The 144,179-nt window shown below is 34.1% G+C and overlaps 2 protein-coding genes across 7 annotated transcripts; one reads left to right on the top strand and one right to left on the bottom strand.

Moving 5' to 3' along the window:
• The first annotated feature begins 22,543 nt into the window (after positions 1 to 22,543).
• Positions 22,544 to 49,938, top strand: LOC113851499 (ribonuclease II, chloroplastic/mitochondrial). 5 transcript variants are annotated; one of them, XM_027482000.1, is made up of 14 exons: positions 22,544 to 22,928; positions 23,126 to 23,282; positions 23,416 to 23,529; positions 23,627 to 23,704; positions 23,775 to 23,906; positions 25,007 to 25,228; positions 26,595 to 26,777; positions 30,754 to 30,816; positions 30,924 to 31,030; positions 31,299 to 31,448; positions 32,977 to 33,136; positions 42,406 to 42,801; positions 44,388 to 44,612; positions 49,147 to 49,788. In XM_027482000.1, exons 1-14 carry the CDS (start codon positions 22,666 to 22,668, stop codon positions 49,270 to 49,272), a joined length of 2,376 nt encoding a protein of 791 aa, XP_027337801.1. In that variant the 5' UTR covers positions 22,544 to 22,665; the 3' UTR covers positions 49,273 to 49,788. The 5 variants fall into 5 exon arrangements, with proteins under 5 accessions (XP_027337801.1, XP_027337797.1, XP_027337799.1 ...); XM_027481998.1 differs by having other exon boundaries at positions 22,564 to 22,928; positions 23,126 to 23,320; positions 49,147 to 49,938; XM_027481999.1 differs by having other exon boundaries at positions 22,569 to 22,928; positions 26,592 to 26,777; positions 49,147 to 49,308.
• A 13,855-nt stretch (positions 49,939 to 63,793) lies between these two features.
• On the bottom strand, positions 63,794 to 108,904 carry LOC113851615 (sterol 3-beta-glucosyltransferase UGT80A2). Of its 2 annotated transcripts, none has more exons than XM_027482144.1 (14): positions 108,632 to 108,904; positions 106,523 to 106,704; positions 104,374 to 104,610; positions 103,538 to 103,649; positions 97,301 to 97,471; positions 91,823 to 91,886; positions 91,603 to 91,660; positions 91,333 to 91,510; positions 90,816 to 90,946; positions 85,391 to 85,493; positions 85,222 to 85,298; positions 71,647 to 71,694; positions 71,414 to 71,563; positions 63,794 to 65,394 (listed from the first exon to the last, which is right to left on the bottom strand). In XM_027482144.1, the coding sequence occupies exons 1-14, from the start codon at positions 108,747 to 108,749 to the stop codon at positions 65,227 to 65,229; spliced, it is 1,797 nt and encodes a 598-aa protein (XP_027337945.1). In that variant the 5' UTR covers positions 108,750 to 108,904; the 3' UTR covers positions 63,794 to 65,226. The 2 variants fall into 2 exon arrangements, with proteins under 2 accessions (XP_027337945.1, XP_027337946.1); XM_027482145.1 differs by having other exon boundaries at positions 104,374 to 104,593; positions 108,632 to 108,901.
• Between the last annotated feature and the right edge of the window lie 35,275 nt (positions 108,905 to 144,179).

Raw genomic sequence — 144,179 nt, forward strand, 5'->3', positions numbered from 1 at the left:
GAGAAAAAGTCTCGCTGTAGCGAGAAAAAGTCTTGCTGTAGCGAGAATGTTGCGAGTCTAGAGGTATTTAAGGGTTTCCATGTTAGAAAAATTAGATTACAATCCAAGTTTCAAGCTCTCTCTTGTTACCGGTGTTCAGGTCACTGCAGACCTTAGCTCGGATGACGAGTTGACTGCTGAAGACCCAGCGATGATAGAAGATTGGCACGGGGATGACTAGTCCACTTGGTTAAAAGGTGGTTAGGCTACTCATTACGACCATTATTATTTTGAGTACTTATAAATGTAAATGAATGATCTTAATGTATTTTGATAACTTTATGTGTATTTGAAATACAAATATATGTTGTACATTATAAAGCAAATTATGACTACAATATTTGATGTTTATTTACTAGTTTTAAAGACTAATGTTTGATTATTTAAGTTTTCTGATTTAAACCTTTGTTATTCAGGATCTCTCCGATTTTGATGATTTTAATTTTATTTTTTAATATTATTATGTTAATTAAAATTAAGGATGTTACATTTTGATATCAGAGCAGTTCTTCCAAACCGGACTGGGGTATGGGACTAGTTGTCAGTGCTGTAACAGGAACATAAGAGAATTGATTGTTAGAATAGCCTGTCTGGTTTTTCAAACAGGAATGTGTGTGATTTACTCACTTGAATGTTTATGTGCATTAGAGTGAATAATGGTTGCTGATAAGTTCATGAACTTTCTATATAGAAAAATGGCTGGTAAAGGTAGACCCGCGGGAGTTGCTAATGAGATATTGAATCGTGTGGCTGAAGCCTTAGAGATTATGGCACAAAACCAGAGTGCTGAACCCGCAGAGTATTAGGGGTTGTCGTCTTTTATGAAACATGATCTTCCTAAGTTTGAAGGGAAATTTGATCCGAAAGGAGCCTAAAGATGGATTGCTGACATAGAGAAGATATTTAATGCTATGGGCTGCCAGGAGGAGCATAAGGTGGGTTATGCAACCTACATGCTCTGCGGAGAAGCGGAGGACTGGTGGAAGTATGCCGGTCAAACCCTGCCACAAGAAAAGGGTCATATCACTTGGGAAGTATTTAAGGCCTGTTTCCTGGGAAACTACTTTCCTATGGACTTGTAGAAACAGAAGGCGAGGGAATTTCTAGAGCTGAAACAAGGAGATATGTCAATGAAGGATTATGCTGCCAAATTTCATGAGTTGATGAAATATTGGCCCCATTATCAACATGAAGGAGGTGAAGAGGATTTATATGCCCAATTTGAGAACGGGCTAAGAGCTGATATCCACACGGCGGTTAGTGTATTTCAAGTGACCGATCTCCCTACACGGGTGATTAAATGTCAGGTGTATGAAGCGAATGCTAAAGGGAAGTCGATAGACACAAGAGTTGGAGGACCAATGAGGCAAGATAGGAGGCCCTCAAGATTTCATACACTCGAAAGTGCTTCCGAGTGGAGTGACAACTCGCAAATGGGGTGGTTCTGACTCCAATGTTTCTCAAGAGCCATTAAAGTGCTTCCAATATGGAGGACCCTATATGATCTGAAATTGCCCACATCCAACTGTGGCGTGTGGTCATTGCAGGAAGATGGGACATTCGACTAGCGCTTGCTGGTTTACACCACAAGGGAGCAGAAGTGTAAGTGAGAGTAATAGGCCGGCGCCTAAGAGTAGTGGAGGATCCCAGTCTAATGTCCAAGGCCGGGTGTTTGCTATGACTGGCTCCAAAGCAGCGAAGTCAGATGACCTCATTCGAGGTAAATGTATATTGAAGGATAAATTGGTGGATGTTCTTTTTTATTCAGGTGCTACCCATTCGTTTATATCCTTAGATTGTGTGCATTGTTTGAAATTATCTATTTCCTCTCTGCCCTACACCATAGTGGTATCTACTCCTACAAATCAATCCGTTGTAACTTTGAATGTATGCGTGGGTTGTACCGTGACTGTTCATGGTAGAATTTTTGTGGTAGATTTGATTTGTCTACCTTTTTCTTAGCTAGATATTGTGTTAGGAATAGATTGGTTGTCGTCCAATCATATTCTTCTGGATTGTAAAGAGAAAACGCTTATTTTTTGTGATAGTACACCGAAATGTCCAGAACTTTTAAGTGAGGGAGATTCAAGGAAGGTGATCAGTACCAAAGCCTTTATGGTACTATTTTCTGCTGAGGTATAAAGGAGTGTGAAGGTGGAGCACATTCCGGTAGTGAATGAATTCTTAGAAGTATTTCCAAAGGATGTGACTGAGTTACCCCCAGAGAGAGAAATCAAATTTGCGATCGATCTCATACCGAGAGCGAGTCCAGTTTCCATTGCACCTTACCAAATGTCGCCAATCGAGTTAGCTGAAGTAAGAAAGCAAGTTGAGGATTTACTGGAGAAACAATTTGTGAGATCGAGCGTATCACCATGGGGAGCCCCTGTGCTCCTAGTGAAGAAAAAGGATGGAAGCATGAGAATGTGCGTTGATTATTGCCAATTGAACAAAGTCACAATCAAGAACAAGTATCCGCTTCCCAAAATAGATGATTTGATGGATCAACTAAAAGGGGCCTCAGTGTTCTCAAAGATTGATCTTCGATCGGGATACCATCAAATTCGAGTGAAGAATGAAGATATTCCAAAGACCGCATTCAGAACTTGGTATGGACACTACGAGTACCTAGTTATGCCGTTTGGTGTGACTAATGCTCCAGCTGTGTTCATGGATTACATGAACCGTATCTTTTATCAATACTTAGACCAGTTTGTGGTGGTATTCATAGACGATATTTTGATCTATTCGAAAAGCCATGAAGAAAATGCCGAGCATCTGAGAATTGTTTTGCAGATTCTCGGAGAGAGGCATTTGTATGCCAACTTTTCAAAATGTGAATTCTGGTTAACGTAAATACAATTTCTAGGCACGTAGTGTCAAGTGAAGGAACTATGGTTGACCCAGCTAAAGTTGAAGCGGTGTCTTAGTGGTCAAGACCTACTAACCCGACTGAAGTTTGAAGTTTCTTAGGATTGGCCAGATATTACCGGAAGTTCATCGAGGGATTCTCAAAGGTAGCATTACCTTTAACAAAGTTGACGCGAAAGGGGAAAGATTTCGACTGGAATGAGGAATGTGAGTTAAGTTTCCAGAAGCTGAAAGAGAGACTTACATCTGCACCGGTGTTGGTTCTGCCAGATCCTGAAAGAAATTTTAAAGTGTACTGCGATGCATCAGGACAAGGTCTTGGATGTGTTTTGATGCAAGATGGGAGAGTGGTGGCATATGCATCTAGGCAGTTGCGACCTCACGAGGTCAATTATCCTACGCATGATTTGGAATTGGCAGCGGTAGTTTTTGCACTAAAGATATGGAGGCACTATCTCTTCGGAGCTAGATTTGAAGTCTTTAGTGACCACAAAAGCTTGAAATAACTATTTGACCAAAAGGAGCTGAATATGTGGCAACAGAGGTAGATGGAATTCTTAAAGGATTATGATTTCACGCTATCATATCATTCGGGAAAGGCGAATGTGGTGGCGGATGCGTTGAGTAGGAAGTCTTTACATATCTCAGCGATGATGGTGCGAGAATGGAAGTTGATTGAAGAGTTTAGAGATCTGAACTTAGCAGTAGAACTCTAACCCAACAGCCTTTATCTTGGAACTCTGAAGATCAGTAATGATTTCCTGGCCCAAGTTCAATCTATGCAGCAAAAAGATCAGTATTTGCAACAGATGATGCATCAGAAGGAGGGAGGCAAAGATTTAGCATTTTATCGTGACTCGTATGGGCTAATCAAGTTCCAAGACAGAGTTTGCATTCCTCAGAATAAAGAGCTAAAGTAGATGATTCTAGAAAAGGCTCACAAGAGTAAACTAAGTTTTCATCTGGGAGCAGCAAAGATGTACCAAGATATGAAAAAAGAACTTTTGGTAGTATGGAATGAAGAAGGAAATAGTAGAGTATGTGGCTAAGTGCTTAACTTGTCAGAAATCTAAGACAGAACATCAACGTATGCCAGAAGAGTTGCAACTACTGGAGATTCCAGAATGGAAATGGGATGACATTTCTATGGATTATACGTCCAGATTGCCAAGGACCAAGTAGAATCATGATGCGATATGGGTAATAGTGGACAGATTGACCAAGATTGCCCAATTTCTTCCAATCAACATGAAATATAAGTTGGAAAGGTTAGTAGAGCTATATATCAAAGAGATAGTTAGGCTACATGGAGTGCCTTTGAGCATCATGTCTAATTGAGATCCCAGGTTCACTTCCAAGTTTTGGAAGAGTTTACAAAGATCATTGGAAACTAAGTTGAGACTTAGTTCAGCATATCATCCTCAGACCGATGGACAAACGGAACAGATCATCCGAACTCTTGAAGATTTGTTACGAGCCTACGTGATGGAGCAACAAGGAACATGGGAAGAGCGCCTACCTTTGATAGAGTTCACTTATAACAATAGTTACCATGCTAGTCTCAGGATGACACCGTATGAAGCATTGTATGGAAGAAAGTGTAGGATACCTTTATGTTGGTATAAGACCGGAGAAGCAATTCTACATGCAACCGACTTAGTCCAAAGGCAGAACGATTAAATCAAGATGATCAAGGAGAAGATCAAGATCTCACAAGACAGACAGAAGAGTTACTACGATAACCGAAGAAAATCGTTAGAATTTCAAGTGGGAAATCATGTGTTCTTAAGAGTCTCACTCATTACTAGAGTTGGTAAAGCGTTGAAAACCCAAAAACTATCTCCTAAATTCATTGGACCATTTGAAATCTTAAGTAAAATTGGCCCTATAGCATATGAGATTACACTACCTCTAAATCTGTCTAAATTACATCCAGTTTTCCATATATTGCTACTCAGGAAATACATTCCAGATCCCTCTCATGTAATCAAACTTGATTCAGTCCAAGTTTGAGAAAATCTCTTTTATGAAGTATTTTCGGTAAAGATTATCGATCATCGAGTCAAACAGTTGAGGGGCAAAGAAATATCTCTGGTAAAAGTGATATGGAGTACAAACGATGAAGGAGATGCTACTTGGGAACTTGAAAATCAAATGAGAGAAGCTTACCCCCATCTCTTTTTGAGCTAATGAATTTCGGGGACGAAATTCTTAGAAAGGTGAGAGAGTTGTAACATCTCTACTTTATTAATTATTAATTTCATACTTGATGTGAGTTGATAATGCATGTTGCTTGAAATTAGGAGAGTTTTAGATGTGTGAGTTGCAAGATTTTTCGCTACAGCGAGATGTGTCTCGCTGTAGCAAGAAATCAGCATCAAAATCAGGCATTTTGATGCTCTCTCGCTGTAGCGAGGAGCTCTCGCTGTAGCTAGAATGACAGACAGCAAAGTGCAATTTTGTCTAGTTTTTTCGCTGTAGCGAGAAAAAGTCTCGTTGTAGCGAGAATGTCGCGAGTCTAGGGGTATTTAAGGGTTTCCAAGTTAGAAAACTTGGATTACAATCCAAGTTTCGAGCTCTCTCTTGTTTTCTTGACCCCTAACCCTCTCTTCTTAGAAAATCTCTCAAAAACCTCAACTTTCTTACAAATCCAAGCGTGGGAACTTCATCAATCAACTCCAAATAAGTTCTTGGAGCTTTGTTTTTCTTTTTGGGTGTTTCTAAGTTTCTCCTTTCTCAAAATGTTCTTTTTTGTGATATCTAGGAAAATCTTGGTCCTTTCACTCAGAACCTTTCACAAAATCTCTTTCAAAACTTTATCTCACAATAAGGAGAGCTCTATATCATTGCTAGGAAATGTTGTACATATGAGTGAAAATGCTTGAAATGAGTATGTATTGAATGATAATATGTGATTGATGTGTTTAGAACATGCTCTGTGATGTTTGAAAATATGTTTGGAATGATAGATGATGTGTATGTTTTATGTGAATCTGAGCATATGTATGATGTACTGAGCCCGAGAGGAATAACCTCGGCAATGAGAAAGTAATATATAATGAAATAATGAAATAGAAAGAGACATAGAAAGATGAGATATAAAAGAGAAAGAGAAAGGAAATCAGAATGAATACGAAAAGGACAAGTATAGATAGTTCAGAGGTACACTGGGAGTGTGAAAGATGGAGAAGACTGAAAAGTCTTGGGGAAATGAGGGTGGTGGATGTTCCTATTGAATTGTGCACTATAAATGAGAGTAGGAGTACCATAGGCCTCACACTCATTTCCTGAACTATACTCCCGATCACATTTTTGCTAAAAGGGGCCGGGTTGGCACACATTGTATCCGTGTAGCTGCGGCTATCCAACAACTATCTATGCTAAAGAAGACCTCAAGGGATCCCAGGGACAGTGGAAATGAGAATGGTATTAAGTTTTGAAATAAGTAATGAGAGAATAAATAGAGAAACATAATTTGAATGCATAATTGAATTAGTTATATGATGCATGTTGAATGTTTGACCTGTATTATTGAATTCTCTGAGTGTGTATGCTTGGCAATGAAAGTGGAGACCATCCTTACGTAACCATTTTAGGGAACCCAGATGACAACACCTAGGGAAGGATGTTAACTTTGACTTTGATAAGAGATGCAAGGAGACATTCAATTTCCTCAAGAAGGCCTTGACTACCTGTGTGATCCAAGGTACTCTCAACCAAGGAAAATCAAATGGATGTGCATCTACAAGAGGATGCAACCAGTTGATGAATCTTAATCTTCAATGCTCCAAAAAAATGCAAGAAGATGAGAGAAAATGATGGAGGATAGGTGCTGATTTTAAAGGCAAATTGAAACAAAAGTAACAAATGGAATAAGAAGGAATGGAGGTAGAATGGCACCAACTAAAAGGAATTAGGATAAGCCTAATTGCTCTAACTACATGAAAGAAACTCCATGATAAGATATCTAAACCTAGGTATTCTAGAGAGAATGGCCTAGAGAGAAATTCACTCACTCTTGATGAAAAACTACACAAATGATTCATTAGCCCTAAAATACAACTATGGGAGCCTTTATATAGGCCTCCAATTTTGTGCAAATGAAGTTAGGGAATGGGGGAGCGGGCTAGAAATACAGGCCCATAAAATGGAGGCCCAAAATACAAGCCAAAAAGGATTACAAACACATAACCCTAACCCCAATGGGCTGTCCAAGCCCATGGCCCAAATACAATGCCCAAAATCCTATACTATGTAAGAACAATGCAACAAAATAGAGAAAATACATGTGTGATCTTTTGGATCCTAGGATCACATCACGACCACACCAGCCACCAAATTAGACCATCTCTTTTGAGTTAATGTGTGATGCATCTAATTATACAGTGGGAGCTGTTCTTGCATAGTAGATTGGTAGAGTACCTCATGTGATTTACTATGCCTCTAGGACTTTAGACCTTGCACAATCTAATTACAACTTCAATGAGAAAAAGTTACTAGTCATTGTCTTTGACTTGGATAAATTTAGATCATATTTGCTAGGATCAATGGTAGTGGTGTTTACTGACCATGCAGCTCTCAAGTTTTTGTTGAAAAAGACATATTCCAAGACTTATCCGATAGATGCTTTTGTTACAAGAGTTTGACTAGGAGATTCAAGACAGAAGTGGAGCAAAGAACCTAGTAGCTGACCACTTGAGCAGAATAGAGGGAGTCCCTAAACATGTTCCCATCAAAGATGATTTTCCTAATGAACAACTCCTTGAGTTGTACACTTCACATGCCCCCTAGTTCGTTGATAGTGAATTTTTTGTTGCAAGTGTTTTTCCAGTGAATTCATCAAGGGCTCAACCGGAAAAGATAAAAAATGATGCAAAATATTATCTGTAAGATGACCCTTACCTCTAGAAATTTTGCAATAACCAAGCGATTAGGAAGTGCATTCCTAACCAAGAAATTCACTTAGTGCTACAATTTTGCCACACCTCAACTGTAAAAGGCCACCTTGGACCTCAAAGAACAATAAAGAAGGTGCTGGAGTTAGGACTTTACTGGCCCACCATCTTCAAGGATTCATGACAAGCATATGCTACATGTGAAATGTGACAAAAAGCAGGAAATATGATCACATAGAGACAACAAATGCCCTAACAACTAATCCTATAGTGACATCTTTGATGTTTAGAGGTATTGACTTCATGAGTCCTTTTCCATCTTCCTTTGGTTTTCTATACTATTTTACTTACTATGAATTACGTTTCTAAATGGGTGGAGACTAAAGCCACCAAAACTAACGATGCTAGAGTTGTTACAGAATTTGTTCTCACTAACTTGTTTTGCATATTTGGTATCCCTCGTGCCATCATTAGTGACCAAAGAAGTCACTTCTGCAATAAAACAATGGAGGTTTTGCTAAAGAAATATGCAGTGCAGCATAAGGTATCTACAACTTATCACCTTCAAACCAATAGGCAACCTGAGCTTTCTAATAGGAAGATTAAAAAAAATACTAGAAAAGATTTGCAGCCTCATAGGAAAGACTGGAGTCGTAGACTTGATGATGCTTTATGGGCTCACACAACTACCTACAAAGCACCTCTAGGAATGTCTCCATACAGAATTAGTTATGGCAAGGCCAGCCATCTACCAGTAGAGATAAAATATAAAGCTTATTGATGAAACGAATTTATCTACTCGTCATGCAAAAGATTGTCGTTCATCCTCATCAAATATGCAAAGAAATAAATGCAGTACTAGGGTGTTGTCCTAGGTCGTCTCCAAGGAATTTTTGGTTGAGAACATACATCGAACAAGTGTGAACATATATTTTAAAGCAAGTAAATTGGGGGGAGGTTTGTCAATTTCCAGATTTTAATCAAGAGCAAAATGTAAACTAGTGAAATTCAATCAATTAAAATGAGTAATTCCTAGTCAATCAATGAGTTTCATCATTATTCTTTCAAATGATTTAATAATCCCCTTTCTTTCCCTTGAATTAAGTTAATCTAACAAGCGAAAATTAACTTTAACATCCCAATTAAAATTAAGCATCTTAATGGGCTCCAATCTCTATCCCTAAGATTAAGCAACCTCAAGGTTTAATCAAAATTAAGCAATTTTGAATTAGAATTTCGTTGGGTAATTTAGGGTTCATTAAGCAATGTTCCCTTCATGCAAATTCCATTTCATTCAAAGATTGGGGTCAATAAATTCAAGGAAAGAAAGATTTGTATTGCAATTAATCCCAAGAATTCAAGATTCATGTGCATTGACTAGGAATTACAAGGAAGTTTAGCCCTCCATGTGGATGGACTTCACAAATGAAAGAAAGAAATGCAAGAACGTAAGTAACATTAATGTAAATTCAACCAAAATCAAAAGGGAAAATGGAAATTAAAACCTATAGAGGACCCTTGGCTGTCACCCAAGACTCCAATGTTCTGGAAGAATGTCTCAATTTGGCAAAGGAAAAATGTGTAAAGTGTAAAAAAAAGTCACGTACCCTAATTCCTAAATTCTATTTATAGTGGATGACATGTCAGCAAAGTGTCCACTTTTGCCTTTGAAAGTGTCCACTTTGGGCCTTGAAAGTGTCCACGCGCAATTCTCGTAAGTTTGTCAATTCTCGGGAGTTGCCACTATTGGTCTTGAAAGTGGGAACTTTGGATGCGCGTAGCCACTTTGAAAGGCAATAGTGGCCACGCGCATCATGCTTCAAAATTGGCGTCCTGGAGCTCTCTGGAGTTGCCACTTTTGGACTTGAAAGTGGCTACTTTGAAACCTTTAATGCCCAGACTTGTTGTAGTTGCCACTTTTGCTCCTAAAAGTGGCTACTTTGGGGGCAACTTTCATCCAAGGGTTAAGATATCTCAGAATTAACTTGGGGATTCTGGAAAATTATCAAGATAATTAAAATTACAATCTATATCTATGTAATTAAATGCAAATTAACTAAAAATTAATAAACCTATGATTTTTACTCAAAATGTAATTTTTATATTATTTGCACTATCTAAGTCCATTTTTTCTATCAAGGAGCACCAAAAAGGCAAGTAAAAATATAATAAAAAGTGGATTCATCACTTATTAGGCAGTTAGAGCCTGTAATTTTGACTATGACTTAGCTGGTGAGAGAAGGAAGTTACAACTACAGGTGCTGGAGGAACTGTGTTTAGGGCTTATGAAAATTCAAGGATTTACAAGGAAAGAACAAAGAATTATCATGACAAGTTGATAACAAGAAAAGAATTTTCTGTTGGGCAAAAGGTGCTTCTATTCAACTCTCGCCTCAAATTTATGTCTGAAAAGCTTCGTTCAAGATGGATTGGTCCATTCATAATCACCTAGGTATCTCCTAGTGGTGCAGTGTGTTACTTTCTCAGAATTTGCACTAAAAGTAAATTTAACTAGCAAGTGTACTAATATAGTTATAGCAAGTTATAAAATTTTGAAATCAAAGTTGAGTCCTAAGTATCATCTCAAGGAATAGTTTTCTCAATTATCACTTCATAATTCAACAACTAATTAAGTCTAACACAATTCAATTGGAGTTTGTAACATTTGGAAGCAATTTAATAAGTGCAAAAAGTAGAAAATATAACAACACAAAAGCCATAAATTTTGTATTAAAAACAGATGTATGTAGCATAGTTAGGGGTTTACTTCACCAAAACTTCAATATTAACTCAATCATGTTCTAAACATTTAAGCATTTGATTTGATTGACAATCAGTTTCACATATTATTAGTCAAAGGTTAATTCCTTAACTTAATGACCCTAACATTCAACTCAACCACCCTAATCCCTTAGGTGTGATTCAATTAAGTGTTGCATTAAGAATTGGAAACCACAAGATTGCAAGATTAAGATGACTTATCCCTAAGAAATCACTAATCTTAGTAAATTGATAAAGGCTTCTCTTTGTTTAGTAAATTGAATTTCCATCCATAACTACTTTATTAACAAAATTAACTACTCAATCCAATCAAATACTTAAAGTTCATATCCAAAATCAAATCAACACTTTCATTTCAGATCCATAAATCCCTAACTACAAAGAGTTTAGAAAGTCATTACAAGTTAAAAAGAGAAACAAAGAACAAAAGGAGCTGAGCGAAGAATCATCTTCAATCTAATCTTCAACTGATTTCTCAAGATATGAAGTTTGGTGTTTGTCCCTAATCTCTCTCTCAGACACTCTCAAGACAAGAAAATAAAATGAAAATGAAAAAAAAAGAAAAATCCCTTAATTTATGAGCTAATCTCATATTTTTAGATTTCCTGCCTTTCTGGTGTGGCTACTTTTATAACATAAAGTAACCACGCAGAAGACTTTCTGGTAGTCTTCATAGTTGGGACAACCACTTTTGTTGATAATAGTAGCAAAGCAAAGATGAATTGCCTCAAATCATGCATGTGTTCACTATTATTCACAATAGGAGCCACGTGCAACTTGTTTTGAGGGAATGCTCTCTGGAATTATCACTTTTATTGACAAAAGTAGCAACGCATAGCTAATTATTTTTCCCTTTGATCATGCGCGTGATAACTTTTCTTAGCAGTAGTGATCACACATAGCTTATTCCTTCTACCTAGACTTGCTTGTGTTCACTTTTCTTCGAAATAGTGATCACACGTAGCTGATTCCTCTTACCCCAGTTCTGGAACAATCACTTTGTAATAGTGATAACGCAGAGCTTTTCTTCATGGGCGTGGCTACTATTGTTGAAAAAAGTGTTAACGTGTAGGTTAGCCTCTAAACTTAAGCTCTGGAGTGATCACTTTCCTTGCAAAAAGTGGTAACGACCAACACTTAGCTTTATTATTCTTTACTCTTTGTTCCAAAATTGCTACTTTCTTCTGCTTTTCTCTAAATCCTTCAATCTTATGATCTCAACTCAGAGTTTCCTACAAAATATATTCTAATTAGTAATTTTTGTATAAGAAATTCATAAAATCTAAACAACTAAACTATTTAAAAAGAAATTGAACATTCTATCATTTTTATGAATATTTCAGCTTTCTCAATCCACTTTTCTATACAAAATGTATTCAAAACTAAAGTAAAATATTAGTAAAATATGGATTTATTACAGTGGAAATTCAAAGTGATTCCACTGACAAAAGCTTCAAGGTGAATGGCCATCGTTTGAAGTATTATTTAGAAATTTTTGTCCCTTTGGAGGTAGTTGAGGAAATCACTTTGCAAACCCCTGTCATAGTCCTCAACCAGCTAACCTCCCTTGATTGAGAGGCCCTATACGTCAAGCTAGTGATCTTAAAGAATCACTGTGTGAGAGGCAACTCACAAATTTTTTGAGTTATTACTTCTCTTCACTTTTACCTTTTGATTTTCTGGTAACTTCTGCATAATTTTGATTTTGAAGATGATATTAAATTATTTTTGAGTTGATTTTCTGCATAATTAAGAGAAAAACCAAGTTCAGCAAATGGAGTACTTACTATTAGCATCCATAAGAGTTACTTTCATGGAGGAGGTAAAAGGTGCTATCTGAAGTGAGCATTTTCAATGGTCATAGTAGTCACTTTCAACTTAGGTATGCATTCCTACCCTCTATATTGAACACTTCTAGCAGTGATAGTAGCCACTTTCAAGCATTTTAAGTTGATTAGGGTGTGCGTAATGACTTTTACCAGCCATAATGATTACGTACAGCCACCCTGTATCTTGCAAAGAGAAGTGCTCTTTGTAGTGTTTAAATTGATAGACGATGTCGAGTCGCTATCAGCCAAATCTCAAAAATTTGAAGTGTCTAATCCAACCCCCTAATTCAGAACCTTGGTAGTTTATTTATAGGTTCTGATTAGTGTAAACTAAATGGCCAAAATTTGGGCCTTAATTATAACTATAAGCCCAATTACAATTATCTAATAACGAAGGGCCAAAATGCAATCTTGCAATAATATTTAGCAAATCTACCTTAACTTCAAAAAATTATAAAAAATAAAAAAACAACTCTAAATTCAGCGATCTATATATGCATCTTGAATCCTTAGATGGGTAGAATCCAATACAGCTAGAATCAGCCAAAAACGATATCTATAGAAAAAGTTATGCCCAAAATGTCATGACCCCTTTTTATAAGGAACCGAGAACATTGTTTTTACATTACATACTTATTTAAGATGAATAAATAATAGAGAATACAAGTATGAAATTCACTACTCATTCAAAATAAAACAAAGTTTCTTACAACAAATATTCAACAGAACAACATAATATTACATTTAGTTCATAATATTCAAAATACACAAAATCGTACTATGTAGCTCCCTCTACATGAGGTCTTAAAATATAAGGAAAAAAGACTTTGATGCAATATTACTTGACTCCAGCTTCTAACATTTCTTCACTGGCCCCTCAGCCTGTGAAGTAGATGCAACACCTGCTATATCTGCTCACATGCCACCGTACGATCATTGCAGTACACACGCACACAACGACAAAGACGGTTTAATGCGCAGCCCATTCCAGCCCATCTAATGCGCAGCATGAAAACAGTTTCCAACTGGTCCAGGAGTGACCAGTTCCGGCATCTGAATCCAGACAGCACAGCACAACAGCTCAGCATGAACTTACCGTTACATGTCTACCCACCTAAACATGTAACTCGGCTTTATAATGATGCAAAACATATATCTCAGCATGATGCACACCGCTAAAATTATTTTAACAGCTCAGCTAAGGCAAGTTTAAGATAGATCAGCCAAAATCTTAGCATTTAAAATTAATTAACAGCAGTTACAGCTTAGAAAATAACTTTTATTCAATAGATCTAACAAAATCATATCAAAACATCTTGAAATAGCATATTAAACCGTTCAAAACGTAGTTTATAGGTTAAAGTAAACTCCCCTTACCTCAAAATAATGATTCACACTAGATCTACCGAATATTACTTGTTTTAACGCAAGATTCGGCTTTAGAACAGAGTTTCTCCTAAGAACACCATGAACTTCTATGAGAAAGAGAAGGAGAAGAGAAATGAACGGTAAATCTAGCTTCAAACTTAAAGAAACTTACTTCAAATCCCTCAGAATAGACGTAGAATTTCAGATCTGGCAAGAAATCTAAGTTTATGAGGGTTTAATATGAGAGAAAATGGTAGTATACAGCCTTAGAACCTTTGAGAATCTTGGAGAGGAATGAAGAAATGAAAATTTCGTGTGAAGCTCCCTTTTTATAGAAAATATTTGAATTTTACTGTTCACCGCCAGAATTTACTGTTCATCGCCGGAAACACTGTTCACAGCCTTACTGTTCACGCATAAACACTGTTTAGGGCACTATTCACGCCGGAAAATACTGTGCACGCGTATGTGACGTCAGCCATGACGTCAGGATGATGTCACTGATGGCGTCAGCGGTCACTATACATACGCAATTTTTACTGTTCATACGCGGTTTTACTGTTCATTCGGCACTGTTCATACAGTACTGTTCACCTTTTTTTAAAAAAAATAAATAATTCCAAACTCCATCTAAATTTATTCCAATACCAAATAATCCTTCAATTAACATTTAACAAATATAAAATTTTATAGATTACTCAAAAGTAAATCACAAGCCTGACAAGAGTAGTTAGAGGTTAGAATAACCGAAATACGAAATTAAAGCATTTATTTGTAACAAGCCCAATTTATTCAAATAAGTAGAAAATTGTAAAAACTTTAAAAACAAAGCATATTAAAAGTGTTTCTAAATCAAAATAAAACTATAAATGTAAACTTAAAATATGTTATATCAAATTCCCTCACACTTAAGACTTTGCCCTCCGGGGCAAATCACAAAATCAAACCATGGGGAACCAAAAACAAACTAAGTTGTGTACAATCCTATCAAGTTCAAATATAATGGCTAAAATAGAAATCAATCCTTACACTCCAAATTGATAAATGAACTTATCAAACCTAGTGAATTAACCATAAGAGATAAAATCCTTACATGACTTACTTTCAATCACTCAAGTGAAGGTGAAAAATTTATAAAGGTAATCAAGCTAAAACCAAAAAGGATATAAAAACAATGGGGACTGAATCTAAAATAAACATGAAAGTAAATCTCCTAAGTAACGATGCAATACAATCCAAAAATAATACTTTATTACTTTTACTGATTTTTTCTCGTGCATTTTTTAAGGGAATCTCCACCACACTTATTTCTATAATCATTTCCAAAACAATTCCAAAGTTCTTGTATCCCCTAAGGTTGGGTCATGTTATTATTTTACACCTTTGGCTTAAAATGAGCTAAGATTACAAGAAATAGGACAATTAGGCTCAAAGGGGGCTCAAACAATGAAAATAATGCAAGGTTGTCCTTTTGGCTAGTAGTTTGCAAGAAAGAAATGATGTCTCTATTATGTTAATGCAAGCATGTGAAAATATAGTCTCAAAAAGGCCCAAGGTAAGTTCTAGTATCATACAACCATAAGTGCAATTAGACAATGAAAGAAAGTAACATGTCACGATATTGTCATTATATTAATGGCTCAAAACTTTACAAGGTGTATATTTCATCACAAATAATCTAACACACAAGATTTTTCAAAGTCTACTTATCAAACCAAAGTATGATTCAATCAATCCATCAAAACCATGAAATAATCACTTAATTAGACTATGTACACCAAAAACATAATACCCCCACTTGAATTTAACATTGTCCTCAATGGAAACACAATAAGCACAAGGACAATTCAAGCAATCCAATAAATGAGAGAGGTAAGAAAACTCCCTATGAATTGGGGTAGGTTGCAATCCAAAAGTTGTCTCCTCTTGTGTATGTTCCTGCAAGTCCTCATGAAAAACCTTGAGTCAATGCCCATTAACCTTGAAGCTCCTTTGAGATCCCATGTCTTGAAGTTCAACAACACCATAAGGAAAAACATCAATAACAAGAGAGGGACCATTCCATTTAGATCTCAATTTACTGAGCATCAACTTAAGTCTAGAATTATATAAAAGGACTTTGTCATCAATGTGAAACTCTTTATGCCCTATTAGCTTATCATGGAAAGCCTTGTTGCACTCCTTATAGATGTTGGAGTTCTCATATGTTTCTCTTCGAGTCTTCTCCAACTCTTGTAATTAAAGCTTCCGATGTGAGCCACCCGCATCCATATCCAAATTACATTGTTTGATTGCCCATAATGCCTTATGCTCCACTTTCACCGATAAATGACATGTCTTGCCAAAAACAACCTAATAAAGAGACATTCCTATTGGTGTCTTGTAGGCAGTCCTGTAAGCCCACAGACTCTAATCCTTCCTATTAGGTTGGATGGTCTTATCTAGGATTTACTTTATTTTCCAATTGTAGATCTTCGTTTATCCGTTAGTTTGAGGGTGGTATGGTGTGGAAACTCTATGTATAACCAGAACTTTCGAAGTAAGACATCCATGGTGCGATTACAGAAGTGTGATCTCTGGTCACTGATATATGCTCTAGGAAATCCAAACTTGAAGAAAATATATGACTTCACAAACTCTACAACAACATGAGCATCATCGGTATGAATGGCCTTTACCTCCACCTACTTGGAGACATAGTCCACTGCTAACAAAATATAAACATAGTCAAATGAAACCAGAAAGGGACCCATAAAATCTATACCCCATATATCAAACACCTCATAGAAAAAGAGAGGTAGTTGGAGTATCTCATTCTTGCGCGATATGTTCCTAGTTTTTTGCCATTGCTCGCATGTTTTACAAAAGGTGTGTGCATCCCGGAACATGATAGGCTAATATAGTGTAGAGTCTAAGATCTTTTGGGCTGTACGCTGAAGTCCAAAGTATCTATCAGGGCTAAGGAATGGGAAAATCTATGCACAAACTGGAACTCAAGTTTAGGCACACATCATCTGATAATATTGTCATTGCATGTTTTCCACAAGTATAGGTTGTAATATCCTCGTTTTTGCTAAACAATTAATTTATTAATATAGTTCTAAGTTAAAGTATAGTTCTTGATTTTTTGGAGAAAATTGGGATAGAATTAACATGAGATGTTTTAGATAAAATTGTTAGGTATATTTTTAAGAAATTTTTGGTAATTTTTAATTTTGAAATTTTTAAGTTTCAAAAAGTGTCCATTTGTATTGGTTAAAATTGTAGTATAAAGTTAAAAATAACATTTTATTTTAAAATAATAATAATTATTATTATAAAAATTTATATTTTATTTATAAATATTATTTGGAATATAAAAATAATTCTTTTTTGTAATTATTGAGCATTTTTAGATTTTCTAATTAATTTTAAGTAAATTAGTTATATGCTCAAGCAGAAATTGCGTGTAAAAATTTTGGACACAAACTAAAGGATCAATAGTGTCAAAAATTATTTTATAATTATGTTTAATATATTTCATGATTAATTTTAAATTTTGGGATTTTTATCTAATTGTTTCAATTAATTACAAAAAATTAGTGAAAATCCTATTATTATATTATTATTTTATTACTTTTCTTCCTATTTGAGATAAGATCAACACACCAAACCACCACTTTTCTCTCTTGGCTGTCGTGAAGTGCTTTTCTTCTTCTTCAAAGGCTTTGAAATTTCTTTGGCTCTAATCTTTTGATTTTCCAAGTAAGTTCATAAATTTTTTTTACTATTCCACTTATTTTTATCATTTTGAACACTTTGAACTGATTAAATTTTTATTTTTTTCCCTCTTTTTGGGTGCTGAAACAGTGTCATGAGGGTGAAAATTTGACCAAAATTTTTGTTTCTAAATTATGTTTCACTTAGCTTAATCCTTCTATGTTTTATAATAAATAATTTTGGTGCTTTTTGTTTTGTTAAAAATGCATTTGAGGTTTAAAACCTTTGGTCTAGAGGTGCTGTCCTAAGAGTGTTATGAGGAAAAACTAATTGTTTTTAATCACCTTTAAGCTTATAGTATTCTATTTACATTATAGAAAATAATTGTAAGACCTGTAAGCCATTTTTGCAAAGATTAGAAAATGATAATTTCAACTCACTAGTAGAAGGTTAGATGATTAATGCCTCTTAACATTGATCATGATTATGTGTGATTATTTGGTTAGGATCGTGATTTGAGAAGTGGTGGAAAGAAGACGTTGGTGAAAAAAATCGGTGTACACTTTAAGGTAAAGGGGGACATATCTAATTTCAAGGGTATAGTAGAAAAACGTTGAGAGATGGGGTGTTTTATTACTTGCTATGTATGTATAAATTATTTGAAGGAATTTATAATTATTTTCATATTTAGTGTACAATTGTTTGATATTCCTTTTTGAGATTGATTTTATGTGTGGATGCTTCTATAATAATTATTTTGTTGAATTCAGTATAAGTAATTGATCGCCTAAAATACTTGAGGAATGAACTATCATTCATGTGGAGTGAGCATATAGAAGGTATGTTGAAAGTTGAAAAGAATTGGAGACTTGTTAAATAAAGATGTTTAAAAAAAATGGGAATATTTGAGATAAAATTTGATGGGTTTTGAAAAGTGTTTTAGAAATTGAGAAATGGAATTATGGTTAATTTTCTTCTTAAGGAAATAATTCTTTTAAAAAAAATCTTCTTTAATTTAAAGTGGTTTGATCAAAATTTATTTAATAGTTTTTATATATTTAAAGTATACCTATATACATATTTAAATAATTTAAAGGATTTTAATTCATTTTAAATTGTTATTTTAAATGAGTATTTTGAAATGTGGTGATAATTGGAAAAAGGTATGTAAGAGTCATTGAAATGACTGCAAAGTTGTGAAATGTGGTGGTGGTGGTGAGTCTCTGCTTAAAATTAGAAGTGTATTGGAATTTTTTGGCTGTTTTGCAGAGAGAAGAAAATTTGGAAATATTTGAATTATAGAGGAAACTCTGTCAAATTGTCGGTAGAATTTTGAAACATATGTTGTTGTTGATTGAAAAGAAATGTTTAATACCTAATTAAAAGACTGAAATTAGGGTCATGCATCATAAGTATGTGATGATGGTGGTGTTGGATGGGAAGTATACAAAATCTAGGGGAGACTCTAGGTTAGTCTTAGGGATAGTCGGGTGTGATTGAGCTGGACAAAGGCTAGGGCTCACAACCCTGTGTTGTCGGTTCTCACTGCAAAATTGGACTATCCTGACAGAACCCGATGGATTTTCAGAATCAATTAGCTATATCTTTGAAACTATCTAATGAGATGGTTATGACCAAGAATGGTTGGTGGCAGTGAACTCCTGATCCTTCCCAGAAAGAAAGAAAGAAAGAAAGGAATGGTTTAGGCTCACATGCATATGTTAGTATAGCAATTAACTAGGTGATGCATAGAATCATACATAGCATGTACATTGTGTGTTGAGTTGTTTGCTATTTGCTATGACAATTGTAAATATCTTGACGTGTTTTCTACTGTACTTTGGTTGAAATGGGTTTGTCTCACCCTTTTAGTTGTTATGTGTGTTGTATGTGATTATGTTTAGTAGGTGAGGATATAGATGGTCCGACTACCATACCAGTTCAACTTCACAATCAGATATGATCTTGCAGGAAGATGGGCGTACGATTGGGAACAATAACAGTTCACCCATACTGGCACTATTACCTTTTTATTAGATAGAAATGGGTCAGGCTCACAGGCATATCCCATCCCCATCAGGGTACCCATGAGACTTACTTTTCCATTTCTTCCTGGAGTATAGTTTATAAGACCCCATGTCCCACCTCCTGTCCCTGTATTATCGCCCCCAATATTACCCCCAAATTTTCTTAGATCTTTAGGGCCTTATGTACCACCTGTTGTACAACCCAATATAGCGAACATACCTCTACCCAGACACATCTCCATCTCATCCACTTCTCATTTGACTTCCTCTAGTTCTTCTTACTCTGCAAATTCCTCTCACTGCTCAAACACCCCTACTACTATAGGAAGGAAGATGACTACTTCTCATGCCGACTTCCTCCTAGTCTTGCCTCCTCTAAGTAGGAACCTAGTGGAAAATGAGAGTAGGCTAGGGATGAGTAAAGAATAGCCTATACATATATGTAGGTATAATTACTAGTGACTGAGAGAAGAGTGGGTCAAAATCCTTAATCGTTAACTTTTGGAGGAAATGGTACTTTTGATGATCATGGTTCAAGGGAAAAGCCTGTAAGGTCATTTTTTGGTTGTTGTCTCTAATATCGTGACCCCACTTTATTTTGTATATAATTCAGTTATGTGTATATGACTAGATGACTGTATATTTTGACAGATGATATGTATATATGTAATTGGATAATTGGTGCAGATGATGTATTTAGTTTCTATATATGTGAACAGACGTAAACTCATACATGTGACTTTCTTACTGCTTGGATTATTTTAATATTATATTTATATTAATGGCGTAATAAATAGTAAGGGTGTCACATAGGTCATCCTAAATATATATCAATGGTCTGCTACTAAGTTTTTTACACCACTTCTATCTCTGGTCTCAATGTCAAATTCTTGCAAAAGAAGCATCCAGTGAATCAGTCTCGATTTAGAATCTGACTTCTTAAGTAAGTACCTCAAAGCTGTATGATCAGAGCAAACAATAACTTTAGAGTGAAGTAAATATGAATGAAATTTATCTAAAGCGAAAATAATGGCTAAAGGCTCTTTTTCTGTAGTGGTGTAGATCGTTTGTGCTTTATCTAAGGTGCAAGAAGCATAGGCTATGACATAAGGTTGCTACTCCACTTTCTGACCAAGGACAGTACCAACTGCAAAGTTTGATGCATCACACATAAGCTCAGATAGAATCTCCCAATTTAGAGGCTGAATGGTGGGAGTAAAAGTGAGGAGCCTCATTAGCTCATCAAAAGCATCCTTACAGCCCTGATAAAAGATGAAATCTGCATCTTTATGCAAGAGGCTAGACAATGGAGATGCAATTTTGCTGAAATCCTTTATGAAGTGTCTATAGAAACCTGCATGGCCAAGAAAAGAGCGCACATTCTTCACAAAAGTAGGGTAAGGTAGAGAAACAATTACATTAGTCTTTGCTCTATTAGTCTCGATACCCCTATTTGACACTATATGCTCCAATACAGTCATTTCAGTCACCAAAAAATGACATTTCTCATAATTCAAAACCAAATTAGATTGTACGCACTTATCCAATACTTTAGACAAGCTATCTAAACATGCATTAAATGAATACCCATAAATACTAAAGTCATCTATGAATACTTCAAGTGAGGTCTCTAGGAATTTTGCAAAGATGCTCATCATACACCTCTAAAAGTGTCAGGCGAATTACACAGTTTGAATGACATCTACATATTATGTTGATCCTCCAGGGTTATGTGTATCTGAAAATAACCAGAGAAACCATCAAGAAAACAATAATGAGATTTCCTTGCTATTCGCTCTAGGACCTTATCAATGAAAGGTAAGGGGAAATGATCCTTAAGAGTGACCTGATTCAACTTCTTATAATCAATACAAACTTACCACCCATTCTGAATTCTGGTTGGAATCAACTCGTCAAATTGGTTCTTTGTTACTGTTATGCCGGTCTTTTTTAGTATGACGTGTATCAAACTCACCCACTCACTATATGAGATCAGGTATATCATGACAGCAGCTAATAGTTTGCTCACTTCTTTCTTTACCATCTCTAGGAGAGTGGGATTTAGTCCTCTCTAGCAGAATTCTATGCAAACAAGTTGATGGGCTAATCCTTGGAATGTCTGCCAAGGTCCACCCAATAGTAGAAAGAATGTTACTCCTCAGAAATCTTAAAAATAAAAGATAAAAATAAAATATTTTAGAAAGTTTTTAAAACGACATTATTTTGTATTTAGAATAAACTTCCACATGTCATTTAACTTAATAAACTATCATTTCATTATTTAATTTTAACATTTTTTAATAATAATAACTAAATTGATTGATAATTAATAATATTAAAAATTAATATTTAATATTTTAATTTTATATGATTAATTTAAAATATATTGCATATTTCATATTTTAAAATAAATATTTTCTCAACAATTGATTCTATTTAAATAAAAATGCTTGCTATAGTAACAAATTCGATATTAAGTACAATTAGAATAAAATTTAGAAGGTGCAAATGTAATTATTTTAATATTTTATTAAAATTATTTTTATCAAATATATTTTAAATATATGTCAATACTCAAACAAGTGAATTTTTTTACATATTATACACGAATAATTAAATTAAAATTTTTTAAAATAAAAAAAATATATTATATGATTATTTTTAAATTTAATATTTTAAAAAGATAAATATATTTATTATTATTAACAAGTAGAACTAAATTATAGAGATATATTTTTTAAACGTAAAAATAGATTATTAAAAATAAATTAAGGTGCAGTTAAATAAAAATATATACTATGAAAGAACAAATATATGATATAATAGAGAAAAAATTAACTATTAAAAATGTTTAAAGTAGTTTTAAAAAAGGTTTTCATTTAAGAGATTCACATTCAATATTTAGAAATAGATGCTAGTATTTTGTAGATATATTCATAAGTAAAATAAATAAATAAAAGAGTATAAAAAAAGGTAATTAAGAAAATAAAAATAAGAAAAATTATAAAAATTTGTATAAAAGTTACAAAAACTGGTCTTGACTGTGCAGTATGCACCACACCACTCACTTGCCAAACACCACCCTCCATTTTTATCATCTTACCCTCCCACACCCGCGATGAGCCTCTGAACATTCACCTCCGTCAGTTTTGAAGCATGGCCGTTCGAGCGGCGAATAACTGCTTCATCTTCCGTTCTTCTTCTCCTCCTTTCTTCTCCTTCGCCGCCACCCACTTCTCATCTCGCTCCCTCACCTTCCACTCTGTCCCTCCCCATTATAATTATTATTATGTAACTCAAACCCGAACTCAAACTCAAACTCAAAGACGCTCCATCCACACTCTCTTCGAGAGCGTTATGGAAGAGCTCCGAACCGCGCGCAAACGCCGCCAGAAGCGTCTCGCTGCCGCCGCTTCCATGTGCGTAACCCTCACTGTTATACCTTCAATCGAAAATATCTGATATAAGCTTCATAGCATGTTTTGGTTTATGCAATATCCAAACGTGGAATTGTACAGTCACTTTTGAGATAACTGCTACGAGAAGCAAGTCTTGTAAATTTTGTTATAAGCTTTGGCATTGCTTTGGGTACTAATTTAATTTATTGTTTTGACAGCATGGGATTGATGAAGGAGGAGCTTGTAGAAGACAGACTTGTGAACCGTTCATTGCAAAAGGGATTGCTTTTGGAATTCAAGAAGGATTCTGATAGAGTATTGCTAGCAGTTGCTCAGAGACCCGATGGCAAGAAGAATTGGATGGTTTTTGATCAGGTTCTAGTAGAAACAACATAATGCGGCATGTTTAATAGGTTGCTAGGTGTCGGAACTTATGGCGTTTTTATAAATGCTGAATATTACTAGTTTTTGTGGAGTCTAATTGTTTCTTGTCTTTATTGGGCTGAAGAATGGTGTCACTTCTTCCATCAAGCCACAACAAGTGACGTATATTGTTCCCGGTATTGACAATTTCGATCAAGCTGATATTGCAGATTTTGCTCAGAAGGCTCAGGACAACATGGTCAGTTTCACAATGGTTACGGGATGGTAACATAATATGCCAAATTTATAACTTGTTACATGTTTTCAATAAGTAAATTATGGTTGATATGATACAGGATCCATCACTTCTTGAATTTGCTTGGGTTGAGCTCCTTGAAAAGAATAAGTCTGTGACAGTTGAAGAGTTGGCTGAGGTAAGATGATTTCTTGACTAGATGTTAAAGCATTCCCCCTCTGCCCCTAAATGAGCTGCTTGTTCTGCAGATAATTTTTGGCAGTTCTGATCCGCTTGAGAGCTATTCTGCTCATCTTTTGCTGTCAAAAGATGAAGTATATTTTACTGTGCTTGAAACTAAAGGATCTCGTTCCATTTATGGACCTCGACCAAGTGAGCAGGTAGATGTATTAGTTTCATATGTAGAGTAGGTTTAGAAAGTTAATAAGTTTACATTACTTATATAAAGTATGTTTCTCCCTTTTGGAGTCCTTTCCTAACATATACATGCGCTCCAAGGAGAGCCTTGCATTATTTTGGGTGTTTTGATTTAACTTGTTATATATTTCTTGTAAACTGGGATCATAGAATAATAGTTTAAATGATTACTATTATGAAGTGAGTGAACTATTTCAAAGGCTTTAGCTGTAAGTTAAGACACATTTATGGTGTTATACTAACTTGTCTCCTCAAGAGCCCTTTAGGCTGGAAGTGTGGACAACGCATAGGTTCACCTATCTTGTGCTTAAATTCAACTTTTTATTAGAAGTATGGGGGTGATAGGGATTGAACTCTAGACCACATGGTTGTAGGGTATGGTACCAAGTCATCAACCAATCATCCCAAAAGTTTAAACTGTTAAATGAAGACACATCAGTGACATCACATGGAGGATTTTATATTACATTGTAATTACTTTGCTATTTAACCGCAGACTTTTCCACAAGGTATAAACTATAATGTACTACTCCGTTCAGCTTTAAGAACACATTAAATGTTGCTATTATTGTATCTCTCTCATATTAATTGTATCTCTTAAGGAGATATTTTTGACACAATAGCTGATGTATTAAGCTTTGGGCTTTTATTGGGTGTAATGTTTGTGGTCTTCTTAACAAGGTTTCCCTGGCAAATGTGCAGAGTGATTGGGCAGCTAAGCTACATTGGTGTTTTCTTTTTTGATTTTGTTTTTCAGTCAGGGATTATTCCTTATCCTCCAAATTTTATTATAATTTTCTTCTATTATTGTTTTAGAAAGAGGGAAATTGCTTTGGGTAGGTAAAAGGGTGCAGTTATAGGTTTGTGCCCATGGAAATTATCTTCTTTGATTGTTCTTTGCTCATCATTTACAGCACTAATTCATGATACTGTGAATTGGATTAGCCATAAAAGTGTGATACTTTTTAGCATATGAGGCAGCGTATATTCTTTTGGTTTGCTGTACTAGTTATTTTGAGATAAATGGAAATATATATCTAAAATATTATTTTTGAAAAGGCAGGTTGAGGAGCTTATTCGTAGGAAGCTTGCCAAGGAGGCTGCTGTGAAAGAACTTCAGGAGTTTATTGAATTACTGACCTCTGCAAAGTCAAAGTCTTCTCAAGATAAACCTCCAAAATCTTCATGGATGGTTGATGAGAAAAATTGGGGCAGAATTGAATCACTTGAAGCATATGCTATTGACGCATGTAAAAATGATGAACAAAAGAAAACAGCTGGGATGGTAACTTTTGATTTAATATAGCATTGTAGGAATTGGTGCTTCTTTTCATTTATGCAAAGAATATGAAGAGTTAAAAGAATAGAGAAGAGAGGAGAATCTATGCATGAGATTCTCTAACTTATTTTAATTAGACTCCTCATATATTTATATACTTACAAATTGGATTATGTGCAAGTTTTGTACAAAGCTTATGGCATTAATGCTTGGCACTTACTAAAGCAACACTTCCTGTTAGAATCAGAAATCTGTCACCCAACCTACTTAAGAAAGACAAACATAACATAACTGCCAAGCTAAACATCATGTATCTGTCCTACAGTTGCAAAATACGCATACCTGCCACACAACTCATTACATAACTGTCCTATCAATGATTTGATGAACTCCTTCAATAAAGGCTGCATTTCTTCAAGGTTTTGCCGTCATTTGTAAACAATGATCTGTTCAGAGTTGGATCTCCTTGTCTCATCATTAATCTTGGAAATCTGCTTTACTTGTTTCTCCAATCCCTCTGTCTTGAGTACGTCCTAGTTGGTGGCATCTGGCAGATTGGACCAATTGTTAGGCTCATGAATTTGAAGACACAAACTGGAAGGTATAATTGGAAAAATTATGAATTAATCCAAAATATTTAGAACAGAACACTAGCACAGGCCTAAACCCCTAACCAGGAGTCTCCTTCAAACAAGTTTCAGTAATTTAACTGAATGAATCAGAAATCTGTCGCACATCCTATTTAAGAAACACACATAACTTCCATGCTGCACCTCATATAATTGTCCTATCACTAAACATGCATAACTGCCATACAACACTATTGTGTAACTGTCCTATCACTTCGTAACAATAAGAAAGGATGATCTTGGTGGATTCAGTTGTCTCCTTGCTAGGAATTTTAGTAGAAAATCATTGAATAGTAATAATGAATCTCTTGAATAGAATGTTATTTATGTCTGTCACCAAAGTATATTTTCGTTAGTCCTCTAATTAGGAAGGTGTATGTAAGGAACAAGAAAGGTGGGCCAGCCCTGGATCAGCAACATAATAACTGATAACTAACCAATAATCACAAGGGAGGAATAAATAGGAGAAAGAGAGGGGAGTGGGGGACATCTTGGTTAATTACTTGGATTGGACTAGGAGAGATCAGGCTCTCGAATACCAGATTGGGACTGTTACAGCATTTGTTGTAAAGCATTCTGCACTAGTGTAGGGGTATCAATTCCCCAACAAGAGTCATTTCTCAATAATACATGATTCTTGGATTTTGTCTCTTTTCTTTTCTTTTTCTTTTCTGTTCTAATCTCTTTGGTCCAATTCTATCAATATTCTTGTTCTTTTAATAGATCTTCTGTGTCATTAGCAGATACTTAAGGAAATGGGTCTGGCAAAAACAGCTTCTTCAGCTGTTAAACTTCTCATAGATATTGGATACTTTCCTGTACATGTCAATCTTGATCTGTTGAAGTTGGGAATTCCCACTGATCATTCAGAAGTAATCATATCAGCAGCGCAAAGTGTTCTATTAGACTCATCTGATCCCGATGAGGTGAGTTTTATTTGCCTGAATATATTGCTCAAATATGAAATCTATCACAAACGTTCTTTCTTAATAGCTGATTCTTTAGAATAGTAGTTTAAGTTACATGGAATTAACATGATAGAAATTTTTGATATACCTGTCCATTCCCATCCTTCAAAACCAAATATTACTAAGTGTAAAATTGATGCATTCAGAGAGGATTTTTGTTCCTTGGTGAGGGATTTATGCCGCCATTTATTATTGAGATAAAATTGTCAAGAAAATTGGTTATCAATAAATTTCTAAAAAATGTTGTTTAACAATTGGTCTTTCACTGTTGATGTAAATATGCTATTTAATTACAACTTACATGGTGTACATATATTGTTGGTCAATTTCATATTCAAGGGTGGGAAAGGATATTGTTATCATGGTAGTCAAAATCGAGATTCTACGTAGGATCGGAGAGGGGGTCCAGGATTGTAACTTATAGGATCGTAACATGGAACGTAAGATCTTACAAAATTGTAGATATACATATAAAATAGTATAAATAGGAAGAAAATAAAAACATCAATTCAAACCACAGTACTTTAAAAGATGAATATTAAGAACATGTCCAACATAAACATATTCTAAAGTTCTAAACCAAATACAAAATCAATATCCAAACTTTAAATATCTATTTTATCATATCTAAAATATTTTGATAATAAAAAAATTCATCATATCCTTCATCATCTTCATTTGGCCCATCTTCTTCATTTGGTCCATCATCTCCTTCATCATCTAAATTGTCTATATTAGGAACATCACCAACACCAACATCTTGATTTGAACCTTGATCTAAATTTAAGTCCTCATCTTCATTAAGAGTATCAACCTCAATGTCCTCATCTTCCAAATTGTCTTCTAGGCCCAAATCTTCATGATTTCCTCTATCATTATTTTCCATTATCTACTCATTGTCAGATGGAATATCATCTACATTTATATGAAGATCCTTTACTCTCCTAGCTGTCTTCTTCTTGGCCAATTTTGAATTTGCCATAACAAATACCACATCATTCATTGTATTTTGCTTCAAACGGTTTCTTCTTTTAGTATGCACCTATCAAATAATAATATATTAAATTATAATTTAAGATACAAAAAATAGTTGGCTAGCCTAGTACATAATATTTGAAAAAAGAATTTCTACTTACCATCTCAAAGGCACTCCAATTATGTTCACATCAGAAGAATTGCATGTTAAGCTTAGTATTCGAATAGCAAATCTTTGAAGTTCAGGATACTCATCTCCATGAGACATCCACCAATCAATTGGCAGACGCATATCAATAGTTTTTCTAGCTAAGTGACTCCTAAAATTACCAGCTCGCTTTTTAAATGAATCAAGTTGACAATCAATTTTACATTGTTCAACTTGATCAAGCACCATCCTTATCAAACAATCATATAGTCCACGCTTAACTTCAAGATCAGTCTTAAATTTAGGACTATAGTGCATCCTAGGATTAAGAAAATAGCCTACAGCATGCTAAGGCCTATGGAACTGTTTATCCCATCTTTCATCTATGATATTTCATATAGGTACGTAACTGATAAAAAGCAAACAACAAAGATTAAATATACAATACAACATAGATCACAAAATGGAGACTAATTTAATTTGATAGTAGTTATAGTTAGTTACCTTTTCTTAACACCATTAAAAGCAATTTGAATATTCTCTTTAGCTTGATCCATTGCCTCATAAATAAAGCCCATAGTTTTCTCATCTGAATCAACTATTCGAAGAACTTTGATAAGAGGAAATGCTGCCTTCAAACAAGTGATTATATTCTTCCAAAACTCTCTATCCAAAATCAATTCTTCTATAACTCTCCCATCTTTTGTCTTAGCAAACTTAGAGGACTTCCATTCATTAGATGTGAATATTCTTATCAAAGCAGCTCTATTTTCTTGAAGGCACCCTAGAGTCAAATAAGATGTAGCAAAACGAGTGATTCTTGACCTTATCAAATCTTTGCCTTGTTGCAATAGAGAAATAAGACCTGTCCTTGAATAAATGTAGGTTATAATTTTTTTACCTTTTGGAATTGTCTCTTCATGAATTTGTATCTTCTTCTCAAAGTCCTCCAACATCAAATCAATGCAATGTGCTACACAAAGGGTCCAATACAAGTGTTTCCTTTTTCGCATCAACATCTCCCCTGCAGATTTATAATTTGCTGCATTATCAATCACAACTTGGACTATATTTTTCTCACCAATTTCTTCAACAACATCATCAATCATTTTAAATATTTTATTAGCTGATTTTTTTATATGAGATGCATCAATAGACTTCAAAAAAATAGTTTCTTCAGGACTATTTACCAAGAAGTTTAATATTGTTCTCCTTCTCTTATCAATCCACCCATCAGTCATTAATGTACATCCAACAATATTCCATTCAGCTCTATGTTCTTCTAATCTCTCCTTTGTTAACTCTATTTCCTTCTTCAAATATTTTACTCTAATTTCATAATAGCTTGGTGGTTTAAATCCAAGACCATGGCTGGCAATTAAATCACACATAACAGAAAAATCATCACTTCTTGCTACATTGAATGATATGGCATTATCATAAAAAAATCTTTCAATAGCTTGACAAGCCTCCTCTCTTCTAGTTTTGTTGAATATGTTGTTGATTGTTGTTTGGGTGGTCCTTTTCCGAAAAATATTTCCTCCTCCAGTCACCTCATTCTCACTTGATTTTCTTTTGCTTCCATCATTTGTATCTAAAGTTTCTCTCTCAGCAAAGGAATTTGATTTTTTATTCAAATTTTCTTGCATGGTTACAAGTAAATTACACATTTGATTTTTGACCTCATCCGGAACAGATTTACATGCTCCAACATCTTTGGCTGTTTGAGCCAAGTGATGCTTCAATCGATAAGCACCTCCACTTATAATTTTTTGACAATATTTGCATTGAATTTTTCTTGTACCTTCAATTGCAATTCCATGTTGTCATGCTACATCACTTTTGTTTCCCGGTGCATTCTTTGGTAATGACTTGGAGGGAGGAGCTTGACTACTAGTTGAAGCCATTTTGTCGCAGACAGCAATAGCACATAAAACAGAAAGCAGAGCACAGAAGCAAAAAATGAAGAAAATTGCAATTACACGCAGCAGCCAAGATGATGAAGATGAAGAAGAAAAAAACAAAGCACAAAAAGCAAAAAAGCTCAGACCAAATCACAGAAAAAATCCAGTCGTCAAAGCTAAGCCCAGTCGCCAGAGCCTCGCAGAGAAGTCGCACAATAGTGACGCCCAATCTCGCAGAACAGAGTGAAGAAGAAAGGAAGAAGTCACAGTGTTGGTTATGGGATTTTAGGGCTCCAAAAGCTTTAATGAGGTTGGGCTGGGTCGCGGGTCGTTGGCCCATAAAGCCTTCATCTTTGTGCGTCAAAATCACACGTCTTCAACGAGTTTACGACCCAGCAAGAACGATCCCACCATTTCGTGTTCCCAGCACCGATTCAGCGCAGACATGGATGGAGATCGTAGAATCGTACGATTCTACGATCCAAAATGCGATTTTGACTAGATTGTTATAAATTTAATTTTGGATATCTAAAACTGCTAAATGCAATCAAACAAAGTCATCACTCATAGCTATGATTTTGAAATTTGAGGTGATAAACAGTTGTCATACAAACATGGTAATTCTAAAGATCTAGATTTCCTATTCTCCAGTGTCTTACCTGCTTTAATGATGTATATGTAACTAGTCTTAGAAGATGGATTATTCAAATTCATCTGCTAAATACATGGACAGTACATATGTTGTGGAATTTTTAAACTGTGTAAAGGATTGACTTTAAAGCTTTCCTTACATCCTGTTTTTCAGTTTTTCTCCTTTACTGCTCTAATTATTCTAATCAGTAATCACTACTTGGACACATGTTAATAATTTGATTGTTAGATAATCATTGTGTTTTACTATGGTCAGGTTAATAGGAAGAATCTTACTGATTTAAAGGTCTATGCCATTGATGTTGATGAGGCTGATGAGGTGAACAATCTATCCTTTTGTATTATTCATTGGGTTGATATTTTTACAAGTGTTGCTCCATTTATCTTAGGAAGCCTACTGTTTTATTAACTGATCATACTATGTAGCTTGATGATGCTTTGAGTGCAACAAAGTTGCAAGATGGTCGGATTAAAGTTTGGATACATGTTGCAGACCCAACTAGATATGTTCAACCTGGAAGTATTTTGGACAGGTATCTGGCGGTGATTCAATGAGATATTTTATTGAATATTTGGTGTTATGTTCCTCTATAATGTGTATAAGCAAAATATGTCTGAATGTTGTGTGTTGTAGATTTGTAGGTGCACACAAGTTGTATTTATAATCACGTATTAGGGAACAAATAGAATCAATCATAAATACAAATGAATCAATCAAATCCCTAATTTATGTTTATTGCTATTTACATGTTCTAACATGTGTTAAGTATGCTATCTAACAATGTACTTCATTGCATGCAGGGAGGCTATGAGAAGAGGAACTTCTGTTTTCTTGCCCACTGCTACTTATTCTATGTTTCCTGAAAATCTTGCGATGGGGGGCATGAGTTTGAGACAAGGGGAGTTTTGTAATGCTATTACTGTATCAGTTGTGCTGCATAATGATGGCAGGTAAATTTAAATTCACCAGTTGGATGTTGTGAGGAATTTATTGTATCAGTTGTTGCTTCATATCATTAGGTTGATGCTAAAGTGTAAAGAGAAATACTAAGAAATATACTTTCTAATTTTCTCATACACTCTTAGTTATTGCTCTAAAATTTATTAAAAACTACATCAATCATTGAGTCTTACTCTTTCTCACTCTCAATTTAATGATTTTCTCTTGTCCGTTTACAGTTTTAAATAAATTTTAGCCAATAATTAGGAGCGTGTTAATAAGAGTACATTAGAGAGTGTACTCCTGCTACTCCTTAAAGTGTAAAATGGGCCTAGGAGGTCTAACTGAGGAGGTAACAATGAAACTCCATTTTTATTAGGTTGAAAGAGGAAGGGTGTTATTGAAGTATATAACACGGTGGTTTTGAAGCTTTCAAGCATGAACTTTGACATGACTAATGCCTAAAATATAGGAGACAGGGACACTGCATCTAATAATAATAATAATAATTTTCTAAAAAAAAAATATTAAGAGACATTATTTTACAATGTAAGCACTTGTTCTTTTTACTAAAGTCCCAAAACAAGATAAAATTACATCTTTCAAAGCAGGGCATATTCACTTTCTCAAACCAATATCTAAGTTATATATTTTTTCTGAGCCTTACAAAAAAATTAAAAGGCATTATTTTTTAATATTTTACATTATACTTTAAGCTAACTTTTCAGAGTTAAAAATATGTAGTTTTTTAAATAATGCTAATGTGTGACCATATATATATTGAAATGTTGGCTCAAATTTCCAAACTGTATGGAGAGGTTTTGCCTCAAGTGGTTGAGGTGATAAAATTGGAGATTTAGTGAGGAGTGCTAGACATGTGTCAAACAAGTATCTGAGAAGTGTTAATGTAAGAAGTGTCTGACACCGCGACACTTTAAACAAGTGATATGTTCGTGCTTCATAGGTTTGAAATCAAATGAATGACTAGTGAAACCTTTTCTGGTTTTCCTTTTGATTTATGTGCATGTGCTGTGATTGCCAACTCATATTTAAATTGAATTTGATCTTCACCACTCCTATGTTTCATAACAGAGTTGAATTTTTGTATTAGTCTATTAGGTAAAATGTACATGTAAGAGCATTCAAGTTTTTTGTATTAAACTTATAAAACCATTCAAATTTTCTCAGCTACAAGAATAAGTCTTTGTGTTTTCTTAACTTAATGCTCATGTCATGGATCCTTAACTTCCTTTTCAGTAAAATATATTAACATATATAGGTATATGATTTCTGCTTTGTTCTTTTTCTTTTTTTTCTTTTAATCTTGGGGGGGGGGGGTGGTTATTGTTAAGATTAAGGGGTGGAAAGATGGTTTGAGGTAATGTTTTCTCTTTTTTCCCTTCCTTTCCCTCCAGGGTGATTCTTTGTCTTCCTCCCGTGCTTTATTCTTTCTGTCAATGAATTCCTCTTGCCAAAATAATTGTCATAATAATAACTAAGATGAGCTTTTGTTATTGATGTCCTATGTGGGTGTAACAGTATTGCAGAATGTTCAGTGTTTAACTCATTGATTAAACCAACATACATGCTGACTTATGAGAGTGCATCTGAGCTACTCCATTTGAACCTTGAAGAGGAGGGTCAACTCAGAATTTTGTCTGAGGCTGCATACCTTCGTTCCAATTGGCGTCGTCAGCAGGTACATTTAAATTTGTTAGTTTCACTCTGCCTGTAAAATTGTGTTTCCAGGTAATTTGGGGTTTTATCTTTCTTCCTGTCAGGACCAAATTCCTATTCACCTTATCATGTACTCCACACATTCTGCCAGTTAACTTTTTATGACAAAGAGTGATTTCCTTGAAATATTTTTATTGAGAAAAACAATTTGAAGTTTCAATTTCCCTAATATGGGAATCGATTGTTTTGTAGTTTCAAGATTTAAGAAATTCCTTTCATAACTTAGCCAATATCTTGTATAAGTCTCTTAACTGAATAGTTTGAGAAAAGGAATATAACTCATCAAATATGACCGTTTGATCAATAAAGATTTAAACCAGACCTGCTAACATAATATAGTAAAGTTAAAGTCTTCACGGGGAAGGGAATAACTTACAAACCGAAAACAAGCCTAAATATATTTTAACATAATTGTAATGAAAACAGAAAGTCAAATGATTATTATAAACTAAATGAAACTTGACCCTATCAATTGCACAGAGAAACATAATCCAAAGATAAGCAAACATAAACTCATTAGAGCTGCACCAAACAAATTAATCATACAACCATCCGAAAGACTGATAGGCATAAACCACGCCCCATAATAAAGAAGGTCTATCAAAGGAAAGCTAAAACCGGAAATAGAAGTTAGTTATAACTGTAAATAGATATAACCATGTCAGCCTATTGTAATCTGGAACCCTATAAAGGGTGGGTGAGAGTGTTTAGTGAGAAAGGGAAGAATAAGAAATTCATTACGAGGGAGGGAGAGACAGGACTCTCGAATTATCCTAAGATTGCCTTTGTATTTCAGCTGTTCTTGTTGTATTCTTTAGAAAGCGTTAATAAAAGTCCTATTCAGTGTTATTCTGTTTTGGGTATCTAACAAATTGGTATCAGAGCTCCATCCAGGAGCTGTGGTATCAAGACCGTTAATGCCTAGAGTCAAAACAAGAATGGAATCAAGAATCAAAAAATTGGAACAACACATGGAGTCTTGGAGCCGTGAGTGCGAGGAGGACCGTGCTCGTGAGGAAGAACGGTTTCAGAGGCTAGAAGATTTGGTGGAATCAATGATCCATCGCTTGGACCACACTGCAGACAGCAGAGGGGAGCGACCATCAGGCGGAGGGGCCCCACCAGTGGAAGAGGAAACACATTCTAACACAGGAAGCAATGAAAGGTGGAGGAAGATGAAGATTCCAGTGTATGAAGGGGAAGATGATGTGTTTGGATGGGTGAACAAACTTGAAAGATACTTCAGGTTGCAAGGGGCTGATGAAAGGAGAAACTGCAAGCTGTGATGGTGGCCCTGGAAGGAAAGGCTCTAAGCTGGTTCCAATGGTGGGAATCTTGCCACCCACACCAGCACTGGGAACAATTTAAGGAAGCCATTATTGACAGGTTCCAGCCAGCCATGTTTCATAGTCCTTTCGCTTCTCTGCTAGCACTGAAACAAGAGGATACCGTGGAAGAGTTTGTCTCGCAATTTGAGAAATTGGCAGGCATGTTAGGCGGAGTAGGAGAAGAACATTTTATGGACATGTTTGTGAATGGGTTAAAAGAGGAAATTGGAGCAGAGGTGAAACTGTATGAGCCTGCTAACCTGTCAGCTAGGATGAAAAAGACCCTGATGATAGACCAAAAGAATGCTGCTATAGTCAAGAAGGAGGTCTGAAAGGCAAGGGAACCAATATAGAGCCCCCTCTTTTTCACGTACAGTGACTGTAGACACAGGACAGAAGCAAAAACCAGGAGGAAGGGCAATAGAAGGGGCGTCCACAGCCTCATCAACAAGCAGCAACATGAGTGGGTCTGGGTTTAGAGGAAGAACAGGGGATTTTAAGAGGCTGTCCAATGCGGAAATGCAGGAGAAAATAAGAAAAGGAGAGTGCTTTAGATGTGATGAAAAATATGGACCCAACCATGTGTGTAAAAACAAACAGTTAAGGGTGATGCTCATAGAAGAAATGGAGGGAAGTGATGAGGACAGCCCGGAAGAGGAAGAGAAGGGAGCATCATTCAGGCAATTATCCCTCAAAAGTATTGGGGGATTCACATCCAAAAAATCCCTCAAGGTATGGGGGGGAGTTGGGCCAGGGAAAGGTGATAGTGTTAATTGATTGTGGCGCTACACACAACTTCATTTCCCACGAATTGGTACACAAAATTCAATTACCCATTAAAGATACTCCCTCTTACATAGTGGAGGTTGGGGATGGACATAAGGTGCGTTGCAAAGGGAAATGTGTTGGTGTTTCCGTGATGATACAAGGGATACCCATAAGGCAAGACTTCTACTTGTTTGGTTTAGGCGGGGTAGACATGGTGCTGGGTCTCGAATGGCTTGCTGGACTGGGAGAAATCAGAGCAAATTTTGAGCAAATGACCCTGAAAATGAATATAGAAGGGCAGATGGTCACATTGAAAGGTGAACCAGAATTAATCAAAGGCAGAACCTCAATAAACACAATACTCAAGGCCATACAACAAGGAGGGGAATGGCTACTACTAGATTGTAGAATGAGGCAGACAGAGAAGGAAGCTGCAGAAGAGATACCCACGGAGTTAATGACTGTTCTACATCAATATCAGGAGCTATTTGAGGCACCAACAACATTACCACCAGCAAGGAAGCATGATCATGCCATACACCTACAAGAGGGAGCTGTTATTCCTAATATCCGCCCATATAGGTACCCTCATTATCAAAAATCGAAAATTGAAAAAATGGTGAAGGAAATGCTGGAAGCAGGAATTGTGAGATATAGCTTAAGCCCATACGCTAGCCCTGTGATTTTGGTAAAGAAAAAGGATGGAAGTTGGCGATTTTGTGTGGACTATAGAGCGCTTAATAAGGTAACCATACCTAACAAATTTCCTATACCCATCATTGACGAATTGGGGAATGCTACAATTTTTTCAAAACTGGACCTAAGGTCCAGATACCATCAAATTAGAATGAAAAGCGAGGATTTAGAGAAGACAGCTTTCAAAACCCACGAAGGTCACTATGAATTTGTGGTAATGCCCTTCGGGCTTACTAATGCACCCTCAATCTTCCAATCCTTGATGAATGAAGTCCTCAGACCTCTGTTACGAACCTGTGTGCTAGTATTTTTTGATGATATCCTTATCTACAGCAGAAACAAAGAGGATCACACTCAGCACTTAACCGAGGTATTAAATTTACTGCTAAAGCATGAACTGAAGGTCAATCAAAGGAAATGCACCTTTGGCCAAACCACGCTAGAATACCTGGGTCACATTATATCGGCAGGCACTGTAGCAGCTGACCCAAAAAAGGTGGAAGCTATGTGGCTATGGCCCCAATCAAAAAACGTGAAAGGCCTCAAAGGATTCTTGGGTTTAACGGGGTACTATCGGAGATTTGTGCAACAGTATGGTATGATCGCAAAACCCCTCACTCAACTCTTAAAGAAGGACAGCTTTATGTGGAGTAAAGAAGCCCAAGCTGCTTTTGATAAACTAAAGCAGGCCATGACCATACTCCCAGCCCTGAGTGTCCCAGATTTTTCCAAAACCTTCATCCTAGAAATTGATGCGTCAGGGATAGGATTAGGGGCTGTTTTGCTCCAAGAGGGAAAGCCTCTAGCCTTCTGGAGCACTACCTTATTTGACAGAAATCAAAGGAAGTCAGTCTATGAAAGAGAGTTGATGGCAGTGGTTAAAGCTGTTCAGAAATGGAGGCACTATTTGCTAGGAACTCACTTCATCATACGAACGGATCAAAAAAGCTTAAAATTCCTTACGGATCAGAGGCTATGGGCAGAAGAACAATTCAGATGGATTTCAAAGCTGTTTGGGTATGACTTCGAAGTTCAGTATAAGCCAGGGAGAGAGAACACGGCTGCAGATGCTCTGTCCCGCAGGAGCTCATATTACTCCTTATCTGTCCTACAAATGGCAGATTGGGAAGAGTGGCAAGAGGAAATACAACAAGATGCCAAACTGAAAACCATTATACAGGATCTAGTGCTGAACAATACTTCTCATCCTGGATACACCTTGAGAGACCACAAGTTGTTCTATAAAAACAGTTTAGTACTCCCTAAAGCTTCTGCTAAAATTCCCATCATTCTAAAGGAATTTCATTCCTCTTTAATAGGGGGACATTCAGGATACTTCAGAACCTTCAAGAGAATTGCAAATATAGTTTATTGGGAAGGCATGAAGAAAGACATCAAGGAATTTGTGGCAGCATGTGATGTATGCCAGAGAAACAAATACTCCACTCTGACTCCAACAGGGTTACTGCAGCCCTTACCCATCCCTACAGCAGTATGGAGGGACATTTCTATGGACTTCGTTGGAGGATTACCAAAGTCTAAAGGAAAAGATACTATCCTTGTTGTGGTAGATAGACTAACGAAGTACGCTCATTTTCTACCATTGGGCCATCCTTATACAGCAGGTGAAGTGGCAGCAATCTTTGTGCAAGAAATAGTGAGACTACATGGCTTCCCTAGCTCTATTGTTTCGGATAGAGATTCACTGTTTATGAGCAATTTTTGGAAAAGTTTGTTCAAAGCAGTTGGCACAGAGTTGAAATTCAGTTCAGCTTACCACCCACAATCGGATGGCCAAACTGAGGTAGTAAATAGGAGTGTGGAGGTGTACCTACGATGTGTAACCGGGACAAGGCCCAAAAACTGGACGTCGTGCTTAGCTTGGGCAGAATACTGGTTCAACACTAATTACAATGCCTCTAGCAAAATGACCCCATTTCGGGGCCTATATGGAATTGACCCCCCATCCCTTCTCAAGGGGTCTGTGACTCCATCCTGAATGGAGGAGGTCAACCAGTTGGTGCAGAACCGTGATGAGTTGCTGGACGAACTAAGAAACAACCTCCTTAAAGCCCAAGATGCCATGCGCATACATGCTAATAAGCATAGAAGAGATGAAGAGTTCCAAGAAGGGGACTGGGTGTTTTTGAAGATCCAACCCTACAAAAGAAAATCTACAACTAAGAGACTAAATGAAAAACTGAGTCCTCGCTTCTATGGCCCCTTCAAGGTTATAGCTAAAATAGGGCAGGTGGCTTACAAGTTGGAATTACCTCCAGACAGCAAAATTCATCCAGTTTTCCACGTATTATTACTGAAGAAAAGAGTGGGCCCACCAGTACAAACTCAACCTCTACCAAAAATGTTGACAGAAGACCACGAGCTGCTAGTTTGTCCACAAAACGTATTGGAAGTGTGTGAAACGATAGGGGGCGAGGTGGAAGTCTTGATACAGTGGCAAGACCTGCCTTTATGCGAAAATAGCTGGGAATCAGCTGCAAGGGTACAAGAAGCTTTTCCGTCCTTTGACCTTGAGGACAAGGTGAAACTTTTGGCGCCGGGTATCGATAGGCATAAACCACGCCCCATAATAAAGAAGGTCTATCAAAGGAAAGCTAAAACCGGAAATAGAAGTTATTTATAACTGTAAACAAATATAACTATATCAGCCTATTGTAATCTGGAACCCTATAAAGGGTGGGTGAGAGTGTTTAGTGAGAAAGGGAAGAATAAGAAATTCATTACCAGGGAGGGAGAGACAGGACTCTCGAATTATCCTGAGATTGCCTTTGTATTTCAGCTGTTCTTGTTGTATTCTTTAGAAAGCGTTAATAAAAGTCCTATTCAGTGTTATTCTGTTTTAGGTATCTAACAAAGACATTACAAAATAACTCATCTGAAGAATTACCTATCCTCAGCAGCAGAAAACCACATATATAATTATGCATTCATGACATACATTCATAGCCATGATCAATATTTATGACCGTGTACATAAATTTGATAAATATCATAGTTGGTCACTTCCATAATGAGATGCAATGCATGTAGAACTAGTTTCCCACTTAAGTCTGCAAAGAGAAGTCTCAACGAGGGTAGCCATCCCAGCCATTGAGGGTCTCAAACATAGCATATCCCCTACGCCCCAAAAGGTATTAATCCTAGAGGTGTGGATTGGCTTTCACACCAGGCCCTCCCTAGATTTCCCTTCTAAACCATTATGACGTCTACGTATATACAATCTATGCATCATCCCAATCATCTTTACAAGATGCAGCTGAATAACATTGATTCTCACTTCTTTGTGAGCCATTCCTTGGAGACATACATACACATCTATCATAAGCACACTTGTTAGTTCAAATTTCCTTCATATAGGCCCTTTGGCTAATCACCTCAAAATTGTCCATACTCTGGTAACTTAACATAAAAACTCATTTGATTTTATATAATTCCTAATTCAATCTTGATTAGTATCCAAATCCCAAATATAGATTTTTAATTACAAAATAATTTTTTTAATTAATAATTTAATTTATAGCTAAATTTTATATTTTCAAACCGTTCATTTAAATTTCTATCTAGGGCTTCAAAGGTTGTTCTAACTTGTTAGTAATTTCACACACACACACACACACGCATGTGCAGATGTATATCTATCTGTCTTTTGATATCTCAAGTCATCAATATTTGGAACTCATCCATGTTAACATTTGATTGGCCATAACATCAGAGTCACATTTAAACACATATCATCATCATCATCATCATATATATATATATATACATCTCCAAGCTGAAAAATTTGCTCAAACAACTTTGTAGCAACAAATTATCATTTTTTTGAAAAAAAACTTCAAGTAAATCAATCAATTAAGTAGATACCCAAAATATACATTCATACTTACTGTTGAATGAGAGAAAAGTGAGAGAACACGTGGATGAATCCGTGTGTTTCAGCTATATAATGGAGCATATATTTATATTGATAATAACAATAATTACAAAAAATTTATCAAATATTCAAATACATAATTAACATAATTGCAAAGATAAACTTACTTTATTACTATAATTACATATATTTAACACTACCCCTCAAGCGCAAGCATATAGGTCATATGCTACAAATTTGTCACACAAATAACTAATATGAAAACCTCTCAATAATTTGGGAAGACATCTTTTAGTTGATCATTCGAATTGACAAAGTTAGTAGTGATGTTTTTGATTAGGATTTTCTCCCTAATGAAGTGATAATCTACTTAATATGCTTTGTCCTTTCATGGAGCATTGGATTTGAGGCAATATGCAAGGCTTCTTGATTATTGAAAATGAGTGTCATTTTCATAATCTCTCCAAATCTTAGTTCTTGAGCAATTGTTTCAACTAAATAAGTTCACATGTAGCTAAGGCCATGGTTAGATATTCTGCATCTGCATTTGAATGAACACACTTTGTTTCTTACGCTTCTATAAAATCTAATTATCGCTAATAAGAACGCAATAGCCAAAAGTGGATCTCCTATCGATAGGAGAGTGTGCTCAATATGCACGAGTAATCCACAATATTTGGACGAGTGACATTAAGATAGTTTAGCTTCTCAATAGCCTCCTATACTTATTTGGATCAAAAAGGCTCTCTTTGACTTGACAGAAGTGTGGAATTAGGATCCATAGGAGTGTTTATAGGTTTGACACCCATCAATCCAGCTTCCTCTAAAATATTCAATGCATACGTCTTTTTGTGCCACTTCTATTCTCAAGAAGTATCAAAGTTTGTCAAGATCTTTTGTCTGAAAATGTTGACATAAATGTTGTTTTATCTATGTAATACCAGGGTGACTGCTAACAGTAATAACTTTTGGCAACATAAACACTAAAATAAATGCATCCAAGGCATAATGATGATAGAAAACTGAGTGATCAACTTTACTTTGAGTTTTTTCAAATTCTTAGAGTATAGTATTGAAGCGACCAAATCATGTGCTAGAAGATTGTTCAAGTCCATATAAGGATTTTTTTAGATGACAAACTAATTTGGAAGACTCTCCCTATGCAACAAAAGTCTAGATCTAGAAGGTTGTTCCATATATACTTCTTCCAAGAGATCATCATGGAAAAAGATATTCTTGATATCAAGCAAATTTAGGGGTTAGTGAAGATTGTAGCCATGGACAAAAATAGGCAAACAGAGGCCATTTTAACCATCAGAGAGAATGTATCACCATAATTTAAACCAAAGATTTGAGTGTAGCCTTTGGCCAATAGACGAGTCTTAAGACGATTAATATGGCCATTAAGGTGTAAATCCATATGTATCTAACAATAGACTTCCTTGAAGAAAGAGGAACAAGATCCCAAGTATCATTGCTTTGAAGTGTACAAATTTTATCGATCATGGCCTGTGATGTAGGAGACCAATTTGAAAGTTATGAGGCCCCGCACACATCCTTATATAGAGGAAGAGGAGGGAAAACATCTCAAATAATTAAAATAACATTAATTTCAATGTAAGGAGCAGGCATTGGCCAAGGAAGAGAGGGAGTGGATTGCTTGAAAACATGAATGGAAATAAAATTTCACTAATAAGATAATTCTCGTAGATATAATTTTAGGAGTCAGTAACAGAAATAATTAACAACTAAGACATACTATTTATCTGAATAAAATAAAATAATAATTTTCAGGAATAAACTACTTAATAATGTATGCTAAATTTCTTACAGCTAAAAACAAATATTTTTAAGAGCACTGCAATTAATAGCAACAATAATAATTTTCTGGAAATCATAAAAGCATGTACGTATAAGGTAAAAGGGGGATGTTACACTTTCTTTTGATAAAAGGAGTTGATTCTTAGCTTAGGTCACATTTGAGGAGATTTTCCTCTTAAATTATCACTGAGGTTTCAAAACTGCCGTTATTTGTTTAACAATATTTATATTTTGTCTAGGATCTTTGTCCATCACATGAAACTTAATACTTACATCGTCCAAAAAAATATTTATAGATTTGTCCAGGAGATTAGGTCCAACAAACTTAGAATTTCATCAGTGGCTGATAAGTGATGAAAAATTGCATTAATACTTTATATATTTTGTTACTTAGCAAATCAACCACAAATATTGTAAAATTTTAGCCTGATTTGATGGATATCATTTTTTTACTGTTCATTTTCTTTGCTTAGAAAAGCTCTTTTGGGAGAGTATTTAATTTTTCTGAGGCTGATATTTCTTTAAAATAAAATTTTATAGAAATATTCTGATACTATGGGACGCTATTCAATAGTAGGTTTGTTGAATGATTCAGTGTATAATTTGGTTTGGTTATTGAAAAATGTGCATGAAAATTTATAAAGGCACGTGGAATTATATAAGTTGTTGAGAATTATTAGACTCTGATACATAAAAACATTTTCTTTCCCTGCCTTTGATCAGGGTGCAGTTGAGACTGCAACATTAGATACTCGCATTAAAGTGTCTAACCCAGAGGATCCAGAGCCATCATTAAACCTTTATGTGGAAAATCAGGCAGACCCTGCAATGCGATTAGTCTCTGAGATGATGATACTCTGTGGAGAAGCTATTGCCACATTTGGATCCCAGAATGGCATTCCTTTACCATACAGGGGACAACCCCAATCAGATATAAATGTTTCTGAATTTTCTCATCTTCCAGAAGGACCTGTTAGGAGCTTCGCACTGGTCAAAGTAATGCGTGCTGCTGAAATTGATTTCAGGAAACCAGCCCGCCATGGGGTTTTGGGAATTCCTGGTTATGTTCAGTTTACATCTCCAATTCGTAGATATTTAGATCTTCTTGCTCATTATCAGGTATTTTGCTTTCATTTTATATAATTTGCAGCCATGGTAGATTGCAGACTTTGATGCTTCTAGATGTCTGCAATGAAATTTTGATTTATAAAATCATCAAGAATCAGGAAAGTGAAAAGAAATGAAAATGTACACGTTCCCTTCATGAGGGACAGGATGCAAACTGTGCAACTCTGGGATGATTGAATTTTCTATATGAATTTGGAGGAATATAGATATACAATTTACAAAAGAAGGTTGCTATGCATAACAACAAACAACAATAATCAAGCCTTATCTCACTAGGTGAAGTCAGCCACATGGATCACATGGATGCCATTGAGTTCGGTCAAAAATTAAATTTTCAAAAGTTTTAGTTAATTAAAAGGTCTCTTTTAATAATTTCGTCTAAGGTTCTTTTGGGTTTCTCTTGACTCTTCTTTACCTGACTAAGAGTCATGTAATTCACTATCTTTATTGGCACCTCTAAAGGTCTTCTTTACTCATGACCAAACTAGCTTAGACAATTTTCCATCATCTTTTCCATTATAGGTGCTATGCATAAATGGTTATAAAATTTCTTTAAGGAGTTGTTTGGGAAGGATGGTTTTGGAAAGGAGGGAAGGGAAAGACAAATTTTATATTTTAAATAAATATATTTAAAGTTAATATTTGTTCAAAATAAAATATAAAAATTATATATTACATAAATTTAATATATTAATCATGTTTTTATCATCTTTAAGTGATATATAATTATTTTAATTTAAGATTAAGAAATATGTTCTTTCCTCCCTTCCCTTCCCAAACATACCCTAAGGGTAATGACTAACCATTACATCTGCTGCCCTTTTTGGTATAATAAAATACTGTAGGTGAAACCAAAGAAGCTAAATTTTTTGTCAGCATGCAAATTTTCTGAGAGATCTGATATGTTTTTGGTTGGAGATAAATGCCCACATATTTAAGGATACCTAAATACATCTAGATGTGTTTTGAGACGACATTTATGCTTCTCTTTGGTGTTTTGTTCATGGCTGTTTCAAGGAAGTATACATTTTTGTTATTTCAGAACTGAATGAACAACTTTGATGTGTTTCTTGTTATCTTTGTTTTTGTTTTCTTATGTACTCCTTCTCTCCTTTTTGGAGAATTTGTTTACCTTGCATATATTTTATTTTATTTCTTTGCTCTCTACCTTTCTACTCTTTCTGAGAGTGCCTCCACTCCACATCGTAATAATAGCGTGTACAGCATTTATCTTATCTATTTTTCTTTATTGAATTATCTATTTAGCAATTACCAAAGTATTAATTGGGTCTATTCATGCAAAGAATACAACGTAGAAGACTTTATTTTATCAATTCGTGCTTTAGTCTTATGAATGATTAATAATATATTGGTCATCATACCATCACGTGTTTTACAGTATGATTGAATTATTTGCAACATGTTACTGAAATAAATATTTCATTACCTTTCTCATGGCTGCCTTTGTAAAAGTGTTTCTGTAAAAGGGTAATTCATATGCTATACATCTTATTAATTTCTTCTAGGACTTTTTCCCATGTCTGTCTTCACAGTCTGGAAATGTTTATTTTCTTTAGGTAAAGGCATTTCTTAAAGGTGAGCCTCCACCTTTTTCAGCTGGTAAGCTTGAAGGGATTGCAGCAGTTGTAAACGAGAGAGTTAGAGCAGCGAGGAAGCTCTGCAGCAGTAGTCTTCGATACTGGATATTAGAATATTTACGAAGACAACCAAAAGAGAAAACATATCGTGCAATGATCCTTAGATTTTTGAAAGATCGAATTGCAGCCCTATTATTGGTTGAGGTAAGTAGCTGATGGTTCCTATTGTATAATGTGTTTGGCAGTCCATGCCATCAGTTGATTGTACCAGTTAGAAATGCAAGCACATAAAAGATTGGGTAGCTGCCCAAAAATAGCTCCATCTGTAATTAGTTAGGGATGGTTTTACATTACTTAAATGATATCAGTGGCTAAATATGACCTCAATCATGTTATTAATCTGGGATGAATGATGGATTAATTTCCTTTGTTACCTTTTTCTGGATATGCTGGAATACAACATAATGATTATAGGTGACCACTTTTAGTGATCTAATTGTACTACTTTTAAATCACTGCCCTTGGATGGACCCTGATATTTTTATTCAGTGAATAACTGAATATTAAATTGGCTGTTGTGCCTTTATTAACTAGAGTCTATAGTATAATAAGAGGAATAGGATTAGGGTAGGGTAACAGACCTTAAGGGTCTTGATACATTGTAATTGAATAAGACAAGTTGTTATTCATTACAATAAATGGGGGAAGGGGAGGGGGGTTACCAGTAACAATAAAAGAATCTGTTATTAATTAGTATAGATAAGGGAGGGAAACCACAGAGGAGACGCTGTGTGTTCAAACTTGTAATAGGGACTTCAGAGGGGCCTGGATATCTTGAACATCTTGGGAATCAACATTCTTTCTAATAATACACTCTATCATTCATAATCTGATCCAGTTTCAATCAACTGGATATTGAATCTTGATGATGATTCCAGAATTTGAATGAGAGGATGCCTATTGGTGGCTATTTAATGTGGAGCAGCATTGAGGCAACAAAAGTAAATAATACTTGAGGAAGAGTTCTTTACAAAGAGTTGGGAAGGCTATGCAAGCTAATGCTTTCAATTGGTGGTTTGTGTGGAAAGGGAATAATCCAAATGTGACATGCTCGGACTTCACAAAGGCTTTGTTCAAGCAGTTCCAACCAAAACAAGATCCAGGTATCCAATATGGGTTCATGATGTGGAAACAGAAAATGAGTTGGAATTAGAACTAGTATCATCTCAAGATGAAAGAAAAGAATCAGAAGCAAGAAAGTCAAACAGATGCACCAAAGAAACATGAACTGTGGGGATTAGGAACCTTGGAAAAGGAAGCAACCCAAGAGGGGAAACCCAACAAAAGCAGCAAGCAGAGAAGAAAGACCCAGAGAAAGAAAGAAATATGACAAGGGAGAAATTGGGGGTGGAAATGTAAGAAAACAACCACCACTCAACATTTTGAATCATCTTGAAAATAGAAGCCAGGATGAGCATTTGAAGGTGGAAAACAAGAAGAAAAGCAAACTTCAGCGAAGCAGAACCAAAGAGGAAAGTTTGCTCTATCTGTAGCACATGGGGGAAGCACAGCAACAAAGAGCATGTGTTAGCCTTTGAGATTTGGTTCTTTCCCAATTTGGTTGACCCACTACCACCACCCAAGCTGCCTGACTTGGATTCTGCCACAGAAATTACGGTGGAGCTCGTGTTCTTACATATGCTGTCCAAGCTCCCACTACCAAAACCACCAGACCTCTGTGCTTGTATGTTGCTAATATTATGCTAGAGTCAAAGAAGATGATTCAAATCGATGTTGTTCCCCAACTCCAATGTAAAATATGTTGCTGGTGGGTTTTGAGATTGCTCATTGATTACAGATATGGCCAAAGTAAAGCTTGAAAAATGTTGGACAATCCTCATTTCATAAGCTAGTCTTTGGGGTTAAGTTTAGTCTAATTTTAAGAGGGTTGGAGGCAAAGGCAAGACTGGGATTACACTAAGTTGGTCAATTTTCTGAGCTAATGGACCACATCCAATGGAATGAATTTTATAGATGAGCAGAGCAAATGGAATATGCTCAGCACTTTTCTTTGATTTACCTATTTAGATATATAGTTTAATTAAGTATTTATTCACTAAACTCTTTTTATATGATAACTTATGCCATATAATTATCCATAGAACTTAAGGGCTAAGCTTTAAACAACTTATTTTGATGAGCTATATTAAAAGGCTTATTGAAATAAGCTAAGAAGAGCTTATAGAAGTTATAAGCTATTTCAATAAACTGTCTATAAACTTTCCAAACGATAGCCTAATGAGTTAGCCCGAACAAAAAGCAATGAAGGACAATGATGGTCATCATTGTTTACCATTCACCATATTGCAGTCCTTAATGGAAACCATGGGATCATAGTACAGTAGTAGAGGCATTGATACTCTGTTTCACACCCAAAAATACAATAAAGTCTTATCATGTGAAATGAGGTGGTTACACGGATCATATGATGGCACTGAACTTAGTCAAAAGTGTTCCTAGGCAAGTGTACTGGTCGAATAGTAATAAAATAGGTTTTCAAATTGAGTTCCTGAAATATTGTCCCACAAATATTGTTTCCAATTATAAAAACTATTGTGATTTAATTGTTTGAACTTAAATAATGCGTAATAGAAATAATGGAAAGTAATAGAAAGAAATCCAGAAGGTAAAGAGAAAATAGTGCAACTTTTAATAAGAAAACTATTCAAAATTAACCTACATCTTGTAGTTTCTCCTTTACACCTCTTTATGATTACTTTTAGTTTAATTACAATCTTAGTTTCCTATTATCCCTAATTAGTCATACTAATATTACTAACACCTAATTATTATGCAATGTTAGCAATCTTTTCTCTAAACTATTACCCTCAATGATCATGCAAGGCAAAAATATATGAAAAACACAAATAAACCCATAGTCATTCGAAAGTAATGCAAATTAAAAGAATCCAAGGGAAAAAAAATGAGAAGAGTTCTTGCTTCCAAAAAACTCTCAATCACTTACTCAGACTCCGGAAAAGTATCCTACATCTTCACCAATGATCTCCACTCCCAAATGGCTCCAAGAGTTGTCAAAAGTCGTCTAGGGAAGAGTTCCAAGTGACAAAGTTCTATGAGAGAAAAAGGTTGTTCAGGTTAAAAAGTTCTCTTCTTTAAGTGTGTGAAAACTCTTTAAATAGTGTGTAAAATCAGAGAAAAGATCATGAGTTGACCTCCAAAAAGATATATTTTATCTATAGAGAGATATCTGATATGCAAATCTCAAAATTTTATATCCATTTTCAAACTCCAAATCTAAAATTTAAAATTCGAATTCAGTTGCAAATTCATTAGCATGGCCGTGCATAACTTCCAGTACTGCTGTGCATGATTGTGAAACACTCTCAAGCTGGATGTGAAGCAAAGTTGTGCTTCCTGTTGAATGTGTCCCTATTTTCTATCAAATTTTCTTCAATTGCAACCAAAAAAATAATACACTGATAACCTCTTTATGCTAAACAGTAACAAATAATAAATTAGTATATAATCCTCATCAAATAAGGGTCAAGCACATAATATGTCATAAAAACATTTTAAAATATATACTTATCAAACAGTCAAATTTCAAAGATATTATTTATCATGAGATTCCTTTTTGGATGATTTCCACAAAGATTCATTTTGGTTTTCTTCTATTGTACCACACAAGACTTCAAACCATACAATCAACTCTCCTCCTCACTAGAGCTTTTTAGTTACCTTTGCACATGTTCAAACAAGTTATCCAATTTTCTGTCATCTTTTGCTCAATAGATGTTATCTCAATCTTCCCTTGTATATAATCATTTCTTATCTTTTTTTTTTTTTTTTTTGTGTGTGTGTGTGTGACCATACATATATCTTAAGATTTTCATTTTGTTAGTCACTTTTTTTCTTGTGTAGTCCCTTTAAAGCCCAATATTCATTACCATAGAGAATAAATAGTCTTATTGCAGTTCAATAAAACTTTTCTTTGAACTTGGAGGAAAATATTACTGAACAAGAGCACTAGAGGAGAATGGAGGAAGTCACATGTTGACGTTTAAGAGGAAGTGAAAGTTATTTTGGACCAGTAGTGGTTTAGGGGTAGTAACCTTTACCTTGGGGACAAGGTGGCCCCTTTTGGGAGGAGAATTGATTGACCTCCTTCAATAACTAGAGTTTATAGTTGGAGGAAGAGGATTAGGGTTGAAGACCTTAAGGAACAGAATCTGTTATTAATTAGTATAAAAGAGGGGGAGGGAAACTAGAGAGGAGACACAAGAATTCAGAAGTGTAATAGGGATGGAGAGGCCTGGATCTCTCAAATAACAATACATTCTTGTAATCTTGTCATTCTTCCTGTTGGTTTTGCAGCCCACTGTGGCAAGATCAGGATTAGGGTTCAATAATATACTCTTTTCACTCATTCTGATACAGTTTCTATCAATTGTTTTGTTTGGGAGGTAATTTCTGTAGCTTGATAAAAGAATTTCTCTTGGAAAAATGGCTATTAAGACGGATAGATGGCTCATTATCCAAATAGTTCAGATATTAAAAGTGGTACTATGATATTTCTCATCTTGTCAGTTTCTTGATTTATATGGCTGTCTAAATAACCTCCGAGTATTGCTTTTACTGGTGTTTTACCCCGTGTAAAATGCGGTTACAAGATATAATATTGATGTTTTTGAATTCATAATGTGATTCTCATTTGCAGGTTGGATTTCAAACTTCTGCTTGGGTCTCTGTCGGAACACAGATAGGTGATGAAGTATTAGTTAAGGTGGAAGAAGCACATCCACGTGATGATATTCTTTTTCTGAAGGAGGTTGTAAAAGACTGAGCTAGGATACGTTTACGAAAAACTTTTTCGATGTTCAACGATTTATTCAAAAGGGTGAACAGCTCTCTGTATCCCTAGCGCACTCAGCTTGGCTGTTGGGATGCAGTTTCTGTCTTTTGCATGGAAGAGTTATCACACTTCACTGGTGAACATTTGGAACTCTGTCAAGCTGTTCAAATCTTGGAAGTGTCATTTCTGGCAGAGGTCAGGGAAGTTATAGCCAGCATATCCGTCCTTCAACATGCTGCTAGTGTACAGTACTTCAACCGGTCTCATGAAGTTATAGCTTTGCCCATTCTGTTGATTTGGTAATGGTATCATAGTTTATCACCAGAAGCAGCTTCCTTGTATTCTTTTTCCTCTTTTCTTGGAAATTCATGGTTTAAGTAATTTAATTTTGCTTTGTATATGCTTTACCTTACAACTTTACATAAATACCTCAGCAAGTTTTCATTGTTGTAATCCATTGTGCGGTAATAAGATCTAAAAGGATCTATGCCCCGTCAGAAAAAAAAATTAAAAAATCCATGGATCTAGACTTAAAGGAGGGAATGGGGGTTATTACGTTACACCCAATCAACTCAAACACACCACTGTAATTGTATCATGAAGGGCTAAAATGCGGAATGTTGAATGGGAGCAAGTGATGTTGCCCTTCCAAATAATCATAATATGACATTCATAATTTAAAAAAAAAAAAGAGAGTCCCTTTTTATATCCCAAGACTAAATCAAGTGTTACATTTATAATTTTACCCGACCCTAATTTCATTATATCAAAGTGATACAGGAAGTTGTTATTTCAGTTAGTAATTAGTTTGTTAGATTTACTGCTATATATAGCAGATTGTAAAGAATAGCTGGCATTCATTTTTTCAATTGTAATTCTGGAACTCCATTAATTCAATAAAACTACTGCTGTTCGGATTCCATTCTTTCTCTGGATTCCCTACTTCTTCTCTTGGTTCTTTTTCGAGGTTCATTAATCCTACCTAGAAGAACCCTATCAATTGGTATCAGACGGTAACCTTCCAACCACGTTTTTGCCATGGCCGATAACACCCGCTCTGTCCGTGAAGATTTTGAAAGCTTCAAGGCTTCCATGGAGACGCGTTTTTTGGATATGAGAACGTCATTGGAGGCCCGATTCATGGATATTGGGGCTTCATTGAAGCACAGTCTTGAAGAGATGTTCTGTAACCGTGACACCCACGCTTTTTCTAGTAATGGTAATCAATCTCGCCCTTACTCTTGTCATACACGGTTGGCTTGGCTGGATTTTCCTCGCTTCAATGGTGATGGTGTGAAGCAATGGTTAATCCAATGTGAAACCTTCTTTTTCGTCGATGGTACACCGGAGGATTACAAGGTTCGGTTGGCAGTGGTTCATTTCGAAGGCAAGGCTCTGCAGTGGCACAGTGCCTATGTCAAGAACGTAGGTTTACCGAATCTTCCATCTTGGGATGAGTACACAAAGATCTTGATTGCTCATTTTGGTGAAGTATGCGAAGATCCTATGGCTGAATTGATGAGATTAAGGCAAAAGAATTCTGTTCAGGATTATCATGAAGCTTTTGATCGGTTAGTTTCTCAAGTGGAGCTCTCTGAAGCCAATCAATTGAGTTGTTTTTTGGGTGGATTGAAGCAGGATGTACAGATGATGGTAAGGATGTTCCAACCCACCTCTGTGATGAAAGCTTTTTCGTTGGCCAAGATGTATGAATCTGCAAACAACACTCATTACCAACCTAAACTATTTCCCAAACAAAATACACCACCATTATTACCTAATCCTCCCAAAAACCTGGAACTCAATCGACCAAAATTACAAGCTTCTAGAAGTTTAACCCCTGCCTATATGAATGAAAGGCGAGCTAAAGGTCTCTGCTACTTTTGTGATGAGCCATTCACTCCGGCTCATAGCCTGACTCACAAGAAATTACAGATTCATGTCTTGGAGTTGGATGAGGTCACTGATTCTGATGAAGAAACTCCAACCTCGACAGATATAGAGGAACCTTTAATTTCAGTTACTGCCTTGACTGGAGTTACTAACTTTAGAACTATGAGGGTCACTGGTCTATTCAAAAAGAGACCTCTACATATCTTAATTGACAGTGGAAGCACTCATAATTTCTTGGATGTTCACTTGGCTAAGAAATTAGGATGTCGGATTGTTAACATGGATCCTTTGAGTGTCACTGTGGCTGATGGTGCTAGGGTGCAAATCAACAGTATGGTCAAAGAATTTACTTGGATGTTGCATAATACATCCTTCAAATCTGACATGTTGCTGTTACCCTTGGGATGTTGTGACATGGTGCTTGGTATAGAATGGTTGATTAAATTAGGGGATATCATTTGGAACTTTGAGAAGTTGACCATGGAGTTTGTTGTGCATGGTAGGAGGCTTGTCTTGAGGGGCACCACAGGTACAGGAATTAAGACAATCAGACAGCAGCGATTACATAAGTCCCTTTCAACTGGAGTTCAAGTCTCCCTGTTACAGGTGTGTGAGACAGGAGAAGGTGCTTTATTGCAGTCTTTATCACCTCATGCTGATTCCATTACTGTTCCTGCCAGCATTGAGAAGTTGCTGCTGGATTTTCAAGATGTATTTCAAGAACCAACTACTCTTCCCCCTAAAAGAGCTGAGCATGATCATAAAATTCCGCTGGTTCAAGGCACAAATCCTGTGAATAGAAGCCCCTATAGATATGCAAAGCAACAAAAAGACATCATTGATGGAATCATATTGGAGTACTTGAAATCTGGCATCATTCAGAACAGTAGCAGCTCTTACTCTAGTCCAGTTGTTTTGGTTGGAAAAAAAGATGGTGTTTGGAGACTTTGTATAGATTACAGGGAATTGAATAAAGGGACAATAAAAAACAGGTTTCCTATTCCTCTAGTAGATGACCTGTTGGATGAGTTACATAGTTCCAAAATCTTTTCTAAAATTGATCTGCGGTCTGGGTACAATCAAGTTCGTATGGCTGAAGAGGATGTGCACAAGACAGCTTTTAAGACTCACTCAGGGCATTATGAGTACTTGGTTATGCCCTTTGGACTGACAAATGCCCCTGCCACTTTTCAAGGGCTCATGAATGCTGTATTTCAGGAATTCTTAAGGAAATTTGTCTTGATATTTTTTGATGATATTTTAGTATATAGCACTTGTCTTGAGGATCATTTGAATCATTTATACCAAGTTCTGTCCACTATAAGAAACCATTCCCTATTTGCCAAGAAATCCAAGTGCTATTTTGGAGTTGGAAGGGTGGAGTATTTGGGGCATTTCATCACAGCAGAAGGTGTTGCCACAGATCCTGCTAAGATAATTGCTGTGCAACAGTGGGCCTTACCTCTGTTTGTGAAGCAATTAAGAGGATTCTTGGGATTAGCGGGCTACTATAGACGATTTGTCAACCGATATAGCACCATAGCCAGACCATTGCATGACATGCTCAAGAAGGATGGATTTTCTTGGACAGAGGAAGCTAAGTGTGCTTTTCAGGAATTAAAAACTCAATTGAGCAAAGCACCAGTTCTGGCCTTACCTAATTTTTCTAAGGAGTTTGTGCTTGAGGTAGATGCATCTGGACAAGGAGTTGGAGCTGTTTTAATGCAGGATCGTCATCCCATAGCCTACATTAGTAGGAGCTTTAATCAGCAGCAGCAAGCACTTTCAACCTATGAAAAGGAACTGCTAGGAGTTGTGTTTGCAGTCCAGAAATGGAGGCACTACTTACTGCCTAAGAAGTTCACTATAAGGACCGATCATCAAAGCTTAAAGTACATCTTGGATCAAAGGTTGTCTACAGCATTCCAGCAGAAATGGCTAATTAAACTGATGGAGTTTGATTTCAATATTGAATACAAACAAGGGCGTGAGAATGTAGCTGCTGATGCATTATCAAGGATACAGTATTCAGCTCTATTAGTTCATCAACCTACTTCTGAACTACTGAATACAATTAAAAACACTTGGCAAACTGATGAAGATTTACAAAGAATCATCAATGAGTTGCAGGCTGACAGTGCTACTCATAGACATTTTTCTTGGCAGGGGGGAGAGTTGAGAAGGAAAGGGAGATTGGTAGCTGGTAAAGACAAGTAAGAAAACAGATTCTGGTATGGTTACATGCTACTGCTTGTGGAGGACATTCAGGCAGAGATTCTACTCTTCACAGGGTAAAATCAGTAGTATATTGGAAGGGTATGACTAAGGATGTTAGGAGATTTGTACAACAATGCCAAGTGTGCCAGCGAAACAAGTATGATACTACTGCATCACCTGGTTTGCTGCAACCATTACCAGTTCCAAACCACATATGGCAGCATATTACCATGGATTTTATAGAGGGATTACCTAACTCTTTTGGTAAGCAAGTCATCTTTGTAGTAGTTGATCGATTGAGCAAAGTAGCCCACTTTATGGCCTTACAACACCCTTACACAGCTGCAACAGTAGCCCAATGCTTCTTGGATAATGTTTTCAAACTACATGGGTTTCCTGCTACCATTACAAGTGACAGAGATTCTGTGTTTGTAAACCAATTTTGGAAGGAGTTTATGGCATTTCAAGGTGTTCAAATCCAGCTTTCTACTGCTTACCATCCTCAAACAGATGGTCAAACAGAAGTAGTTAACAGATGTGTTGAAACATACCTGAGGTGTATGTGCTGTGATGAACCTAAATAGTGGTCCAAATGGCTTCCTTTGGCTGAATGGTGGTATAATACCACATATCACAGTTCTATAAAGACTAGTCCCTATGAAATTGTGTATGGACAGACTCCTCCTACTTATTTACCATATCTTCCAGGTGAGTCTAAGGTGGAGTTAGTGAATAGAAGTTTACAGAAGAGAGAGGAAATGCTTAAGCTGGCCAAGTTTCATATGAAAAGAGCACAAGAGAGGATGAAACAGTTGGCAGATAAACATAGATCAGAAAGGGAATTTCAGATTGGAGATTTGGTCTTTGTCAAGCTTCATCCATATAGACAAATTTCTGTAGCATTTAGAAGTAATGCAAAGCTGGCTCCTAAATACTATGGACCTTATCCAGTCCTTGAAAAGATTGGTGCTGTGGCTTATAGAGTGCAATTACCAGCTCATTCCTTGATACATAATGTCTTTCATGTTTCACAACTGAAGAAATCAGTGGGGGAAGCAAACACTTCAGCAGATTGTCCAATATTAGAAGAAGAAGCTGTTATCAAGGAACCTGAGACCATCATTGACAGAACTACTGTGAAGAGGGGCAACAAGGCTGTCACTAAAGTGCTGGTCAAGTGGAAGCATCAGCTGCCTGAAGATGCTACTTGGGAGTTTTATTATGACTTAAAGAAGAAGTTTCCAAACTTCAGTCCTTGAGGACAAGGACTTGCTTAAGGGGAAGGGATTGATACAGGAAGTTGTTATTTCAGTTAGTAATTAGTTTGTTAGATTTACTGCTATATATAGCAGATTGTAAAGAATAGTTGGCATTCATTTTTTCAATTGTAATTCTGGAACTCCATTAATTCAATAAAACTACTGCTGTTCGGATTCCATTCTTTCTCTGGATTCCCTACTTCTTCTCTTGGTTCTTTTTCGAGGTTCATTAATCCTACCTAGAAGAACCCTATCACAAAGTCATGTCTCCTCGCGGCATTGCTACTCTTGCCTCTTTGCGACTGCAAGTTTATCTTTTAGTTTTTGGTTTTCGTTTATGACTTTCTGCTCTCGTGCTTCAGATAGTGTTTCAGTGCTTCCATTAATGTCTTCGTTTTCTTCCTCTGCTTCTGGGTTTTCGTTTTTGACTTTTTGCTTCGAAGTTTCTGCTTCCATGCTTCATATGGTGGAATTCAGTTAAGGTTTCTATTTTCTTTTTTTATTTTCTTTTCGTGACTCTCTTCAATTTTTCATCTCTTATGTGGGTGTCCTTAGCCATCATCTAAGTTTGTTTTTTTAAATCTACTCTGGTTTTATTACTTTCAGAACCTCTCACTGCAAACATGCAATAATTCACCCGAAAAATCTGAAACCTGCACAACTCAAAGAGCCTATGGTCGAAATTGGTTCATACTGTTACTACTACAGAGAATTCATCTCTATGATATGAAATAAAATTAAGTTGGTTAGTTAGTTAGCTATAAGTAGCAAGTTAACTTATTGATCCATATTTAATTCATATCTTGTAATAACCACTTCTGTAAATCATTAATAAATCTTAATAAAATCAATTCAAACTTTTTCTTCCATAAGGTTTCTTCTGTAACATCTTCAAAATTTTAGTTAGTGTCTAAACCTTGGTTTGCAATTATGTGAGAGGTGGGAATTTTCTTTTTTTTATTACCTTTTGTTTACCTAGAGGAACCATGCAATATGTGGGATGTAGAAACTAAAAGTCTATTTTGATCACCCTTAATTTTTTTAACTTTGTTTAAAGGGGTACAACTGGCCTAAAACTCTTTGCTTACCCTTTAGGTCTTTTGAATCACGTGTTGCCCTTTTGATCTTACAGCGTGAGAAGAAGGATTGCTTTTCATAAATGATGTGTAACTTGTTTACTTGTCCTTTCAACTGCCCTTCTTAAACCCTATCCATCTTTTTACTTCATTAAATACCATGTTGGTTTTTAAGAAAGGGGAAATTAACTCTCCTTTACGTCTAGCTATTATGCTAGTCAGATTCCCTAAATTAAGGGACTTATGATGAGTTGTCATCACATTAATGTGCATTAGAGACCACTAAGGGACACATTAATTTTCATTTTGCAATCCCACTAAGCCATGCATTTAAGCTTAGCACGTGAAACTAAGAGGTTAGTGGAGGTTGTAGACAACCCTTTGTATCCAACAAGTCATTTAATGAGCATTAAAACCTTTTCTCGTTATTTCAAACTCTCTATCTTTTTGGCCGTGCAAATATTAAGTGTAGTGGCTTTGGGAAATAAAAAGACATTAGCATGTAGGGGGAAGCTTGGACTTGGTACATCATAAATACCTCGCTGTCACATTAATTCAGACTTTCATTAATCACATTTCTTAATATCTTTTGTGGGTGTTGAGTGCATGTGCACGTGTGCCTTTTTATCTCCCTTGAGAACTCTTGAGATTCTTTATTTCTAAATATTCTACTAGACATTGCCATTAGAGCTCATTTATTCCTTAATTAATGTGGCTCGATATATATTGATGCTAGCCATTAAGAATGTTTAATGACCCACCAACTCAAGTCATGAAGAAAGAAGAGGGAGAAACTCGTGAATAAAATCTCCATTAAGCACCATTTTTCTCATTTAATGTTATTTTAGTGACACCCTTTCACTTCCACGCCATTATTCTGAGAGAGGTGAGAAAGAGAAAGACATGGAACTTCAGTGGGTTTTTAATGCTACCCATCCTCATTATTACCACCTTTTTCTTGACCAATCTTAATGCATGCATGCTTGACCCTTAAAACACACTTCTCTCAACCCTTTGTGTACAAGAGGTAACCACATTTTTGCTCTCTTTTGCAAACACTCTTCCTCTACTTGAAAGAGAAGAAAAAAAACCAGAACTGAGAGAGAGGAAACCATCGCACTCCCTCTTTCACTTTCCGTTCTAAGAAATTGAGAGTTGCACACAAACTCTTAATGCTTAAATCATTACTACTACACTTCTAAAAAGATCTTAGAACTCCATTTCCCTTTAGAGATTTTTGCACACTTAAGATATATCTTTTGGACCTTTCCTCCAAAGCGAGAACCACAAACTCGAGACTTTGCTACACTTTTTCCATATTCGAAGAAAAGAAGACTACAAACTTGATAGACAGGAGCTTGTACACACTGCACTAGCCTACAACTTATGCATGTAACTGCATTCGAGGTAAGGGAAGACTCCAAATTTTTTTGCTATGACCATGGTGATATAACTGTGTGTATGTTTGGTTAATTTCCTTGTTTCAATCAATTATCAGTGTGCATGCATGGAGTCCTTTTTCATTTTCTTTTATTCCTTGAACGAATTAATGAACTAGGAATTGTTCTGGTGATTGTATAAAATGTGATTGAGTATTTGATTGGATTGCATGCAACTCTGCCCCTTTTCTTTCTCGGTAGTGCTTTTGATTTTTTTAAATGGACCTAACTGGAGTGTTGTTGACATTGAGAATTCTGTTACCCTTGATCTGAGATTGATTTTATGAGTACGTTATTCTTCAGTGTCCAAATCTTGAGTTTGTTCTAGTGTTCTGTGGTGTATCACATCTAAATGACTATATGAACCCTATCACTTTGGTATGGATATTAAACTACAACCCAATGAATGATAAATTCCAAAGGTTGCATGCACAATCATTTTATGTGTTCTCTACTTGTTATCTAATTTTCTAAATTGTTCCTATCTGCAGAATGGTTTTACTTTCTTTTCTTTTTAGAAATATGTGTGATTTTTGTGCATGTTTCTATGTATTGGTTGAAAATGTGGGGATAGTGTTTCTATTCTTTCATCCTTTGAACTAGTTCCTATTTTTCTGCATGATTTTACACTTTTATTCTCTGAACTAACTACTATTTTTCTACATGATTCTACACATTAATCCTCTAGCTACTATTTTTTTGCATGATTCTACACTTTAAACTCAATGACTGTGCCTACGTACATACTTGAATTGCTATTCATAATGCTTTTTAATAAAACACATGACCTTTACTTTTAATCTAAGAACTCATGCACAATATGAATATATATTGACCCCTTGCATGTATGTATCCTGATTAAGTTAGAGTTTGAACTTCCTTAAAGGTGTTGAGTCTACTCCAATAAGTTTCAGATTGGATACTTTTATTTTAACACATTAAACCTTGAAACTCCTCACTACCTAGTTTTATTTTTTTGTGTTAAGACTTACTGCTCCCCCTATATTGAAACCTGAAATCACACACACACCCTCCTGCTAAAAAATTATTTATTCTTATACTGCAAAGTTCACCATGACTATTCCTAGTATATTTTTCTCATGTTGTAAATATCTATATGTCGTACTAGGTTACTGCACCCTCTAAACTCAAGTTACACTAAACCTTTACTTACGCCCTTATAGAACTATACTTGAATCTGAATTGTGTTATGCCAACTACAGTGGGGTCACCTCATAGTGTATGAATTATATGATTCAACATCTAGTTTCATATGTGTAAATTGCCTTATCTCTTTGCTAGACAGTTTAATTTAATGAGTTTGATTATTCCCAATTTAAAATAACTACGTTGTGGTTGTGTTATGAAATTGTATGTAAGTGAACTTAGTGAATCATGTGTATATGTGCCGTGATTAGCTGTGGCTTAAAAAAGAACTGCACTCCTGCATTATCTTTTATTGAAATCCTTATTGCAAAAATTGATTTGATTATGTTCCTATTTGTAAATTGTGGTATATTCTGCCTTGCATGATTTAGTAATACTAAGTGCATGGTTGTTTTGTTTTTCTGCTGAGAAGATTGATTAAATGGATAGAGGTCATGTTCATTTGTAGAATATTTGGGTTATGATCGTATTAGGATGAAAAATATGGAGAGATCTAAATAAATTCTCTAAAAAATGTTACTTGCACTCAACTATAATTTGCATAATGCATGGCTGCTTTATAGTTACTTTTATATCAAAAACAAGGGAATGTCATTTTGCGTAAAAAAGGATCTTGCATTGCATTTATTGTATGACCTTTTCTGCATCAAGTTATTATTCTACATTCTCTTACCCACTCATTTCTACATCAAAAGAAATACCAATATGCATGTGGCACCCTAATGCTTTATTATTTCTAATATGAAAAAATGAACTATTTAGTATATTCTTACACTCTACATGTTGCACCTTGCTCTATAACTATTTTTTACATGAAAATGAGTTATTCATCACTTTACAATATTATGTGTGTTGTACCCTCTTACCTAACTATTTTTTAGCATCAAATGACTTATTCTCTTATTTTCTTGCACTCTGTATAAATGTAATTCTACATTAAGAACAGACCTTTTTAATACACGTTATATGCCAAATTCTACATAAAAAGAAACATTTTCAGCACGTTATTGCATATGAATCTTGCATTAAAAGAACTATTTTTTTTATCCTGTCATACACACAATTTCGTATTAAAAGTATTCTCCACACTTTGTTGTATATATATATTGCTGCACTAAGGAAATAATTTTTTGCACTCCACTCTATATAGGATTTTGTATCAAGGGAGTGTTCGCTTGCACGACATTGCACCGTGTTTCCATGTTGAGAGTGATGTCCCTAACGAAAGTCTCTAAGTTGTTGCAACCTTTAAGTAATGCTAATTCTACATTGTATCGTGGAAATGAATGCCTTTTTAGTGTCACTTAGGTGATGTTCTTGGTTGGATTGAACTAATATAATTATTTGATCTATCACTAGCTCATTAAATTAGCATGAAGATTTGAATAGGTGTGTGTTAGCCTTATGTTGAAGTATGATTGCCACTCTTAGAATGAGTTTTGATCCGAGTATATAAGTTCATGCATTGGTGGGTTTAAAACGAGAGTGATGACAATTTGAGATCTCTACAGCATTGTGTTGAAGTTGCATTTTTAAAGTGTCATACTCAATTAATTGAATAATGCAAACTAGCTAGATTGTAAGTACACACACATGTATACATGGACATTTGCAATTGCTTGAGCCACAATCTAGTTTTGAAATGATTGGTTCCCTTTACTTGTACGCAACAAAATACTCAATGGAGATGTTAAAGGTGTTGTATTCTTGCAAAGAATTTTGTGTGTTATGGATTTGATCCTTAGATTTGTGGCAAGGACTAAAAACCTCAGTCTGAAATTGATAATTGTAAATGTGTACGATTGTCGACAAAGGAATCTGTGTGATGATTGGTACCATATGGGGGATTATGTGTCTAAATGGGATATCATCCGAAAGAAAGAGGAAGTTGAATGAAGTGACAGTAATAATGAAAGGTGGAAAGCTAATTAACTAAGTTGTTTGTCATGCATCATAACATGTGCTAAGAAAGTTGTCGAGGCTATAGTTTGGCATAACTGTGGAATGCCTATGTTCATGTTCAAGGGAGAACCTTGGGGGTAGTGAGGGGAATGACCCAATGGTGCGAAGTAGCTCACCGTGATCAGGTCACGTGTAACACTTTAATTTAATTTTCTAAATAAATCAATTTCTCAATAAATGAGAATAATAAAATTTTATTCAACAGTTCTCAATATATGATTTCAATAAAGTATTTCAAAATAAGGATGAATTATAAATTCTAAAAGTGATCAAGTTCCATTTGAAGAGAGCTCAGTAAAGGATGAAGCAAACAAACATAGATCAAACAAGAAGTATTAGATTGGTCATATGGTTTATGTGAAACTACACCCCTATAGGCAAGTTTCTGTGGCTACAAAAGCAGTGCTAAGTTGAGCCCCAAGTACTTTGATCCATACAGAATCATTGATTGTATTGGTGTAGTAGCTTATAAATTGGAACTTTCTGATCATTCCAAAGTCCACAATGTGTTTCATGTATCTCAACTTAAAAAACATGTTAGAGATGCAGTAACTTCAACCAATCTACCCTATAAACCGAGGGAGCATTTGCTGAAAGGGAATCTGAGGCCATTTTAGATAGAATGACCGTAAAAAGGAAAGGAGCTACAGTAACTAAAGTTTTGGTCAAGTGAAAACATCAATTTCGAAAGATGCAACCTGGGAGTTCTATTATAATTTGAGGTAGAATTACCCTACATTCCATCCTGAATGTCATTTTATATCTTTAAAATTTTCTATCAACTTTATGTATGAATTTTATGATTTTCAGAATTAAACCATTCACATTCAATTTCACAATCTCAATTTATTATGAAAATTAACTTTATAATTTAATATATTGTTCATTGTTTCTTCATATCTTTCCCATGCCATCTATGTGCACTGGCTGTATCTGTTTAGCATAATTTCTGTAAATTTTCCTTAAATTGCATTTTTTCTCGCTTAAGCAAAAGTTATAGAAAAAAAAAGGTTCACTAAATAAATATTGTTCAAGTTAATTCACTTAAACCACACAAGATATTCTAATATTACTTAAGCAAATAAAATTTAACTTAAGTAAAGATTAAAGCCAAACTATTACGGCTTAAGCGAAATTGACTTAACTTAAGTTAAAAATAATGTCTTAAAATTTATATGTTTTGTATAAAATTAGCTTAAGCAAAAATCACAAAGAATAATTTTTCTAGATTTTTCAACATTCAATCACTTCTCTTTAGTTAATATCCTTATTCTGATTTAACCAAGTTGTTCATTTCTAAGAAAATGTGGATGTATATATGATGTTTATAAATTTAATTGGTTCTATTTACAAAAATTACAATACAAAAATAGTGTTAGATTTAGGAAACATGTTTACATGTTATTTAGAAAAAAAATAAAAAGAAATTTAAGTAAAATAAAGAAAAAATCAAATAAAGTTTCTAAGACATTTTTTAAAATGAAAATTATTTGATTCCATTTCATCTCTTATTTTAGATTTTTTTTTCAAACTTTTTTCACTTAAATTTTAACTATAGTTATTCAATCTATTAAATTAGTTGTTAAAAATATAAAAAAGATTTGAATTAGTTTTAAAAATAAAGATAAAAGGAATTGATTTTAATAAAATATAATTTTTATATAAATAAATAAAAAACTTACCTTTCATTAATAATTATAATTATAATTATATTTTAAAAAATATATACTTTAAAAGAAAAATAATTTTAAACAACTTATTTTAAATATTTAATATTTAAAAAATTGTAAACTTTATTATAACATGTTATTTTGTTAATTTATTTATAAATCATATAATACATTAACTCACTTTTAATTGTTACTAAAATTAAAAAATATTTAATTTTAAAACAATTTTGAAAAAATAAAACTTATATTAATAAACAATTTTTATTTAGAAAAAAAAACTATTTTAAAAAAACACAAGAGAAACTGATGTCCTCTTCCATGTCCGCCTCCTGTTCCTCTCGTCCACCTCGAAGAACGCACCCAACTCAGCCTCCCACAATCCATCTTTTCTCTCCATTGTTGAAGAACTCATCCAACACTTGGTTCTCGCTTCACCCACGACATTCTTGCTCTTTCTCTTTCCTAAGTGGTCCCAACAACATCAACGATTCTCAATCCCTCGCCGATTGGAAGTTCCTCGCAGAGAATTTGGGGAGCAAATCCGCTCAACCCATGTTTTCCCTCACTCTCCCTTCTGTCCGTTCAAAATGGTGAAGACGTGATTGTTGAGCCTGTGTACACAAAGTTGTCTTTAGTGAAGTTCATCTTGTGATGAGGTAGGCTCGTTGAGGTATAAATGTGTATTTGGATTAACTGTTAATTTTTAAAATAATTTGGAGACATTTTTGCATTATTGAATTAAAATAATAAAATTGTGAAAATAATTATGAGACTTGAAGTGATGACTTTGACGTCTCTTTGGGAGCTCATAGTTTAACAGGACTCAAGTGATATTATTGGTATCAATTTTTAATAAATTTAAAAATTTAGAGAGTAAATCCTAATAAAACTTTATTTAGGAATTAAATCTAAATATTGCAACTTTTTCAATGACCAAAAATATAATTACACACTTTCTTTTCATGTAGTTAGACTTAAATAAAAAAATATTTTGTCCTCAAATTTCGTATAAATGGAGTGAAATTTGAATTTTGTTAAAAAAAATAGAGACTAATAACATATTACCATCTCAAAGTGTTAGTATATTATACTCAATTTTACCTTTTTTTAAGTAAATGTCTTGTATACCTTAAAAGTCAAATAACTTAGAATAACAATATTTACAAAATTAAATTAAATAATCTAAAAGTTTATTTGATTTTGAAAAGTATTTTACTTTTATTTTTACTTTTAATTATAAACATATTGCTCTATTGAAATTTTGTTTTCAATTTTCAATGTTAACTTGTTTTAATAAAATCATTTTTAAGTTACATTTTATAAATAGGTGTAATAGAAAAATTTATTATCATAATATTGAATAAAAAATAAAAATTATGTTGAAATATGAAGTTCACATTTATGAGTTAACAGCAACACATCAAAAGCTGTGTAACTAAGAAAATCTCAATTTCAAAATTGTTTAAAATATTTTAAATGAGTTATTCAAACTTATAACTCAATCACTCTTTCTATATTGAAATCAAGTTCACATTCAATCATTAGGTAAATCTAGAGCGCTTTAGTTATTAAAATATATAATATTATTAAAGTCATTTTTCAAAATTTTAAATTTAAAAATTTATTATTTAAAAATTGAGATTCTTAACATTAAAAAAACATAAAATTAAGTAATAGAATGACAATCTATCACATAAGTATCAGGACACAACAATTTCATTTAAAATTTTTTAAAAATAGTTCATTTTGATCTTAGACTTTTATAATTTCTTAAAAATAAAATCTCTTCCTCTTTTTTCTTTCTTTTGTTTTATCTTTTGCATGAAGTCTTCTTTTTCAGCCATATCTTTGCCTTTAACCACCATAAACTGCACCCTGCTATCAATATTATCATTTGACCAAAATGTCAGTAACTCTCTTTCTCTTTCACTTCTTAAATTTACACAAGTCAGTTTACTATTATCAACACCTTTTTTCCACCGCAAATCAAGGCTCCTATCATCAATGTCGTTATCATTTAACCAAAAAGCCATTCACCCTCTTCCTCTCTCACTCCTCAAGCCCTACATATTAAGTCACTTTGTGAATGTCAAAATGTTAAACCATCCCATTTCATAAAAAAAAACAAAAATAAATTATTTTAAAAAATTCATAAAACATTACTTCCTTCCTTATGTTGCTTAATAAGACATTATTATTTTGTTAATCAATTTTAACATTTTTTAAACGACAAAAACTAATTTCATTAACAATTGTTACTCTCAAATATTAACATCTAAAATTTTAAAATTAAGAAACTAAACCATCCAATCTAAAATTAAATTTAATTAAATATTATATTCAAATCAACTTAAAACGATTCACCTTATTTGATGTTCAAATTCAAATGTTTATTACTTAAAACTTAATTTATACTAAACCAAACAATTCTATAAAATTATTCTTTCATTTGTGTACTTAATATCTGTTTTAAGACTTTAAATGTTCAATATAGGCTTTCTATGTTTCGCATTTTTCAGTCGGTTTAACATATCAGTCACAATCCATCATTTTCTTATAATTATTTGTCAACTGTAAAATAGCCCGGTCCCATTTTACCTTTCTTCGATGGGCCAAATTATAAGTTTATTATTTTGTAATTTTTTCTTCAAAATACATGTCAATAATCATATAGCATAAAGCTAGGAGAACATTTGATTAGCTCGTCTTTCGGAAATGTGAATGCCCGTCGATGTGCTTCACGTGTTAATCAACTCCCACAAATGTCAGACATGACTACTTTATGGAAAGAAAAAACGGTCGAAATCGACAAAACAAAACAGAAGATAGTATATTGAAAACGAATAAATAGAGCAGTGATATGTAGCTTCAGCTATTCAACCTTTTACATTGAATACTAAATTGTGAGCAACTGACAGAGACCAACAAATGATACCTGCCACACAAACGCAGACGATACTTAATAATATACCCTCCAATTAATCTACCTCAATAGCGGATCTGAACGAAACGTATCTGGTCATGGTCATGTCTAGTGCAAAACAATAATAAAAAGCCATTCCGAACACTTACCGGCGAATCTCAGTTAGAAACAACAAATAATTTACAGACATATTGAAGCCTATGTAAAATAGTACGAATTGAAGTATGCACAGAATTATCCAACCACAATACAGGGTGACAAGTCGAGCACATCCCATTGCTACAATAACAATATCTATTACAGTAAACAAAAGATGGGTTTTGACTCACTCACATTGAATCAGGAACAACCAAAACATCTACTTACAGAGAAAAAACTAGATGGCTGCGGCTCTGCATCAGGCTCTGATTTTCTTTGAGGAAGCTGCTTAAAAAATGCTTTCACAGCTCCTGTCACTCCATCCTCATTTTCCATGGCCTTGGCAAGGTCAATTGCACGTTCCTTTACCTGGAATTATGTTAACTAATTAATGTAACGGTTATTATCTTTTGCAATAATACATACAACAAAACAGATTTCAACCATAATTGGATTTGCTTTGCACAAAATCTCAAAACACTAAAAGTTCCTCATTAGGGACAATCATTTAACGACATGCAGGGTCAACACCTCCCGATCAGCACATCCAACAAATACAAAACAAAAATAAGCTGAGCATAAAACTGAATTTGATATAGATAAGGGTCAATTCCAAGGTTGTTCAAAACGCAGCAGTGTAGACAAGACTCTAAACAGCAATTTGATCACTTCTGTTTGGCCATTGGATTCAGGGTGATAAGTTGTGCTCATTGTGACTTGCAATTTGAGTAGACATACTTAGAGAGCCTGTCAACTACCACCAAAATGACATTGTTACCTTCGGATCGAAGATATGGGCTGTAATAATCCGCTTGGAAGGGTACCGATGCAGCGTACGTGATGGAATAATAGGGAGACTATCAATAACTCGTTGATTCTAAGAATACCAAGGGATTGACACAAGGATATTGAGAAATATTCAAAACTTCATTAATTAACCTGCCCCTTTCATAGGCCTTTGATGCCAATATATAAGATCAGCAAAACTACTAAAATCCTAACAAACTGATCCTAACAAATTGATAAATATAAATCTTCTTAATTAAAGGAAAGATAAAGATCCTAACAAACTGATAAAAATTAAAAAACCTACTAGAAAGATGAAAACATAAATATGGCTGTTAGCCACTTTGCATGACATCATTCTCCCCAGAATGAGAAAGATTCACCCTCGAATCGGACAATGGCTCATCAACAAAAGTATTGTCACCCAAGAATGGAATAAGATGTTTCACATTGAAAACATCAGATGTGTGAATGTGACTTGGCAATTGCACATGATATGCATTCTGATTTATCTTCTCAGTAATTTCCACAGGTCCTATTTTACAGGCAACAAGTTTGTTCTAGTCATGAGCTGGAATGCAATCCTTGGTAAGAAATAGCCCAAACAAGGTCACCAACCGAAAAGTCCACAGATCGGCATTTTTTATCAACATGTATCTTGTATTTGTCCGTAGATATGGTTAACTTGGAATGAGTTTGTTGGTGAATTTCGCAAAGCTGTTCAATAAACTCCTCAGCTGTAGCATGTGTGCGCACATTACTAGGAAGAGTCAACAGTCTAGTGGGCCACGTGGGACGATCCCATAGATGACCTGAAAAGGACTAAATCCAGTGCTTGTATTTTTGGCACATATCACAAGATCTTACAAACTCTGACAGATTTTTTCATTCCCAAATAGGAAAGATTCCCAGCTAACCTACGATACATTCAGTGATAACCAGAATGTCCCCTAATAGTTGTAGCATGAAACTCCTGCAGTAATGTAGGAATAAGAACAGACTTTACAGAAACTACTGATCTGTTTTTGAAGAAAAGCACTCCTCTGTGAAGAGAAAAGTAGGGCCGACTATTAGCATCCTTGGTGAGATAAAAAATGATGTGCTGTAACTCGGTCCATATCCACCTCTTTTTTAAGCTCTGTGCTTTGTTGCCAAATCAGAAAAGAAACTAAACTAGCCAATTCACCTTCTATTGGCAAACAAGAAAGTGTGTCTGGCAGCTTTGTTTTCAGGCCCTGGTTTATATATCACCTCAAATTGGAAAGCCCAACCAATTTTCTGATCTGCAGAAACCACTCGTTGCTGCAACAACTCCTTAAGACCACTTGAAAATACAATAAACTTGGTGCCATTAAGTAATGGCACCAATGCAAAACTGATAGGGCTACTTTCATGAGCTCTTTCTCATAAATAGATTTTGAGGTTGGTAGAGAGTGATTTGCTAAAATAAGCCAAGGGTTTACCATGTTGGATTAAGACAGCACCCAAGCCTGTGCCTGATGTATCACATTCCAAGGCCAAAGGGCTGTGAGAAATCAGATAAGGACAACACAGGAGCAGTTGTAATTGTCTTCTAAAGAATTTCAAATGTTTGTTGAGCTGCTGGTCCCCAATTAGAAGCTTCCTTTTTGGTCAATTCTGTAAATGGTTTTGCCAGCTGCCACACCCCAGTATGAACTTTCAATAGTATCCCATCAATCCCCCAAAACCTCTAGCACCTTTCACATTTCTAGGTTCTGGCCAATTGAGAACACACTGCACCTTAGTTGGATCCACAGACAACCTCATTTGAGAAAATGTGATCCAAATACTCAACTTGAGTTCTCCCAAAGCTACATTTCTTCTTATTTGCAACAAACTGATTTTCTTTGAGCACTTGAAGGACAGTAGATAGGTGCTGCAAGTGAAGCTTCCAATCCCTACAATACACCAATATATCATAAAAAGTACAAGCACAAATCTGTGTAACATGGCTTGAAAGTCCGGTTCATTGTTGCTTGAAAAGTAGCTGGGACATTCACAAACCCAAAGGGCACTACAAGGTATTCATAGTGACCTTCATGGGTTTTAAATGCTGTCTTGGACACATCTTCCTCCCTCATCCTTATCTTATGGCACCCAAATTTTAAATTTAACTTTTAAAAGAAGCTTGATCCATGTAATTCATCAATCAACTCATGAACAACTGGAATAGGAAATTTGTCCTACACCATTGCCTTATTAAGAGGCTTGTAGTCCATGCATGTCCTCCATGTAGCATATTTTTTCTTAACAAGAATTACTGGACTAAAAAACGACTAGAACTATGATGAGTTATACCTTGCGGCAACATTTTGTGAACTTGATGCTCAATTTCAGTTTTTTGATGATGTGGATTGTGATATGGCCTAACATTTATTGGTTTTGTGCCTTCCTTCAGATTGATGGAATGGACAATTCCTGAAGCATGTAGCCCAAACATTTCCTTAAAAACTTGTGGAGACACTTGCAACATTCCCTCTAACTCCAACTGCTGTTGCGAATTCAGCACTCCCTATTGTTTCCCACCAAAGCCCCTACTCTAAGTTCCACAGTTAACCTCCTTGCATCCTTTTCAAGCCTTCCAAAGCACCAAGGAAAGAGTCTTTAATGTAGGGAGTGCCACCGTAAGTGCATCTTGAACCTAGCACAGCAACAACATGCAATTCGACAGTCTTTTCCTGACTTGAAGGACAGTCATATTCCCCCAATCCATTTCCATCTTATCTAGTGTTTCCAGCCTGCTATCTGTAAGATCATGTCCACCCCTCCTAAGTCCAGAACATAAGCATCCACAACCTCATCTGTATGTTTGAACTGCAAAGGTAGATTGAAGCATTTTGCCCTTATGTAAACCTTGTGACCATCCCCCAACCTCACCCCAAATCGTTTTGTAGAGTCTAAAAGAAAATTCAGTGAATATAATACCACCTCTGGAGCCACAAAGTTATGACTCGCCGCACTATCAACCAACACCAAAATGGGTACCCCTTTCAAGGTGCCATCCAACTCAGCTTTATACATTGAAAAATCAGAACTTGTCACTCCCATGAGGCCCATAAGCTTACACTTTAATGCCAATATTTCTTCTGCTTCTCCCTCACTGTCCCCATCTCCCATTATTACTAGCTTTAAGCTTTTTACTAGGCACTCATGCAAGGGATGAAACTTCTCCGCACAACAAAAACACAACCCCTTCACCTTTCTTGATGGACGAGTGATGGACACCTCTGGATATTTCTGCAGAACCATGATGATCATTGTCCCACTTGTGCTGAGCTGAGTTCAACGTTGTTTTAGACAAGTCCTTCATATATGCCGACTTTTGGTGGGAAGAACCCGATCCTAATTGGGCCCAATAACTACTGGGTTTTGTGGAGCCCATTAGACTTGATCCATCTTTCTCATTCTGATTTAAGTGTGACCCATATGGTTTTCCTATTTTGGCTCATATAACCTGAATGAATCTAAAAATGACGAAACGTCATTGCTAATTACCAAGCTGTCAATTTCCGGTTCCATGTCTTGTGCAATCTGCATCGCCTACCATTGATTGAGAGGGGAAAAAAACAGACCCTTTGTCAGATATTGAGTCTTAGTCAAGCCATGAAATATAAGATATTGGGATTCCAATAAGTGAGGAACCTGTGCTGAAACAATTTCAAACAATCAATGTAGTCATCTGCCATACATGATTGATGAATCACCGGTAATTCTTTTTCCCCCATAGAGTGCAACAGCAAAGCCTGTTTTAACTTTGTCCATGTTTGTTGCTCCTCTGATTCTTGTAATAACATAAACCAATAAATGGTACTTCAATTCATCATGCGTATCATGCACTCGGAGTAGGTTTCGCACGTTGGATCTACCCCATGGGATCAACCACTTGGAATCCTGACACCTCAACTTGTTTGCTGCAAGGCGATGCTCATGTACTCTGTCATACGATGGCCCACCTGATTTTGGAATCTCCATGTGTCGTCTCCTACTCCTATGCCACTGTTATGCCCCTCATTTCTGCGAAGGGACTGATGCACATCCTCTTGAAATTCGATGAATGAACATTGCATCTTGCATTGTGACTGCTGAATCTCCAAAAGAATAGCTTGAAACTCGCTTAAAGAGCTGTCCAAATGCTTCCAACTGAGTTACCCACACCTCCAACAGTTGGTTTTGGTGGCATTGTGACGTAATCGGCAAGTTGGACCAATTGATGGAAACCAACAAGAATGAAATGTAAGTATTACTATACGAAAAAGAAAAGGGTGGGTACACATAACCAGAGCCTATGGGTCCAATAGAACTCCCAATAAATACTGGAATTCTGCTCCCTCTAACAAAATGCAACAACTTACTTTTCCCAATGCCTTCACACACATGCCTCTCGCTCTCATAATGCTTCTTCCAACTAACTCATGCACTGAATTCCCTTTTTGTGCCCTTACTCTTTCTTTCTCACATACACCTTCCACACTTTAGGCCTCTCAATAGGATCCAATAACTGATCCTGTTCCCTTAGCATGTCACTTGGGCCAACAGCCCCAACACCCATTGAGAATGTACAGATTAAGAATTACCTCTAGTCAAGCTCTGATAGCATGTTGAGAGAGACATACGATGAATCCAGGTGTTAGAATAAAAAGTGAAGCTATTTATTTATAATAATACTCAATCATTACACAATATTACATGATATCTACATGATATTTTGTTATCTAAAATCATGTTATCTACATAGCTCCTTACTTACATAGTTACTTTATTTACATTATTCTCAATAACAACGTTCGCTCAATACTACTTGAAGGGCTAGTACACAACTAGCTCACATGGGCGCTAAGGCTGCAAAGCATGATGGGATGTTACGATTCAATTGCAAAGTTTGAGACTTGAATTCCAGAAAGTATGGGATTCTAGCGAAGTCTATAAGACCTTGGCTTCATCAAATACAATGATTAGCTTTTATGAGTAATGCACAACCAGCTTGCATGGGACTAGGGCTACAGAGCATAGTATGTTAGGATCTAATTGCAAGGTACAAGAGTCCCACATTGGAAGTATGAGATCCTAGTGTAAGGTTTATAAGTCCTTGGGCTCTAACAATAATGGCTAGCTTTTGCAGTATGGTTCTCTTCGAGGTCCTTGTCGGTTTACCAAACTAATACATTAGTATGCAGATTTTGTAGAGAAATCATTGTTTGTAATTTTTGTACTTTTTCATTCTTGCATAGTAATTTGAGGCGTTTATGTGGCTAATTCTGTTATTGGTTTCAGTAAAGTTAGTAGCAGAACTAACTGAATAATTGGACTCTTAATGGTGTATATATGGCATTGCCAATGAGGTATTGAATCAAAATGAGAATCAACCTTTCTTCCAAAGTCTCATTTTTTTCTCTCTCTCATGTTCGTTTTTCAGTTTCAGTTAGATTTCTTTTAAGCTCCATTAAATCCTACTGAGAGTGGAGCATAGACAAAGCTAACAGGAACTTGATATAGAACCAAAACCAAATATAGACACAAACTCAATGCTCCCCTTTGTGTGCTTTTGCATTTATTTTTGATATTTCAAGAAATTTATATTTACCTTGGGATCTAGCATAAATTTTATTGCATCAACCAACTTAGGAAGCGAAAACTCATCAACTGGGATAGGTGGAGGACCAACTCCTCTAGCATATACTCTTTCTCCCCAAAATGGTTGATCACCGAAAAATGGGACAATGGTCGTTGGGCACTACCAATAAAATATCAATTATTAAAAGTAGAATCAAATGATATGTTAATCGGTAAGGATTCAAAAAGCTATGAAATTCTTACTGCAGCTTTCAGCCCAGCAGCTGTTGTTCCTGCACCTCCATGATGAACCTGCAAATAATTGGTAAAAGAATAAGAATTAAAATTGGAGTGATAGATAATTGAAACCAAAAATTTAAACAATACTAAAAAGAAAATTAAAATATCAATGACTTATCCAGCAGTTCTAGGAATCTAGAGAAACGAAAAACTTGGATAATTGGGTTAGTTAGCCCTGAAATGTTGCAGGGCATTGGTTATCCCAAATGGCATAACCAAATACTCAAAATAGCCTCCATGCATCTTGAAAGCAGTCTTATGCACATCAGCTGGATGCATTCTAACTTGGTTATATCCAACTCTTAAATCAATCTTGGAGAAAATCACAGATCCATGCAGTTCATCTAAAAGATCATCCACCAAAAGGAATGGAAAACTTGTCTTTGACTGTATTTTTATTAAGGCCTATAATCCACACAGCCTCCAAGACATCCTTTTTGCCAACCAAAACTACAGGACTTGCATAGGGACTGTTACTGTGCTGTATAATAACCACTCTCCAGTGATTCTTTCACTAATCTATCAATTTCATCTTTCTATTGTTTCCCATATCTGTAAGGTCGCTTACTAATTGGATTGGCCCCTTGCACAAGTGAAATTCTGTGGTCATGTCTATCTCTTGGAAGAGGCAGTTCTGTTGGTTCTTTGAAAACATCTTCAAATTCCAGCAACAATTGCTCGAAATCACTAGAGATATCAATTTCAGGAGCGTGTGTTTTCAAAGAATGCAATAAACCAGTTTCTTGGTTGCAAGAATTCTGTGGTCATGTCTATCTCTTGGAAGAGGCAGTTCTGTTGGTTCTTTGAAAACATCTTCAAATTCCAGCAACAATTGCTCGAAATAACTAGACATATCAATTTCAGGAGCATGTGTTTTCAAAGAATTCAGTAAACCAGTTTCTTGGTTGCAAGGTTGTATCATGGAGAAATGTACACTACTTTCCAAAGCCTTGGACAATTGCTGTTTCCTCACAGTTTTAACATTAGTTGTAGCCCCTCTCAGGACATGTTTCCTGCCATGGACAAAAAACTGTATTGACAACTTATCAAAATTCCATGTAATATCCCCTAATGTCACAACCCATTCAATTCCTAACACCAAATCACAACACCCTAGGGGAATTAACATATCATCAGAATTGAATTTAGTACTTTGAATTGTCCAAGAGAATCCGGTAATCTTAGAAGAAACTGTAACTTTAGTGCCATCTACAACTGTGACATTTAGAGACTGCACTTGTAATTTCCTGGATTTTGTAAATAATATTTTAATTACTACTATATATATATATATATATATATATATATATATATATATATACACACGAATTGCCATATGTTGAGTGTTTGGGTATGTGATAATGATGTGTATTAGATGATGGTAGAAATACATGTGTGTGAATATATGTAGATAAATATGCAAGTATGATGTGAATATTGCCTTTTGAGTTAAGATTGGACATGTTTGATTTGTGACTTAGCTGGACTAATTGGAAAATATAGTTTGGAGTGTGCTGCAGGGGCGTTCTCGCTGTAGCAAGAAGGCCCTGGGCATGAAGCATGAGTCTGTGGCGTTCTCACTGCAGCGAGAGGACCCTAGGAGAAGGGGGTGATTTTGTCGCATTTTCGCTGTAGCGAAAGGGTAACAGAAAAGGGTGCATTTCTGAGTGCAGTCTCGTAGCAAGATTCTAAAAAAGTCAGAGTGCAGTTTTCTCTAAAATTTTTGCTGTAGCGAGAGTGTCGCGACCAGAAGGGTATTTGAGGGGTTTAGGATTTGGAAAACACATTCCCACTCTTTTCTCTTCATCTCTGTTCTGATTCTCTCTATTTTCAACCTGTTCTTACCGATTAAACTGCCTTCAAAGCCGATCGTGAGTTGGGTTGAAGGTTGAAATCGTGTTTAGAACGCTTAGAGGTGATTTTTATTGGTTAGAGTTTCGGTTCCCTCTTCCTTGATTTCTCAGTTTCTCATAAAAAAATTTCATGTGTTTAGGACAAAATCCGTGGAGCTTTTTCATTGTTGATTTTGTGTTGTCTTCTATCCGAGATAAAGGAGGACTCTACCATATCTCATTTTTGTTTTGAACCCGTTCCTTTTATATGTTGTAAGGTGGTTGAGATAGAATGTAAGAATATGTATTTTGATGGATTTCTCGTGCTGAAATGGTTGGATTGTGATTTGGGTTGTAACTAGGAATGGTGTGTATGGAATATAATGTGATTGAGTGTGGGCATATGTGCTGTGTGTGAACATGAATATTATGACGTAATTGAGAATGTGGGTAAAATGTGTGCAGACATGCCATTGATTGATGTTGAATAATGAGATGATTGAAAGTGTGTGGGATGGCATGTTGAATGTAAATGTGGTTGTGTTTGAATATCTTGGAATGTTGTGAATGGTTCAGTGATACACTGGGAATGTGAAAGATGGGAGCAGTAAGAATACCTTAAGGAAGAGAGGGTGATGGTGACACCAACAGTGAGCTTGAGTGCACTACAAGCCACACACTGTCCTTCTGACTCAGCCCCTGACTAACACCTTTGCTAAGGGGACCATTGATGAATCCACATTTATTGAATTTTTACTTGTCTTTTTAGTATTCCTTAATAGAAAAAGTAAACTTAGAAAATGTAAATAACATAAAAAGATCATTTTAGTTAAATATCATAGGTTTCTTAATTTTTGGTTAATTTACATTTATTTACATAGATATAATTTATAATTTTGATCATTTGAATAATTGTGCAGGAATTTCTAGGCTTATTTTATGGATTTCTAGCCTTTGAAAAAATTTGAGTTGAAAGTGACTATTTTCAGAAGTGATAGTAGACACTACAACAAGCTAGATCCAGAAGGCAGATCAAAGTGATCACTTTCAAAGTGATAGTGGACATTACAGAGACCCCCAGACTAAAGAAGGTCTGTGCGTACTTTGAAATCCACAGTGACAAAGCCACTTTGAATTCCATAGTGACCACTCTAGAGAGGGATGACAGGATGGGAGGCTGCGCGTATCTACTATGACTTTTATAATAGCTATTATGGACGACGACTACAGCACTATGTTAGAAATCTTTTTTACACTTTTAGATTTTTTGCCATTTTGGGAACACTTACAGAGCTTATGTCAGCCTTAGGTGACAGCCAAGGACCCAACCTAGGGTTTGATTTTCATCTTCTTCCTACTTTTCTTTGATTTCTGCATTAATGTTGCTGATTTTTCTTTATTTTTATTTGATAATTGTAAGACCTATCCTCATAGAGGGCTAAACTTTTTATAATCCCTAGTGACTGCACTTAGACTCCTGAATTCCTGGGTTTTGAATATTAATATAATTCTTTTTTTCCATGAATTTCTTTATTCCAAACTCTTGAATCAAATTAATGGTTGAATGATAGAAGCATTGCGTAATGAACCCTAATTCGTGTTAATGAAATTCTAAACTTGAATTGCTTAATTCTAGATTTATTTCTAAGATTGCGTAATCTTGGAATGAGAGATTAGAATTCATTGAATTGCTTAATTCTTATGAAAATATAAGATTGATTTTCGCTTGTTAAATTAACCTAATTCTGAGAGAAAAGTAAGAGTATTAAATCTTGAGAGGAATAGAGATAGAGTCTACATGAATGAACTAGGGATTACCACTTTTTATTGATTGAACTTTATAATTTTGTTTCTTGCTCTTTATATTAACTTTGGAATTACACAAACCCCCCTCCCAATTAATTGCTTTTGTAGTTAATGTTTATAACATGTTTGATGCATATTCACAACTATTGTCATCGGAGACGACCTAGGTTAGCACCCTAATATTACATTAATTTCTATTTATATTTTAATGAGAATTTGCGACAAAACTTTCATTCATCACCCGTGACCGCACACGTATCCGTGAGACAGGAGTAATACTGCGACCATCTATGGTGTGAAACTGAGTAAATCCCTAAAGTTGAAGACATCAGGAATTTGTGATCATAGTGCCACAGTGAGCGTGACTAACATGCAGTGAGCGCACGTGTGTATGAATTGTTTGATGATGCAGTGAACGCACCCGTGTGTGAATTAATGTGATTTATTTCTGTGTACAGTGAGCGTACACGTGTGATGATTGATATGTACTTGATGAGCGTGTGAATGCGATAATCCGGATTTTATTATATAATGATTGGAGTAGGCAAGGTGAGTCTCTATATTTGTATGTGATAGTGTAGAATACTCACCTTTACATTTATTTTCCAGGTGACCAAGACGACCAACACTAGACTCAGTGGACGGAAGGATGGAACTGTTATAGAACTTAGCAAACTGATTTTTGAAATTTGATGTATTTAATTTGGTCTTATAGCATTTATTTGATGCAAACTTGTAACCCTCCTTCTTTCGAAATACTCTATTGAACCACGTATTGAAAACCGTTTAAATGAAAGTTTTTATTATTCCTAAAAATTTTGCGAAAATTAATTATTTGGAAAAATTAAAGTGTTACAGCACTAGGGAGACTTTACAGCCAAGCTATTTAGCTACTTCAATGTCCAAGACGATATGAGTGCTTCCACTATCAATGAGCACATGCAAAGGTTTCTTGCTGACATAACCAGTGATTCTCATAGTCTTAAACCTAGTTAGACCAGTCATAGCATTCATTGAAATTAAAGGGTCAGCAGTGTCGTGCTCCACAGATTCCTCAGCAAGGGACATGTCGTCCAAGGTTTTTGTCACTTCTTCAACTTCCAGAACATGAATTTGTAACTTTTTGTGGGTTAGACTATGTTCTATAGTGAAGGATTCATCACAAAAGTAACATAAAACCTTGGCACGCCGCTCACTAATATAAGCCAAGGTACGGCTTTTTGTAACTTGTGTTTTAAGTTTGAAGGTGTCTGAGGATTTGGGTGGGTTAGACAGTATAGGGGGTTTGTTGGCAGGTTTAAATGGCTTAGAAAATGGTTTTGAGACTATGGTGGAATTGGTACTGGATTCATATAGTTTGGCCAAGGAAAATGCTCTCTGCACAGAATCAGGTTGGAACATGCGTACCATCATTTGAACCTCCTGTTTTAACCCTCCAAGGAAACAACTCAGTTTGTTGTCATCAGATAAACTCAGCCTAGTAACAATAGAATCAAATGCCTCATGATAATCTGTAACTAACCCTTGCTGTCTTATTAGCTTCATTAAATTGGCCATAGGATCATCACAGACCTCTCCAAACCTGTCAACCAAAAGTCTAGTGTATTCTGACCAAGAAGGTAAATTGGGTAATCCTATGCTTTTAACATAAGCACTGTGCAAAGTGCTCTACCTTCGAAATGAACAACAGCCAGACGTACTTTGTAATCATCCGGTGTATTGTCAATAGAGAAAAAAATTTCACATTGCAGGATCCATTGATTCACAGCATCGCCATTAAATCTTGGAAATTCTAGCCTAGCCAATCAGGTGTTACAAGAATAGGTAGAAGATCTTTCACCACAAAATGGATTGCCAGAACTTTGCAAGTGATTTGGCCCAAGATTTTGATTCTTGCGAAGATCTTGCAACTGTTCTTGAAGTTGGTGAGACAAAGATTGGCCGAAAGATTGAGTCAATGACTCGTGCAGTGACTGTTGCATATCCCTATTATCCAAGTTCATTTCTCTAGATTCCTAGAACTGCTATATCAAGTGGTGTCAGCCTGTTACGTTCCAGAAGCATCATCAATGGCAGATTCAACATGCAATCGAGTGGTAGAATGCAAAATGGAGGATCGTTTGGAAACACGTCTCAGCTTGAAGATCAACACTAAATTCATGGAACTCGCAAACACTTTATTGATTTGGTTTGAATTACAAGAGAATGATAGTGCAGAAAGTTTTTTGTTATTGAATGACCTCAAATTCTGTTGTGGTCAACAATATATAGCTTATCCACACAACAGAATTTACAAAAATAACCCATACTTATAATAGCCTATAACAAAATATCAATGACTTGATCCATAAATCACAAGAGCTCTAATGGTTATACAAACACTTGCCAATAAAAGATATTCCCCTACTGGACATGAACTACATGACCATATCAAAAGAGAAGTACATAAGCTCCTTTCCATTTCTACAACACAGCACCTTCTCAGATGTGTTGGGTTTTTTAGTTTAATTTTAATTATTGTTTATTCTTGTTGAGAGAGAAGAAAACAAAAGAACATTTAACAGAATCCGTGTCTCAAATTATACAGCAGAGAAAATTATAGATAAGAGTATAATTAATTACTGTAATTCAAGGCTTTTTTACCCAGAAGGTGTAAATCCATTTCCAAAGTCCCAAATAAGTGCAATTTGAAAAGTAATTCCCAGAATAGGTTCAGTTGTGATTTGTGAATGGTATTTGTGACTTAATATAATTTTTTGTTACATATGGCATCCACAACTTGTAATTTTTTTTTTTAAAATTAAAGGAAAGTCATGTTTCCTATCAATGACTTATTTTTTCTTAAAAGAACGCAAGTCCCATATCATGTTCATGACTTTATTATCTTCTTCTAATTTTTAAACCTAAACCTTAAGATATATATATATAGCTTCTATTCTATGTTGATCTTTTGACGGCCAATCAAGTTTCCTCCAAGAGAGTTGGTAACCATTATGAAGAATTATGGGAACCCCCCCTAGAGTGTTGTTTATATTATCCAAGGGACTTAGTCTCAACCAAATTTTTTTGTTCAATCTTTCTCTTATTATTCTGCCTCATGTTGGAACCATAGTCCACATCCAATTAAAGATCAAAACACCCTATCCATCCTGCCACATATCTTATGTACAATCCTTTCCAGTAACTCTGTTGTTGTCCAATCAGCCCTTCCCCAAAGAGTTTGTTATCTACCATGTCACATGTTGCATGCGTCTACACCAAAAAAGCTTCTCTAATGCCATGTACTATCATACAAGGGTTCGATCATGTTAGGGATTTTAGTTCTAGGAATTACAAAGAAATCGAAGAACTAGGGATGAGAAAGGGAACTCTGAAAACAGAGAAAGAGTTCCGATATTATTGATACAGAAGTGAGATACAAGAATCTTTTTACAAGGATTATTCATGAATGCTGAATTCCTCTCAACCAAGCTACTTATAGCAATTAACCTTCCTAACAGAATTGGTTATTGCTAACTACTTGTAAACTGAAAAACCATAACAATGCCTCCCTCTTGAAAACATCCTTGTCCTCAAGGATGGAATGAAGGATATTTCTTCATCAACTCATAATAAAACTCCCAAGTGGAATCTTCCTGAGACTGATGCTTCCATTTCACAAGCACTTTTGTAACAGCTCTTCCCTTCCTTTTGACTGTCATCCTGTACAAAATTGCTTTCGGTTCCTTGTCCACTGCAGTAGCTTCCAACTGCAGTAGAAGTTGCTACATCTACATATCTTTTCAACTGGGACACATGAAAAACATTGTGAATTCTGGAATCAGCAGGGAGTTGAAGCTTGTATGCAACTACTCCAATGACATCAATCACAGGAAAAGGACCAAAATACTTGGGTGCTAACTTGGCATTGGTCCTTGGAGCTACTGAAATTTGTCTACATGCATGAAGCTTAACATAGACCATATCACCAATTTCAAACTTCCTATCACTCCTTTGCTTATTAGCCAACTGTTTCATCCTTTCTTGAGACCTCTTGAGATGGAACTTAAGTAACTTCAGCATTTCTTCTCCTTTGGTGAGGCTTCTGTCAGTCAATTCCACCTTGGATGCTCCCGGTAGGTAAGGAAGATGAATAGGGGGAACCTGTCCATAAACCACTTCATAAGGAGTGGCTTTAATTGCAGAATGCTAGGTAGTGTTGTACCACCATTCAGCCAAGGGCAACCATTTCGCCCAAGATTGAGGCACATCAGAACACATACATCTCAAGTAATTTTCCAAGCACTTGTTGACTACCTCTGACTGCCCATCAGTCTGAGGGTGATAGGCAGTAGATAGCTGCAACTGAACCCCCTGAAATGCCATCAAATCCTGCCAGAATTGGCTAACAAAAATAGGATCTATATCACTAGTGATAGTAGCAGGAAACCCATGTAACTTGAATACATGATCTAAGAAACATTGAGCCACTTCACTAGCAGTATAAGGATGTGATAAGGACATAAAATGAGCAGCCTTACTCAATCTGTCAACAACAAAAAAAATCACCTGCTTGCCATTAGAATTAGGGAGTCCTTCAATGAAATCCATAGTAATGTGTTGCCATACATGATCAGGGATGGGAAGAGGTTGTAATAAACTAGGATAAGCGGCTGTGTCATATTTGCATTGCTGGCAAACAGAACATTTCTGGACCCACACCCTTACATCTTTTGTCATTCCCTTCCAATACACAATCGATTTGAGCCTTTGTAATGAGGCATTTCTGCCTGAGTGTCCACCTACTGATCCTGCATGAAGCCAATTAAAAAGGTCCTCTCTGAGTTTCACATCCCTTCCAACTACCAGTTTTCCCTTTCTTCTCAATTCCTCATTTTGCCAAGTATAGTGCTTATGTGATCCATTACCACTCAGAATATCTGAAATCAATTTCTGCACATCCACATCTTCCTTCCACGAAATTTTGATCCTCTCAAACAACTCAGATTGCAACTCATGAACATGTAGGGACTGACATTCTACCACTTCCAGTCTAGATAATGCATCTGCTACCACATTGTCTCTTCCTTGCCTATAATCAATGGTAAAGTTGAACTCCATGAGTTTAACTAACCATTTTTGCTGGAAAGCAGTCACCAACTGCTACTCCAATATGTACTTAAGACTGAGATGATCAGTCTTAATGACAAATGGTCTACCAATCAAATAGTGTCTCCATTTCTGGACAGCAAACACTACAGCCAATAACTCTTTCTCATAAGTTGAAAGGGATTGTTGCTGCTGATTGAGTGCCCTGCTGATGAAGGCAACTGGGTGCAGATCCTGCATAAGCACTGCTCCTAGCCCCACCCCTGAAGCATCAACTTCTAAATCAAAAGTTTACTGAAATTTGGCAAAGCCAAGACTGGTGCTTGAGTCAACAAATCCTTGAGCAACTGGAATGCATCTCTGGCTTCATCAGTCCAAGCAAAGTTGTCTTTTTTGAGCATACTAGTCAGAGGTTTAGCTACCACTCCATAGTTCCTTACAAACCTCCTGTAATATCCAATTAAACCCAAGAATCCCCTCAACTGTTTGATATTTTGAGGAAGAGGCCAATTCCTCACAGCTGCCACCTTACCAGGATCAGTGGATACTCCCTCTTTGGAAATGAAATGTACAAGATATTCTACCTTCTCCACAGCAAAGAAACACTTGCTTCTTCTAGCAAAAAGAGAATGTTTCCTCATTGTGAGCAACACCTGCTGAACATGCTCCTTCAAACTGCTATTATACACCAATATGTCATCAAAGAGTACTAATAGGAATTTCCTTAAGAATTCCTGAAATACAGAATTCATAAGACCTTGGAAGGTTGTTGGAGCATTAGTAAGGCCAAATGGCATTACTAAGTACTCGTAGTGACCTCCGTAAGTCCTAAATGTTGTCTTATGCACCTCAGCAGGATCTATCCGTACCTAATTATAACCTGACCTCAAGTCCACTTTAGAGAAAATGGTAGAACCATTCAATTCATCCAGTAGGTCTTCTACTAAGGGAATGGGTAAGTCATCTATAACATCCTTCTGATTCTTGGCATACCTGTAAGGATTCTTGTTTACCAGATCAGCTCCTTGCATCAAGGGAATCTTGTGGTCAAAACCTTTTCTAAAAGGAGGTAATTGACTAGGTTCTTCAAAAAGATCAGCAAACTCTTCCAACAGTGATTCAATCTCAGTAGGGAACTTCTCATTATCAGCATGAGTTGTCAAGGAATGTAGCAATCCACCATCCATACCGCATAGTTGGAGCATGGACAAATGAACCCCTTCCTCAAAAGTTTTTCTCATCTGCTTCCTCTTAACAGTTGAAACAGAAGAGGTTGCCCCTCTTAAAACCTGCCTTTTCCCTCCAACATTAAACTCCATGCTGAGTTTGTTGAAGTTCCAAGTGATGTCCCCTAGGGTGATCAACCATTCTATTCCCAATACTAAGTCACAACACCCCAATGGCAGCAACATCATATCAGATGTGAATGTGGACTGTTGAATAGTCCAAGAAAAGTTTCTTACAATTGAAGTAATCTGAATTCTATGCCATCAGCTACCACCACACTTATAGGATCCAACTGATCAATTCTGCACCCAAACCTTTTCGCTACTTCAGCATCCAAAAAATTGTGGGTTGAACCACTATCAATCAGTATGTGTAACGGTTTCTTTCTGAAATATCCTGTCACCCTCATAGTCTGGAAGTTAGCAACTCTAGTCAAAGCATGCACTAAGATTTGAGGAAACTCCGTAGAATCTTCCTCTCCCCCATCAACAATAGAGATGGCCTCATCCTAAACCACTTCTCCTTCTTCCTCCTCAACAGAATCCACTTCTAACACATGAACCTGTAACTTCTTGTAGTTAAACTGTGCTCAGGAGTATAGGGCTGATCACAGAAATAACAGAGCCCTTTAGATCTTCTTTCACTCATGAATGCAAGAGTAAGGCTTTTGTACAGTTTCTGTGATGACTTATCAGGCAAGGCAACAGCAGTAGAAGGTCTTGCAGCAATTATAGGCTTAGAATTACTTGCAGGCCTGTTGGATTTTGACATTGCAGTAGCATTAACAGAAGAATTACTCGCATTTTCATATATTCTAGCCAGTGTAAAGGCTCTAGTCACTGATTGTGGTTGGAACATTCTCACCAGCATCTGAACATCATTTTTCAAACCACCCAGAAAACAGCTTAACATGTATTCATCAGAAAGATTCAAACGATTAACTACGGCATCAAACCTCTCATGATAGTCACAAACAGAAGAAGTTTGCCTTAACCTCATCAATTCCGCCATGGGATCATCACATACGGGGCCAAAACGATCAATCAAAAGCCTAGTGTATTCATTCTAAGAAAGATTCGGCCGAGCAACAGAATTCTTAGCAAAGGCAGTGTGCCATTGAAGAGCCTTTCCTTCGAGATGTATGATTGCCAATCGAACCTTGTGTTTGTCTGCTGTGCCATCCACCAAGAAGTAATTCTCACACTGGTAGATCCAAAGATTCACGGCTTCATCGTTGAATCAAGGGAAATCGATGCGAGCCAATCGAGTTCCACACAGGTACGTTGAAGACGAAGGTGGAGGACGATTCCCAATCAGCGTGTTGTTCCTGATTGCATCCTGAACTTGCGTTTGCAAAGAGTCTCCCAACATGCGTTGCAGCGACCCCGCGATCTCCACCAAACGCCCCTCCAATCGCGCCGCCAAACGATCCTCCATGTCTTTCATGGAAGCTTGAGAATGAGTTGATTCCGCCATAACCGTACGAAGAAGATTCCCCAGAAGGTTGAGGCTGATACCACTTGTTAGGGATTTTAGTTCTAGGAATTACAAAGAAATCGAAGAACTAGAGATGAGAAAGGGAACTCTGAAAACAGAGAAAGAGTTCCGATATTATTGATACAGAAATGAGATACAAGGATTATTCATGAAAGCTGAATTCCTCTCAACCAAGCTACTTATAGCAATTAACCTTCCTAACAGAATTGATTATTGCTAACTACTTGTAAACCGAAAAACCATAACAGATCATTACATTGCTGGTACCAGTAGAATTGTACCCTCAATCTGCTTTTGGAGTGGGTCTATTATCCTATGTACCAAAACTGTAAGGGATATAAGGCTTTACTGTTGTTGTAATTGTTAGCTCCAAATCATCAAATAGTGGTTTGGTGTCCTTTATCTTTCCCTGTGATCCTACTATAATATCAAAAAACATAATCGTAAGCATAGTAGTCAATCCCAAATAACAGCGCAAAGCGGCCAACCCCAAAAACACTATAGTGGGAAAACAAATAATGCAATGACCATTATTCTGAAGATTTGATATACACCTAATATAGATTATGCTACACGTGTGGTCTCACTAGAAAAAGTCCCCATTGCAAATGGTCTCATCGGAAAATGTGTGGGTCTCCCTAGAAATGTAGGTGATCTAGATTTTGGCCAAAAAACAACCCCTAACGCATCCAAAATGAGTAGATCTCGCCAAAGATGAAGACAACTAGGACTTGGTGAGAAATGGTGACACTAGATTTTGGGCAAAAAATGTGAAGCTTGTCGATGAAGCAAAAGTTGCTGCTAGAGAAGGTAAATGGGAGCACCTAGGATTCAAGAATGCTGTGTTTGAATGATACAACGACGTGCAAAAAATGATAATGTAAGAGGATGAGGGGGGAAGGAAAAATCCCAAGATTACCCCCCTTAACAGCCTTTAATGTTTAGAAAACAAGGGTAAATCTGACATTTTTGTTGTGCATCAGATATTGATCGCAATAGCCATGGTTTTCCGCAATTTTGACCACAATTAATGTGCTGCAACCACAACACTTAAACTTTGTGTTACTGAAGGGAGCCACGCTGCTAAAGCTTGCACTTGGTGTCGTGGCAAGGAGCCACTCTGCTGATTTAGCACTGCTATCATGTGCTATTAACTACTACGGTGGTAAGAACTATTTCAATTGGACTCCATGCGTCAGCAAAGACATGACAGATCTAACACACATTGAGTGCCCAGGCATGACAGCTTCTATGGCAATGGCATTGGAAGAGAAGAATTATCTCCAAATTCTAAAACAAGTTGTATTATATCATTGATACTTGACAAAGAATAAAACTGGGTCAACCTCCTTGATGGTGGGTTGGAGTAAAAATTAGGGCTCCTAGGCCTTTCCGCTGTAGTACAAACTTGAAAAAGAGAACAAAGACTAAACACAACATAATCTATACAGAGAGACTCCCATAATTCAGGAAAGAAAAATACAAAAATCAGCAAAATTTTCTATCTAATTAGCCTAACTATATATAACATAATAGCATAAATACAACAATATTGTCATGATTGATCCATATAAAAGATTTCAACAAGTTTTACGTTGGCTGTCAAAGGCCCAACACAACCCTCATCCTTTACCCAGGTTTGGGACCAGCAATAGTTACAATACAATTAAGGAAATAATCTCAATCCTAATATAATCTCGACAAATCTTAACACCTATCATAGGGAGAGTTATAAAAACAATGCTTGTTACCATGTAGAGGAGTTTCCATAAACAGAAAGACTTGACAAGGACAGATGCAAAATATGAAAGTGAATGGAAATAAAAGGTATATTAAGCATATAAATGATACTATCCAACAACATAAGAGGATGATATTAGCCCATAATAGATTTCAAAAAAAACCAAGGTTATTTAAGCCATCTGCAGACTTCTTCACATTTGAACCAGCAACCTTTATCAGGTTCGTCATGGAAGTCCTACAAGGCTACAACTTCAACGAACTTACAGGATTTACAGATTTGGTACTGTGATCTTCTACCATAATCATATTTGAATGTGAATAAGAGTATTGAACTAGATTATCTTACCACAGCCTTGCAGTGTAAGAACAGCCAATCGTGAGGACAATTATCCAGTAAGTATATAGAGTCCTTTGTTTCTGCCACTGGGAAGAAGCATATGCAGTTGAAAGAAACATAAAACTAATAAACCATTCCAACAGGAAAGAAAAAGTCGCAAAACAAGAAATATTCTTACAATTCCCAAGACCTCCCCATCCTTTATTGATGATGCCCCTCTGTCCAGTGTTCTCCAGTGCATCTACAATTATTTGTGTCATTTTTTTTGGTTCTTGAACAGGCTGTAGTAAAAACGTGAGAGAAAGTCAGAAATATAGTAGAGAGTAAAGATAAAAAAAACATTAATGTTTATAGAAAAAGAAATACAATGAAAAAGATGAGACCAGAAAGGAGGATAAAACATTCTCCAAAAGAAAATTACAAGAGAAAATTACAAAGAACCAGCAAGCTGAAGGACACTGGATCAGAAACTAAAAAGGAAATGAATTTTAATGAATAATCAGCATTCTGAATAACCCTATGCTCCCCAACTCTCTAAGTGTACAATCCCTTCTCAAAATGACAAATAGCTGACAGAACATGTTAGGTATCAAGTAAAACTGAAGAGGAAGTCAGCAAAAATGCAGTATTTATACAGGTCTGAAGTGAAGACCACTTACACCAGATCCTGAAGTATAGAGAAGTGTTTACAATATAGAGACTGCAAGGAAAAAAGAAAAATCCTTTGGCACTTCAAGAGGCCTAAACTCTCCCAGGTCTCAATTCTACTAGTTCCAGCCAGAAACCTCCCCTTTTACCACTCCCCTCTTTTATCCCTCCTTACCCCTACCATGCATGCTACTGCTAAGCAAGTGGTTACCTCTTTCTCTCTCTCTCTCTTACATATGATCAGGTGCATCGCACCTTTGAGCCCCTAACATATACTTTAGTAATAGTATGACCCTTTAGGCCCATATCAGAACTCTATTGATCAATTGATAGGAATTGCATTTGTTGGAGATCAGATCCTTCTGTCCAGATTTGGTGAATTAGATCAGAATTAATCAGCCTATACTGAAGGAAATTATTCTTTGCTTTATTTTGCTGATTTTATTATCTTTATGATAGGATTGGACAATTGTATGATACTTAAAATAGAATGATGTAAATATGGAGTTAGAGGCAGATAGGATTTTTTTAGGAATCTGATTATTTGTTTCCTTTACCACTCAGTCTGTATATACAGACTTTGTTGTAACCTATTTTGATCGGGAAATGAAAGGTCCCATGGTAGTCAAATTGAGATTCTACATAAGATCGGAGAGGGGGTCAAAGATCATAACTTGTAAGATCGTAACACTGATTGTCAGATATAAGATAGTATAAATATGAAGATGGGGAAAGCAAAACAAAGACAGATGAGGAAAGGGAGCCACCCTCAAAACTGCTTTGTTCCGGGGGATAGAAATGGAAAGTCAACATTTTAACTCTAACGGCACTGTTGTGTGGTACAGGAACAGCACCCACCCACAGTGCAGCAGAAGATGAAGCATAAAAATAGAGAAGAAAACAATAACAGAACAGAAAACCCAAAAGTGAGAAGAGGTCGCGCAGCAGAACGAAAATGCTGGAGCAGACAAGGTCGCCAGAGCAGTCTCATCAGTGCAAAACAGGGTCGTCATTTAAAGTCAAATGAAATCACAGAGCAGAGGAAACCAAAAGGAAAGCAAGTTCTGAATCGATTTTAAGGTTTCAATAGGTTTTTAGCAAAATCAGGTCACAAAATGGGTCATGGGTCACTGGGTAAAATTTCAAGTTTTAAACATGGTGGGGTTTTATGATCCCGCATGACGATCCCACCCAACCTCGCTGTTTTTTATCCTGCAACCAAGCAGCACAGAGACAGCAATGAAGATCGTAAAATCATGTAATCATATGATTTTGCGAGTTAGCATGCAATTTTAACTACCATGAATGGTACCATTCTACATGGCATCATAGCACAATTTGATTTAGGTGTGGGTTCCTTTGATTTCATCCATGGCAGACGAGGCCACTTACCCAAAAGCTAAGGCAAGAGAGGGCCAAACCAATGTTCCAAACCTGACCAAACCAACAATTCTACCAATTACTGACCACAAGTTGAATGGCTAGAACTACACTCAATATGCTAGATCAGTCAAAATTTACCTTCAAGGGCAGGGAAAAGAGTAGTACACTACTGCAGAGTCCAAGAAACCAAAAACACTTTTTGAAACTACCCCTTTTTTCTCCTCCTCTACTATTATTTATGTCAATTTCACAGCAGACCCTCTTGTTATTCCTCCTATTGTTCCAGCTCCTATCCCTGCTTCTTCTCCACCTCCTTTGCTCACACACCAGTGACAGCCTCAGGTTTCAACAATTCTTTCCTCCACTAATCCTCCAGTCTCATCTCCAGCTCCAATCACCCCTCCATCCACATCGCCTGCACCTGAACTTCCCATTGCTCCACAAAAAGGTATTTGGTCCTCTCATAATCCTAATCCTCTTTATGCTTGTACTTTTAATTATGACCATTTATCTCCCTCTTATTTTTCCTTAGTCTCTTTGTTGAATTATGTGTCTATTTCTAAGTCTACAGGCGAAGCCATGGCTGATCCTCATTGTCATCGGGCAATGGTAGATGTGATGACTGCTTTGCACTCTAGTGATACTTGAAATCTTGTTCCCTCACCACCATCCAAGTCCATTGTTGGCCGTTGATGAATCATATTATATTGATACTTTAATATCCTTAATACTACTTTTTGATACTATTTCTATGATTACTTCATTGTTTTAGGCTAATTTTATTTGTTTAGGCCTATTTAGGCCATAACTAGTAATTTTACCTAATTCTTGCATTTTAGTACTTTTGATATTTGCTCACTATTGTAGTCATAACATTTGATGCAAGTGGAGTTTTTCAATGATTCTTGTTACGTTAGAAAGCTAGCTTAAAGAGCTTTCATTTAACACCTCATTTGCTAGATTTGGAGTTTTGACCAAAAAGTTACAAGCATCTGAAGTCACTAGTTTGTTATTAGGATTTGGGCCCAATTATGCTGTGACTCATTTTACTTTCTGAACTTATTAGCTTAAGTTTATTTTAGAGTTAGCCTCTATATAAAGAGAGGAAATTGGAGGAATTAGAGACCCTTTTTTACTTTCTTCCTTTTTACATTTATGTTATTTTCAATTTGGAGTTTAATTCAGTTCTTTCTTGTTTCTCCTCTTTCTTCTTGCACATCTGTTTTATCTTTCTCATGATAATTGCCCTTAAACCTGTGTTTGTGTTTACAATTGTAGTAGAGGAGTAATTCCATAGATTGATCTACGAATTCAATCCCGCAAAGCAACAAAGTAATGTTCTCTATTTTAATCCAATTCGAAATTTTACTATTTACCTTCTCAATTTTGTCACAAGTACTTTTAATTCGCTCTCAAATCATGTTGATTGGATTGCAAATAATTTGCTCATGTCAAATTCATTACTCGTGCAATCTCAAAACATTCCTTTGTGTAATTCAGACTTTTGAGAACGAATTAAGAAGAACCATATCAAATTGACCGAAGACGTGTGTTCAATGATCATTCAAGGAATTCAAATTAAAGACGTGTTTTAAGCTGCTAGGGACGCATCTTAAGATAAGTACAGCCTATCACCCACAACCCGATGGCCAAACAGAGGCAGTCAATTGTTGTTTGGAGACACTTTTGAGGTGCTTCATAGCTGACCAGCCAACGCTGTAGGCACAATGGCTATCTTGGGCTGAATATTGGTATAATACCAATTTTCATGCATCTACGGGACCACTCCTTTTGAGGAGGTTTATGGAAGGAAACCTCAGTTGCTAACAAGATTTGTGCCTAGGGAAGTGCAAGTGGAAGCTTTTCACAAAGAGCTGTTAGAAAGAGATGAAGCACTCAAACAATTGAAATACCAATTACAAAGAGCTCAAGCTTGCATGAAGGATCAAGTAGATCATAAAAGGAAGGATAGGTAGTTTGAAGCAGGCGAGTGGGTCTTCTTAAAATTGAGGCCTCATGGACAGTTGACTTTGGGAGCTAGGATTCATCCTAAATTAGCTCCTCGTTATTATGGTCCCTTCAAGGTGTTGGCAAAAGTAGGAGTTGTGGCATACAAACTGTACTTACCTGAACCTGCAAGGATCCATCCTGTTTTTCATGTCTCACTCCTTGAAAAGGCTGTGGGTGATTACAATATTGAGGAGACACTTCCATTGGATTTAGCTACAAATTCTGAAATTCCTGTTGAGCCTGAGGCAGTGCTTGCTAAATGTGTTATCAAGAAACGTGGAGCAAGGCTCAGTCAAGTACTAATACAGTGGAAGGGACAAGGTATGGAAGAGGCAACATGAGAAGAGGAGTTCAACATCAGAAGTCAATTTCTCCACTTGAGACTTGAGGAGAAGTCTCATTTTGAAGAAGGGAGCATTGATAGGAGAGGAAATGTGGGCTTAGACCGTGAGGAAAGGCCCAAGGTATGGAGAGTGTATGTAAGGAGAAACCCCGAGGTAAGGATAGAGAAGGTGAGGTGGCAGGAGTTGTAACAGAATTGCCAAACAGTGAGGAATAAAGATTTGGTATATAGGGGATGAGTAGGAAAGAGAGAGAGAGCGGGTTTTTTTACGGGAAAATTCTGTTATGGGCAGAGGGCAGTAGCCTTTCTTAAGGAGCTTTGCTCTGTGGCAGTGGGATTGTATTTACTTCTGTATTGCTTTCTTTTATGTCAAATAATATATCATTCTCAGATCTTTTCAGTCAATTCTGTAGTCTATTTTCTGGTTTCTAACAGTGTTGCTCTTGCAATTAGAAGTCAGGCTAATCTGTGTGTTTCTTAAAATCTTATTAACTATGTATTAAAAATTTAAAATAAGGGAAATGTTAATAAATGTCTTCAGAGCAGTAGTTAAAAAATAATAAAAATTATTGAAAAATATAATAATGTACTCATCTTGTAAATTTTTATACATTTTAATATAAATTTTAATACAAATTTAGTATTTTTTTAACTACTGTCTAAAAATATTAAATAAAATAATACCACATTTATAAAAATATTTGAATTTGAAGACAAATATGTTATGGCAGCAGCTGCTTGTAAACTTGCATGGCTTAGGTAACTACTTCAATAGTTAAAATTAGGAGATAATCAGGAGACGAAGCTTCTCTGTGATAATCAAGCATCTTCCATGAATGAACTAAACATAGAAACAGATTGTCATTTCATAAGAGAAAAGGTGTTTTCAGGAGAAATTGTAGCTGATTTTGTCAGCTCTAGTGATCAATTGGCTGACAGGTTTACCAAGTCCCTTAGAGGCTTTTGTGTTAACTACATTTGTAACAAGCTTAGATCATATGACATATATGCTCCAACTTGAGGGAGAGTGTTAGATGATAATCATGGATATGATTAGACCTTCCAAAATTAGCTCGTAGGAGAAGGGTTGACCAACCACATTAAAAAATATGTTTCATGCAATTACCTTCTCATCAACAAATAATTAGTTAAAATCAATTGAAGACTATCTTTAACATACATTAAGAAAATAAATATATAATGGGAAAAATATACTCACCAGGCTACCAAATCCAATGTAAATAGGCTTGTCACCATCTTTAAGCCATTTTACAAGGGTCTCAGGAGGTTCATAGTTTGATGCAAGATCAAGAAAGCAAAACCCTACTACATCAATTTTTGGTCCCCAATCTGCAAACCAGAAGAGATCAAATGCTTCAACCAAGAATCAAGTAACAGGAAGTAGCATTGGTGGCTATCTTAAGCCCTAGACATACCTTTGTCCATAGCAAATAATCAAAAGAAAATATTGAGAAAATACTTACAATTCTTACATTATTGTACAAAAATACCATATTATTTTCTTAAGTTTCCATAGGAAACAGTGAAAACAAAAGTTCAAGATTGAGCATTTTTTTCATTAATCACAGAGATCAATGAAAAATAATGACATGCATATAAGTACAAATTACATATAAAAATCAAGGGACAATACTCCACCATATTATGAAAACGTCACTAAGTGAACTTGCTCTAACAATGACTACAAGTGTGAAGATTGGGATCTAAAGCAGCACCTTTTGGTTTAGGAACAAGATGAGGACTCCATATATATGCATGTGGAACATCAGTTTCAGAGCCTTGTGACCCACTTAAATATGTCACTGGTCGTAGCTTCAACTTTTTTTTCCTAAGATCATTAATCATGTCTCGTATTCCAAGCCAAATCAGGGAGTCAACTATTTGATATGAAAGCTGAAGACAAATAAACGACACACATTTAGTTAAACATGAAGGCAAAAAATTAGGATGGATGAAAAGAAACAACACAGAATGAAAGAACTAACCCGATAACCAGCCTGTTGCTTTACACGTGACAAAGGATGTGGAAATTCAGTAGTTGGCCTGCAGGGAGGGGGCAATATGATAAAGTACATAAAATGGAGAATTCAATCACCAAGAAAACAAAAACAAACACAATCAATAATTAAAAGACTAAAAGAAAAAATATTAAACGCAAAAATAACTTAAAGAAAATTTGAAGTACATTAACAAAAAGAAACTTACGTCCATGGCATTGTGAAAAAAATATGAATTGGAATCTTAAGTGCCTCAGCCACATGGGTATGCCCTAAAGATGTATCAATGCCAATGGCAAAGTACACAAAAATATGCATCAAACAGTAATATTTGCTAATCTCAATAGAAAAGTAACAGCAAAGAATTACTAAAAAGAAACATGAAAGAAAAATACTACTATCAGAAATAGTAACCCAATAGTTAGAAAGTGGAATGCAAAATATTCTTTGGTGAACTAAAAACCACAAGCTTTCCATTCATGTACACTTTCTCACGTAAATTTCAATGAAGAAAGGCATGAGACATGTTATTAGGATTCCACATCAACTATAGATATAACTAAAGTAGAGTATATAATGGTTAAGCCAATTTTCTCCTTAAGACCTAGCTTCTGGGATTGAGTTATATCCAAGCCCAAAAAGCTAACTTATGAAATGAGGATTGTATTAACATTTATAAGCTCTACTTTGGCCATTTTTATAGTCGATATGGAATCTCAATAAACACTTTTACACTAAAGCTTATATATCTCGAGTGTAAAAATTGTAGAATTATTTAATTTCTAATTGAACTAGCAAAGTTGTGGAACCAGATAGACTGCACTAGGAAAACCTCAGCACCAAATAAATTGTATTGCAAAATTCAGGGGCCCAAATTAATTCCATTGGGAAAATCTGTTTGCCCAAGTTAATTGTAGTCAAGGATGGCCCAAAATCAAATCTACGATAGGCTATGATACCAGCTTAAATTTGGGTTTGGGCTTAATTCAACCATAAAAACTAGCTTGTAACTTGAGGATTGTCTTAACATTTATAAACTCTGACTATATCTGTAGTCAAAATGGGATCCCCACAATTTAAGATGGTAAAGTGCCTATTGTAAATTCAGAATTGGGTCACTCTTGATTGTAAAAAGTATATGGCCCCACGAATTTTCCTAGAACAATTTACTTAACCCACAACTTTCCCAATGAGGCTATCTGGCAATGCAACTTTCCTAGTAAAATTTTAAAAAAAAAAAAAGTCCTACAATCTCCATACTCCAGATATCCAATCATGAGCATGAAATGGTGTACTAAGATTTCACACTGACTACAAATATGGCTAAAGTTTACAATGGTTAAGACAATCCACATCTTACGAGCCAACTCTTGAGGTTGATTCAGGTCGAAGCCCAAATTCAAGAATCGTTGTCCCAATCCTACCCAAAATTTTGACAAGGAAATGTTTTTGAACTCAATCAATACCCAATAAGATTGGGTTGCTTATTGGGTCAACACGATTTACAAATAAAATATATGAATACTAACATTATTTACAGGTAGATTATAAAATTAATGAAAAATAAAACTAAAATTAAGATATATTTTACAGTATATATTTTAAAATGAATAAAATATTAATATAAATATATTATATCATGATATACAAGATATTATATAATGTCCTTACGTATTATTAGTATTACATAGCTGCTTAAAAAATTAAAATTTTAAAAGAAAAAATGATATCGAGCCAGGTTGAGACAACCCAAAATATAAACTCAGCTCATTCTCAAAATATACCAGGTCTAATTTTGAAAACCATGACCCATCAAAATTATCATCAGGCCAAGACAGATTGGTTGGACAGGCCAAGTTCTATACAGCCTCTTTAAATCAATTTAATAAAGAGACCAATAGAAAATGGAAGCCATGGCTAGAAATAAACAAATATAAGCTATCTATGCTACTAGATACAAATTGTTAGTGTAATCAAAGACCAAAAGGCTCTTCATGCAAGTTTTGGTCTGAAGTAATCTCTATGTGCTTGGTTTCGTTGCTTTAGTGCGATTATATAGGCCTTCAGTGCGACAAAAACTATAATCAGTCATTTTGGTTTTCTACCAATGCCAATCTATTGATCAACACATTTCCATACAGACAACAATCACAAGGTAGTCAAAATCGCGATTTAGCACATAAGATCGTACAATTTTTCAATTCGCTGCTGTGAAGTGATCCCAATCCTGGGCTGTGGCTTGTTCTGGTGGGATCGCATGATCAAAATTTTCAAAAAGCCCAATTAAACCCATTTGAACTACCCATTTTATTTTAACCTGACTTATATAACCTGAGTGTTTAGGGTTTTTTCCAAACACTTCTCTTCAATTTCACCTCTCTGCAACCTCCAACTGTGTTTCTCTTCATCATTGACATTGTATGAGTCCGTTCTCTACCCTTCTCTCCTTCAAATTCCCTTTTCCTCCATCATTTATGGAATGCATGTGAGCGTGACTGGTATAATTGTGTTGGTTCCTCTGCATGACTGCATGTGAGGATGACTGGGTGGGTACTAGGTTCTCTTCTCTGCATCTATTTCTTCGGTGTTGATTGTTGTTGTACCCAAGGTAATTAAAATCCCAATTTGAATCGTAAATCCTACGATTTTACAATTTTGGAAGTCTTACCAATTTAATTAGTGGGTAAAATTGTGGTTGAGTGAAATCATTGTAAAATTTCAATTTAAATAGTAAATCCCTCAAATCATGGGATTTCACGATTTCATTTCAATTTTGAAAATTCCTCACAAAGCCTCATTTTTTGAACTCTATCGTAGCTGACGCCTCTTTCATATATCTCCTTTTTATTGAAACCAATTTGCCTCTAGCAGCTTTGAACCCTAACATTGTTGTCACATTCAACAGTCCTCCTAGTGTGTGCAGCCGGGTCTGCAACTAAACCCACACTGCTCTGAGCTCAAGTCTAGTGCTGGTGTTCTTGCATCTTTTCTGTTCTAGTCTATTTTTTACTCATGTCGATGCATTATATTCTTATGGAATAAATTATGATTTGTGAGTGCTACTTTGTTTAAGTGCTTTTACTAATTTAAAGGTTTTTCCCCCTAATTTATGATATTTTATATGAATAATATGAATTTATATCATATATATGAATTTTATAAAATCTTGCAATTAGATTTGCAATTTTCACTCTCCTTTAAGATTTAAAGTAAAATCCCAATTTTAACTACCTTGGCTGTACCTGCAAGTTTTGAGTTGCTCCTGGGTGTTGGTCAAGTAGTCTGTGAGTACGTCTTGCAAATACGTGCTGGGAGTTCAAATACAACCCCCTCTCTCTCCATTCTCTCTTGTATTTGACTCCATTTTGTTTATTATTATGCATCTTTGTTTCTGATTCTTTTTTCTAGTTGCATGTTTCCAAGTCCTTTTTTTGGTTCAGCATTTGCCTATCTTTTCCAAGTCCTTTCTAGTTGCATAACTTTACTCAAGGTATAAATTTAATTAGATTTAATTAGACCTGCAACTACACGTTTTGCAATTTCTTACTTGACTTTGGGATGCTTGCATGATTATAAAGGATCATTATGGAGAATGCTTACATCCAAAAAATGGAAGGATAGTAAGTTTACCAAAATGAAGGATGGAATATATTTTGAATTGTTTAAGGGGGTGCTTATCCCTTAATTAGAATGTTGCATATAGTGGATTCAGAGGACAAGCCAACCATGGATTTCATTTATGAGGAAATGGATCAAGCCAAGGAGCAGATTCAAACCAACTTCAATGGTATTAAAAAAGGGTATATAAGACTCTAGTTTAATTTGATAATTTATAGCTTTGATTTGAAAACTCTTTTTTTTTTTTTTTTCATTCTTTAATCTCTAGTTTCATGTCACTATGGGAGATCATTGATGAAAGATGGGACAACCAATTGCATAGACCTGTGCATGCCACAGGCTACTACCTTAACCCAATTTTGCATTATGCTTCAAACTTTGAAGCTGATTTTGAAGTTAAGCGTGGATTATATTAGTGTTTAGAAAGAATGGTAGAAAACATGGATGAAGTGAATAAGAATAATAGTCCACTAGAGTATTTCAAAGCTAAAAAAGGATATTTTGGTACAAAATTAGCAATTACTGGAATGAAAGTGAAAACTCCAGCAGAATGGTGGGAATCTTATGGTAGAGAATATCAAGAGTTACAAAGATTTGTCATTCATGTATTGAACTTGACATGTAGCTCATCTGGTTGTGAGTGTATAGAGTGCTTTTGAAATGGTAAGTAAGTTATTTCTTAAAACTACCAAGTGGACTACTTTAATTATTGTGTTAAATTATTAATTAATGTTGTTGATTTTTAGATTCACACGAAGAAAAGAAATCGTTTAAAGCAAAAAACAATGAATGATGTTATATTTGTCATGGCAAACTCAAAATTAAGCAATAGTATCAAGAGGAAGAAAGAGCCTAACTTTGACATTGAGGATGTTGCTTCTGACGATGACTAGATTGTAGAGGAGAAGAATGAGCTAATATCATATATGGATTTAGATGAGAACTTGATTCAAGATGAAGAAGCAAGTAGTGGTGTTGGTAGTGCAAGTACACCTATGGATGATTTGGACCTTTCACCTGTTGATGATGATGAAGAGGCTAATATAGATGACATTGATAAAGATGACTATTTAGAAGATGATTATCCTGATTGGGGCTTGCAAAATTTATTATAATAGATTAGTACTAGTTTGACTAATTATGTGTTGAACTGGATTAGAATCTATGACTTTTAAGTTATGTTTAATTAAGTTATGTGATTTAGATGTTAATTTCCTTATGTATGTTATTTTTTATGCTTATATGTATGTTTAAGTATAGTTTTACATGTTTGGTAGGATCTTACAATCTATTTTACGATCCCACAATTTACAATTTTTTACCCCCCTTCCGATCCTAAGTAAAATCCCGATCTTGACAACATTGCGTGTATCTCATGTTTATGTGTGTTTAGTGTTCATGGGTATCAGCATCCAGAAAGTTAAACTTAATTAATAGTAGCCTAGGAAATAGTCCCCAGAGTCAATAAGAAACTATATATTTAAATGATATGCAGAACCTATGTACTACACATTCTAATAAATAAGAACTTGTTTCATTCTCTAAGTTCTCCTTTTACATCAAGTCTCAACAATCTCCCCTCTAAATTCAACAGCAACAATTGAGCTCACAATTCTTACGATGAGGAAGATATGGAGGAGGACTTCTACACCTCTAGTTTTTGTAGATCTTCAACTCCCTAGTTAAATATGACTTCCTAGTTCCAAATTGATCAATGCTCGCCAAATACTGCAATGACTAGTTTTTCCTCAAATATTATTGTGATTATAATTAATTAATCATCAAAGAAGTTAATCTTGATCATTAGATCTTACCAAATTGGTCAAGAATTAACTCCTCTCACATCTTATGATCACACTGGAATCAACCCCTTATGTATGATATATAGTGTAGTAGTGCTCAAATATGGCAGTCAAATCATTTTTATCTTGCTAACTTATGCCAATGAAAACTCTAATCTAACATTATTTCATATGCAGAAACTCATCACAATCACTTGATAACCAAATATATATGCACAAATTCAACCAAACCATACCACCAAAATTTAACAAACAAGAAAGCATACCATATGCCGGGGGATTGGCAATGATTGCATCTGCTTTGAAGGGGACACCAGAATCAATATCAGGTTCTTTACAAGCTGGAAGCAGAGAGTTAATAATTTCTTTCATTTGATTTCGCTGAATAGGTATCTCAGAAGGTCCCGATGGTAGAAAGCCCTTATTTTTAACCATATCTGCTCCAAAAAGAATTCAAAAGTATAAAGTAAAATAATAGAACGTAACTGTAAAGAGGACAGTTGTAAACTTCCATGATTTGAACTTAGTTAATACTTTATTTATGACACCCATAACATGCTATATTTTTTGGATCATGTATAAGATCAATGAAGTGTGTAGTGTCAGCATTTATATTCATTCATGTATGCATAACATGTAACACTCGCATTGTATCAAAATGATAAGATGAAATATGATATGCCAAGTTCTGAATTAGGAAATTATAATTCTGCATTGGAATGTTTTTAAGCAGTTATTTTCATATTAATTTTGTATTAAGCAGTTATAGGTGAGAATGTGACAGTTACAGTAATATTTGTAAAAGGCAATTAAGGTGTCAGATTGTTATTTCTTTTGTTTTGATTTTCAAGGAGGAAACTCCTTGTCAGAAAGAGATATTATTGTGGGTGTTGTGGGGAAATCCTTTTTATGCACTCAAATCTTACCTAAAACCAGAATATTGCTATCATTTATTTAGAATTTTGGGCGTTTAGTTCTTGAGTCAAATAAAATATTTGACAGTAGGGTTAACATATTTAAAAAGCATGCCAATCTCATAATTTGCAGACAGACGTAACACCAAGCAAGACATAGGGTGACGAGAAAATAGAGAATAAATAATAACCTAAAACAATTGAGCTTCACCAAGCAACAAAGTCCAAAATCCAGGATCTAATAGGCGAAGACCAAGAAAAGCAAATAAAGTAATTATTAGACTGAGTCACTAAGGCAGATGTAGATACAGAATCAGCAGGCTTTCATTGAAGATACTCCTTACATTCGTTAACTAAAAAGATTTATTCACTTAAGGGATTCATCTCTTTCCTTTCTTAAGAGATAAAAGAACAAGAAAACATGTAAATAAATTTGTGTTCAAGGTTGTCAAAATCACATGTTGGAGCATTGAATCACACTATTCAATGCTTTTCCAATGCTGAAGCGAGTAGCACATTGGTGTGGCACAGTTTCCCTACAGGACCGGAGCAGAGTGCTGCATTGGATTTCTTACCCTCTCCTTTCTCAGTCTCCCCTAACATTCTCCTTCAAAAATGATTTTGTGTTCGTTGTTGGCTTTGCGCCTCTGCCAGCTCTGCATGTTGCATCTCCTCCTCTTCTATTGCGTTGCTTCCTTCTTTGTTAGTGTGTTGAGTATTTTGCTTCATCCTTCTTTTCCCTCCCTGTTTCTAGGTGCTGCGTGCTCTGCTTTTGCCCCCTTCCTAGTGTTGGGTGCTTTGTTTTTGGCAATGAAGATGGCAAGTGGTAACAATGATACTGTTGGGAGCATAATCGAGGTTGGTGGTTAGAGTGGGCTGATGGTAGTGGAAAATTACTGAAAAATACTCCTGCAAATAGGGATGATGTGGGGTGGAAACATGGTATTTCAGTTGATGGAGGTATAAGAAAAATTAAGTGCAAATATTGTGAGAAGGAGTTCAATGGAGGAATTTATAGGTTGAAGCAACATTCAGCTAGAACCCAAAAGGATGTTGGAGCCTGAACATTTGTTAATGATTAAGCTTGGAAGGAAATGTCAGCAATTGTATCCTCATTGCAAGAAAGTCTGATAAAGAAGTCAAGGGAATATGAAGGAAGAGAAAGTGTGGATGTTGATGATAAACAAATAACAAGAGAAAAAAGAAAAGGGGAAAAGGAAACTCCTGCAAATATTTTCAAGAAAAGAGGGGAGAGTACTCAAACTAACATCAATAGCATCTTTAAGAAGAGCTTGAGAGAAGCAGCATGCCAAGGAATTCTCTCATTTTTCTACAACAATGCTATTCCTTTCAATGTGGTGAAGAGTGAAGAATTTTAAGAAGATGCTTGAATTGGTTGCTAGACATGGTCATGGATTTCAACTACCTTCCAACCATGAAATTAGAGTCAAATATTTGAAGCAAAAGGTTGACTCTACTAAGCAAGCTTTGGAAGAACATCAAGCTTTTTGGAAGAAAACGGGATGCACCAATTTGACAGATGTGTAGACCAAAAAGAGAAGGAGGACTATACTAAACTTTTTGGTAAATAGTTCCAAAGGAACTGTTTTATTTAAGTCTATTGATGCATCTCACATCTCTAAAATGGTAGAGAAAGTGTTCAAGATGATTGATGATATTGTTGAAGAGGATGGTGAAGAAAATGTTGTCCAAATTGTCACAGACAATGCAGCAAACTACAAGGCTGCTGGAGAGAAGCTGATAGAGAAAAGGAAGAAGATCTATTAAACACCTTGTGCAGCCCATTGCATTGATCTAATCTTGGAAGATTTGGAAAAGAAGATTCCAATTCACAAAGAGACAATTGCACATGATAAAAAAATCACAACCTTCATTTACTTAAGGAGTGGTCTCATTTCTTTATTACATAACTTTATCAAAGAAATGGATCTGATCAGACTTGTTGCTATCCATTTTGTTACATGTTACTAGACTTAGGGTTGTTTGAATGACAACAAGGGAGCCTTGATAATGTAATTATTAATAAGGATGGCAATCTAATCAATTTGCAAAGGACGAGGATGGGAAGGTTGTTGAAAATGTAATTATTAATAAGTAGTTCTAGAAAAATATTGTGATTTGTTTGAAGGGCACTTATCCTTTGATCAAATTACTTCGATTAGTGGATTCAAATGAGAAGCCAACCATGGGATTTATTTATGAAGAAATGGATCAGGCTAAGGAGAAGATACAAAGTACTTTCAATGGTGTTAAAAAGAGATAAATTATATTCTAGAAGTTCAAGTTTAATTTTAAAGTCACTTTTTGATAACTAATTAATTTTTTTTCACTCTTTAGTTAAAAGCCAATACATGGTAGTCCATCCTAGATAGCAACATGGAGCAGCTGACTCCAAAAATGCTATAGAGGGATAACAGATACAAGATGCCTGCTATTTTAGGCATTTTAAATATATCTAATATAAATTGAGCAATACAAATATATATATATATATGCTGAAAAATACAAAATTAAGACCCAATCTATATCCAAATTATATACAACAGAGCCGGAAAATCAAGAGAGAAGGAAATCAAAAACAGAGAAGGAAAATAGAAAATAGAGAATGTTCAGTCACAGGAAAATGTGCAGGGTTGTCGAAAAGTTCCCCGGAGATAAAGATAAACGGAAAATGTCTGGGTCAAGTCAGAATCTTCCCTGGAGTTGAAGAAGACAACCGGAGATGAAGAAGATGGCTAAAAACCGTTATTCACCAAAGATGAAGATGACTAGAGAACGTCTTTGTTGCGTCAGAAGCCTTGCCGGAGATGAAGGACATCAGAAGCAGTGGAATCGCAGAGAATAGAGATGAAAAACATAATGAAGGAGAATTAAGGGGAGAACTGAGAGATGAGAATGAAAGGGCTTAGGGCTCACAAGGGAGGGAGGGAGAAGAAGATACTAGAAAGTAAGGGGACATGAAATCCCAAGATTGCCTCCCTTAAAAGTCGTTGAACATTCAGAAACAAAGGGCAAAGTCAAAATTTCATCATGGATGGGATAGCAGCCACAATTTCCCTTGTTTTATGTGGTGATTTATGTGCGCAACAGTCGCTTCTTTGAAACACGACATGACTGTGTCTCCATAGCGCAGCCCTTCTGCTCCACCGCAATAGCGGCTTCTGTGGCCGCTATTGACTACTATGAGCCAATATTGGATATCATTGATGAGAGATGGTACATCCAATTACATAGGCCTTTGCATTCTGTAGGTTATTATCTTAATCCGATTTTGCACTTTAGTCCCAACTTTAAAGCTGATTTTGAGGTGAAACATGGACTTTATGATTGTCTACAAAGGATGGTTGGAGATATTGAAGAAATAAGTAAGATTGATTTTCAGCTAGAATATTTTAAAAGTAAATAAAAGTTTTTTGATAGTCATGTAACTATTGCTGCACTTAAAACAAAAACGTCAGCCCAATGTTGGAAATCTTATGGCAATCAACATCCAGAGCTACAGCAGTTAGCTATTCATGATTAAGCTTGACATGCAGCTCCTTTGATTGTGAATGCAATTAGAGTGCATTTCAGATGGTAAAAATTTAAATTTATAATGTATTTCATTCTTAAAATTCTTTAGACATTTATTAGGTGTTAATTGATTTACTTTTTATTTAGGTCCACACCAAGACAAGAAACAGTTTGAAGCAGAAGACAACTATGTTTGTCTTTTTGATGAACAACACTAAATTGGGCAAGAGAAAGCAAGCAAGGAGAGAAAATGAGTATGATGTAGAAGATCTTTCCTCTAATGATGATTAGATAGTGGAGAATGCTGAAAATTCAGATTTGGACATGGATATGGATTTAGATATTTCAACAGAAGAAGAATTGCTTTCAATGGAAAAAAATGATGATGATGTTGGCTTGGCATCTCTTAATGATTTGGAGATTCCTAATTTAGAAGAGCTTGACATTGGTGAAGGTGGAGATATTATGGAAAATGATGAAGATGAAGACAACATGGATGATGATTATTGTGATCAAAATTTGAATGATTTGTTAGATGTTTAAAATTTTTAAGTGTTGGACTATTTCTTTTATGCTTTAGTTTTATGATGTGTTGCTTTTGTTTTGGTAAAAACTTATGTGACTTCATAACATTTGAGTTGTTAGAAGACCTTAGGAATCTTTGTTGAAGTTTACTTAAATGTTTGATGAGATTTAATATTTTTTATTCACAAAGATATGTATTTAAATATATGTTTGCATTTTAGTTGTCTCGTATGAGCATGTTACGCTCCAACCTTGACTCTCAATTTTGACAACCTTGATAAAGGTGAGTATTGTAAGTTATATATAGAGTATTCTAACCATATTCCAAACCAAAGTGGAAGTGGATCATCTTAACATTTATTGATGTTTGGTTCAGCTTAATTTAATAAAACAATCACTTCATGCAGCTTTGTGAAAGCTTTTGAAAAACAAGTGATTATTTTCCTAAAAAAAGCTCTTCCAAAAATGCACTTATTTATTCCAAGGTTTAAGAATAAATCAAATGAATACAACTTCCAAATACTTATTCTTATGAATACAAAATGCATTTTAACATGTGATACACTAATTGCACATAATTCAAACAATTCTTGGAGGTTGCTTGTCCATTTTGTCCCATCTATCAATTTAATTGAAAGTAAGGAAAAGAAGATGAAGACATGGTATAATTGGATGCAAAATGACTAAATTAGCCACAAACCATCACATTGATAAGAACTGCTTGACCTAAATCTCTAAGTTGGAGATTAGGCATAGTGGCTTATATATCTTACACAAATATTAACAAAATTTCATGCATTTTGTATCAAAATAATAATAATAATAATAAGAGTAAATACACAAATTAGTCCCTGAAAGTGATAACTTTGTTTACTTTTGATCCTTGGAAGTTTCGCTTTGAATTATTTGGTTCGCAAATGTGTTAACTTACTCACATATTAGTATTTTTTTAGAACTAATTAGTTGCCAAAAGTGGTAGTATGTACAATTAAGTCCTGAATATGTTCATTTTGCTTACTCTCATTTTGCATACGTTTTTTACTTTTTGTGAGAAGAGGACCAAAATATAAGTGCATTCAGAGAAATTGTACAAAGCAAATCTTTAAGGGACCAAAGATAAATAAGATGTCAATTTCAAGGATCAAATTGTATAATAATAATAATAATAATAACAACAAATACATAAATCCAGTACTGCTAGTTAAAATGTTCTGGACATAATTTAAGCCATGTCCCATGAAACTAATTCCCATATATTATTTTGTGAAGGTCTAACAGAAAAGACTCAAATAATTCCAACTTAAGTTTAAAATGCATATATAGCTAAAAATACATAACATGCACACAGACATAGAGTAATGCAACCCCCCCCCCCCCCAAGAAGAAAAAATGGTTAAAAGTCCAAACATGCATTCTATATCAAAATGCACCAAAACCAAGGGATTATGGGACAAGAAATTAAGATAATGAAGAATAAGACAACTCAGACACTAGAAGAAGATATTTGTAGATGGGTTAAGTAGTACATACAACCAGCAAGTACTTTTGGATCACCGCCTAAAGGATAAAACTCCAACCCAGCTGTCAAAACAAACTCCTTGAAATTTGAATGGGTAGCCAATCTAACACGATGGCCATAGTCCTGCACATAAAGAATACAAAGGGGAAAAAACTCAGCTTTGAAAACTAAAAAACTTATTAACATAACTTCAAATTTCAGTCCATATAAATTTCCTCTTATGATAACCAAACTAAACAGTGTTTTAACTCAATGTTATTTCCAATAGAAAATAGAAAGTTGATATTAGTAAGAACTTTTGCATTATGAAAATATGGGAAAGCACAAAGAAACTAATATGGTAGAAAATTACAACAGTAAAAACGTCAGAGACAGGTGAAAGTGTAGTAACAAACAAGGAATCACATGTATGCAACTATGCATACTGTCAAGCATCAAATTTTCCAATTGCTTAAACTATTTAGGGGACGACTCATGAATGGTTGTATATCTAAAATGTCCCCTTCACACAAGTACTCTATGTTTAACGCATGGTGCATGGCCATTGCACTAGCCAAGTTCTGCAGTTCTCACAAGGATCACATGTGTGCATAAGTACAAGGATCAAACTCCTAACCAATTGGTACCACCTCTTACAAAAGCTTAAGTTCTTAAGGTGGAGAGTCATGAATGGTTCTTATTTATAAGATAAGCATAAGATATGGAAAATATAGACATAATAAAATGTTGTCATATATACAATCATTTGCCTACCTTAACAAAAGCCACAAATGTCCACATATGTGCTTGTTTGTGTTTATTGGAGCAAGCAAAGAGAAAATTGGGACATAAGGAAATGCCTCTATACCTGTAAGCGTTTGCCTATTGCAACAAATGGCTGCACATCTCCTCGTGTACCAACAATAAGCATGACTATATTCAGTGGTGGGATGTAATGAAAGTCTGTTGCATCAAGTGATTCATCAACGACATGATTTATTTGTTTGGATTGAGCACCAAGAGCTTCAGGTTCAACATCTCCAGGAACTTCAAATTCTACAGTTCCATCATCTTTTACAGTAGCTATTCTGTTCAACAATTTAAGCTGCACAGTTGTAAAAATCAACTGAAGTACCAACCATATGTGATTATAAACAAAAATAAAGATAGTGATAATGATAATGGAAAAAAACAAAAGAGAAAAAAAAGCACGGTTGAATGTGATACAGAAACCATGACCAAATCCTATTTAAAAAGGCAAAATAAATTAGGTCAATCTGAGCGTATTGTTTCCACCTTTTACAAGTTGTTGCTCTTGCTCTTCTTTCCTTGATAACTAAGAAAAAGAAAAATTAGGGGAGAATTATTAAAAGAAATTATTTCTTAATTTTCCAAATTGTTTTTAATGCAACCTGTACAAAAGAACAAAAAACACTTTCTATTTACAACCAATTTAAATTATAAAAGTGTCTAATTAGTGCTGCTTACTGGTTACTGTGGATCAAAAAGCCCCATAACATATAATCACCATGTCTCCCATATAAATTATATTAATAAATCAGGAATGATATTTTCTTTCAATAGGTAAGCAACATCTTGAACATGTAGCAGAAACAACAGAAGGGGGTATTCAACAAAAAATATGAACATTTATATGATCACCCTTTTTGTCATAGTTTTAGGGTATCATTCATACACACATGCATCGACAAGCGTGTGGGTGCACATGTTTGGGGGCTTGCATGCAAGTGCACACATGTAATCAAACAATAGTAGTATAAGACTAATTTAGTCTATTAATAAAATTACAAGATTTAACACTAAGTTTTAACAAGTAGATATTGAGCAATTGCAATGCATTACCAAATTATTAAATTTTTAAATAATAGTTAATAGTTTGTTTCAGAATATACCCAAACAAACATTGAAAATGCACATACAATCTAAAACAAAGATATATAAAGATAGCTTAAATAAGCTTTTCATTCCTATAAAAGTTGTTGATTTGGAATTGGTTCCTAAACAAATTCTTAGGATTTAGTCCCTAACAAATTAAGCAGCTAAAAAATTGGTCTTTGTCATTAATTTGCATTAGTTAAGTGCAGAGGTTGCTAAAAAAAGTTCCAACTCAGTGTTGTCACATATCAAACAAGTGGCATAGCTTTATCCTGGTAAGCACACAGTATTTAAAAATACTTTAAAATAGAGACAAAAATAAGTTCTTATTCCTGATAAAAGAAGTTGTGTTTGAAACTCTCATACCAGAGATTCTTGTACTGTTTGTACTGTCATATTGCACACAGTCATTACAGTCATATTTGCACATGGTCATTAGAGTTTATGGTTCATATCGCTAGTAACAATTGTGTACTGATTGATTAAAATAAGGTTATGTTGAGTACTTGACATATGGCAATGCTAAGTTGAAACTCCGATAATGACAACTAGGACGCTGCAAAGATGGCTGCCAAGCTTGATAATATGCTCATGGTGTTTACACTCCATGGCCTTCACAAGGATCAGAGCCTAACAAATCCCACTGTTCTAGAAACCTGGAATCTTTATTAGGAAGAATGGGGCAATAACTCTACATTTCGTAGACAGAACACACACACTGCAAAACTTTGAGGCTTTGCAGGCCCCAATTGCTGAAAGGCCCAAATTTCCTCTCACAAATGACAAGAGGCCGCTCTCTTAACCTACCTGCTTATTTATAGGCAACATGTCTTATTTCTGCTAATTATCCCAGCCCAACTAACTAACTACCTAACTGACAGTTACTAACAGATGTCACCCATTTTCCTCCCCTCTTTTTCCTTACCAAATATCCCATTCAAACAATGCCAAAGTGTTTCTTTTTTTCTTGAGAGCACAAAAGTTTTTTTCTTTTAACCCAAAAACAATAAAAATATATTTATCAACTACTGGAGAACCAATGCCACCACATAAATACACTGCCTCTAGAAAAATGGGGAGAAAGGAATGGCAAAAAAACATAATAAAGCACAATAATGTACCTTCTCCTGGACAGGAAGCTTATCATCAAAAATTTGTGCTGCATCTTCAGGACTTAGATGTCTCAACCTCTCTGTTTTCGACCTTTCCATCTTAAACTTACTTGGACTTGACTCCAATTTATCTCCATGTGATATGTCTGCCGGCAGTGTGGCCACCTTAGACAACTCCTTGCCAGGAATGCCTAAATGGGGGGAGAAAAGAAGACCATCATAGATATAGTTCAAATTTCAAACATCAGCATATAAAATTTAACAATACTAAGTTATAAAAGGAGATTCAGGAAAAGGAAATGTACGATATCAAAATGCTAAGAGATCCTTGGCACAGTCAACTTTGTGAAGTCAACTCCTTTGTTGGATTCACATTGACAATCTTCATTCACTAAATGTATTTTTCTGGTATCTCTAATTTCTGTTTTCATTGGTTTTCTTAGGATGATAACTCTTATCCTGTAACTCTTTCTTTCTCTTCTATAAACATTTTTTTCTTATAGAGACACAGAGAGGGAGAAAGCACAGAATAACATGAATGAGTGACAACACCAAACAAGTTTTTGTTGCAGAAGAAATATCAATATCAGAGAAGACCACATTTATAATTATGTCAAATATGATAAAAGTTTCCAAATTCCATGATACCATTGTAATGAAAAAGGATAAAAAGTAAACATAAGAATCAAACGGGCAGCTGTTTGTCTCAATAATTTCCTTCTGATACAACTTAATGGTTGTTTCGCTATCAATATAACAGCCATGCTACATTTCCTTAGTCTACTATATTTCTCGTGTTAGAAATGATACATTGGATATTTGGAAGACTTGAAAGTTTGTTGAAATCCGTTTTTTTACATAGGAAGCAATGAAGAAAGATCCCAAAACCTCAGGCTGTTTGCTATTTCCCTCTTGCAGATTTGGTGTATCAGTAGCCATGCCACACTAGTAAATTATAATATCTTTAGATTTAGATATTAAACTGGGTTTCAGTGCTGGTTCAATTTTCTCTGTTTTGCTGCATTGAAAATGTCCTCATGTGGGGCTGGGGCTAGTGGTAAGCATAGGTGCATGGACAGTTGCTGTTAGCAGCAGCTTTGGTGTTGTCAGGGTTCAAAGATAAAATCAAGATAAGCATTGAAGAAAACGATAGTTTTATTTATCACTAGAAAGAATTAGGATTACAATAGAATCCCCCAGAGGTAACAGCTGCTGATCAGAGAATGAAATTCTCCCCAAAACAACCAACAAAATCAATAATTCCTCAATAAATAAACTGTAAATGCCCCACACTAGGAATCGAATCAGAATACTTCTTATAAGCGTTTGAGTAGTTCTCCTTCTACGAGCTAGATTTTGGGAGTGAATTAGGCCCAAATTTCTTAATATATGTTCCTCTCTGACAGTTCTAACAAGTGCTGCTGCCATGCAAAATGGGGTATTGCTTGGTGGAGGATTGCTCAACGTCATCTAAAACCTACTTTCTTCCTTTGGTTATATTAAAAATAAAGACCACCTTATTGATGCCCTACTTTAGGAAATAACTTTGTTTAGGCTGTATTTAAAAGACCTTGCAGTAATTTTAAATGAAAGAATAAATAGCAGTAAGCTGACATATTAGAATAGATAGAAATATCTAAAAATACCTGACCATTACATTAGTACGTAACTAAATATATGTCATTCAATTGATACCTCTAACAGACAAATATGGCTTATCCACCAACTTCACTTTCCCTAAACTATATTCCGATGAAGGTCACCACACCATGTCTCGCCGCCACCTAAAATTATCGCATAATTTACACAACACACGACGTTATGAGATCAAAAAAATTACTAGCCCCACATCCAATGAGATTCCAAACGATTTGATTTCCGGTCCCTCTATTTCGCAAACAAAGACACTCAGAACGTCAAACAGTTCAACTTTCAAGGAAAAGGAGAATCTCGCGATTCCACTTTCACAAAAACAGAACTCCTTAACTTAATTATCGTATTGTTTCTACTTCTCTTTCTCTAGTTCGATTAACGATTGCTTAACCTACCAAAACAGGAGCAGAATAGAAGAATGAAAGAAAATTACCGATCGAACGGGAGAGATTTGTAGTAACTAACCTGAGGTTGAAGAAGTACTCGTACCATTGGCCACAGAGCATGTACTATCCTCCACTCTGACCGAGAGATCGCTCGAACTGGAAGAAGATTGCCGGCGAACTTCCGGCAAGTCCGCCATTGCCGGTGACCTAGATCCGCTGCAAGCAAGCACCGCTTCGGAAATGGTGGCGAAGAAGGTGCTAAGGCTTTCTATATTGTGGGGTTAACAAGTGTCTGTCAATCCATTATAAAATTCGAACCCGACCCTGCGTTTTTACGTGGAGGGGACACGTGTGAGTGAGTGGGTAGGGGTATGATGCGACGAATATTTTACCTTTTTTTTTTTTTTTAGGACCCGACTTTACAGGCTGCGGCACTTTATTCCATTTGATAATTTTCGGACAAATTGCGCAGAAAAGAGAAACAGGTCTATGTTACGTGGAAAAAGAATCTAGATAATCGATTTGTACAAAATTTAAGGGAACACTGTAGATATTGGTGTTATTTAAGAATTTTATTTAGTTTTTACTTATGTAAACATGTTAGCATTAAAAATCGATATATACTAGAAAATATGCTTGTGCAACGCACGGTTATTTTTTTATTAAATTAATTTATTTTAAAATATATAATTTAAATATAAAAATATAATAAAATTAATTTATCAAAATAAATTATTATTTAAAATATATATAATTTAATATTTTTTCGAATAAAATAAAATAATATACAAATATTTTATTTTAAAAATGTAAAAATAAAATTTATATTATTTTATGATATCATAAATTCTTTATTATTATAAAATTTTAAATATATAATTATAATAATAAATTATTAAATATAATAAATTTTTAATATAAGTTATAAAATTTAAATAAAAAATTTATAATTTTTTATTTATATATTTGTTGAATTAAATTTATTTGATAAATTATTTATTTATAATTATAATTTCAAATTATTAATAAAAATTTACTATATAATTATTAAAACATGATATCATATTTTTTTAAAAATAACTTATCAAATTAATATATAAAAATAAAATATTTATTCAACTAATATATAATTTTAAAAATTTACTTTAAATATCAATATACACAAAACTATATATTAATATTTAAAAATAAAAATATATTAAAATTTTTATATGTAAATAAAATTATCATACAAAAATATTGTAAATAAAATTTAATAATAATGTAATATATATACTGAATTTAAAAATTTACTTTTTAATAAAAAAATATAGAATTGAGTTTTTTTTAAATGATTAAATTATTTTATATTTTTTTATAACTTAATAGAATTAATATTGATTGATATTATAAATTAATTAATTTTATTTAATAACTAATTAAGTATAATAAAATTATGTTATTTGGGTCATAAAATTTAAATAATAAATTTATTAATTTTTATATAATTATTTTTTAATTTTTAAAAATAATTAATACAAAAAAGAATCAAAATGAATATTTTAATTAGATTAGTTTACTTTTACTCAATTCATGAGTTGTTCAATAAATCGGTTCATTTGGAATCACAGGATAAGTAGATGTTACAAATGATGAATTGATTTTTTTTATTATGTCACTATATTTATTTTTGTTTGTCTATAATAATTGATTGAAAAATCTCAAATTTTCAATTGTATCTTTTCAGGAATATTTTGATTTATCTTCTTTTTTTCCTCTCAAAAATAGAAACTTAGGGAAGTGCTTTATAAACATATATATAAAAAGAACATATTTCATTTAGCTTCTTTATGCCCACTATAACTAGTTATTTCAGTTTTTTACTAGCGGTTTTAACTATAACCTCAGCTCTATTTATTAGTTTGAATAAGATACGATTTATTTGATTTAAAATTACTTGAAATTTCCTAAGTTTTGGCCGCAGGGAAAAGCGGAAGAAGCTACGGCTAGATTATTTATAATTTTAATTAAGAATTAATAAAAATAAATATATCTATAAACTAGTTTAATAATAAAATAATATTTTAAACATTTTATTAAAATAATAAATATTAATTTAAATAAATTTTAAAATATTATATAAAAGAAAACATATAGATTGAACTAAAATAAGTAAAAATATATATATTATTATTAGGTTTCTAATTATTTTAAAGATATATAAATATAATTTTAATATAAATATATTAAAATATTATATCATCATTAAAAATAATAGATGAGTTCTAACTATTTTGACGCGGATATGATGGATTAGAAATTTGATTTTTATATTTAGATATATTATATCGTCATTAAAAATATTCAGTGAACTTGATTTAACTTTTTAAAATAAAATGTATAATTTTAAGAATATAACATAATAAATAATTATATTAATAAAAAATATTTATATTGATTTCATATTTTTATGTATAATATTTGTATTTTAATTTATATTTGAAAATTAATTATAAGTTCACAAAATGACTAAATTTTTCCACTAGGAAACACTCTTCTTTGCATTTATAATTGAATGCTATCATAAAAAATTTTAAAAGCATTAGAATTTATATTCCAATATGAAAATTTTAATTAATTATATAGTTAAAATATAAAATTTTAATAAATAAATATAATTTGATATGTTAATATAAAAAATATTTTTATAACATTTTAAATACTAATTTTTATCTTTCTTAAAATTAAAGTATTTCAATAGTTATAAAGATTTAGATTTCATACTTATAAAATTTTAAAACAAATAATATATATAAAGAAATTCAGTATAACATTTGAATTTAATTCAAAGTTAAAACATTATATTTTCTTTACTTATTCATTCATTACGATATAAAATTATTAAATATAGAACATAACGGTTAAATCATATTTATTTTCATTGTTATGATATTTAATAATTTTTAATTTATTTTAATTATTATAATTAATTAGTTTTAATTAGAGAATTTTAAATTTATCATCATCATTATAGCATTTTATAAAAAAATCATTGCAACAAAATTATTAAGTATAAATATTGTCAATTTTTTAATTTAAAAAACAAAATTGGTCATCATAGTTATTATAATATAAAATAAAATAAAATATTGTCTATGTTAATAGGTTATACATAATTATGATATATCAATTGCTATTAAATTATTTTCTAAAAAAATCAAAATAATAAAAAAGAAAATAATAAAAAAAATTTAATTAAAATTTAAGTAGAAACTAAAAGAGAAGAATTGTTATATTTAATATAAAAATTAATCTTTATATTAATTAAATTTATAGATATTGATATAATATAAAATTTATGAATCACATATAAGATTTGTCTAAGAATAAAGTCAATACATAATATATATAATAATAAAGTAAGAAAAATATATATAATAAAATAACAAAATTATTTTATAAAAGACTTAAATATTTGATGACATTTTACTTTTCAGATTCTACACAATATTAAAAGTATTTATACAATACTGTAATAAAAAAATTTTAATGTTTTAAATCTTCTATTATTGCTTTTTGTTCATCATTTTTTACTTTGCTTCCTCAAGTTACAACCTAAAAGAAAATATCAAATATAAATTACTAATCTAAGAAATTTGAACAATACATTATAAATTTATAATTTATAAATTAATTTCTTCATTCTTTTTGATAAATTTGGTGTTTCCATGGTTAGAAATATAGGTGAACAACTTATTGCCAAATCATTTTCTTTTATTTTTGCATTTGGATTATCTAAACCTTCTTATTTCTCAATTTGTAAATATCAAATAATGAAAATAAAGTTATTCATCATTGTATTATAACCATTATAAATGAAAGTAATAAAACTCCAATTTAAATTTCTATATTACCTTCACTATGGGTTTCATAATTTTATTCACACTGAAACTTTATCTAACACGACTTTCAAAGTAAGTACTCATTTTTATTTGAACAATATGTGAAGTGCCAATAGTCTTTAAAAGTTGTGAAGGCAACTTTAACACTTTATCATCACCTTTAAAAAAAGCATCACATAAAAATAGTTACATGTTTTAATATATTTTATTTATATAATCAATTATTTGATTAGATTTTTTAGGAAGTTATAAATTAACACATTTGCTTACAATTTCAAATGTTGCAATAAGATCTTTTAACTTATGCTAATTGTTCAACAACTTTATCAAATAAGACAAATATAGTTGAATTTATGGAATCTTTAATATCAAGCTCAAGACAAAACATGTAATGTATATAAATTAAGGTCATAATATATAATTTAATTTATTTTAATATGAAAATTTAAAAATTAAAATATATAGTGATAAATTAATTACCTTGTCATTGGATACTCAATATCTTTATAACATGATTCACATTTAAAATTTGTAGTTGTGAAAGAAACTTTCTTCTTGCAATGGGGGCAAGAAATATAATACCAATCATTTTTAAGCATTACATCATTCACAGTTGTAATACAACTAATTACGGCATTCTGAAAATTAATTAAAAAATTAGTTTAAAAATTAAATAAGAAGAACAAAGTATAAGAGAGATTAAATTTATATTGTCAAGATTTCATATATGTTTTTAAAATTTTCTAACTTAGAAAGAATAGTAGATCTTGTATCATCAAAATTGTGAGCAATATGCATATCATTAAAATCCCTTCAACAAAGTGATAATGAATTTTTGAAAATATGGTTAAAATAAAAAATAAAGAATTAGCAATAATTAACGTAACAAAGAGACAAAGAGATTTTAAATAATTTCAATACCTGAATAAATTTATAAAATGAGTAACTTTTGGTATGTCAATATTGACATAATTCTTTGTTGATCTTGATGTGAAAATATAAATATTACCTATAATACATACACTCATATTTTTTATAATTAAATATCACATATATTCGCACTTTTATTTTCTATTCTTCTGTTGTTGAATTTAGATCGTTAAAAAAAGTCCATTTATCTTTGTTGGAACTTGTTGTTCTTCTACAACATCATAGAAAACATAAAAGTAAATAATTACTTGAGATGAATATAAGAAAATAATAAGAGATTTGATACAAATTAATCAATTAAAAATAAGATTCAACACATTATATTATTTTAAAATAATATGACTCTATGCTTACTAAAAAAATAAATTAAAATATATAACATAATTTAGTGAAACAAAATAAAAAATATCAAACTTAAAAATACATATGCTTACATGGATAGGACATAGTTACAAAATACAAAGAAAAAATATGACAACAAAAAAAAGTAAACAAATTTTTAAAAATTGTGTAAATATGACTTATATAAGTACAGAAAAAGCCTTTCTTGAAGATATATGAAAAGTCAGAAAATAAAAAATTAATATAATAAAAGTTGTCTTTTTATTCAAAATTTATTTTAATAATATGATATATAATATAAAACAATAATTCATATTCAACGTATATTTTAATTTTTGAAATATACAGTGAACTATTTATCATATTAAATTAATTAATAAAATCATTTAAACATGTAAACTTACTTTTTCATTAGAAATTTAATTTAACAACATTAGTATAAACTAATAATTTTACAAATATTTTAATTTTTGAGATATATATTGAACTATATATTATATTAAACTAGTTACTAAAATAATTTAAATATGTAAACTTGTTTTTTCATTAAAAATTTAATTTAATAATATATAATATAAACTAATAATTTTATAAATGTATTTTTTATTTAAATTACATTTTAATATTTAAAGTAAATATTAAAATATAAATTAAATTAAAATAATTAATAAAATAGTTTAAATATATAAAAAGGTTTATGAAAAAATTAATCTAATAATATATAATATAAAGTAATAATATTATAGATGTAATTTTTTAATTCAACGTATATAATATAATCATAACGTTTAATAAATTCTTCTTAAATGTAGTTTATAATAAGTATAAATTAGATATAATTTTATGCATAAATTTTGAAAAATGTTGTAGTTAATTTTAATAAATGATAATTTAAGGCAATTTATCATATAAATATTTATGTTGTCATTTGTAACGTAATATAACCATCAATTTTAATAATTTTTTTTAAATACAATCCATCAAATCTAATAAAGATTCTTTAAATACAATTCAAAGATAATAAGTATGAATAAAATATAATTTCAATCAGTGAGTTTTATGTTTCAAATTTTAATACAGAGATTAATAATTAGATACACTTAATATAAGTGACTTTATAGGTTCTGAATTAATTCTTTAAATATAATTTATCAATTCTAATAAAAATTATTTAAATACAATTCAAAGATAAATAAGTATAAATAAAATATAATTTTAATTCATAAGTTATACATTTTAAATTTTAATGCATAGAGTAATAAGTGAATGCACATAAAAGTGACTTTATAGGTTCGGATTTTAATGCATAGAGTAATAAGTAAATAGAGTCACACACACACACACACACATATATATATATATATGTATATATATATATATATATATATATATATATATATGACTTTATATGTTTAAAAATTTAATGCATAGGGTATTAAGTAGGTATAGTCAATTTTACATAATTTTACTTATAACTATAGATATAGATGATTAGGTAAAACTCTAATTTTATTAGAAAAAAACTCGGTACATATATACAGTATTCTACCTAAATTTCATCAATTACATTTATACTTTTTTATGGTTTACTGTAACGTCTTATATTTCTTTCCTTAATATATGATAAATTTTCATAAAAATTTAAATGGTAAAGTAAATTTTTTTTCAAAACTCTCTAATAAGAAAGAGACATTGAAATGATATAAGGTTCATGAGTAAAATTTCATTAATTCATACGTACTTTAGAACAACAAAGATTTTAGAATTTTCATCAGCAATAAAAAGAAATAGTAATTTTATAATTGTTTCAAAAGAATGTTATAGAACTGAAAATATTCATTACATAACTTAAAATAACTAAGTCGTATAGCAGTTCTCATCCATCCATGCACTGTGAGCCTGGTACTATTTATCCTGGTTTCCTGAAAAATATTGTGTAAGGATGAGTCTCTACCCTACCACTCATACATAACATATACATTCTTCACAAAACACATCTTATCACGATTAAAGAAAACAACATGACATTACATATCACAGTGTCATATAAAGCATATTCTCATCTCAACAGTTATCCGATGCCTCTATCTTGAGGTCTTATACATCCATGTAAATAGTCGCCGGATGACCCAATGCAATACGGATACAACACATGCAATAGACGACCCCTTAACAAAGGTAATGGTCAAGAGTCAAGTCGAGAAATGAGTGTGTGGCCATGTGGTGCATTCGAACACAATATTCCGTGCACAATCCCGAATGTCACTCATCACCCTACATTTCCCCAAGATATACCATATCGTCTCCATCTTCCACTCCCCCAGTATATCTCTGTAACTATTTACATCATATCTTTTTCCATCTTATACTCTTTCGAGTATATTCACAGGTTCACATATGTCATTTATCATGTTCACACATATTTTTCATTATATTTCACATACTTTTCATCATATACATCAAACCATGGTATATTCACAATACACATCATTTTTACATAAAACACAATATATTCAAACATGAAACATCCATCTCTTTGTATATTTCATATCACAAAATCATAAAATCATATCAACAATCCTCAATATACCTTATCATGCCTTATTTGGACATAATATCACATTTTCACCATGTATTCATCATAAATCACATAAACAACCAATTATTCTCACTTTTCACCGATTACTTTTTATAAAACAAGGATTATTCCACATATAATCACATACATGACAAGATCTATGAGAATACAAGTAATAAACATAACAAAATGATAAAGTAGAGCCCCCTTACCACAAAACAGAGCTTTTACAAGGATTTAATCGAAGATTTAACTCTAGAATGGAGTTTTTCCTAAGAATATCATGAACATCTATAAGAGAAAAAAGAAAAAAAGAAACGAACGGTAAATCTAACTTTAAACTTAAAGAAACTTACTTGAAATCCTTTAGAACGGACGTAGAATCACAGATCTGAAGAGAAATCTAAGTTTAGGAGGTTTAGTATGGGAGAAAATGGCGAGATATGACCTTAGAACCTTCGAGAACCTTGGGTAGGAGTGAAGAAATGAAAATTTCATGTGAAGCCCCCTATTTATAGAAAATTTTTTGAAGATGTCAGCGTAAATGTGATGTAAGCGATGATGTCAGCGTCAACGTGATGTAATCGATGATGTCAGCATGATGCAAGCGATGATGTCAGCGTGATGTCACCGATGATATAAGTGATGGTGTCAGCGTGAGATCACCAATGACATAAGCGATGATGTCAGCATGATGTCGCCAATGACATCAGCGTGATGTCACCGATGACATCAGCGTGATGTCACCGATGACATCAGCATGATGTCATTGTTGATATCATGGGTTACTGTACATACACGGTTTCTTTCTGCTCACAAAGTATTACAGATTTTTCTCAATGATATACTATAGGCATGACACAAAGCATAGGATGTTACATTTACTCTTTAAAAATTTGGAGAGAAAAATAAAGCCAAAATTAAGAATTTTAAATTTTTAATGAAAATTATGTCAATTATATATAAAAAATTTAATGAAAATGTACTTATTAAAAAAATTAAATTTAATAAATTTTAAGTTTAGTTTTTGTTACATTTTAGGAAAAAAAATATTTTTTTTAAAGCTATTCATCTTTAGAATTTTTCTTTTTTCTACTTGGGCTTATCCTCTTTTGGTCATAAAAAGTTTCAAGTTAAAAATGTTCATTTAAAAAATAAATTAACAAAATGTTCATAATAAATATGTGCATAAATAAATAATATAAACATGCAGTCGCATAGAGTATAAAGCGTACTGAAGGTGTCTACCAACTTGACAGCACCATGAATGAAGGAAATCTATTATAATTGACAAAATGAATAACCCGAATAAATTTTGAATTAATCATATGTGAATAAAACATATATTATTAATTTATTGTTATTTATTTAAAATATGTTAACATTTTAATTATCAAAAATAATTTATCAATTAATTATTTTTTATAAGTAAAAATCTAACTCATCTATTTAAAATATATTATATTTTATTTTAAAAAATATAAAATAAGGTATAATATGCTTAGCACTTAGAACTATTTTTAGAGATATATATAAACTTTAAATTATTACAAAATATTATAAATAATTTGTTATTTATTTAATAATAAACAATGATCTAATATAATTATTTATTAATTTTTATTTTTATAATTAGATGGTCTAGTTGTTGTCAGATCGGTGTATATATATGTGTTTATTATTCCCTTTGAATTGTGTCGCGTATACATAAAGTGTATGAATTTTCATATGTTGGAATGTGTATATAAGGGTTGTATGTTTGCCGAATAAAGAGCAGTGTGATTGTCGTGTTGTGTAATGATGTTGTTGAATGTAAAGTGCAGTATGAGTTGGAGAATGAGTATTAAGTGTGTTGTATGTAGGATAATCTAGGAAGTATGGTTAAAAATTGATATTATCTCAACTGGAGAGAGATTTGGAGTTCTGGGTGCAGAGTGTCTGGCTCAAGCAAGGGTAGTCTCGCCCAAGCGAGAATTAGTCGTGCAGGATTAGGCATTCTGGAATGTTCTTGCTCAAGCGAGATGTATCTCGCTTAAGCGGGACAAGATAGAATTGTCCTAACTATTCCCTTGCCTAAGCGAGAAGGGATCTCACTTAGGCGAGAGATGACCTCGCTCAGGTGAAAGGCAACCTCGCTCTGACGAAGAGTCGCAGGAAAAATGGGTAGCTTTTTGGACCCAATCTCACCCAAGAGAGAACACTGCTCACCCAGGCGAGATGCAGCTCGCTCAAGCGAGGTGTCCCTCACTTAAGCAAGAATAGCAAAAATTTGAGAGATTCAACTGTCTGATTTTTTCACGCAGGCAATGATGAGTAACACATCAATCAATTAAAAATAGCAATTACATTTCATATACATACAACGATCATTAATATTATGATTTTATTCTATCATCTTTTTTAGTATCCTTGAATTCCTTATCAATATTTCACTGGCCCTAGGATTTCTTGAGGTATTTTTTAGTATAGATAATTGCTAGATAACTGCAACAACAAAGATACAATGTATGCCAATTTAGCTTTTTTTTAGCAAAAGTATGGTTAGAAGTTTAGGTAAAGAAATGAGTATGAGGCCTGTGATGCTTTTACTCTCACTAGTTAAGTGCAAATCAAAGAAAAGCATATGCCACTATCATTTTTTCAAGATTTCCAAATCGCCTTCATCTTCCTCATCCCAAGTGTATCTCTGAACTATTCACACTTATGCTTATCACTTTTCATTTCTCATTATAACGTTACTCTTTTTCATTTCTCATCATAACATAAACTAGTCACTATTTTGATAGCATATTTTCATCCTCTTTCTCTTTTTACTATATTCAAGTCTATTTTTATATCATATATCAATCAATCATGTCAAAGGTCAGGCAAGAAACTTTCATCAACTATTTCATTCAAATATATATTTACAAACAAGAAACACACAATAACATTTTGATGAGCACAGTCACATCATGTTTTCAATAATGGAATAGAGTTCTCCTTACCTCAAATAGATAGCTTTGTGAAGAAATTAGTGGAGAGATCGTCCAAACGACCAAGGTCTTCCTATATATTACAAAAAAGAGTACTTTTTGAAAAGAGAGAAAATAGAGAAAAATAGTAATGTGATTGAAGAGTCAAGCTCCGAGAAACTTACTAGAGATTCAGTAGATCAAAGGTTCAAGCTCGGATTTAGGACAAGTTCAAAGCTCAGGGGTTTTCTCTGAGAGGAAGGGAAGAGAGAGTTCAGAAAAAAGAGTTAGAGAAGGTTTCTTAGATTATAATTCAAGTTTTCTGAGTTAAAATCTCTTAAATAACCCTTATATCTTGTGCACTCTCGCTTGAGCATGGTCATCATCACCTAGGCGAGAAAACTAAACAAAGAGATTTTTCTCAATTTTCTAATATTCTCACCTGAGTGAGAAGAGGTCCAAAGTGCTACAAAATTTTTTCTGTGAGGCCACTTGAGCGAGCTTTATATTGCCTAGGCAAGATCATTTCTCGCCTATGTGAAATTAACTCTTTCTTTGATGAAAATCTTCTAGATTCAATTCAATTGAATAGCTAATTCAAGGATTGCATTAAGGATAGAACTAAATGTTTAACATAATCAAAGTCTTAAAATCCAAATCTACAATTAATTTACAATTTCAAAATTAGATCCATCAATCCTTAACTAAAAAAAAATAAATCAAAATATGTTCCTAAAAGAAAAAGAGAAAGAAAGAGTAGAAGAAGAGGAGTTGTAGAATTTCTTTATAATTCGAATCCCTAACTTGATTTCTCAAGGTCGAGAACTTGGAAGTCAACCCCAATCTCCCTCTCTAACTCTCCTAAGGTGTAGAAATGAAGAATATGAAAAAAGATTCCAAAATTCTGAGTTTCTGACTTTTTATAAAATTTTATGCTTCTGGCGTGGCTACTATCCACCGCAGCTTCATTCCTTCAAACAAACTTGCGTGTGGTTACTATATGTGCAAAAAGTAACCACGTGCATTCTTGCTCCTGAACTAAGGCTCTATAGTGGTCAGTTTTTACAGAAATAGTGAACACACATATTCTTGTTCCTTAACAAAGGCTTTGGAGTGATCACTTTTTACAGAAATAGTGAACACGCACATCATGTTCTACTAAATTAATTTCAAAGTTGTCACTTTATATGCCAATAGTAATCATGCCAACACTTAATTGAATTCTAAACCTTTAAAGTGTTCATATTTTGTGCCAATAGCAACAACGCTTACCCCATTTGACCTCTTAATGCCTCTAACTTGTGTGTTTTTTCTTAGAATCTCCTGCAAAACTAGTTTAATAACAAAATTACATTATAATTCTATTAAATTCAAACAATTTGAGTTACTAAAAACAAAAATTGACTTTATTGAACAATTACATATTTTGGTGCAGTTTTCACCTTCCAAATTACCTTTTTCTACAAAAAATAACGTTAAAAACTAATTAAAAACCTACTAAAATCTGGATTTATCAGTTATATTGGTTAGATATAAGAGAGAATGAAATTCTCTCACAATGTACACCTCTAAGAACACTGCAATACAAAGGTGCATATGAGAGAACAAATCGAACCTTATTGGATATGATAAGATCTATGATAGCATTCACAATCTTCTAGAAAATTTAAAGAGATATGCTTTGGAAGCAACAACTTACTTGGTAAAAAAAGTTCTCACAAAATTACTCTTTATAACTCTATATGAGATGGAAATAGTATAAACTAAATCTCAAACACATCAAGGTGTGGGGTTATCATGTTTACTTTATGAGATTACTTACAAATAAACTTAAGGCAAAGTTAGAGAAGTGTAGATTCATTGGTTATCCTAAGAAAACAATGATATATTATTTTTACTAATCTTTTGACCACAAAGAGTGATGAATCATATTATATTAACATCATAGTATCTTTAACACTGCCTCTTGACATAATTTCTATGATTATTTTACTATTTTAGGTTAATTTTACTTGTTTGAGTCTATTTGGATCTTAATTAGTAATTGTACCTACTTATTGTATTTTATTACTTTTGACCATTGTTCACTATTTTTGTTATAATTTTTTATATACGTAATTTTTTTATTCCCTTTATGTTGTAAAGCTAATTCAAAGAGCTTTAATTTGACACATTATTCATCAGATTTGAAGATATGAGCTAAAAGTTACAAATATTTGAAGTTGGACTCCTAATTTTGTTATAAGAATTAAGTGTCAATTAATAGTTTACAATTATGATTTAAGCCTAATTAGACTTTGTGACCCATTGTGCTTTATGAATGTATTAACTTAGATTTAGTTTATGGTTAGCCTCTATAAAAGTGGGAACAGTTGGAAGAATTACAGATCTTTTGAGTTTCTTCCTTTTTAGTTTTTATTTTTTCGATTTAGAGTTAATTTGAGTTCTTTCTTGTTTCTTCTCTTCCTTCTTGCAAATTTATTTTAACTTTTCAATGATAATTTTTCTTAAACCTACATTTGTGTTTATAATTATGATGGAGGAGAAATTTTCATATATATGAATTCGATCTTACAAAATAATGATGTAATGTTTTGTATTTCAATATAATTCAAAACCTTATTTTTTTACCTTCTCAATTTTATCACAAATACTTTTAATTCAATCTTGAATCGTGATGATATGATTCTTAATAATTTATGCATATTAAATTTATTACTTGTCCGATCCCAAACATTCATTCACGTAAGTCAAACTTTTGAGATCAAATTGAGAAGAGCAATATCAAATCAATCAGAGATATATGTTCAACAATTATTCAAGGAATTTAGATTAAAGATATTTCTTCTTTAATTTGAATTCACAAAATTGATTGAAATTGATTTCAAAAGCAAGTCTATTTTGTAGAATAAAAATCATAGGTCAATTGCTTTTGATTTATTGAATTTCTTCGTGTTTTAATTTCTTGATTACGTTCTCGCTTGTGTTCAACATTCTCTCTAATTTTTTGTGTTTTCTTTTTAGTGTTTGTAAATGACGTTCTCGAGAGACCAACCTAGTTTTGTCTCCTAGTTACTACATTTAGATTACTTTTTATTTGATCGAGTACATCATCGATCAAATTGGTGTCATTATTAGGGACCATTAGTTCTACGATTGAATTCAGATCATAGTTTGTTAATTAGAATTAGTTTAAATTTCATAATTTGTATTAGATTTGATTTGAGTAAATATTTTTAAATAATTTAAATTAGAATTTAATTAGATTAAATTTAGTTTGTTTTACTTTTGAAGAAAAGATAAAGTTTGTTTTACTTTAAAATATTAAATTAGTTTTTTTTATTAGGATTAGATTTAATAGATTAGTTTAGATTAGATTAATTAAAAAAATTCATTTAAATTTTGATTGGATTCCTTATTATAGTTGTCTATTATGTTTGATGCAGAAAAAATTTATTAGGTGCTTTCTGTTAGAAGTTTCCTTCCTTGATTAATAGGAAGATGGTTGGTGGTTGAAAGTTAGTAGTCCCAATTAATTGATGGTTGAAAATAGGAAGATAGTTGTTGGTTGTTGGTGGTTAAATTAAATACCTTGCATTCCTGAGGGCCTATAAATAAGTTCATTTGCAATAGTTGAAGACACACTAAAAACTACAACAATTATAGAGAGATTAGAGAATTCCTAGTGAGAGACTAGAGAGATTTCCTAGTGAGATACTAGAGAAATATTGTATTCCATCCTAGTGGGGTGAGATTGAGAGATATTCTCTGCGAGAGAGATCATTGTAATTCTATTTTTCATAGTGGAGATATTTTCTGGACCAGGTACTACAGATTTTTCTTTTCAACGTTGGGAAGGTTTTTACCACGTTAAATAATTTTCTGTGTCATTATTTTTCTATCCTTGCTCTATTTGTTCACATATCATATTTGTCTGCATAAGCTTCCGCAAGTGCCCATTTTGCATCCACACGGAGGAGGAAAAATTGATATGGTTTTCCCCAACAATGATATCAGAGCTCCTAGGTTCAATTGAGGAGCATAGCCTGTGCGATGTAAGATGGAAGGAACTTCTACTACTACTGTCTGATATGATGGAGCATGTTCAAGTTGATTGCAGACAACTATTCATACTGGAAGCCTATGATGAAGGATCACCTATACTGCAAGGATATGCACGAGCCTATTTCTTGAAAAGAAATGCCAACAGGTAAGATTGAGAAAGATTGGGAGCTTTCGAATTAAAAAGTTGTTGCTATGATTCAAAAGTATATTGATAGAAGTTTATTCGAGCATGTGTCTACTTACACTAATGCTTATGAACTGCGGTCGAAAAACTTGAGTCCATCATTCAAAAGAAAACTCCCAGGAACAAGGCGTCTCTGATGAATCCACATTTTATTGGATTTTTACTTGTCTTTTTAGTGTTCTTTAATAGGAAAAGTAGACTTAGGGAGTGTAAATAGCATAGAAACATCATTTTAGTCAAATATCATAGGTTTCTTAATTTTTGGTTAATTTACATTGATTTACATAGATATAACTTGCAATTTTGATCATTTGAATAATTGTAAAAGAATTTCTAGGCTTATTTCATGGATTTCTAGTCTTTGAGAAATTTTGAGTTGAAAGTGACCACTTTGGATTCCATAGTAGACACTACAGTAAGCTAGATCCAGAAGGCAGACCCAAGTGATCACTCTGATTCTATAGTATACACTATAAAGACTCCAATTTGAAGAGGTGTTGCACGTAGCTACTTTGAATCCATAGTGGACACTCCAGAGAAGGCCAAAAATCACCCAGACTTGTATGTAGCTACTATGAACTCAAAGTGAACACTCCAGAGAGGGTCAATAGTAAGGGACACCTACGTGTAGCCACTATGAAACCATAGTAGCTACGATAAGAGCATTGGGCATAGCAACTATGAAACCATAGTAGCTACTATGGGCGATGACTACTATAATATAAATAGAAATTTAGAAATTAGATCAGCAGCCTTTTGATACTCTTAGATTTCTTGCCATTTTAAGAACGCTTGCAGAGTTTAGGTCAGCCTTGAGTGACAGTTAAGGCCTCAACCTAGGGTTTGATTTTAATTTTCTTCCTATCTTTCTTTACTTCTTGCATTGATGGTAGTGATTTCTCCCCATTTTTATTTGATAGCTGTAAGACTCATTCTTATGTAGGGCTAAACTCTTTTGTAATCCCTAGAGAATTCATTTAGACTCTTGAATTCTTGGGTTTGAATGTTAATATGTTCTTTTTCTTCCATGGATTTCTTCTTCCTAATCTCTTGAATTGAATTAATGGGTGAATGAGGGAAACATTGCGTAATGAACCCTAATTTGTTGTAATGAAATTCTTAATTTGAATTGCTTAATTCTTGTTTAATTCTAAGATTGCGTAATCAAGGAATGAGAGATTGGAGTTCATTGGATTGCTTAATTCATATGAAAACATAACATAATTCTGGGAGGAGAGGAAGAGTATTAAAATCTTAAGAGGAATAAGGATAGAGTCCATATGAATGAACTAGGGATTACTACTTTTTATTGATTGAACATTATAAATCTATTTCTTGTTCTTCATATTAATTTTGGAATCAAACAACACTCCCCTTTTTAATTGCTTTTGTAATTAATGTTTTTAACATGTTAGATGCATATTCTCAACCATTATCGTTGGAGTCGACCTAGGTTAGCACCCTAATACTACATTAATTTCTGTTTATATTTTGATGAAGATTCGCAATAAATTTCTTTTCATCAGTCTCCTGTTAGAAAGCTAGTGAAGCTCGACTACAGAGATGGTAAGAGCATGATAGAGCACTTGAACACATTCAAAGGTCTTGTTAATCATTTGACAAAGATAGACATAAAAACTGATGACAAGTTGCAAGCACTTCTACTCCTTAGTTCATTGCCCGAAAGTTGGGACACATTGGTGGTCACACTTAGCAACTCAGTCCTAGATGGAAAGATCTCAATGAATACTATAACAGATAGTCTATTGAATGAAGAATCCAGAAGGAAGGAACGTGATACTTCTTTCCAACTTGAAGCAAATGTTATGCAAAGACGAGGAAGAAGTGATACTCGTGGAAAGAGTGAACCCAAATGTAAAAGCAAAAGCAAAGGTCGAGGTCGTTCCAAATCTCGTGCCAGATCAGTAGTCTGCTACTATTGTAACAAAGAAGGCTACAAAAGATTGAATGTAGGTTTCTAAAGAGAGATCAGAAATCGGTAATGTTAACCCAAATCTCGTCAATCCTAAGAAGAATGATGAAAGGACTACTACAGTCATCGTCGCAGATGATGTATTCCTCATTGGAGAAGACAACTATCTAAATGTAGCATATGATGATTGTTCTTGGATAGTTGATTTTGGTGCCTCTTTCCATGTATGTCCACATGAGAATTACTTCTTAAATTATAAAAGAGGTGATTATGGTACTATAAAAATGGGGAACTATGTTACAAGCAAGATTGTAGGTATTGGTGATATCATGTTACTAACGGACACGTCCCAGATATACGTCTCAACCTTATCTCAACAAGAATGTTGGATGATGCTAGTTTTATGAACCACTTTGGTGCTAGGAAGTGGAAACTAGCAAAAGGCAATCTGGTGGTAGCCAGAGGTTCAAAGCAAGGAACCTTGTATATCATGCAAGGACGAATTTATTTTGAAGAAGCAAATGTTGCAATAGACTCCAAAGATCTTTGGCATAGACAATTGGGCCACATGAGTAGTAAAACACTCCAAATGCTTGCCAAAGAACACTTGACAAGCATAAAAGGTCAGATTCTGGAATCCTATATTGATTGTATTGCTAGTAAACAATGTAAGTTAGTTTTGAGAGACTAGACGAACCCTCAAGGAAGCTAGAGCCATTAGAATTTATGCATTCAAATGTCTGCGCACCATCTGAAAGATCCCTTGGAGGAGCATATTACTTTGTCACATTCATTTATGATCACTTGAGAATAGTATGAGTGTACTTACTAAAGAGCAAAGATCAAGTACTATCAGTATTCAAAGAATTTCATGTTCAGGTGGAGTGTGAAACTGGAAAGAAGCTAAAGTGTCTGAGAACAAACAATGGTGGAGAATACAGAGGTCCATTCAAAGCTTATTGCAAGGCATATGGGATCAGACTGGAGAAGACCCCACCAAAGACTCCTCAGCTGAATGGTGTAGCTGAGAGAATGAACTGGACAATTGAAGAGAAGGTCAGATGTATGTTGCAAGATGCAAACCTACCCAAGTTCTTTTGGGGTGAACCTGTCAAAACTGCAGTTGATTTAATCAACCTAACACCTTTAAGACCCCTGAAAGGAGAAATCCTGAAGGACGTATGGTACAAGAAGAAGGCATCCTTCAACCATTTGAGAGTCTTCGGATGCAGAGCCTTCGTACACATTCCAAAAGATGAAAGAAAGAAGCTAGATGCTAAGACCAAGGAATGCATTTACCTTGGGTCTCCCAAAGATGAATTTGGGTATAGATTGTGGGATCCTAACAACGAAAGAATTGTTAGAAGCAGAGATGTTGTGTTTTTCAAGGTTCAGACAATCAAAGATATTGAGCAAAAAAAGAAACCAAAGTCTAAGGTTTCTAATGATTTAGGGGGAAAGATTCCTCAACAAACAAATCTTGATCAACAACCAGATCAATTGTGCCAGTGAACATATTCTGCGTACACACAACACTAGATAGACCCTGATCAGATAAATGAAGATACAAATCTTAATCAGATGGAGTCAAACCCACTGTTACAACAAGAGCCTGAGCCAGTAGAGCACCAAATGCAAGCTTAATTAAGGCGTTCCAATAGAGTCATAAAGTCATCCACCAAATATCCTTCTTAAGAATATATCAGACTAACAAACAATGGTGAACCCCATAACTTATCTGAAGCTATGGAGACTGATAAGAAAGGAGAGTGAATTAAAGCCATGGAAGAAGAGATGAACTCTTTACATAAGAACCAAACTTACGAGCTGGTTGATCTGTCCAAAGATAAAAAGGCCTTGAAGAACAAATGGGTGTATAAACTCAAAACTGAAGACAGAAGCTCAAGACTAAGGTACAAAGCTCATATTATTGTGAAAGGGTGCAATCAAAAGAAAAGAGTTGACTTTGATGAGATATTCTCACCAGTGGTAAAGTATTCCTCCACAAGAGTAGCTTTGGGTCTGACAGCTTTTCTAGACTTAGAAGTTGAACAACTTGATGTCAAGACTGCATTTTTGCATAGAGACATCAAAGAAGAAATCTATATAGAACAACCTGAAGGCTATGAAGAACTAGGCAATGAACACTCAGTGCATCATCTGAAAAAAAGTTTGTATGGTTTAAAACAAGCACCCAGACAATAGTACAAGAAGTTTGAATCCTTCATGACCGAACACAGTTTCAAGAAGACAACTGGTAACTATTGTGTGTTCATCAAGAGGTATAAAGACAAAACTTTTGTTATATTGCTTTTATATGTTGATCATAGGACATGATAAGACCAAGATTGATAGTTTGAAGAATGCTTTAAGCAAGCCTTTTGCTATGAAAGACTTAGATCCTGCAAAACAAATTCTTAGGATGAAGATAATTAGAAATCATTCTAAGAAGTTGATATGGTTGTCACAAGAGAAGTACATTGAGAAAATTCTCAAGAAATTCAACATGGATAACATGAAATCTGTTAGCATTCCACTTGTTGGACATTTCAAGTTGAGTAATGCACAATGCCCAACTAGTGATGAAGAAAAAAATAGAGATGAGCATAGTGCCCTATTTTTCTGTGGTAGGAAGCCTAATGTATGCCATGATTTGCACAAGACCAGATATTGCCCATGCAGTTAGAGGTGTGAGTCGGTTCTTGTCCAATCGTGGCAGAGAACACTAGAATGCAGTGAAATGGATACTAAGATACCTGAAAGGAATTACCAAAAGATGTTTATGTTTTGGTAATAAAAGCCTATATTGATAGGATACACAAACGCATACATGGCTGGAGATGTAGATTCAAGAAAATCCACATCAGAGTATGTAACTACTTTTGCAGGGGGAGCTGTATCTTGGCAGTTCAAGTTACAAAGATTTGTTGCATTATCAACAACTGAAGCAAAGTATATTGCAGCCTTGGAAGTCAGCAAAGAGATGAAATATTTGAAAACCTTCTTGCATGAATTAGGTCATGTTCAAGAAAGGTATGTTTTGTATTGTGATAATCAAAGTGCAACTCATCTGGCTAAGAATCTTACATTTCACTCTCGGACAAAGCACATTGACACTCGTTATCATTAGATATGAGATGCATTGGAAAATGATGTATTGCAGTTAGAAAAGATACATACTGATGATAACTGGTCTGACATGTTAACCAAAGCAATTCCAGTTAGAAAGCTCACAAACAGTTGCAATGGAGCAGGACTGATAATTTCCCCAAATTAAGTCAGGAAGGGGGAGATTTGTTGGAAGTTTCCTTCCTTAATTAATAGGAAGATGGTTGGTGGTTAAAAGTTAGTAGTCCCAATTAATTGATGGTTGAAAATAGGAAGATAGTTGTTAGTGGTTAAATTAAATATCTTGCATTCTTGAGAACCTATAAATAGGTTCATTTGCAAGAATTGAAGACACCAAAAACTATAACAACCATAGAGAAATTAGAGAATTCCTAGTGAGAGCAACAATTTATTTATATGACATAACACGTGGGATTCACATCCTCGTCTAATCGTAATAAAGTTGCAAGTTGCAAAAATTTATTTATAGATTAAAACAAGTGATGGAGCGAATTTTCGCTACTCGTTATACACAAAGATTGTCGTTAATCCTCATCAAATATGCAAAGAAATGAATGCAGTACTAGGGTGTTGTCCTAGGTCGTCTCCAAGAAATTTTTGGTTGGGAACATACATCGAACAAGTGTAAACATAGAATTTAAAGCAAGTAAATTGGGGGGAAGTTTGTCAATTTCCAGATTTTAATCAACAGCAAAATGTAAATTAGTGAAATTCAATCAATTAAGGAGAGTAATCCTTAGTTAATCAATGAGTTCTATCCTATTCTTTCAAATGATTCAATAATCCCCTATTTTTCCCTTGAATTAAGTTAATCTAACAAGCGAAAGTTAACTTTAGTTTCCCAATTAAAATTAAGCATCTTAATGGGCTCCAATCTCTATCCCTAAGATTAAGCAATCTCAAAGATTAATCAAAATTAAGCAATTTTGGATTAGAATTTCGTTTAGGTAATTTAGGGTTCATTAAGCAATGTTCCCCTCATGTAAATTTCATTTCATTTAGAGATTGGGGTTAATAAATCCAAGGAAAGAAAGAGTAATATTGCCATTAAACCCAAGAATTCAAGAACCATGTGAATTGACTAGGAATTACAAGAGATTTTAGCCCTCTATATGGATGGGCTTCACAAATGAAAGACAAGAATGCAGAAACGTAAGCAACATTAATGTAAATTCAATGAGAATCAAAGGGAAATTGGAAATTAAAACCTATAATGGATCCCTGGCTGTCACCCAAGGCTCCAAAGCTTTGGAAAGAAAATGTCCTAATTTGGCAAAGAGAATCAAAGAAAAATAAATGTTTAAGTCTTCGTACTCTAATTCTTAAAATCTATTTATAGTGGAAGACATGTCAGCAAAGTGTCCACTTTGGGCCTTGAAAGTATCCACGCGCATATTTACATAAGCTTGCCAATTCTCTGGAGTTGCCACTTTTCATGCTGAAAGTGACTACTTTGGATGCGCGTAGCCACTATGAAAGGCAATAGTGACCACGCACAAATTGCTTCCAAAAGTGGCGTCCTGGAGCTTTCTGGAGTTGCCACTTTTCATGCTGAAAGTGGCTACTTTGGATGTGCGTAACCACTTTGAAAGACAATAGTGACCACGCGCAAAATGCTTCTCAAATGGCGTCTCTAGAGCTCTCTGGAGTTGCTACTTTGAAGGTTGAAAGTAGCTACTTTGGAACCTTTAATGCCCAGACTTGCTGTAGTTGCCACTTTTGCTCCTAAAAGTGGCTACTTTGGGGGCAACTTTCATCCAAGGGCTAGGATATCTTAAAATTAACTTGGGGACTCTGCAAAATTATCAAGACAATTAAAATTGCAATCTATATCTATGTAATTAAATGCAAATTAACCAAAAATTAATAAGCCTATGATATTTACTCAAAATGTGATTTCTATATTATTTGCACTATCTAAGTCTATTTTTTCTATCAAGGAGCACCAAAAAGGCAAGTAAAAATAAAATAAAAAGTGGATTCATCAACAAGCTTTTAGAAGTTGAAAAATTTACTTCAACAAAACAATTGAAAAATTCAATTTTGTTAGATGTGAGGAGGAATAATATGTATATAAAATGTTTAGTGATAGCGTAATCATATCTGTAACACCTATTTTCTACCAAAATCCTGTCTTATTATATCATAATTTAAGGCTTCTATAAAACGATGTACCCAAAATAAACATGAACAAGAGATCATTCAAATCAACATTTTAGCGGAACTACTTACAAATTACAATTCATTTCACAAGGGAATAAATTTTGACTTTCAATTTTCATTGTTCATTTAAAGGCACATCCGCGAACAGTCATAATAAATCATGTAACACCTTATATTTCTCTCCTCAATATATGAAGAATTTTCATAAAAATTTATATGGTAAAGTAAATGTTCTTTCAAAAACTCTCTAATGAGAAAGAAACGATGAAATGATATAAGGTTCATATAAGTACTTTAGAAAAATAAAGATTCTAAAATTTTCATCAGCAGCAAAAAGAAATAGTTGTTTTACAACTATTTCAAAAGAATGTTATAGAATTGAAAATATTCATTACATAACTCAAAATAACTAAGTCCTATAGCAGTTCTCATCCATCCATGCACTATGAGCCTGATACTATTCGTCCTGGTTTTCTGAAAAATGTTGTGTAAGGGTGAGTCTCTACCCTACCACTCATACATTACACATATTCATCACAAAGCACATCTTATCACGATTAAAGAAAACATCATGGCATTACATATCACAATGTCATATAAAGCATATTCTTATCTCAACACATATTATATTCCACAGATTCACAATTTCTTTTACTTTTATCCGCGCTTACCGCGCCCTGTGGCCACAGTTATCCGATGCCTCTATCTCGAGGTCTTACACATCCATGTAAATAGTCGCCGGATGGCCCAATGCAATACGGATACAACGCATGCAATAAACGGCCCCTTAGCAAAGGTAATGGTCAGGAGTTAAGTCAAGAAATGAGTGTGTGGCCATGTGGTGCATTCGAACACAATATTCCGTACACAATCCCGAATGTCACTCACCACCCTACATTTCCCCAAGATATACCATATCGTCTCCATCTTCCACTCCCCCAGTGTATCTCTGTAACTATTTACATCATATCCTTTTCCATCTTATACTCTTTCGAGTATATTCACATATGCCATTTATCATGTTCACACATATTTTTCATTATATTTCCACATACCTTTCATCATATACATCAAACCATGGCATATTCATAATACACATCATTTTTACATGAAACACTATATTCAAACATGAAACATTCATCTCGTTGTATATTTCATATCACAAAATCATATCAACAATCCTCAATATACCTTATCATGCCCTATTTGAACATAATATCACATTTTCACCATGTATTCATCATAAAATCATATAAATAATCAATAATTCTCACTTTTCACTGATTATTTTTCATAAAACAATGATTATTCCACATATAATCACATACATGACAAGATCTATGGGAATACGAGTAATAAGCATAACAAAATGTTAAAGTAGAGCCCCTTTTACCTCAAAACAGAGCTTTTACAAAAATTTAACCGAAGATTTAACTCTAGAACGGAGGTTTTCCAAAGAACATCATGAACATCTATAAGAAAAAGGAAGAAGAAGAGAAACGAACGGTAAATCTAACTTCAAATTTAGAGAAACTTACTTAAAATCCTTTAGAACGGACGTAGAATCACAAATCTGAAGAAAAATCTAAGTTTAGGAGGTTTAGTATGGGAGAAAATGGCGAGATATAGTCTTAGAACCTTTGAGAACCTTGGATAGGAGTGAAGAAATGAAAATTTCGTCTGAAACCCCCTTTTTATAGAAAATTTTTGAAAGTTACTGTTCACCGCCGGAAACATTGTTCACCACCTTACTGTTCATGCTGGAAACACTGTTCATGGTCACTGTTCATGCCGAAAACACTATGCACACACACTGTACACGGATTGTACACGTACTGTATGCGGATGTGACATCAGCCATGACGTCAAGCTGATGTCATCATCACTGTACATAGACGGTTTCACTGTTCATACGCAATTTACTGTTCATAGCCGGTTTTAATGTTCATCGACACTGTTCATAGGCGGTTTTACTGTTCACTTTTTTTTTTTAAATATAAATTCTATCCAAATCTATTCCAATTATACTTTAACAAACCTCATTTTATTTAAATCAAAATGCAGGATGTTACAAATCTCTTCTCATACTACTCAACACTAACAATGTCAATCTATTGAAATCTCGATGTAACCATAATTCAGTTCATCGCAGCAACTCAAGTTAAATTGAAGAGGTAATCAACTCAGCGAAGCATTTTCATTAAGTCCTTTCATTACAAGATCATATATTCCAATTAATCCAGTATCTTAACAACATGCTAATCATTTTCGTTAATCCTGCTAAGCATCCGGGGAAAAATTTCATAACAGCAATAGAGATAAGCGTTTAGCATCGCATACCGTTTGAAATAAAATTTTGAAAGTATAACGAGGAGTATATATGTATAAAAAAAGAAATAATTATCCAGCCAAAAAGTCCAAGGTAAAACCGCAGTAAAGCAAAATCCCAAAGTTTAGTATTTCAAAAGTAGTGAAAACAACCAGAAGCCTATGAGCAGTGTTCATCCATGACAAAAATAAAATAATAGGCTATAAATAAAACTCTAACGAAAGGGAATCCTCACTAAGGTCGGATTCCATTCCATCGGAGTTGGGAGAATCATCCACTGGCTGAGGGCGCAGAGAGGGCTACAAGTCATTCGTGTCGCTGTCAATCCAACCAATAGTAGGTATGGGTGAACGAGAAGTAGGTGATGGTGGTGAAGGGTGTCGTGTAGAAGGTCCAACTTCATCGGAAGAAAGCGCCTGAATTCTCAGGGAATGGCGGGGTACAGGTCTAATGGAAGACTCAACAATTTCAATATCTTTCCACTCAGGTGCAGGAGAAGGGCTGGGACAAGAGGTAGGTGATGGGTCAAGATCTATAATGGTTTTACCTTTTTCAACAAAAGTTTTAAGCCGTTTAACAAGAGGTTCCTGATGTGGTGGAGAAGGAGGGGGTGAGTGAATGATGATACTCCTCTCGGGCGACAAAGGTACAAAGATGTCGGCAAAAAGGTGGTCATTCCAATAGGGCTTCCAACCATCCCTTGGTATGTGGGGCGGCGCGTCACTAGATTGTACGTCTATGCCTCCTTCCCTTTGAAGTCCTCTCCCCAAATCCTCGTTTGTTGTGGGTCCATTTGTCACACATTCATACAAACATATCCTGGCCACAGTGAGCTACTCCGCTTCACTACCCCCAAGGTTCTCCTCTTGAACCTGAACACTCCACATTCTCCAGCTGTGCCAAATTGTGGCCTTGACTCCCTTTTTTACCTCTATGCACACGGATAATTCAAACAACCAAACGCATACTCAGAATCTCTTAAGTTTCAATGTTCTCATTCTCGGTCAAACAAAACAAGAAGAAGGTTGATATTCTTTCTATAAATTTTTGTCAAGAAAAAGGGTGAGTGGTAAAAAAATAGAAAAGTTTTACAAAAGAGGCTAATTTAACGAAGTAGAGAAAAATGTTGGTCAAAAAAGAGATGAAGGACATAATAATAATAATAAGATACAACACACGATATTTTAAAATCATCCTCTATACTCAACCGAAAAGCATCAATGATGAAGAAGAGTAAGAATATCAAACAATCATCTACATGCAAAATCATCTCAACCATGATCGAGTTCATGCAAGCCATAAAAATGAAATTTTTACAATATCGTTCAAGTAAAATCATCAGGGATGAGAGGGAATATTTTACTTAAAAGTTTTTCAGCGAGAACTTAGAGCGAGGGTGAGAGAAAGACGCATGCAAATGTAGACAACCACACACAATCAAGCACAAACATGAACTCCCCGAACCTGGTTTGGAATAAGAGTGAAAGAGAAATAGGAGGCTCGATCTTGATGTTTGCAAGCACTTGTCCATGTAGTGGCTCCTTGGCGGTGGTGAGAACGCTGAGGGAGATGGAGGCAGGCAACGTTAATGGCTGTTCGGTGGTTGTTGTCTCTTTTGAGAGGGTGATGGAAAGCGTTATTCACAAGAGAAGAGAGTAGAAGGCACATTGTGAGAGTGAATGGAAGTCAAGAGAGAGGTGTCATGATGAGGTTGAGAGTGTTTTGGAAATAAAGAAAGGAAAGGGCGCGTGAGAATAAGGAGAGTGCTTATATAGTGTGAGTATAAAGCCCATGTCCATTCATCTCCAAACGGCATGGCAGTCAAGAAGCTGCACAAGGAAGGTTTAAGGTTAGGTTAAGTGAAGTAACATGGCCTTTAGCCTTCTCCCTAGAACGATCACGCCCCCTGGTGTTCTAGTGCAAGTGAAACTTCCCATTAAAAGCATTAAATGCACAGGGTGGGAAAAGAAGGAAACATTTAATACTCCACACATTTCCAACAATTTATCATCAAGGGAGAATAATATGAATGGTGGGTCAGTTTCTGTAAGGCCATGCAATTAAGGCAAGGTGGTTGTTTAATTTTTTCTGATGGAGGGAAGAGGTTCTAAACTTTCTACATTCCGATCACTTGAAGGGTTGTGGCTCTTAGTCTACTCGTGAAAAGGGTGGCGCCTCCTTTGGGCCATGTGCACACACAAGTCTCCATAAGGGTTAGCAATGAATGTAATGCAATTAAAGAAGGAATATATGATTAATGTTGGGCACAGTTTTAGGGAAGTAATTGCTCCAAGTGTAACGTTCTAGGTTGATTGGCATGCCCAAATAAATGTAGGCCGCGGTTTGGGTTATTGTGGAGGGAATAGGGCATGCATCTCTTCACTTCCTCTTGGTGTTTAATGCAGGTGGGCGCAATTAAATGCGTCTAGTGGCGTTTAGATGAGAAGATGGAAGGTTTCTCGAGTAAGTGAAAAAGGCATGGGAAACTTCCTCAATAAATGTTTACAATATTTATGTCAATTTATAATGAATGGTCTACCCTAATTAAATATGCATGAGAACACGAAAAGTCTGCAATTACGGGAGAGAATAAAGACTCCATTCTCGGCTGCACCATCAATGAGAGATTTTCAAATAATTGCCACTTAAAGTGTAACGGATTATGATGGGGCGGCTGCTCTTAATTATGGTAATTAGGGAAAAATGAAAAGGTTCATGTATACCCATTAACTAGGTCCAAGTGGACATTTAAGGCAAGGGAGGGATTTATTACTAACGGCTAGGGAGGTAAAAAAAAAATTACAGGTGTAATTCTTCCATCTTAGGAGAATATATCATAATTAAGTAAAATGAATTAAGAGAATAATGTAAATAATAATAATAATAATAATAATCATGAAGAAAAAAGGGGTCCACCTATATTGACTCAAGGACAACTTCGTCCTAGGGTTAGTCTTGCTAACCTAGGGTTGTGCAAGGTATTTTTGCCACATGATCATGAAGCAACTTTATTCATACATATCCATATATAATGTATCAATCATCATCACATCATCGCACAAAAAAAATAAAAAATTATTGCACAACAAGAACTCAAACGATTCAGACCATCATAAAAAAAAAACTTTGGCTAAAAAAAATCAATTAACCATGAAATATTTTAAGAAAAAAAAATGAAGTGCAGAAACGCTAACTAATTTGGGAAATTCAATATGGTTAGACCAAAATTGGGGATGTTACAATATCTTCTTAGTATTATATGTGAATGACATATTACTCATTAGGAATGATATGCCAATTCAGGAGAGACAACCTATATTCTAGCAATAAAGATTTACAAAGATAGATCTAAAAGGTTTTTTGTGCTCTCACATTCTATGTACATTGATACCATCTTAAAAAGGTATATCATGGAAAACTCTACAAGAGTTTATTTGCAAATAGAAATTGTAGTTACTCTCAATAGGGATAATTGTCTTAAAATAGATATATATAATAACCAACAAGTTTTTTCTATGGATTCATTCACATATTCTGCTAGTAAGAGTTTCATGGTCAAGAAGTTGATGACAAAGATTAGTTTCAATGTGGATACACATAAAATTTTCACACTATTGAAGAAGCATTTATGATTCAAAGAGATCACCAACAAAAACACGTTTAAAGTCTTGTATGATCTAATATGATATATCTTAAATACAAAATAGATCCTATTTATTTTGCTGAGTGTTTGTATTACAAACACTAAACTTTTAGACATTTTTCATGTAACATCCTTATTTTATTATTTATTAGTTTTGTATTTGGTGTGAGTTGTTTATGCTTGTTGCTTGAAATTAGAAAAGTTTTAGATGTGTGAGTTGCAGGATTTTTCGTTGTAGTGAGATGTGTCTCGTTGTAGCGATAAATCAGCATCTAGAATCAGACATTCTGATGCTCTCTCGCTGTAGCGAGGAGCTCTAATTGTAGCTAGAATGACAGACAACAAAATGCAATTTTGTCTGATTTTTTCGCTCTAGTGAGAGAAGGTCTCGTTGTAACAAGAATCACTTGTTGTAGCTAGAATGTCCCGAGTTGAGAGGTATTTAAGGATTTTCAATTTGAGAAACTTGGATTATAATCCAAGTTACCATCCTCCTTCATTCCCTTTGACATCTCTCCTCTTTTTATCATAAAATTTTTGAAAAATCTCAACCTTTCTCCAATTCAAACTTGGGAGTTCACTTTCCTTGCTTCTTGGTAAGTTCTTAGAGCTTGGTTCTTCATTCCTTTGGTTATTTTCTTGTTTTTCCTTCTCTAAATAAGATTCTTTGTGATATTTAGGAGGAACTCAATGTTTTGAGCAAGATTCCTAAAAAATCCTTCATTAAACTTCTATTTCAAGGTAAGGAGAGCTCTATCTTATTACTAAGAATGTGGTTATGTTTGTATCATGAATATGTTGTGATGAAATGCATGATTGAGTATATGTTGGATGAGAACATGTTTTTGTTATGTTTGAAGTATGTTTTGTGGTGTTTGATAAAGTGTATGATCCTTGATTTGAGTGTATATGCATGTATGTGGTGGACTGAGTCCGAGGGGATTAACTTTCAACAATGATTAATTGATATATGATGTAATAATGAACTAAAGTAAAATAGTGAAATAAAAACATGACTAATATGTTAGTAAACATATAATGAAAAATATATAGATAAGATGGAAAATATGAAATGAGAAAGGAATACGATAGAGATGAGTATAGATAGTTCAGAGGTACACTAGGAGTATGAAAGATGGAGACGATTGAGAAGTCCTAGAGAAATGAGGGTGGTGGATGGTCTTCTTGAATTGCGCAAAACAAATGAGAGTAAAAGCACTACAGGCATCACACTCATTTCCTAGCTAATACTCTTGATCATGCTTTTGTTAAAAAGGACCGGGTTGGCACACGTTGTATCCGTGTAGCTGCAACTATCTATGCTTAGGAAGACCTCGAGGGATCCTAGGGGCATTGAAAGTGAAATGAGAACTCTAAGGATTAAGAGAGAGAAGAAGAGGAATAAGCTGAATATTTAAAAATTGTTGCATGTATATGAGTATGATTTTGTGATATAATTGATTATTGTATAGTGTGACTAATTGTGAATGTATGCTTGGTAATATGAATAGAGACTCATCCTTACATAAATATTTCAGGGGGTGAAGATGACTGCTCCAAAGAGATAATTAGGCTTGTAGATATTTCTGTATATAATAGACTTAACTATGCATTTAATAAATATCGAAAACTATGTTACTTTAGAATTGTTGTACATGTTGATGATGTGCCTAGGAATATCATTATGATATAGATGGAACTATATTATAGTATCTTTTTTTATTCCCCTGTAAGTAGAATACATCATACCCTCTATGTATATATATTCTTTGGTACCGTGAGAATTCCAGCAGTTGTGACCTATTTATTTACATATCATGACCATGACTATCTCGGAAGACCATCCAGATGGACTTTTGAGCAAATTACTAGCATGCAGGTTACTGCAGATTCAGGTGATCATTATCTTGGAACAGGTGATGACGTCGATTATGAAGACTTGGCAGAAATAGAAAGTTGGCATGGGACCAATTAGTACTAGGTTCTCAGTGTCTGGTGTATTTTTGAGAATGCTCTGAGACTTAATTTGTCAACTTGATGTAATTATTTTGACTGTAAATGTTATTTTAAGTCTCATATATTTTGACAAATAATTTGTAAATTATTATACTTGATATGTATAAAATGCATATTCAGTTCTTAATTAAGAAAATTTTGATTATAGATTATTACATTCTTTAAACTCATTGCCTTTTCTATTAATATTGTACTTATTTGAACATTTTTATTTACAATGAATCGATCCACAATGAGACTTTCATTGATTTGATATAATAATATTTAATAATGCAGAGAATGGCATTTCCCTCCTATATAATCAATAAAGAATGCGATTTCCATGCTTTAAAATTTTAGGATGTTACATATCACACTAGGAATGTACTTTATTTTAAATTAAACATTGAAAATTACACTAAAAATTGAATATTTTTATCATAGAAAAATATTGTTTGATAAGTATTGATATACTACACTTTAAATTAAACAAACACTAAAAGGTAATAAATATTACTGGTAAAAAATTACAAGTTTGATTCCAAGATTCTAGATTTAGATTTAAAATGTATGGCAATATTTCAAAAACTATTCTGCAATAAAAATTAACGTTTTTTTATCATCAATATCTACTATTTTTATTTAGTATCTTTTAAACAATGAATAAAAGAAGAATACTATTATTTGATTTTAAGATTTCAATTTTAGAAGATTTTTCAATACTTGTAAAAAAATTTTAAAAATATTACCAAATCAACAATTAATAATATTCTATTTCTTAATTTAGATATGGTATTAAATTTTATTGAAGATCTAATTTAATCATTAGTATAATTTTTATAATAACTTACATATTAACTATAAAAATAATAAAATAACATCTACAACAACACGAAAATCTTACTTTTTTTTTTGACTTAATGATATATTTTTAATGCTTTTTTAATAACTAATTACTAGAATAAACCAAAAAAATAACATATTCTTTGTTTGAGGTAAATTTTTGCCACGTCAACTTATGTTTCGTATTTAAGTAAGACCAAATTATTTTCTTTTATTTTTAATGAACTCAATTCGTCTAAAAGGGCATGAAACACTCCAGAATGCAACATGTGTTAAAGGTTTTGTATAAAATAGAGACGAAATGCATTAATTTATTTCGTCAAATCTGTAGACCAAAAAATAAATTTGTCTTTTATAGTGACGAAACTTTTAGCTGACGATAAGTGTCAACATCTTATGTATTTCATCTTCATTTAGGACGAAGCTGTAGGATGATGACACGTGTCAACATCTTATTAATTTTGTCTTTATATGAGACAAAATTGGTATTACCCTAGACAATAGACTATCATTACACTTTAATATCCAGCAAAATTTACCCATATAAATGCTACACTCGATAGATCAAAATGGAACTGAATAAAGACTTGGAATAAATATTACAAGTTAGTTATAAATTTGGATATTTTGTTGAATATTTTTATTTTTGATAAATTATTAAAATTGAAATATTTTTTAATTACTTGAATAAATAGAGGTAGTTAAAATTGATGAATATTTACTAAATATATTTTTGTGTATGTTGGAGTTATAAATTAATTTTTTATGTATTGTTAAAAAAATATAGAAGTTATGTTAGTAGATGTTTTATATTAACTTGTTTAATGATTAAAAAATGGTATTATATTTGTTGTGAATATTTATTTTATATATGTTGAGTACGAATAAAAAGATATTAATTTTTTTAATATAAATTGATGTGAAATGTAGTAGGATGTTTTGATGTCTTAATAATAATAATAATTTATTTTTATTATTTATATAAATAAGTATAATTGTAATTGTTTATTGATATTGTATTTTTTTTATAAATGCAAGATGAATGAGATTATTATTATTGTACATTGGAATCGAAAAATTGTTTTGGAAAATGAAAGTGTGACATTTAAAGGTAACAAAAAAATGATAAAGATAAGAAGATGGATCAACTTTCTAAATTTGAAAAAAAAGATTCATCATAAGTTAAATCTTAGTAATAATCACTTCATATCAATTTCTCGTTTTATGGTTAATTCAAGCGCTAAACAATACATTGCATTGGATATATGTGATGATGAAGATATTGATTGTATGATTAGTATGTATCAACAATAAAATATTACAACTGTTATTGAATTATATGTGGATATTGCATTTGGTGAGAGTTTAAGAGTTGGCTCAAATATGTTGAATTTAAACTTATCAATGTCACCGCCTAACCTTATGGAAATGGTGAATATAAATATTACAAAAGGTATAAATTAAGTTATTATCATGATTTTTGATGTATTTTTAATGACGATGCATATTGAATAAGTGTATATATATATTTGAAGGATGTGCAAATTTATGCAATTATGAAGATGAAGATGAAAAAGTGAATAGTGATGGTGATGATGATATTGACAAAGGACATATTCCGTTGGACAACTCATTAGATACAAATGTAGATGGTAATTTTGATTCAAATTTAAATTTACGACAAGAAAATATTAGAAATATTGTTAGGTGAAAAGTATATTGATTAAATTATAATTTTTTTTATAATGATAAATAATGTATGTCTGTTTATATATAGGTGTAGGTGAAACCTTTTTAGAATGCTTGCCCATACTACAATTATATTAATTAGGAATACTTTGACCAAGAAATTGAAGTTGAAAAAATTAGTGAAGATATTTAATGGGTTATTGGAGATCCCTTATATGACTTTATTATTTGACTCCAAAGATAAAGTTAAAAATGCCTTAAAACAACATGCATTCTAAAATAAGGTTTATTATTTGTGGATTTATTATTTGACTCCAAATATTTTTTTTTGAAATTATCAATTCTTTCTATAAATAAAATTTTGAAATTAGATTCTAATTTTGGAAAAAAATTTGTGGATTTATTATTTGACTCTAAATATATATTTTTTTTTGAAATTATCAATTCTTTCTATAAATTTGAAATTAGATTCTAATTTTGAAATTTTTTTAAAAATTTATTATTATTATTATAAAGAAAATATTATAATTTTTTAATAAAAATATGAAATGGAAACAAAGAAATACTAAAATATTAATCCGTTGAGAACAAAGACCATAAGCACAAACAGGTTGCCTGAAGAAGAAATCTTGAGGAATACTAATAACATATTTATTTTAATATACTTTTAATTATTAGTTAAAATTTATAAAAAGTTATAAAAGTGTGAGAAAAATTATTAATTTAAAATAAAAAAGACTAATTAATATTCAAATTCCTTACAATAATGCAATCTCTGTAATAAAAATCTCGACTATCAATTTTATGTCCAAAGTTTATAAAAATTATAAGAGATAAATGATCTTTTAATTCTTGTACAAGACTTTTTTTTGTAATTTTGTTCTAATTGGTAACAAAATTTGTATATTAGTTTCTTTATAAAATTTATTTTTAATTTTATTTATATTATTACGATACATGATGTAACACCCTCTTCTCATTTTTTGATAATTATGTGTTATTTAATTAATATTAAGTAGTATTAGAATGCAATTAGATATAAGTTTGAAGGATTTTTAGAGGAGTTTTAATATAGGAGATTTTGTCAGGCTAGAGATTTATTATTGAGTAATCTATAATATTTTATACTTGTTCAATGTTAATTGAAGGATTATTTGGTATTGGAATAGATTTAGATGGAGTTTGAAATTATTTAAAAAAAAAAAAGTGAACAGTACCGTATGAACAGTGTCGGATGAACAGTAAAACCACCTATGAACAGTGCAAAACCGCGTACAAACCGCGTATGTACAGTGACTGCTGACGTCATCAGTGACATCATCATGACGTCATGGCTGACGTCACATACGCGTACAGTGCGTGTACAGTATTTTTTGGCATGAATAGTGCTCTGAACAGTGTTTCCGGCGTGAACAGTAGGGCGGTGAACAGTGTTCCCGGCGATGAACAGTAAATTCCGGCTGTGAACAGTAAATTTCGAAAATTTTTTATAAAAAGGGGGCTTCACACGGAATTTTCATTTCTTCACCCCTATCCAAGGTTCTCAAAGGTTCTAAGGCCAAAAACCACCATTTCTCTCATACTAAACCTTCCTAAACTTAGATTTCTCGCCAGATCTGAGATCCTACGTCTATTCTGAAGGATTTGAAGTAAGTTTCTTTAAGTTTGAAGCTAGATTTACCGTTCGTTTCTCTTCTTCTTCTCTTTCTCATAGAAGTTCATGGTATTCTTAGGAGAAACTCCGTTCTAAAGCCAAATCTTCGGTGAATCTTGCTATAAAACAAGTAATATTCAGTAGATCTAGTGTGAATCGTCATTCTGAGGTAAGGGGAGTTTATTTTAACCTATGAACTACGTTTTGAACGGTTTAATATGCTATTTTAAGATGTTTTGATATGATTTTGTTAGATCTATTGAATAAAAGCTATTTTCTAAGCTGTAACTGCTGTTAATTGATTTAAAATGCTGAGATTTTGGCTGATCTATCTTAAACTTGCCTTAGCTGAGCTGTTAAAATAATTTTGGCGGTGTGCATCATGCTGAGATATATGTTTTGCATCATTATAGAGCCGAGTTACATGTTTAGGTGGGTAGACGTGTAACGGTAAGTTCATGCTGAGCTGCTGTGCTGTGCTGTCTGGATCCAGATACCGGAATGGGTCGCTCCCGAACCGGCTCGGTTCCTTCTGGATTACTTAGGCTGTGAAACCAGTTGGAAACCGTTTTCATGCTGTGCATTAGATGGGCTGGAAATGCATGGAATTATTGCTGTGAGAAATATTTTGCTCTATATATATGATTTTATTTTAAGTTTGGTAAGCTCACCCTTGCATTTCTTTCTATGTCGTTGTGTGCGTGTGTACTGCGATGATCGTACGGTGGTACGTGAGCAGATGTAGCAGGTGTTGCATCTACTTCACAGGCTGAGGGACCAGTGAAGAAATGATTGAAGCTGGGGTCGAGTAATATTGCATCAAAGTCCTTTTTCCTATATTTTGAGACCTCATGTAGAGGGAGCTACGTAGTATAATTTTGGGTATTTTTGAATATTATGAACTAAATGTAATATTATGTTGTTCTGTTGGATATTTGTTGTAAGAAACTCTGTTTTATTTTGAATGAGAAGAGAATTTCATAATTATATTTTCTATACTTTATTTCAAATAAGTTTGTGATGTAGAAACAATGTTCTCGGTTCCTTATAAAGGGGGTCGTGACAGATTTCGCTTAGGCGAGGTAAACCTCGTCCATGTAAGATTGAGCGTGCACAAATATCTTGCTGCAGGGCTATATCGCTCAAGCGAGATAAGATAAATGTTGCCCAACTATCAGCTCACTCAAGCGAGAGTAATCTCGCTCAGGTGAGATGGGTCGCTCAGGCGAGGACCCACAAGAGAAATGACATGCTCTTTGGACACCATCTCACTTGAGCGAGATGGAGCTCGCTCAAGTGAGCATATCAAAAAAAT

Source organism: Abrus precatorius, unplaced genomic scaffold (genome assembly GCF_003935025.1).
Source record: "Abrus precatorius isolate BTA unplaced genomic scaffold, Abrus_2018 Scaffold9, whole genome shotgun sequence".
Taxonomy (NCBI): Eukaryota; Viridiplantae; Streptophyta; class Magnoliopsida; order Fabales; family Fabaceae; genus Abrus; species Abrus precatorius.

Coding starts and splice junctions, on each gene's coding strand:
- LOC113851499 (XM_027481999.1), top strand. CDS start 22,666: ATGGCCGTTCGAGCGGCGAATAACTGCTTCATCTTCCGTTCTTCTTCT. Junction 23,530..23,626: donor AGAAGGCTCAGGACAACATG/GTCAGTTTCACA, acceptor GATATGATACAG/GATCCATCACTTCTTGAATT. Junction 42,802..44,387: donor ATCTTCTTGCTCATTATCAG/GTATTTTGCTTT, acceptor TATTTTCTTTAG/GTAAAGGCATTTCTTAAAGG.
- LOC113851615 (XM_027482144.1), bottom strand. CDS start 108,749: ATGGCGGACTTGCCGGAAGTTCGCCGGCAATCTTCTTCCAGTTCGAGC. Junction 91,887..97,300: donor TGCCAATCCCCCGGCATATG/GTATGCTTTCTT, acceptor ATACATCTTTAG/GGCATACCCATGTGGCTGAG. Junction 85,299..85,390: donor ATGGGGAGGTCTTGGGAATT/GTAAGAATATTT, acceptor GCTTCTTCCCAG/TGGCAGAAACAAAGGACTCT.